Raw genomic sequence first — 140,954 nt, 5'->3', positions numbered from 1 at the left:
TGTCGCAACTTTGCCCCATCCCCTCCAACATTTATTATTTCTCTTTCCTGTCATATTGGATTGGCGACTCTGCTAGGTGTAAGGTGATATCTCAGAGATATTTTGATATGTATTTCTCTAATCAGGAAAGATTTAGAACATTTTATATGACTATTGATATTTATTGATGATTAATTAAAGATTATTAATGACTAATGATTTCATTCCTTCATCTGAAAACTACCTAATCATATTCCTTGCCCATTTGTCAACTGAGGAATTATTTTATTCTTTTAAATTTGACTTAGTTTTTTTGGATATTTGAGAAATTAATTTTTTTCAATTGTTTAGACCTAGTTTTATTTGTGTGGAAAGTTTTGTTTTGTTTTATAATTGTGTTCATATAACTCCTATCTTTGTCTTGGCAGATAAGATTTCCAAACAATAATAGCTCATGGGTAGGACAAGCTAATATCATAAAATGACAATCCTACCTACATTAGTTTACTTATTCAGTGTCATGCCTATCAAACTACTGAAAAATTATTTTATAAAATTAGAAAAAATAGTAACAAAATTCATCTGGAAGAACAAAAGATCAAGAATATCAAGGGAACTAATTTAAAAAAATGTAATGGATGTTGACTTGACAGTACCAGATCTTAAACTGTACTATGAAGCAGTGATCATCAAAACAATCTGGTTCTGACTAAGAAATAGAATGGTGGATCAATGGAATAAATTAGGAGTTTGATAAACCCAGAGATCCCAGATTTGGGGGTAAGAACTCACTATTTGACAAAAACTGCTGGGAAAATTTAAAAACAGTATGGCAAAATGTATGTTTAGATCAACATCTCACACTCTATACCAAGATAAGTTGAAAATGGATATATGATTTAAACATTAAGAATGATATTATAAGTAAATTAGGTGAACATAGAATAGTTTACCTGTCTATGGAGGAGGGAACACCAATATCTTCCACCCTTCACCAAGATAAAGTCAAAACAGGTATGTGATTTAGACATAATGGTGATATTATAAGCAGATTAGGGGAAAATAACATAGTTTCTCACATCTATGGAGAGGGAAAGAATTTATCAACAAAATTTCAAGATATTACAAAATTTTAAAAATGATTTAGACTGTATTAAATTTAAAAGATTTTGTATAAACAAAACTGATCTAACCAAGATTAGAAGAGAAACAACAAATGGGGAAATTTTTATAACAATTATCTCTGATAAAAGTCTCATTTGTCAAATACATAGAGAAATATCAGATTTATAAAATACAAGCAATTCCCAAATTGACAAATGGTCAAAGGATATGAATAAGCAATTTTCAGATGAAGAAATCAAAGGTATCAATAATCATAAAAATGTTATGAATCCCTCTTGATTAGAGAAATGAACATTCTAACAACTCTATGGTACCACTTCATACCTAGCAGATTGGCCAATATGACAGTAAAGGAAAGTGATAAATGTTGGAGAGGGTGTGGCAAAATTGGGACACAAATGAATTGCTGGTGGAGTTGTGAACTGATCCAAACTTTCTGGAGGGCAATCAGGAAATATACCTAAAAGGCTATAAAACAATGCATACCATTTGATCCAGTATAACCACTACTAAGTCTATAGTCAAAAGAGATAATAAGGGGTGAGGAGTGACCTACTTGTACAAAAATATGTATAGCTGATCTTTTTGTGGGGGTAAAGGATTGGAAATGGAAGATATGTCCATTAATTAGGGAATGGTTAAACAAATTGTGGTACATGATGTTGATCGAATACTATTATGCTATAAGAAATCATAAATAAGATGATTCAGAAAGAGCTAGAAAGACCTATGTGAATTGATGCAGAGTGAAATAAGTTGAACCAGACGAACAATGTACACAATTAACAGCAATATTGTGTAATTGTCAACTTATAGTTACTTTCATCAATTCAATTCAATGATTCAGGACATTTCTGAGGGACTTGTAACAAATAATGATTACCACCTCCAAAGAAAGAACTTTTGAAGTCAGGATGTAAATGAAAGCATTAGATTTTTCACTTGTTCATTTGAGTTTTTGGTTTCATATGATTATTTTCTTCCAAAGTGAACAATATGAAAATGAGTTTTATATGATAATATATGATTAGATGGGATTGCTTACCAGCTCTGGGAGAAGGAAAGAGAGGGAGGGAGAAAGACAATATGGATTAAATACCTTTGGAAAACTTCTGTGGAAATTTATTATTCAATGTAATTTGGTAAAAAAAAAAATATGATAAAAAGAAAAAAAAGAAAAAACAAAGCAAAACAAATTTCATTCATCTGAACATCATATCACCTGTAACAAGAAAATATATTAAGAGAGTAGGGGGTTTTGCCAGAATAGTGCTACTTTGTTCATTTCTCTAGTGGTTATTTTTATGCATTTCAAAATAATTAGTGAGAAAATAGAATAATAGATCTAGAGGTGGAAGAGATCTCAGAAGCCATCTGGTCTCACCTCCATTCCCTCTTACTTTACATATGAAGAAACTGAGGTCCAATGAAGTTAGATGATTTGTCCAAAGTCACATAGGTAATAAATATCACCAGTGATATTTGAGATATTTTAATACTATACTCAATTTTCTTTTTTAGTATATTAATAGATACAATAAACATGCAAATAGTATTTATTAAATATCTATGGCTCCTAGATCACAAGTTTGTGTTCAAAGGAGCATAAAGCATTTTAGGTAAAATATGGACATATACTCTTATATTCACAGTGTAGTAAAATGATGACACAAATTAAATTAATAATAATGCTATATAAGGTAATTAAAGACTTATGAAACAAATTGCTATCCAGGACCACTGGGGGAGGAGAGAGGGTTGCTATCTACTGGATATAACCCTGCCTTACTTGAATCCAATTCATATTCCTGTCAAGACATTATCTTGTGATATCATTAGTCTTCTTCAAAACAAGGATGAGCAACTGGATGGTTATGGGGAATCTCTTGGAGGAGATAGCATATGAGTTCAGTTTTAAAGGATAGTTAAGAATTTAACACCAAAAAAGAAAGAAAATTATAGATGTAGGAAATAAAAGCAATGTCAGGAGTGGGTCTATAATAACAAGAAGGATCACAATAACAACAGTTAGTGATCCAACTATTCTGGAGAACAATTTGAAATAATAGTGTAACTGCCTACAGCCACAAATTAATATCTTCATGGGTGGACACATGAGAAGGAAAGTTAGAAACAGAGGGAAAATGGGTGAAGGGGATATATATATATATATATATATAGAGAGAGAGAGAGAGAGAGAGAGAGAGAGAGAGAGAGAGAGAACAACAAAGGAGAGAAGACTCAGAGCAGAGTTCAACCAACATGGGCTCCAGTGTGTGTGCTCTTCTGATGGTGGAAAGGAGAGAGAGCTACACGTGTCCCCAATCTTTTATTGGAGAATCAAGGAATGGGGAATAGGAGGTATCTAATAAACATGTGACATGATATATGATTTAACATTGGCTCAATTGACAACCACAAGGTCAAAGAGGAGGAGATTAATCAAATGTGTGGCCTGGTAGGGAATCTGATCTGTCAAGGTAGGAGCTAAGACCCTGTGGCAGCTAATGCCCTACCCAGGAATTCTCCTAACCTTTGGACTGTAGGTTTGGAGAGTGGCCAAAATTAATAGAGTACCAATTAAATACAATGATCAAGAAATAATATGCCCATCAGTCTGGTACATGAGCACATAGATTGCAATATTAGTACATCAATAATACTTTCAAGATAAGAATATACTGGGGATACCACACTATAGCCAAAAGGCTATAAAATTGTATATATTCTTTGACCTAGCAATAGCACTGCTATCTCTGTATCCTAAAGAGATTTTAAAAAGGAAAAAGATGTATATGTACAAAAATAATTATAATAGCTCTTTTCATGGTGGCAAAGAATTGGAAAATTGAGGGAATGCTCTACTGAGGGTTGGTTGAACATCTTGTAGCATATGATCTTGGCAGAATACTATTGTGCTATTAGAAATGACACCTTATACAAACTGATATAAAGTGAAATGAGTAAAACCAGTACAATATTGTACATAGTAAGAGTAATATTATATGTTGATAAATTGTGAATAATTTAGCTATTCTCAGTAATACAATGATCTAAGACAGTTCTGAAGGACTCAATGAAAAATGCTATCCACCACCAGAGAAATAACCGATGCCATCTCACTGAATGTAGACCAAAACAGACTTTTAAAAACTTTCTTTTTCTTTTCTTTTTGGTTTATATTTTATTTCATAACATGAATAATGTGAAAATATGTTTTGCATAACTGTGTATGAATAACCCATATCAAATCACTTGCTTTTTCTAAGAGGGGGGATGTGAGGGAAGGAAATAATTTGACACTCAAATCAATGAACATTAAGATTTTTACATGCATTTGGAAACAACAATGTGGATCCGGCCTCATAAAACAAATTCTACTACATTCTTCTACTTAACTAGACTCTCTAACTACAGCTAGAAAACCCCTTTATTCCTTCTAATTCCCTATTCCACTCCCCAGAGAGGTTATTCTAAATATCCTCTTCTCAATATTTTTATCTACCACTCCTTCCCAACCATCAAAAGAACTTACCTGTAAAAATAACTCTTCCACCATCGATTTCTACTCCCTTTCTATACAACACAAAACCTACTGTCATCATCCTCCATTCTCTCCCACTTTAGTCTCTGATGAAAAGGAATCCTTTTTCATTGGTAAGTACTTCAGGTACATTTTATTATGCTATTCCTTTCTCCTACAGCAGATTTCCCCCAAGATTATCCCTTTCTCTCCTTATTTATTATTGGTTCCTTCCATATTGTTTTTAAACATGCCCCATCTTAAAAAAAAAGTGGGTAAAAAATTCCAAGATTTCACTGAGCCCTTTAAATTCTCCGCTTTTTCAGGCAAAGTCTTCAAGAAAAGCTACATATACCTAATGCTTCCAATTCCTTTTCTCCCATTCACATTTCAACCTTTTCCTGTACATTGAACTTATCACTCACCTGTAACTACTTGTTCTAAAGTTGCCAAAGATCTTGTTATTGCTGAATCTGGTGGTCCTTTCTAAGTTCTCATATTTCTCCTCTGATTTGCTGTATTTAATATGATTAATTGCTCCCTTTCACTTTTTTTTCCTCTCTTCTCTTCTTGGTTTCTAGGTTTCTGACAGTATTCTATCCTAGTTCTTCTATATGCCTGACCATCTTTTCTTTTTCTGTAGTTGGCTAATCATCCATACTATACCCAGTAATCATGCTTGTACCCCAAAGTTCTGTCCTAGCCCCTCTTATCTCCACTTATATCCTCTCCTCTTCTCTCAAAATAAAAGTAGAGGGACCATGTGGAGATTCCATTTCAAATGAAACATGGAAATGAGGGCAAAAGCAGATATGAAATAGAAATGATCATAGAGAAATAAGTCTGAAAAATGATGGATTAAATCTCAAGTACCATCATCTGTAAGGCCTGAGCAACCAAAGGACTCATCCCCTGAGGACATTGGATCCATGACCTAACCACAGCCAGGCTTTCCCAACTGTTCCGAAGAAGATAAACAGAAATAGATAACACGAGCCAACCCTTAACCACAAGGACCTAACCCTACCAGTACGATAAGATATCCTGTTATCCTGTTATTGCAACTCAAGATATCTTGTCATTCTGTTTTGCAATTCAAGATATTCTGTTATCCTATTTTGCAACTCAAACCTACCATATATAATCCTCCTCTCCCCTTTGTTCAGTGTTCCATCTGCCTTGGAGGCTGTGGGACCCAAGCTCAAGCTTGTAATACATCAGTACCTCTTGCTTTTATATTATCCGGTGTGCCTCCTAATTTGGGAAACCAGAACCGGGTCGAACATTTGGGGGCTTGTCTGGGATTTCCTGACTAGACTGCACATGGATAGAGGTACTGGTTCAGAGGGCAAAAGGGTCAGAGGATGTGTGGATGATGTGTGACTGTGACTGATGGGGAACTGATCACGGGATTAGGGCATATGACTAAGTGACCCAGCTAGTCCCACCGACTCCAGGGATTATATAAAGTGCCTATTGTTAAATCCAATCCCAATAAGTGATTTGGTTCTGCCTGCTTCTGAGTGTGGGCCAGCCTAATACGCATCTCTCAGACTTCCTGAGAAGCTGAGCCAGAACAGCTGGAAAGTGTTTGGTTATCAAAAAAAAAAAGCGAAAGTGAATTGACCCTTTCAATTGTCCAAGTGGAAGAGACTCACTTCAGGGTTTGGAGGCCCTTCGCCCAGAGTCCTAGGGACCTGGAACAGAGACTAGGTCTCTGAAGCAGAGGTTAGAGTCCTCTGAGGCCTTAGGGGCCTGGAAGGTAGCACTGGCAGACACACCAAGTGATTTCCAAGAGTGGAAATCAAGATATTCACTCTTTGGAAACTTAGGGGGAGGACTTATATTGTCCTCTGGAAATGTTATAGAGAATAGTTTTAGTGTCTTCATGTCATTACTGTCCAGTCCTGTTTGCATTGTTATTTGTGCTTTTGTCTTATAGTTGGTATTGTTATTTTTATTAGGGCCCCTGATTTCTTGGCCTTTTGGTTCAGAAAACATGGGGCAGACAGTCTACTCCATTGGCTCTTATTCCCTCCCACTTTCAAATTTTCAAGGCCTGTGCTCACAATCTCTCTTTGCAAGTCAAAAGAGGGAAGTTTCTGAACCTCTGTGACTCCAAGGGGCCCACCTTCAACCTCGGGTGGCCTAATGGCAGTACCCTCCACCAAGACATTAATTCCAAACTCTGGACCAAAATCCTTGGCCCTGGCCCAGAGGGCTATCCTGATCAAATCCCTTATATTCTTCCTTGGCAAGACCTAGTCTTGAACCCCCCTTTTTGGCTGTAGTCGTATGTTTTCCTAGAATAAGAGAAGCCTGACCAGGTCTTAGCTCTAAAAGATAAAATGGAGGGATAGGGGACGGGGAAACCCCAGGGTCCCTCAGCACCACCAGTACTGCCAAACTCTGATAGCATCCCTCCTGATTTGCCCGTACCACCACTCCCATATTCTCCCTTGTACCCTCCCTTAGACCCAGACAGGGGACAGGCAGAGGCAGTTGAAGCCACCCCACCACTGGCCCACCACACTCATGGTTGAGGCCGGATCCCCAAACCCAAACCCGAACCCCCATCATCCACCACGACCCTTCCTGTCCATGTTGTGGGCCCCCTTGTCCCTGGAGGACCACAAGTCCACCAATATTGGCCCTTCTCCTCCAGTGACCTCTATAATTGGAAGACCCAGAATCCTTCTTTCTCTGATCAACAACAGAAACTTATTGATCTCATAGAATCCATTCTTTTCTCCAATTGAACACTAATGCAAATACCAACAACATGGAAATGGGTTCAAACCAAGAACACAAGTGATACCCAGTGGAATCGTGCGCCGGCTATGGGAGAGATGGTGGGAAGGGGTTGGGGGGTTGGGGAAGAAAAGAAAATGATCTTTGTTTCCAATGAATAATGTTTGGAAATGACCAAATAAAATAATGTTTAAAGTGAAAAAAAAATCCATTCTTTTCACACACAATCTCACATGGTACAATTGCCAGCAGTTATTACAGTTTCTTTTTATGACTGAGGAGAGGGAGTGAATACTCCTGGGAGCCAGAAAACATGTCCCTGGAATGAATGGTTGCCCTACTGCCCAGCCCAATCTCGTAGAAGATGTTTTCCTGCTGTCACGTCCTTATTGGAACATTTACCAACCCAAAGGTAGGGAGCATCTCCGTGTCTATCGCCAGACTCTAATGACCAGTCACTGAGTTGCAGTCCTTAAGCCCAACAACTTGGCAAAAGTAAGTTTAGTCAGACAGGGACCTGATAAAAGCCCAGCAGCATTCCTAGAGTGCCTCCAAGAGGCTTTTCGTTTATACACCCCTATGGACACTCAGGCTGATACCAGTAAGGTGACTATGCTATTGGCATTCGTCAACCAGGCAGCCCCAGATATCAGGAAGAAGCTCCAAAAGGTGGATGACTTTGTCAACCAATCTAGTAGTGAACTTCTGAAAGTGGCCGAATGGGTATACAACACCCATGAGACCCCTGAAAAAAAAAGCTTAAAGGTTGAGTATGAAGGATCAGGAGAGATTTGACAGGTTGTGCCTTGAGGACTTCTATCAGGATAGAAAATGTCAGAGGGAGGTGGCTAGGATACTAGCTGCCAGCATTGTGTCCCCTCTAACCCCTGGACCCACTGTAAAGATAATTTTAGGGTTGTGACTTAAAATCTAAATTAATTAGTCTCCAGGGAAAAATCCCAAATAAAATACCCAAGTCAGTCTGGAAATTTATGGTAATTTTAATTAATATAGAGGGAAAGATTTTAAGGAGAAAGAGGGAAGAGGGTATAGGATTTCTCCTTCCTGGCTTGTGCCAGGGGGAGTTCAAGATCTCCACCACTAGGTCTCTGAAGGAGATTAGAGGCTTTTGAGAGGATAAAGTTTGGAAAGTAAAGGAGGAAAAACTCAGCCAGAAACTTACCACCAAACTGGACAATATCTGTAGCCATGCCAAGATGCTGAAAGGCCCAGCAAACTGCCACCAGCCACCTTTCTGCTGCCAAAGGTACCAGAGAGAGGAAGAGAAGTGAAATATATAGACCTTTCACTCTTGTGTCCCCTCCTCTAAATTTTCATGTCTACCAATCACATCAAAGGCTTTTCTCCAGGACTGCCCATTCTTTATTCCTCATCTTTTTTGATTAGATTATATCTTTTGAGTTACTTAACACTTTTTTGTTAAGTTCACCTTTGGTAGTTTCTTAAATTTTTTTTTTGTAATTAATTTACCCTTTATAGTTACTTAACACCTTTTTGTAGTAAGATCTAAAAATAGACTTAGCTTAAAGTTCTAGCTTCATTATAAAATAAGAACTAAGTACCTTCATTGTTCAATCAGAATATTACAATTTTATTTTCACTATAAAGCAAGATCTAAGTAGGGTGGAATAATTTAAGTTTCACACCACCCTGGGGAAAATCCCTCCTTTTGACAACAGAGGAGGAAGATGGCCAGCCGTTATGGATAGACAGGCCTCTACTCGGTGCTTATATTGCAAAAAAGAGGGTCATTGGAAGTGCAACTGCCTCTGTCTGCATCCCCCATGATGTTAGTTGGAGGATAGTGGCCGGCCCCCTAGGAACCATCCTGTAAAGACATTGTTAGTCACTGGTGATAGTGACTGATTGGGATGGGACTCATGCCCCCTCCCCGAGTCCTGGGTAATGGCAAAGATAGAGAGGAAATCCTTGAACTTTCTGGTGGACACGGGCACTGAATTTTCTGTTCTAAAATTGCCCGTGGGTAAGATATCCAAAAAGACAAGCTGGGTGCAAGGGGCAACAGGCACTTGCCAATATAACTGGACCACCACTTGGACAGTGAATTTGGGTACACATCAAGTCACAAACTCCTTCCTAGTTATCCCTGAGAGTCCAGCCCCACTTCTTGGCCAAGACCTACTTCATAAAGTAGGGGCCCACATTTACTTCCAGGACACAGAAATATGTGTCACGGACAAAGAAGCCCCCCCCCCATAGGTCCTTACACTGTCCCTTCAGGATAAATATTGCCTCCATATCCCTCTTATTCCTGCCTGTATACCAGACCATGTGCACCCCTGGATGCACAAGGTCCCTGGGGTCTGGGTTGAAACTGCAGGGGTAGGGTTAGCTGTCTGTCAACCCCCCATCATTGTAACCCTCAAGCCTAGCATCACCCCAGTTTGCATCAAGCAATGCCCAGTGTCTCTGGAGGCCTGAAGGGGCATAACTCCCCATATCGATAGACTAAAAACAGCTGGAATCTTAACCCCCTGTCACTCTCCATTGAATACCCCACTCTTGCCAGTCTGGAAACCTGGGGTTAAGGACTATAGGCCTGGCCAGGACTTAAGAAAGGTCAACATCTGTGTAGAGGATATACACCCCATAGTCTCCAACCCATATAGTCTCTTAAGGGCCTTAATACCTTACCTTGACTGGTATACTCCTCTGGACTTAAAAGATGCTTTCTTTACACTTCTGCTTGCACCACTTAGCCAGCCCCTATTTGCTTTTGAATGGTTTGATGAGGACACCTAGGCTACCAGTTATGTCATATGGACAAGATTACCACAAGGATTTAAGAACAGACCAACCATTTTCAGTGAAGCCCTGGCCAAAGATTTGAGAGATTTTCGGATCTACCACCCCCAAGTAATGCTTCTACAGTATGTGGATGACATCCTCCTTGCCACCTCGTCAGGAGCTGAGTGTGATTCAGCCACCCTATCTCTCTTGATCACCCTGAACCAATTTGGCTATAAGGTTAGTGGAAAGAGGATGTCTATTGCTCAGAGGGAGGTCACATACTTGGGATATAAACTCAAGGGAGGCCAACAGTGGCTCATCCAGGCTATGAAGGACACTATCCTCAATATCCCCCCACCCCAAAATCCCAGGCATGTCCGGGAATTTCTGGGGTTTGTAGGGTACTGCAGATTGTGGATCCCCCGGTTTGCAGAACCTGGCCCAACCTTTATATAAAGGGTTCCATGAATCTGCAAATTGGGAATGGAATCCTGAAATGAATTTTGCCTTTGAACTTCATCAAGCCATAATCACAGCACCTGCGTTTACCCTCCCTAACCCAGAAAAAAAACCTTTTCAATTATTCCTTTGCAGAAAAAGAGGGGATAGCAAAGGGGGTTTTGACACAGCATTTTGGGCCATGGGACCACCCAGTCACATATCTGTCAAAACGACTGGATCCTATTGCAGCAGGATGGCCCCCTTGCCTGCGGATCATTGCTGCTACAGCACTCCTCGTAAAAGCTGCAGATAAGCTTACTTATGTACCAGCTCTTGTTATCACCACATCACATGCTTTTGAGTGCATCCTCCTACAGTCACACAGTTTTTGGCTGTCTCACGCATGCCTGGCTCATTATCAGGCCCTGATTTTGAATGCATCCCGCATTTCATTCAAAGTCACCTCATCCCTTAACTCTGACACCCTGTTGCCCAAACCCTCCTCCGCTCCCTTGCATGACTGCCAAGAGATCCTCGCCGAGGCAACCACTGCCCGACCAGACCTTAAAGACACCCCACTGACCAACAACAACTATGGACTATTATGGTTCATGGATGGCAGCAGTTTTTTCAAAGGAGGCCACTGAAGCACAGGAGCAGCAGTTGTCAATGCCTCCAGATCCCTGGTCTGGGCTGCCTCACTCCCAGAAGGCCCATCAGCTCAGAAAGCCAAGCTGATTGCTCTGGTGGAAGCCTTGAGGAAGGATGAAGGTAAGCACCTAATGGTGTATACTGGCAGCTACTATGCCTTCACCACTCTGCATGTGCACATACTCATATACCGGGAACGCGGATATCTCACCTCAGATGGGTAGCTTATCAGTAACCTACCAGAAATACAGGAGATCCTATCAGTGGTATAGAAGCCTAAAACCATGGTGGTAATCCATACACCCAGCCACCAGAAGGGAGAATCCCTAGAAGCTCACAGAAATCAGGCTGTGGTCCAAACAGCTCGCAAAGCTGCAGTATCTGCATTTTCCTTAACCCTTCCAGCCATCATACCACCACCACCTGAAGGGGAACCTCAATATACCAAAGAAGATCGAGCCTGTGTTGAGAAGCACCAAGAACACCCTGATGGACCCTGGTATCAGGATCAGGAAGGGCACCTTCTACTGCCTCAAACCCTAGCCCAACTTCTTTCCACCCACCTACATCACCTATCCCATCTGGGAGAAAAGAAATTCGCCCATTTACTGGATAAAGGGAAGCTTCACTTAAAGGGCCATAGTAGTTTTCTTCAGCAATTAGAGGCCTCATGCCAAGCCTTCCAACTCATGAAAACTACTAAGCTGGGCAATCATCATGGACATAGGGTTAGGGTTCAGAAGCCATGTCAGAACTGGGAAGTCGACTTTACTGAAATCAATCCAGGTAAATTTGGCTTCAGGTACCTCCTCATCCTAGTAGATACCTTCTCAGCCTGGCCAGAAGCATTCCCCGCCAAATCTGAAACAGCTCTAGTAATAGCAAGAAACTCCTTGAGGAAATTATACCTAGGTTTGGATTCCCTGAGATGTTAGGATCTAACAATGGACCATCTTTTGTAAGCAAGGTGTCTTGAGGGGTTGCCACAGCTCTGGGGATCAATTGGAAGCTACCCTGTGAGTATAACCCCAAAAGTTCAGGCCAGGTAGAGAGGATGAATAGGACAATTAAGGATACCTCATCAAAATTGGTCCAAGAGACTGGCGTGGACTGGATGACCCTCCTTCCCTTGGCCTTGTTTTGTGCTCGGAATACCCCTGGCCCACATTCTCTTACCCCTTAAGAAATCCTTTAGGCTCCCTTCCTCCTATCCTCACTCCCATCCCCCGAACCATTGAGGGCACCAATACTCCATCTGAGTTAAGGCCCATGTTGTTGGGGTTAGCCAATGCCCAACAAGATATTTGGACTAGAGTTAAGGAGACCTTCCTACTGGAACCTCACCCTCTGCATGAATACAATCGGGGTATTGGATTTGGGTTATGAGACACCAGAAGGACTCCCTGCAGTTCCAATGGAAGGGCCCCCATATTGTTTTGTTCATTACCCCTTCTGCTCTTAAGGTCCACAGCATCAGACATTGGATCCACCACTCCCATGACCAAAAAGCAGAACCCTCCTGACCTGTATTCCCTGGATCAGTGGCAAGTCATGCATCATCGGACAAACCCTAGAAGCTTCGTTTGACCCGGCATCATTAACCCCCTTCTGTTCCTGCTCCCGCTCCTTCAGCTGATGATCTCAAGTAACTGCTATCAGCCACATGGCAGCTTCTTCTCTAACCCCCATCAACCCTGGCAATGGACACTTTCTCATTGGAAGGACTCTCATGTCCTGAGTACTAGCTTGCACCAGAGGGCCCACATTTAGCATATACATCTGTGACCTGTGATAGAGGCTAGCACTAGAGAAAAAGTGCCAGACTAAAGAATATGTGAAACTGATCACCTTGACAGGGAAGGGACCCCAGAAGTGTATTCCAGGGGAGAGAAGACTCTGGCTGGAAGAGCAGTGAGGCTCTTAGGAGAGGTGGATAAAGACTTTCTTCTGAAAGTTACCCTTCTCCCGCTGTTGACTGGAACCCCCCTCCCCCAATTGAAGGGACTTTGTGAAGAGAAATCTGAGCAGACTTTACATCAGCTCCTGTTGCACAGGGGTGAGTCAACCTGACTTTCTCTCAGGGGGCACAGGATGCCAAGGCTTGAGTTAGCCCCAAACTCAAGGAGGGAGGAATAGGGTTTAGATAGAGACAGGGACCCACTTTTCCCACATTCCTTTTCCCATTCTTCCCTGCATGTTATTCCTTTTGTATTATCTGATTGAGTTAACATTAAAAGTTATCTGTTCCCCAAGCTGAGTGTGAGTGAATGGATCAAGGGGAGACCTTTTGGTCTCAAGTAATGGAGGGGGGACAAGAGGGACAAGAGTGAATCGGGGAGAGCAGCTTTATCTAAGGAGGGAAGGCAGAAGGGGGAAAATCTTCATAACCCCTCTCCCCTCTCTGAGCCAAACCGGTACGTCTGATGTCTCCCCTGAACCCCACTTTGAGAAGGGGGTGCTCCTCTATTTCCTCCCTCTACATACCAAAAGTCCATACCTCCCTTTGGGCTACTCTTTTATCTTTTTTAAGACAGATGACACCCCAGATTTAAAAAAAAAAACATTTATTTAAAGGGAAAAAAAAGCTTTAGTGACTAACTCACCAACTGTCAACTATCAGCTGTGAAGTTGTTGTCAATTACAACTCCTGAGGCAAGAAGCCTTGGTCACTGACTTTGCCTAGCAGTTTCCATACAGGATCAAAAATGTCTTGATTCCTTGTGGGGGGGAGAACAAGTCAGTAACCAATTGTCACACTGGTCAGTTACAAAACAGAGGGAAAGAGTCTATTGTAAAAGGGAAGTTGTCACCTATAGAATCTAGGCATCTTGAATCCTATCTAGCTAGAAGCAAAGCTTGTGGGGACAACAACCATTTTCTAACTGTTAACTCCTGGCAGTTAGAGCATAGGCAATATCTAATGGGGAACATGTTACAACTAATAATTTGGTCTTCTGTGCTAGGAATAATTGCCATTTATTAGGGCTAGTGTATCATTTGGCAGAGATGATAGACAATGTTCTGGGGACATTAACCAATATGACTATGGGATGGACACAGTTGCCAATGAATTATCTAGATGTAAATGACAACTGGAAAATCATACTCCAAGTCTATGTTGTGTTCGTGGTAGTGACTAACATCTTAAAGAATATCAAATGGAGAGGCTGAGTCAAGATGGAGGCCTAGAAGCAGCAGAAGTTCAGACCTCTGAATACCCTTCCTTACTGATCACAAATTGAATGCTCCTAGGGGATTGAAAATCAAACCTAACAACAAGACAGAGCCAAAGAACCCTCCTGCAAGAATCAATTCAAAATGTAGCCCCCTCCCCAAAGCCAGAATATGAGAACACTCAAGTTTAAGGTGAAGGCAGAAAGAATATCCCAGGACCCCTCACCCCCACTAAGAGCTCTAAACCAACAGTGGCAGTGGGAACCTCTGGTGGGCAAAGGCACTAGTCTGGAGGGTGTACCTTGCTGGCAGGACTGTGCCAGGCTCAGAGCATCAAAAACAGGAGGCAGGGAAGGAGCAGAAGAGGGAGCATAGAGCTGGTAGCCTGGTCAGAGCTTCAGAAACCCTCCATATTGCTCCAGCCTTCCAGGAGATTTTGTCCTCAGAGCACATCTAGGCAACCCAGCTGAACTTAATCTCATCAAAAGTCTTCAGAGGTCAGGGAAGCCAAAGATCCAACACCCCTCACCCACAGACTGCTGGACTTCAATCCACTCAAAAGCCTCCAGAGGACAGGGAAGCTCAAACTCCAACACCCATCCACCACAAACTGCATGAAGAGATCTCCTGAAAGAGCTCCAAGAGGGGAGACTGACAGAAAGCCCCAAAACCAAAAAAATGAGAGAAGCAAGAGTACAGACAAATACGGGGAGCAAAGAAGGGGTAAATATGAGCAAACAAGAGAAAAAGAAGAAAGAAATTACATTCAGCAGCTTCATTACAGAAAACGAACAAAGAGAAAATGGAACAGAGGAGGAGGGATCACCAAACCATAAAGCAGAAATCCCAGAGAATTGGATACAGCTTTTAGAAGAACTCAAAATGCAATTCAAAACACAATTAAGAGAGGCTGAAGACAATTGGGAAAAGAACTTAAAAACTAAGATAAGTCATCTGGAAACAGAAAATAGTGTCTTGAAAGCCAAAATCAACCAACTTGAAAATGATGAAAGATGAGGCAAAGGAGAGGAGAGATGAGGTAAAGAGAATGAAAGATGACCTCCAAAGAAAATCAGACCAGAAGGAGAAGGATGACCAAAAAGCCAGGGATGAAATCTAGTCTTTAAGAACCAGAATACAACAACTAGAATTAAGTGAACTCAAAAGGCAGCAGGACACTATAAAACAAAACCAAAAGAAGGGAAAATTGAGGAAAATATAAAGCATCTCATTCACAAAACAGAGGATTTAGAAAATTGTTCCAGGAGAGACAATTTAAGAATCATTGGTCTACCAGAAGACCATGACAAAAAAAAAAGCTTGGACATAATACTACAGGAAATTATCCAAGAAAACTGCTCCTATATTCTAGAAGAAGAGGGAAAAGTGGAGATTGAAAGAATTCACAGGTCACCTCCTATACTTAATCCTCAACTGACAACACCCAGGAATGTTATAGCCAAATTCAAGAACTCTCAGCTCAAAGAAAAGAGATTACAAGCTGCCAAGAAGAAGTCATTCAGATATCATGGAACCATAGTGAGGATAATGCAGGATCTGGCTGCATCTACACTGAAGGACCAAAAGGCATGTAATATGATATTCTGGAAAGCAAGGGAACTAGGTCTACAACCAAGAATCAACTAGCCAGCAAAACTGACTATATTCTTACAGGGGAAAGTATGGTCATTCAACCAAAATAGAAGAATTCCAATAATTTGTAAAGACCACACCTGAACAGAAAATTTGATGCCCAAGCACAGAACAAAAGAGAATCATCTAAAGGTAATTTAAAAAGAGGGAAAAAAGAAAACCAAAACCAAAAAAACCTTCTTTCTTAAGAGACTCAATAAGTTAAAATGTTATGTATCCCTATATGAGGTCATTGGTAACTCTTAAAAAGTGTTATTATCACCTGGGCAGCTAGAAGAATTACACTTAGAGGGAACAGTGACAAACTTTATAGGATGAAATGACAAGACATAAATAGGTATATAGATATATGTATGCATAAATACATTTATATATACATATATATGTATATATATATATATATATATATATATATATATATATATACAACTAGAGCTAAATTTGTAGATAGTAAATATTACGTGCATTGAAATTGACCCAAAGAGGGAAGAACAATCCAATGCATTGGAGTAGAGAATAGATTTGCGCCCTATAAGGGAGTAGAAGGGTAACAAACTTACTGGTGGGAAGGGAAGCAGTACAAGGGAGGGAGAGGGTGGGGGGTAGTTTTAGAAAGACTATAAGGAAAATAAGGGGGGAATAAGAAGGGAGGGAGTAGAAAGGGAAGTAAAATAAGTGAGGGAACTAGGGGGATTGATTAAAAACAAACATTGGTGTAGAAGGAAATAGAGAAAGAAGAAAAGGCAGGATCAGGAGTAGAAATCAAAATGCTGGGAAATACACAGCTAGTAAGCAAAACTCTGAATGTGAATGGAATGAACTCACCCATAAAAAGCAAGTGAATAGCAGAGTAGATTATAATCCAAAACCCTACTACATGCTATCTACAAGAAACACACATGAGGAAGGTAGATGTGCATGGGGTGAAAGTAAGATGATGGAGCCAAATCTATTGGGCATCAACTGATAAAAAGAAGATAGGATTTGCAATCATGATATCTGACAGAGCCAAAGTAAAAATAAATCTAGTTTAAAAAGATAGGGAAGGTATTTATATCCTGATAAAAGGCAGTATCCACAATAAGGAAATATCAGGACTGTGAATTTGAGTAATTAGACCTTTGTCAGAGATTTTTGTTATGAAGATTGTTTCCCAGTTTGTTATTTCCCTTCTAAATTTGGTTACTCTGGTTTTGTTTCTACAATTTTTTTTTTAATTTGATGTAATCAAAATTATTGATTTTACATCTTGTGACTTTTTCAAAGTTTTGTTTGGTTTTAAAAACTTTCCTTTCCCAGAGATTTGACAGATATACTCTTCTATGTTCACATAATTTACTTATAGTTTCCCTTCTTTATGTTCAAGTCTTTTACCCATTCTGAGTGTATCTTGGTGTAGGGTGTGAGGTGTTGATCCAAACCTAATATCTCCCATACTGTCTTCCAGTTTTACTCATCTATTCCATTGATCCTTCTTTCTGTCTCTTAGCCAGTACCAAATTGTTTTGACAACCACTGCTTTATAGTATAGTTTGAGATCTGGGACTGCAAGTCCTCCTTCCTTTGCATTTTTTTCATGATTTCCCTGAATATCCTTTATCTTTTGTTCTTCCAAATGAACTTTATGGTTTTTTTTTTCTGATTCAAGTAAAAAAAGCTTTTGGTAGTTCAATGGTATGGCACTAAATAAGAAAATGAGTTTGGGTAGGATGGTCATTTTTATAATGTTAGCTCGTCCTAATCATGAGCAGTTAATGTTTTTCCAATTGTTTAGATCTAGTTTTAATTGTGTGGAAAGTGTTTTGTAGGTGTGTTCACATAATTCCTGTGTTTGTCTCGGCAGATAGATTCTTAAATATTTTATATTGTCTAGGGTGATTTTAAATGGAATTTCTCTTTCTAATTTTTGTTGCTGAGATGCTTTGGAGATATATAGAAAAGCTGATGACTTATGTGGGTTTATTTTGTATCCTGCAACTTTGCTAAAGTTGTTGATTATTTCAACTAGGTTTTAGTTGATTCTCTAGGATTCTTCAAGTAGACCATCATATCATCCACAAAGAGTGATAGCTTGGACTCTTCATTGCCAATTTTAATATCTTCAATTACTTTTTCTTCTCTAATTGCTACTGCTAGTGTTTCTAGTACAATGTTAAATAATAGTGGTGATAATGGGCATCCTTGTTTCACTCCTGATCTTAAATAAATAAATGCATCTAATTTATCCCCATTGCAGATGTTGTTGGCTGATGCTTTTAGATAGATACTGTTTATTATTTTTAGGAAAGGCCCTTCTATTCCTATACTTTCTAGTGTTTTCAACAGGAATGGGTGTTTTTTTGTACAATTGATTTAGCTCTTTTAAAATTTGAGTAATTAGTCCTTTGTCAGAGGTTTTTGTTATGAAGATTGTTTCCCAGTTTGTTATTTCTCTTCTAATTGTGGTAACATTGGTTTTATTTGTACAAAAACATTTTAATTTGATGTTGTCAAAATTACTTATTTTGCATTTTGTGACTCTTTCTAAGTCGTGCTTGGTTTTGAAATCTTTCCCTTCCCAAAGGTCTGATATGTACACTATTCTGTGTTCACATAATTTACTTATACTTTCTTTCTTTATGTTTAGGACATTCAATCATTCTGAGTTTATCTTGGTGTAGGGTGTGAGGTGTTGATCCAAGCCAGTCTGTCCCACACTGACTTCCATTTTTCCCAGCATTTTTTTATCAAATAGTGGACTTTTGTCCCCAAATCTGTGATCTTTGGGCTTATAATAGACTGTCTTGCTGAGGTCAGCTACCCCAAGTCTATTCCACTGATCCTCCTTTCTGTCTCTTAGGCAGTTCCAAACTGTTTTGATGACTATTGCTTTATAGCATAGCTTGATGTCTGGTACTGCAAGGCTACCTTCCTTCACATTTTTTTAATTATTTCCCTGGATATTGTGAGATTTAAAATGGTTGAGGTCTTAAACTGTAGTGATTAAAATAGTGGAAGATATAAATTGTGATAGATATAAGAGAGGGTGAGTAAATTTGACCGCAGAAAATATGTTTCACTACAGTGTCTTGGTTTTTAAATCAAATATAAGGTGGTTGCCAGGGAAATATTCCCAATTATTCAAATACCCAAGTCAACTGGGTTTTATAGAGATTTTTAATTAATAATATAATGAGGAATTAGAGAAAGAGAGAAAAAGTAGGAAAGGAATAATTATGAAGGGCCTCAAGCCAATATGGGCTAGACCTGAGTCTTAAGAGAGAAATCAATCAGTCAATCTTTTAACACTCACCACAAGGTCTGCCTAAATAAGGATTCTAGTGACATCAGGCCAGCTCCATCTCAGCTGACTTCACCAGAGAGCCTTCCAGAGACTGTTCCAAAAGGCCTCTCTCAAGAGATTCTTCCCAAGTGGTCCTCATCAGAGATCCTCCAAAAGGCTTTCTCCAAAAGGATATATCTCAAGAGATTCTGCTTTTTCTTATATAGGGGTTTTTCTCCCATGTCACCTCCCCTAAGTCCCTACATCTACCAATCACTGTAGATGCTTTCCGAAGGATTGCCCATCTGAATTCCTGCTAAGTCGACAAATCTCCTCAGTAAGTCTGAACCAGTGAAAACACAGCTAAGTCAACTAATCTCATTAAGACGGAACTTGCCCGACCCTTTTAGGTACCTAGCAACTCATTGTATCAATTCTAAAAACAGGCCTGGCTCAAAGACCTCCTTGCCCCACCATAAACATGGATTCAAGTACTTTCATTGTTTATCAAGGAGTTTTCTGCCCTATAGCATACTTAAGTACGGGTGGAATAGAGGTCCTCCCATTGCTGATCCTGGTGAGTTCTCACATCAAAATGGGGAATGTTTCTCAGTAGGGAATTTGAGGATTCCTCAATGTGGAGTAAAATTTTTTAACATTCACAAGACAGAGAGATTTCAAGATTTACAATATCCTTGATCTTTTGTTCTTCCAAATAAACTTTGTTATGTTTTTTTTCCTAATTCAGTAAAAATGTTTTTTGGTAGTTTGATGGGTATGGCACTAAATAAATTGATAATTTTGGGTAGGATGGTCATTTTTATTATGTTGGCTTGTCCTACCCATGAGCAATCAATGTTTTTCCAATTGCTCAGATCTAGTTTTAGTTGTGTGGAAAGTGTTTTGTAGTTGTGTTCATATAGTTCCTGTGTTTGTCTCAGCAGGTAGATTCCGAAGTATTTTATATTGTCTAGGGTGATTTTAAATGTAATTTCACTTTCTAATTCTTGCTGCTGAGATGTGTTTGAGATATAAAGAAATGTTGGTGACTTATGTGGGTTTATTTTGTATCCTACAACTTTGCTAAAGCTGTTGTTGATTTCAACTAGCTTTTTGGTTGATTCTCTAGGATTCTTTAAGTAGACCATCATATCATCCACAAAGAGTGAAAGCTTGGTCTTCTCACTGCCAATTTAAATACCTTCAATTTCTTTTTCTTCTCTAATTGCTACTGCTAGTGTTTTTAGTACAATGTTAAATAATAGAGGTGATAATGGGCATCCTTGTTTCACTCCTGATCTTATTGGGAATGCATCTAGTTTATCCCCATTGCAGATGATGTTTGCCGATGGTTTTAGATATATCCTGTTTTTTATTTTACAGAAAGACCTTTCTATTCCCATACTGTCTAGTGTTTTCAATAGAAATGAGTATTGTATTTTGTTAAAGGCTTTTTCTGTATCTATTGAGATAATCATGAGATTTTTGTTGGTTTGCTGGTTGACATGGTCAATTATATGGATGGTTTTCCTGATATTGAACCATCATTGCATTCCTGATATAAATCCCACCTGATCATAGTGAATAACCCTTGTTATGACTTGCTGGAGTCCTTTTGCTAGTATCCTATTTAAGATTTTTGCATCTATGCTCATTAAGGAGATTGGTCTGTAGTTTTCTTTCTCTGTTTTTGACCTGCATGAGTTTGGAATCTGTACCATATTTATGTCATAAATGGAATTTGGTAGAACTCCTTCTTTGATTATTCTGTCAAATAGTTTGTAGAGTATTGGGATTAGCTCTCCTTTGAATGTTTGATAGAATTCACTTATGAATCCATCAGGTCCTGGTGATTTTTCCTTAGGGAGTTCTTTGATGGCTTGTTCAATTACTTTTTCTGACATGGGATTATTTAAGAATTCCATTTCTTCTTCTGTTGATCTAGGAAATTTATATTTTTGTAAATATTCATCCATATCACCTAGATAGGTATATTTATTGCCATATAATTGGGCAAAATATTTTTAATGATTGCCTTAATTTCCTCTTCATTGGAGGTGAGGTCTCCCTTTTCATCTATGATACTGTTAATTTGGTTTTCATTTTTCCTTTTTTTATTAGATTGACCAGTACTTTGTGTATTTTGTTTGTTTTTTCAAAAATATCAGCTTCTAGTCTTATTTATTAGTTCAATATTTCTTTCACTTTCAATTTCATTAATTTCCCCCTTAATTTTTAGGATCTCTAATTTAGTTTTCTTCTGGGGATTTTAAATTGGTTTGCTTTCAAGTTTTTTGATTTGCATGTCTAACTCATTGACCTCTGCCCTCCCTAATTTGTTAATATATGAACTCAAGGATATACATTTTCCCCTGAGTACTGCTTTGGCTGCATCCCATAGATTTTGAAAGATGTCTCATCATTGTCATTTTCTTCAATGAAATTATTAATTGTTTTTATGATTTGTTCTCTAACTTCCTGATTTGGGGGAATCATATTATTTAATTTCCAATTAATTTTTGATTTGGCTCCTCATGTACCCTTACTGATCATTATTTTTATTCCTTTATGATATGAAAAGGTTTCATTTATTATTTCTGCTTTTCTGCATTTGTTTCCCATGTTTTTATGACATGGTCAGTCTTTCAGAGTGCACCATGGGCTGCTGAAATAAATATGTATTCCATTTTGTCCATATTTATTTTTCTCCATATATCTATTAACCCTAATTTTTCTAAGATTTCATTCACATCTTTTACCTCTTTTTTATTTATTTTTTTTTATTTGATTTACCTAAATTTGATAGTGGTAAGTTCAAGTTTCCCACTAGTATAGTTTTACTATCTATTTCCTCCTTCAATTTCATTAGTTTTTCCTTTAGAAATTTGGATGCTATACTGTTTGATGCATACATGTTGATTACTGATATTTCCTCATTTTGTATACTCCCTTTTATCAGGATGTATTTACTTTCCCTTTCCCTTTTAATCAGATCTATTTATACATTGACTTTGTCAGATATCATGATTGCAACTCCTGCCTTCTTTCTATCAGTTGAGGCCCAATAGGTTTTGCTACAACCTTTAATTCTAACCTTGTAAGTATCTACCCACCTCAGGTATTTTCTTGTAGACATATCTACCCACCTCAGGTATATTTCTTGTAGACAACATATGGTAGGATTTTGGATTCTAATCCACTCTCTTATTTTTTTTCATTTTATGGGTGAGTTCATCCCATTCACGTTCAAAGTTATGATTGTCACTTGGGTATTCCCTAGCATTTTGATATCCTCTCCTAGTTCTGTCCTTTCTTCTTTTGCTATATCCTTTTAAACCAGTGGTTTACTTTTAAATAATCCCACTAATCCACTCCCTTAATATGCTTCCTTTTCTAGCTCCTCCTTTTTTGTCCCCTTCTTTTTTTTTTAGTGTCTGTTAAGTTCCCTCTCACCACTCCTTCCCTACCTTTTTGTACTCCTTCTCCTCTACCCCCCCCCCTTAGTTGTTCTTTTTCACTTTCCCTGTAGGATAAGATAGAATTCAAGGTCCAAATGGATCTAGATGCCCTTCTCTCTCAAAATTTATTTCACTGAGTGTAAGGTTTAAGTATTATCTATTAGAACTCTCTTCTTCTCCTTCTTATAAGAGTATTCTTCTCCTCCCCTTCCCATGTGATAAAGATTATCCTATTTATATTATTTCTTCAAGTATCTCTTGGTGCCATCTTTGATTTCTCCCCTCCTTTTTCCCTTTTTACATATCATCTTATAGCCCTTAATGCCCAAATCTCTTCCTGTGAATGATTCTTCTAATTACTATATTAGCAAATATAATTTTTGAGTTACAAATACAATTTCCCCAATATATTAATATAAATAATTAATAATTTGATCTAATTGTAGCCCTTAAAGAAGAGAATTTGAATTAAAAAACCATTTTCCCCTTTCCCCTCTCTTTTTTATTTACCTCATCATATTTCTCTTGATTTTTATGTTTGGTTGTCAAATTTTCCACTTAGTTCTGATCTTTTCTTTGAAAATACTTGGAAATCTTCTATTTTGTTGAATGTCCATATTTTCCCCTGGAAGTATATAGTCAGTTTTGATGGATAGGTGATCCTTGGTTGAAGACCCAATTCTCTTGCCTTTCTGAATATCATGTTCCAGGTCTTGTGGCCTTTAGTGTGGAAGTTTCCAGGTCTTATGTGATCCTGATTGGTGCTCTTTGATATCTGAATTGTCTCTTTTTTTCTTCTTGTAGAATTTTCTCCTTAGCTTGAAAGCTCTGGAATTTGGCAATTGCATTCCTGGGAGTTGTCTTTTGAGAATTTACTGTAAAAGGTGTTCTATGAACTCTTTCAATGTCTATTTTCCCCCTTATTCAAGGGCATCAGGGCAGTTTTCTTGGATGATTTCCTATAGTATGATATCCAGATTTCTGTTTATTTCTGGCTTTTTGGGTAGACCAATGATTCTCAAATTGTCTCTCCTTGTTCTGTTTTCCTGATCTGTCATCTTCTCAGTGAGATATTTTATGTTTTCTTCTATTTTTCAGCCTTTTGACTTTGCTTTATTAATTCTTGCTGTTTTTGCAAGATCATTGTCTTCCAGTTGCCTAATTCTGGTCTTTAAAGACTGATTTTCCTTTTCAGTTTGGTCTATCCTGCATTTCCTGGCTTCCAGCTCTTCCTCCAATTGGGAATTCTTGTCCTTTAAACTGTTATTTTCTCTTTGAACTATTTCCCACTTTTCTTGCCAGAAGGCTTCCATCTTTTTGATAAGCTCCAATTTAAATTCTTCAAGTGATTGTGGACAATTTCCTTTTTTTGGAAGGTTTTGGGCTTATATGAGTTTCCTCCTCTATTTCCTCTGTAGCCTGTTTTTCCTCCTTAAAAATTTTCAAGAGTCAATCCCTTCTTCCTGTTTTTCTTGGAGGGAGTTTGTTGCTCCTGGCTACAATTTGCCATCACTGTGGGGTTTTTTCCTTCCCTTTTTAGTCAGAAATCTGAGGGAGATGGGCAGGCTCTTTGTGTTTGGAGTTAAGGAACAAGGATTTTGCCTGAGGCAAGCTATCAAATCTCTGCAGCTTCTGTTGTTTGCTGCCCTTCTCTGTGCTATTTTCCTACAAGCCGCCAGGGTCTGCACTCTTCATCCTGTTGGCGTTTCAGGTGTAGCTGCTCCCAAGGACCTAGAGGTGCCCCTTAATCACTCTAGCGGTGCCCCTCGCTCCTTCAATGATTCTGGGGTACACTGACTCTGACTCTGGCTCTGTAGGTGGGTTGGGGAAGGGTAAATCTGTTAGCTTTTTAATGAGAGCTTTTTCACCTCCTTATAGTGTGGAAATGCCCCAATCCCACATACCTTCAATGCTGTGCCCTACTGTAGAGTCTCTTCGTTCTTATGAATTTGGTGTTTTTGGTATTTTGAGGTAGTCTATATCAGTGGGTGCTGAGGAGAGGAAGAGTCTTGCATCTAGACTGCCACCATGTTTACCCAGAAGTCCCCTCTGGCAGCATTCTGAATTGTGGCCCTGATAGTCTTTGAGACCTCTGATATACATTATTTAGGATAACAGAAAGGAAGATCATTTTTGACCATGGTTTTCTGAGTCACTGATACTTCTTCCTACAGAGCTCTTTTCAAATGGTGGGTCATTTCCCAATCTGGAAAAACTAGAGAAATTTCTGAATTAATGTTTGGATAAAAATCATATTTAAGGTCCCTCCCTCAAAGTGGGTAATAGAATCCCTTCTAGAACAGATATTTGCTATAGGACAGGGAATAATTTCCTTTACCCAAGGAAATTGTTAAGACACAAAAGGCTCTTAAATGAATATTACTAAATGCAAACAATGTAAAAATGGTAAGCACATTACCACCACTAAAGGTAAAGGCATCTTTCATGTTCAATTAAGGCCTAAACTATCTGAGCAGTTCTCAAGGTCTTGATCTCCTGGACAGTCTGCTCATGGCTTATGCTTTCTTAGTTCTTTCAAATGAAACATTGTACTAGTAGTAAATACTTCTTTGAGAAATACTGCCCTTTTGGAAATCTTCTACTTCTAGGCAGATAGCATCTGATTCAAAAGCTCTTAACTTCTTAAAACCAAGGTTAGAACTGCCAGGGCTAGAACCATTCACTTCTAAGGATAGCAGACTAGTGGTTTATGTTGAGAGAAGAAAACAATACAGAAGGCAATCACCATGGAGTCAGGCTTTCTCAGGCAAACAGAGGTTCTTATTACTTGTAACTGCTATTGATGTGAAGTGAGGTTGGGAAAGAAGCAAGGAGGAAGGAGAGAAAAATTCTCTCTCCAATTCTTTCTGGAAATTCAAGAGAGAAAATACTAGAAGAATCTATAAAGAGAAATATGATTTATCATCAATTTGTTATGACTTTAATGTGATGCCAATCATTAGTGACTAATTCTGAGTTGTGGCATAATCTCAGCAAAGTATATTTCCTTCAGGATGGTACCAGAGCACAAGAGGGTGACTAAGCAAATATAGGGACTGAAGAAGTAAAGCAGCACCTCCAAAGAGAGTTTGGAATTCTCTCGGATTTTGAGAGGGTGGGTGGGATGGGTGAAAAGCCTTTGCAGGTGAATAATATATCTAGGCTAATTTTTAAATGAGTTTTTTCTCATCCATTCTGGTTGCCATAAACTGTAAAAATAAAAATTGTTGATAATTAAAATGTTATATTTTAGAAGATTTATTAAGGATTAGAAATCAAGGAATAAATGGGATACAAAATTAAGACCCCTTGCCCATGGCTAATTAACCATTTCAAAATCCCCACTCATTATTGCCATGTGGGACCCTCCACATCCCCACCAAATATCCCCTTTCTACAGGAAGTACATAAAGATAGGAATTCAGTGGGCTCCTGGGAAATGTAGTTCTTTTTTAGGGTAACAGATTTTCAATTATACATTCCTCCCAACCCCTGAGATTCTTGGAAGACTGGTCTCTCCAATGGTTCTTATAAACATAACCAACTTTTAAATTAAAATAATTTGTGGATAAGAGGATAAGAGAACAAAACTAATGATTGCTATGTGCATTGACAAAAAGCCAATTAAGGAGCATAATAGTATACATATAAAACAAATGCATTCAACCCCACACAGTTCAAATCACCATATCCCAAAGTTCACTCTGGATCTTCTGGTGCAGTGTGTGGTCTGTGGAGCCATCTTAATGGTGCCTTCTCCAAGCAGTTCACTTTCTGGATTCAGACAGCATGTTTCTTATCTGAAAATAACTCTCAAAAGAATTTAAACTTTGCATTTTAAAATAATAATACACACACCCCCAAAGAGAGTGTTAAAAAAACAAAGGGATCACTTAGGGATGCATGGCTGAGTTATGAGGTATATGAATCAGATGGCAAGATAAATAAAAAATGGAAAAAAATGCAAAGAGAAAAGTTCATCTCTAGATAAAATATAGACTATCAAAGTCTTTTGTGTAAAAATTCTAAGTAAAAAAAAAAGAAATTATAACAAGTCCTTGAATCAGTGCTCAATTAAAGTAATTTCTACCCCACAAGCCTGTTGGACAAAATGCAGTAATATTTAACTTGCCCATTTGCAACCATGACTACAGGAATTTGCCATACTAAAAGAGAGAAAAGGAACTAGATTATAGGAGCAAATGGGAGCCAGGATGGAGCCAGAATAATTGATGTTGTGTATTTTATATAGAGTGTGTGGTACAAGGAAGACCTGCATTTAACACATGTTAAACAGCTGCAACCTTAAGTCTCACAGATGATTAAGTCCTTGGGCTCTTTGAGCAGAATGTCATCAGTCTATGTAGGATTGGTTTGCGCTCTTTTACTTTGTGCTCTATTGGCACTATGCAAGTACCTTTGTGCTTCTTTGGCACTGTGTAATGGCTCTTTTTGTACTCCCTTCTCCTGGAATCAGAATCATTAAGCGAAGTCCCATAATTATTTATCAATAAATGGCAGATTTCCATAGCCTAAAGCTTTTGGGTATGTATTAATATTATAGAAAATATGTATATATATTAACTTATATTACTGCAAAATAAGAAAGGTTAAAGAAAAATCTCAATACTGGTGATATGTGCTTCAAATACAAAAATGAGAGAAAAAACTTAAAAAAGAAATAGTATAGTGCACATGCAAACAAAAACAATAATAAAAAAGTTTTTAAAATATATAGCTTACAATCATTGACACACTGTGTCAGCTAAGGAAAAGTAGAATAAAAAGGTTTCTCAGCCAAAAATGAGATCCATTTTCTTTTCAAAATTGGCCATGATCCACTAACAGTTTTTTATAAAGAACAGTGGTACAACAAGTAATGCACATCCAAAAAGTATCAAAATCTCCTCAAAATAGCCCATTTAATGACAATAGCAAACAAACCCACTATCATTAGCATTCACTTGAGTCTGCTGTGTGACATTTAAAACTAATGGGTACTTGTCACAAGTTTTTCAGGTATAGGAATGTTTCAACCTTGGCTGAGATATATTTAAATATCTATTACTGCCATCATTACAAAAATGTAGCAGAGGAGTCTAGAAAAAAGCAAACCTCTGTTCTGTTGATGTTGGGTCTAAAAATGTCCCCAAGAATCTAGATCATTCTGATGGAAGGCTATAGTAAGCTGAGGAGTTACAAATGAGAGATGTTCCCTCTTGAGAGCCATCCAGGGGTGCCATGCCCTGGGATCAACTTCCCAGCTCCTTTTGTATAAAACTATTATGTCCCATCCATTTACATTTTTACAAATGTGGGAGGTGGGGATTATAATTATACTTCACTTCAGCTACTAAAATGCACTCTTTACCTCTTGTTACAAATAACTCAGAAGCAGGCAAATTAATGAATAACAGTTGCTGAAAATATCTATAATTCATGTCTAAAGACCCCTTAAAATAAATTTGAGATATTTAGCTCATTAAATTTTCCAAAGTTTGTTATATAATTATAACCAATTTTGTTGAAGTCCATCTATCACCCATGTGACAATTTACATAACCAAGATGAAAGAAAAATCTGGGTTTTTTATGGGCTTTTACAATAATATTTGTTCAGTATAGTTACAGGGAAAAGGTAACAGAATATGACAGTAGTTGAAATATAGTGCATTAAACTGATTCAGGGTAACAGCATAGTATTGAATACATTAATGTATGAACTTAAAACCAACCAAATTAAATCATAAACAAAACAATCAGAAAAATACAATGAAATACAGCTACTTTTATAAAACATTGGAATCTGAAGGGGGTTAAAATTTCACCTCCAGACTCTTTAAAGTTCCTTTATCTGTTCAGATTCTGTTTGTCAGAAGTGTGAGATTTCCCATAGCAAGGGAGAATATGGGTTTGAGGAATCTCAAATTGGATGAATCTTAGAATCTGGGCAGGCCCAAATGGCAAAGGGTTCTAGGGAGATGAATTTCTCCCCCTGAATCTCAGGCAAGGTAAGTTAAAGGATTAGTGCACTCACGAAAGGTAGAAACTGTTTGAAATAGGCAAGGTCACTGCTCTTCCATAGAGTATGCCATGCTTATAATTTTTTTCCTCTTTGGAAGAATAACTTCCTTCTCCCCCCCCCAAGTTAAAATGATAGTTTCCCCAGCCATGAGGAAAGGGAGTTAATAGTCTAATCATTGGCTAAGGAAAATACACCATAATTTTTTATCAGTTGCAGCTTGGCTCCAGGTTTGAGATACAGCAGCAGCTACCAGTAGGAACAAAGTTGAGGCTGGGGTCAAATCCAGAGCAGAAGCAGGAGGAGGACTAGGAGCAAGAAGGATAGGCAGCAACAACCAAAGGCAGCAGTGAGGAATGAGGAACAAGAACATAGGCTAAAGCATATGGGCAAGAGTCCTCAAACTCAAAACTGCCAGGCCCATGTGGAGGGTGACCAGGCAAAAATAGGGACTGAAGAAGTAAGGCAGCAGCTCCAAAGAGATTTTGGAATTCTCTCAGAGTTTGCGAGGGTGGGTAGGATGGGCAAAAAGCCTTGGCAGGAGAAATGTGGCTTAAAAATGTATCTAGGCTATTTTTTTAATGAGTTTTTTCTCATCCCTTCTGGTTGCCATAAACTATAAAAATAAAAATTAATGTCAATAATAAAAATGCTATGTTTTAGGAGATTTATTAAGGATCATTAGAAATCAAGGAATAAAGAGGATACAAAATTAAGACCACTTGCCCATGGCTGATTAGCCATTTCAAAATCCCCACTCATCAATGCCATGCGGGACCCTCCACATCCCCACCCAATATCCCCTGTTTACAGGAAGTATGTAAGGACAGAAAGTCAGTGGGTACCCGGGAAATGTATTCTTTTTTAGGGTAACAGATTTTCAATTATATTCTTATTAGGAACATAATATTGTAGTAGACACATAAAAGTGAATATTTTAAATAATTATTTTCATACCAGTCAGAAAATTAAATGTTGAATTAATTATCTATAATACAGTTCACCTTTTCTTTTTATACAAAGTGTTTCAAGAGTCTTAGTGCACTAAGTTATTGGAGCTTAAAAGTATACTAAGAATCCTGGGAAACTACATATGCAAATTATAGAATGTTGAGATCTTATTACCCTCATAAAATTTTACAGACAGGTTTATTTGTTCTTTCCTCCCTCCCTCCCCTCCTTTCTTTTTTTTTTTCTACTAAAGATTTAATTATTATCCCAAATTAAAACCATTATAGTCTAAAACATTATCTCCATACCCTCAGAGGGCAAGTTCATGCACAATGAATAACAAAGAATGCCATATTAGAATCTATAAGATAAAACCCCTAAGAAGAACAAGCACTTACTTATTAATATTTTTGTAGGAACAAAACCATCTAATAAGTTTTTTCTGTATAATTTCACAAGTCAAGCAAATAAAATTTTGTGGCTAGTAGTACCAAAGATGTTGGACAACAGATCCAGAGATCATTCAAAGTAGTAAATACAATACTCAAAATGAACTTGAGTCTCACCTAGGAGTTTTTAAAGGGACACATATAATGTGTGACACATAGACTGAAAGGAATAAGTAAAGACTTCAAAAGCTGAGATACAGCAGTGGGAGATGAGTGTCCTTATGCCAACATAGAGGCAAAGGCTATCCACTGCACCACCTACTTTTCCTCAAAGAAGAAAACTGTCTAAAACTATCCAGCCTTTTGAATAGCAATAAAAGTTTGAAGAGAAGATCTGTTTTTCTCTCAACTTCTTCTTCCCATGCCTGTCAGATAAAATACATTGTAATGTATAATTTTTGCATAAAATAAAAAAAATCAAGGGTCAGCTGGAGATTAGCAAGTATTTAAAATAGGAGAGCAAAATTCTAAATATCAGGAATTTTCTTAATCTCAGACTCTGATTTGTTTTTTAATACAACAATAACTTTTTATATAAATTCTATAGAATACAGGAAAAGTTCTTAAGGAATTGAAGACTTTTTTGTAGTTTGTAGACCAAAAGAAAGTAATTTATTGAAACCACAACAATTAATTAAATCCCCAAAGAGAAATGGAAGAAAAAAGGAAATAAAAAGAAAGATGTATGACTTGACTACTTAAAATTATATCATTAAAAAAAAGAATCAGACATAACCCTATGCCTCTGGCTAGAATAAGAATTCTTAATCAAACAGGTGCTAGAAGTAATCAAAAATAAAAAATAGATAATTTTGAATATGGAAAAATTGAAAAAATTATTGCATGCAAAATTAATGAAATTATGAAAAGAATTTAACAAAATGGGAATAAATTTGTATCCAGCACCTCTGATTTAAAAGTATTTGACATATAAATGTATGGGAAACAATCAGATAAGATATAAACCATAGAAATCATAGGAATAAATGGAGCTTTCCCTAAAATGATAAGTAGCACCTCTCTAAAACCATCAGCAAGTATTATCTGTAATGGGGATAAGCTAGAAGCCTTCCCAACCATGAAATAAGGATGTATATTATCACCTCTATTATTCAATATTGTACTAGAAGCATTAGCTACAAAAATAAAACAATTAACCTTCCTATATGTTACCAACAAAGTCCAACAGGAAGCGATTGAAAGAGAAATTCCATTAAAAATACCTTCAGACAGTATAAAATACTACAGTCTAGCTGCCAAGAAAAACTCAGGATCTTTATGAACACAGTTACAAAACACTTCAAATTAAGACATATAAACAATTGGAGAAATATCAATTGCTCATGGATAAGTTACATCAATATAATAAAAATTAAATTTTTATCTAAATTAATTATCTATTAAGTTCCATGCCAATCAAATTACACAAATTATTTTATAGAGCCAGAAAAATAACAACATTCATCTAGAGGAGCAATAGATTAAGAATATTAAAGGTAATAAAGAAAAAAAATGTGAAAGAAGGTGACCTAGTAGTACCAGATTTTAAGCTGTATTATAAAGCAGTAATCATCAAAACAATCTGGAACTGAATATGAAATAGAATGATGGATTTATGGAATACATCAGGCACATGATACATAATAGTAAATGTTCATGGTATTCTAATATTTAGTAAACAAAAATATCCAAGATTTAGAATAAGAACTCATTACTTAACAGAAATTGATGGAAAAACTGGAAAAGAGTTTGACAGAAAAATAGACATAGATCAACATCTCATAGTATATACCCAAATAAGGTAAAAATGGATACAGGTTTTAGACATAAAGGATGGTATCATAAGCAAATTAAGGGGCAGGGGAAATGTTACCTATCAAATCTATGGATAAAGGTAGAATTTATGACTAAACAAGAGATAAAGGGCACAGTCTGTTTGATTGTGGATGATCAGTCCCATATGATCTTAGCAGATCTTACCAAAATTCAGGCACAAATAGTCCATTAAAAATTCTGGAATGCAGATGTCTCTAGATCTGTGAATCTCACATTTCCTTTGTACTATTATGATTCTGTTTCACTCACAGATTGCATGCCACGCCAGAATCTCCTAGGTTTCACAATCAATACGAAAGTTCTTCAAAGAGATCTTGAAAGTATATTTGGACCATTTCTTCTGACCTCCTATGAACTCTTTCCTTGAGGAAAAAAGTTTTATAAAACAGTTTTTAGGTAAGTGTGCCTTTGGCTTTCAGATTATGTGGCCAGTCCTTATGAGTTGAACTCTACAGTAGAGTTTTAATGCTTGGCAGTTCATCTTGAAAGAGGTCTCCAGTGTCTGGTACCTTATCCCACCAGAGGATCTTCGGAATCTTCCTAAGACAATTCAAATGGAAGTGGTTCCATTTTCTGTTGTGATTCTTGTAGACTGTCCAGGTTTCACAGGTATATGAAAAAGAAGTGAGACAGTGGCTCTGTTTAGTATGCAACCTAATACCTCTTCTTTCCCAAATTTTCTTTTGAAGTCTCCCAAATGCTGAGGTAGCATGCATCAATTTAATTATCTATGTGGACATCGCTAGAAAGTAGACTGCCAAGGTAAGTGGACTTATCCACAGCATTCAAAATTTCATTTATGACAACTAAACTTAATTCCAAAGAAGTGATATGAAACTGCTTCTCTACACTATTTTTCCTTATTTGCATAAATGGAGAACCAGAGTGTTTAGAATGCTACTTTTAATGTGAGGCATGGTAGATATGTTGGCTAGTTTGGGGTACCTGTTTGTTCTCTTTTTGATTCTTTATTATAAGATATTTCTTGGGTGGAGAGAGAAGGAAAAAAGAAGATATTATATCAACACAACATAAAAATATATCAGCAAAATAAAATTTAAAAACAGACAATAATGCCCACAACATAATTTCTGATATACAAAGTAAAAACTCAAAGTTTGAGAAAAATGACTTCCATAATTCTTTCCACTCTAATCAATTTTATCTTTGAAATCATTCTCTTTTTAAGCCTTTCACTTTTATTTCCACATCTACTACTCTGCTTTAGACCCTCTTTTTTATATCTACAACTAGTGTCTCTTAATATTCCTAAAATTCAGCTTTCATATTATTCTACTGCTAAGAATTATGAATGGATATCCATTGCCTTTAAGGAGTAATTTCTTTTCATTTTTTGGAAAATTTTATTTAGTAAGTTTAGAACATTATTCCTTGGTTACAAGGTTACAAGAATCATATTCTTTCCCTCTCTCCCCTCCCACCACCCCTTCCTGTAGCCAACATGCAATTCCACTGGGTTTTACATGTGTCTTGATTAGAACTTATTTCCATGTTGTTGATGTTTGCACTAGGATGATCATTTAGAGTGTACATCCCCAATATATGCCCCTCGACACATGTAATCAAGCAATTGTTTTTCTTCGGTGTTTCTACTCCCACAGTTTTTCCTCTAAATGTGGAAAGTGTTCTTTCTCGTAGATTCCTCTGAGTTGTTCAGGATCACTGCATTGCCACTAATGGAGAAGTCCATTACATTAGATTATACCACAGTGTGTCAGTCTCTGTGTATAATGTTCTCCTGGTTCTGCATCAATTCCTGAAGGTCATTCCAGTTACATGTGTTAATTTTATGGTTGGACTGAATATTTAATTGGCTGCCAGGGATTTAATTTCTAAATCCCAAAAATGAATTACTAAAGTCAAATGGAATGTATGGTAGTTTATTTTATAATACAGGGAAGATATTAAGGAAGAGATAAAAGGAGAGGGGGGGGAGCTCCGTCTTCCTCTGACCCAGGTAGAAATTTCTAAGACCCCAACCAGGGGAAAGGAGTCTCAAAATGATGGGCCTTTCCCAGAGGCTCATCCCTCCAGAAAGGGCAAGGAAGGAAGTCAGCCTTTACACTCACCCCAGTGACCATCTAAAAGAAAAAAAGTTTGAAGTCTCCCGCATGAGCTCCTCCAGGGCCAAGTTCCATGGCCAAGTGTTCCTCTTCACTCCAAAGTCTGAGTGTCTTTCTCCAAGGGTGTCTGTTTCCACTTTTAAAGACCTTTTTCTCTTGTGTCACTTCCCCTAAGTTTTATGTCTACCAATCCCAACCAACACTCCACCAGGACTGCCCACTATTTCACACGTGGGTCACAGACCTTCCACTCAATGCATGAAATTGGTGTTCACACTTTTTTGTGATAAAAATCCCAAATGAGTAGATCAACTCTAAGTACTGTGTTTACACTTTGGGGATTCAAATCTAAAAATAGACAGGGGATTACAATTCAATCTTTATAATCAAGGAAGAGCTAAGTACCTTCTTTGTTATAATCAGGGGAGAACCAAATCCAATCTTTACACATGGAATTCCTCCACTTTATTATTCCTTTTAGCACAATAGTATTCCATCACCAACATATACCACAATTTGTTCAGCCATTCCCCAATTGAAGGGCATCCCCTCATTTTCCAATTTTTTGCCACTACAAAGAGCAAAGCTATGGATATTCTTGTACAGGTTTTTTTTTACTTATTATCTCTTTGGGGTATAAACCCAGCAGTGCTATGATTGGATCAAAGGGCAGACAGTCTTTTAGTGCCCTTTGGACATAGTTCCAAATGGCCCTCCAGAATGGTTGGATCAATTCACAACTCCACCAGCAATGAATTAATGTCCCCACTTTGCCACATCCCCTTTAGCATTCATTACTTTCCTTTACTGTCATGTTAGCCAATCTGCTAGGTGTGAAGTGATACCTCAGAGTTGTTTTGATTTGCATCTCTCTGATTATAAAAGATTTAGGGCTTTTGCCTTCAACTGGCTCTTGGAGGAACTCTGGCCGAGTACTGCTTCTATTAGGACTACCACCTGGGTATATCTCCATGAATAACTTAAATGACCCTCCACATTGGAATATCCGGCCTAATTCAAGGGCAGAGGGTGGTGATGGAAGCAGATGGAATTATGCTCTTCTGGTTCCTATGCTGGGATTAGCTGCTTTTTATTGGATTTGGTCTAGAGAGTCTCAGAAAGAAATAGAAAAGGAAAGACAAGCATACTACCAGAAAACAGTTGCTTTCCAGCAGGATCTTGAAGCTAAATACCATGATATTATCTCAGAAAACCGTCATGCAGTGGCTCATTTGTCTTTGGAGCTTAAAAAGGAACATAATAGAACAACTAGCTATCGTGAAGCCCTCATTTCTCAGAGTCGAAAATTAGTAGAAGATAGGAAACTTCTGGAACAAGAACGGGCACAGGTAATGCAAGAAAGGCAGCAGCTACAACCCTTGAAAAGTGTATATCAATACTACTTAGACAAGGAAGAAAATTGGCATAAAAAGGCTACCCATTTGCTGAGAGAATTTGAAGAAGCACTTATAGGACGACAGAATATCTACTGTAGTCTGGTTCTTCCTCGAACCTGGTGCCTGGAAATCGAGAAAAGGTTGTTGGTTCAAGCATCCATCGATCCAATCCAGTTGCTTCTGACCTAGAGATGGTATCTGGTTTAACAGATATATTTAAGCATGACACATATTGTGGAGATATGTGGAATTCCAACAAATGCCAAAATGGAAGACTCATGTGGCTCTATCTCAAATACTGGGAATTAATTGTTGAATTGAAAAAGTTTCAGAAGGTGGAGAAATCCATATTAGAAAATTAAGAAAAGCATGGAAAATAAAAAAAATTCTTTTATTGACTATGAGTAGAATAATACAGACTGGCATTCTGGAGTTCTGGTTTTCCCAAAATCTTTTCTTTTTTTTTTACTTTAAGTAATTAGCTACTTGGATTAGAGATTCTTGGTAAGTAGAAATAGGTGATTGATTAGAAAGATGATTTTTGACAGAGCTGAGCTTTAATTCAGAAGAAAGAATCCTGAAGAGGATGATGGGAAAAGAAATTTCCCAGAGGCTCTTGGGAAGGACAGTTGGTTAATGGTTCACTTGAATTTTCCTTGTTGAGGAAAGGTGTCTAAGGAGCTGGCTCTAAGCGTTTGGGAAGAGATTAATGATATCTAGTTTGGAAAATCTCTAAAACTCCTGATCTAAACAGAAAAGTAGCTATGTAGTTCTCTGGAATTTCCACCAAGGGGCACCAAAGAGCAACTTGGAGGAAGACAGTCTTGTGTAATAGCTATCAGATAAAATCTTTGGCTGGAGGGAGAGCAGATTCTGGATTTCTAAATTATAATTAAGAAGATAATTAAATAGATTAGTTTAGTGAGATAGTTATTACATATTTTAGATAGATTAAGGAGTTCAGTATAGGCCTGGTTTCAGGCAGAAGACACTCCTTGCAGAGTTTTAATTGGGTTTTTTTTGGTTCAGTTAGAAATTTTAGATTAGGGAATATCTCCAGGAAATTTCTTCAACTACTGGTCCAACCAAATTCTCAACTTCCAAGTCCAGCCATACTCCAGCTGTCATCAACTGAATATCTTTAAACCTGATAACTATATTCCCCATAACAGGTGGTGAGCCAAAAGTACAAAAGAACCTAAAAATACAGACAAGAATTTAAAAAGACTCTACAGAGAGTTTTCCCCTCAGCTTTCACCACAAGGGGAACTGCAGAGCAATCTTTCTGCCATCAGACAAGAAGCTTGGTCAGTTAGACAAAGGGCCAGAATTTTAGGGACAGATTACAACTGAATATGTGGTTCAGCATCAGCAACATGAATATGAGGAATATAACCCAAAATTTTACCAGGAAGATACCAGGGTATGTAAAGGAAATTTACTGTGCCTTAGCCTACTAGGTATTTTACAATGGATCCCACTAGGTGGTTGTGGCATATTAGGAAGGTTTATGATTAGGATGTGTGTTTATTACATCCTAAATATAATTACAACACTAAAGACAAAACTACTAAGGGATAAAAAGGGGATATGAAAATAGATTACCTGGAAATTTGTAATGAGATATAGACAATACAGAAGGGCACTAAACTAGAACAGGAGACCATAGAATTAAATGATGATGTGGGAAGTTACTTTCCCTCATGCCAGGTTCCAGTACTCACCCAAGAAAATCAACTTATTAATGTCAAGCACCAGAAAAGGGTTTGCCCAAGCCGATATAGAAAGTTTTCGGAAGAATATCCCCTCATTTGAAGAGAAACCAGTAGCTGTGATTAAGAAATTTGAAAAGATCATCACACAAGTGTTCAGGCAGAATGGGAGATACTTCCCCAATAACATTAGGTATAACAGAAACAACTTCAGGGGAAACAGGCAATGTATACAATGGATTTAGATACAGTTCATACCAAGACAGATGGAATGCTTTTCCAAAAGCATTTAGCTATGACTACCAAGATATTACCAAGGAAATAACCAGGTTGAAGAAATGCAGACATTTCAAGAATGGGGCCTCTCCAAAGGGTTGTTGGTGGCAACACCCTAAAGCAAGATTCTCAAAGGGGTACACATGTAAGTCAGTTATGAAGGTTTTCTAGGGGAGGTAGAGCTGAAAATACTGGAAAAATGGTACAATAGAAAAAAGTGATGATTTAGGGAGTAAAGGACAGGAAGATAGAATATAGGTTTCCTGATCCTGAGGTTATGACTCCCATTATCCCAGTCCACTCACCACCTAGAAGCACTGAACCCTATGTTACCCTAAAAGTGGGAAAAGTGGGAAATAGTATGATTGACAGCCTCTAAATCTGTTTTAAAGAACTTACCTGATGCACAATGTGGTACTGTGGGATCAGTGAAAGTTAATAGGGATTTTAGGGACACCCCTCAAAGTGAAGAAGCTACCACCCAGGATGGTTTCCCTGGGCCTCTTGAGTGGAGCATTCATTTTTGTTAATGCCCAACTCCCCTGCAAATCTTAAAAAGATGGAAAATGGGAAAATTCATATTGACTATGAGTGGAGTAATTCCAGACTGTCGTTCTGGGGTCCTGGTTTTCCCCAAATCTTTTTTTTTCATTGCTGCTGTTACCATATATACTGCCATTAAAAAAGAATGTCCAGCTCTAGATTAGCTGGCATGCTTCAAAGGCTCTCAACTTTTTAAAATTGAATCAGTGTACCTTTCCCTACCCCAAGAGGTAGTCAACAGAGGTAACATCTTTATTGTACTTGGCTTGCTGTTAAAGATTCTCTGAAGCTTCTTCAAGGCAGTTGATATTTTAAATGACACAATTACTTTGTCCTACCACCAGATTAAGCTTTGGGAAAGAATTATAAATGGTTAGTGCAAAAGTGAAGTCTTGCCTTAGCTTTTACTATAAGTAACTAGTCTGTTTTTAGCATTCCCTTAAAAATTAGTTTCCCTTGAACCATAATCTCATATAGCGTATTTTTCCCTGAAAATGGAATTGAAAAATTGTCAGATTATGTACAGAATGGTACTGTGGTTGATAATGGAAAGTAGTGCTACTTGTCGTAATAACACAACTATATCGTGTTACTTGAACTCAGTGTTTCCTGTATCCAAATTTATGCACTATTAAATGAGATTTGGCTTGTTTGTATTATGCAGATTTTAGTTATGTCATTAATGATATGTTAACATGAATTAGTAGCATGAATGATCAAAAAGTAGTCTGTTAAGAATATTAAATATCCATAAATGTAGAGCACTTTACAATTTAAGAGGCATTCTTCTCATTTATGTGTAAAATCCCCACAATAACTCCATGAAGTCATTATTTTATATGTATATAAGGAAACAGATCCTGAAAGCCTGTTGAATTTCAGAGAATGGCTAGTAAATAGCAAACTAGAGACCTATTTAGAACTCTTTCACTCTAGCACATTTCCTATCCAATATGAAGCTTTATTTAAATTCATATTTAGGGTAACATTTCCCTGAAGAGCAAGAGGGCTATCAACAAAATGACTTGGTTTGACTTGATATTCTTTCTTGGTGGTTTTTTTTTCTTAAGCATCAAAATAAAATTGAACCATTATCAGTTTCTTCTGATAACATTAGTTCTAAGAAAGAGCACACATCAATGTGAGCACACGTGGAAAGAAATATCAATATGAAAATTTTGTACTATGCACATTTCTAGTATAGTATATAGAATGTTGGGTAACATCTAAGTCAGATTTGCTTTAGAAAATAATAGCTTTTCAAATCCCTTAGTGCTTTTTATTTCCCTGGGTGCTTATTATCTCACTTGTCTATGTTAGATCACTTTACTATTCTATATACTATCACTATACTATAAGGTCAAGTATGAGAATGCTATATCTTTATGGCTCAAGAAGTTTGACTTTCTTTGTTCCCTAAAATTTTGTATCATTCTCTAGTCAGTAGTTCTAATGATTGGCCATTTAGCCTTAAGCCAATTAGAATCCCAGAATCTTTGAGTTGGAAAATACCCTAGAATCTAGTTCATCTTACCAATTTGTTCTCATTCTTTGTCTCTTTAGTAAAAGAAACAGTCATATTTCAGTTTTTTACATCATTAAGATGATTCAGAGTGACTAATTTTTCACTATTTTCCTTCAATTACTCCCTTCTCAATCTAGCTGATGTATGTTCATGAAATATAAACTAATTTAGACATGATCTCACGTAAAAACAAATTAAGAAAAAGCTAATTAGGAATTAGTAAGATTGATTCTTCTACAAAAATACAGTACAGTAGTGTCTTCCAGAGTTGGGTAGAGGTAACTTGGATTTTCCTTGTTCCCACAACCCTCTATTAGCATGAATAATTGAGAATTGTCATTATTTTGCTGATCTTCCTCAAAAGAATTTCTATAATGAATGAAATATCTATAATAAAAGTGAAAAGTATAAGATATGAACACTCAGTGAAAACAAAAATAATGGTGGACCCAATACTACTCTTGCAGTCTGCAAAACAATGGCTATATAAAGGCTATACATTAAAATTTAGTGAATTTGATTCTGAGAGTTGTGATGATGATTAATGAAGTAGGGAGTCTCTCTTTAGCAACTCCAGGGGGGAAATTGGAGTCAGGAGGAGCTCAGGATTTTTGAGATGGAAGTACTGCTGCCATGTTATACATACACAGGGTGATAAGTTATCAAAGTGAACAGGGAAAATAACCTTTAATGGGGGTGGGAAAGAGGGAACTAGATATGGGTTAAATTATATACATACAGGGTGATGATTTATTTCTTTGTGGTTCAGACTTTTCTAACTTTCCTATTGTGACAATACCAATTTCAGAAGGTTTTTCTGATGTAAAATGGGTGAGTGCTTGTTATTTGGAAAAAAAAATAAAACTAATTGATAAATCTAGAAAAAAAAAGATTTAGGGCACTTTTTCATGTGCTTATTAATAGTTTTGATTTCTTTGGCTGAGAACTGCCTGTTCATGTCCCTTGCCCATTTATCAATTGGACAATGGCTTGATTTTTTATGCAACTGATTAGCTCTTTATAAATTTGAGTAATTAGAATTTGTCAGAGGTTTTTGCCATGAAGTTTTTTTCCCCAATTTGTTGCTTCTCTTCTAATTTTGGTTGCATTGGTTTTGTTTGTACAAAAACTTTTTAATTTGATGTAATCGAAATTATTTATTTTACATTTTGTGACTCTTTCTATGTCTTGCTTGGTATTTGTCTTTCCCTTCCCAAAGGTCTGACATGCATACTATTCTGTGTTCACCTAATGTGCTTCTTTAGTTTCCTTCTTTATATTCAAGTCATTCACCCATTCTGAGTTTATCTTGGTTTAGTTTGTGAGATGTTGATCCAAACCTAATCTCTCCCATACTGTCTTCCAATTTTCCTAGCAGTTTTTATCAAATAGTGAAATTTGGTCCCCAAAACTGCGATCTTTGGGCTTATCATAGTCTTGTTGAGGTAATTTACCCCAAGTCTATTCAACTGACCCTCCTTTCTGTCTCTTAGTCAGTACCATATTGTTTAGATGGGCACTGCTTTATAGTATAGTTTGAGATCTAGGACAGCAAGGCCACCTTCCTTCACATTTTTTTCCCATTATTTCCCTGGATATCCTTGATCTTTTGTTTTTCCAAATGAACTTTGTTATTTTTTTTTTTCTAATTCAGTAAATTAATTTGGGTAGGATTGTCATTTAATTTCTTAAAACTTAAGCACTCAGAACTCAATAATCTGGTTCACCATACCTACACAAATTTATTTCTACTATTTCCAAGTACATTTTCTTATTTTGTATTCCTGTTTTCCTCTTCTGCTCACCTACCTTTCTTCTTCTCCATTCTTTAAGACCTAGTTTATGACTTTCTTTTCCTACAATGCCTTCTCATGTTATTTTGGACCACTGTGATTTTTTCCTTATCTTGGGTCCTATAGAAGTTATTAACTATACTTGTCATTAAGGCATTCAAATATATACAGCATTTTTATCTTTTTATCTCATCAACTAGACTACAAGCACTCTGAGGTTTGTATTTTTGCCTTATGCCTATATTGTATCCCTTAAAGTACTTAAGCACAGTTCTCAAAATATGAGAGACATTAAATTATGCTGAGTCAAGTAATAGAACATTTCCATAATATAATAACAAAATTAAAAAGCTAAGGACAGAAACCTCAAGCTTAACTTGTCTAAGGAAGATTACCCTGGCAAGAACAAGGGATGTGAGATTGTGCCCAATTCTTCAAGGTTCTTCTATGAAGCAAAATTGTAAACACATTCATTAAAGTCTGTGTACTTATAATAAAATGACTACCAGGGAATGCCACCATGCAAGAATTCTCCTTCTTTACCAACTGTTACCACTAAAAATTTCTGTCTCTTTATTATAGAATCCAAAGCCACTTGAGATCCATGCCTATCCACTTGCTACCCTCTCTATGCATTCAAAAAACATTTTAAAGCACTTATACTGTGTAGGCTCTCTTCTAGGTGATGAGGGAGAGATAAAAAAGAGTTTGAATTTCCTTAACCTCATCTAGATAATGGAGAATATATTGAAAATGAGATGAGAGGTTGAAAAATGGGCTATCATTAATTTAGTCATTTCATTTCATCATTTATTAAATATGTATTACATGTCAGGCATTTTGTGTGTTGGAGATACAAAGACAAAAGTAAAATAGTTTCTGCCCTCAAGGAGTTTATATTCTAGGGGGAAGAAGAAAGATTTATAAATATGTACTTGATATGTGTGTGTATATATAAAGAGAAATACAAAATAATTTCAGGAGAAAAGGAAAAAATATTAAGAATCTGAGGATCAGGAAGGGTTTTCTGGGGGTAAGAGGGGAGATGCTTGAGCTGTATCAGGAAGGAAGCTAGGAATAACAAGAAGCATAAGAAGAGAAGGGAATGTGTTCTAGTGAGGTATGCCACCCTCTGGAAAGGCAAGGAGGCAGGAGATGAATACAGAAACAGAAAGTATGTAAAAATAGTCATAAAATAAGAAATATTGGGGATTCAGACCAGACAAGGCCTTTAATGGTAGTATTTTGTATCTTTTTTTAGAAGCAATAGGAAGACAATGAAGATATTTGAGTAGGTATGATATCAAGTCTGTATTTGAAATATTAATTTATCATATGAGTATGCAATGGATTGGTGAAGGGAGAGATGAGAGTGGAGAACCAATTGGGAAGCTGTATTAATAGTCCAGGTGAAAAATAATGAAGACTTAAAGACTAGGATAAATGTCATTTGAGTGGAAAAGGGGATGAATGTGAGAGAGGTTGTAGAGAGAGAAACAAAAACATTTGACAATAAATTGGATAAGAAAGAGAACTGAGTGATGGAAAAGATAGTGGTATCCTTGTCAAAAATAAGAAAATTTAGAAGAGGGACAACTTTGCTTTTTTGTGTGTGTGTGAGGGGGAGACTTTAATGAGTTCCATTTTAAACAATGAAGTTTCAGTAATACACTGAAATTGAAGTGACATTATAGGTATGCATGTAGACATCTAGATACAGGGGTATCATCTTGTAGATAGATAGCTAAATTCAGAACAATGGGCAAGATCATAATTCAGAGAAGAAAAAGCTGACCCCGGACAATATTAGAGAAAGTTCTTAATTAGTTTAATATTTACTGTATTTGCATATAAGGAACTTACAAATTTAATTTATTGTTTTGCTGATTGTCTAGATTTAAGCAAGCAAGGCAAAAATGTTAAAAATGAAGATTACAATGAAAATGTTAAAAATGAAGATGATATCTATGTTCTGCATTTTTTTCCTGGTTAGCCAGTTAACATTTACCATCATGCCACTGGAAGGATACAGAAATGGAACTCTGTAAATGCTCCCCCATCCACCCTAATTCAGTTTCACAGTTTTACTTTAGCTTGGTTGTGGGCTGGGGTATTAAAAAGAGAACAATATTAAAGTTAGGATACCCAGTTCAACTCTTAGCCTTAATATTTCCCTCTGGGGTTTGGGTAAATAAAAATCTCTCAATGCCAGACTTCATCTGTTGAATGAATTAGTAGGTGCATCCATCTCACAGCTGTGAGTGAAGTGGTTTGTAAATTTTAAAGTATCAGAGAAATGAGAATGATTATTTCTATTGTACTGTCATTGTTTCTTCTTCCTTTCTAAATGTGAATGTCTTCCCCTGGTTAAAATGAGGTCCCTTTGGTAAGGTCAAGCTTCCATGTACTGTGATTAGTTCTTATCTCCCCATACGATATTCAGGCTGTGTCAGAACTCAGTGTGCACTAATAAATCATGGAAATTCTTCCTCTAAAGAATTCAATCCTCTGTGAACCAGAGATCCATATCTTTTTTGTAATTATCAGAAAAACAACTTAGGAAGTTATTAGGAAGGAAATTTCTTCAGTCATTGAGTCAGGAACTATAGATGGAGTCAACTCTAAACTTTCTCAAGCCTCAATGTGCCCTACCCCAACCCCCATATCCCAATGGCTCTCCTCATGCCAAGCCTGGTGACTGACATTGTGAGCTCAAGAGATATGTAGAAAATTCAAACTGTTTTCAGGGTTATGGAGCGCCTTATGTAACCTTGTAATTGTTTACTGATGTGGGTTGAGATTGTAATCCGAGCATTTTGGGAATTGAGCCACAAAACAAGGGAGAGTTATTTGTGGGTGGAGTTTCAAGACGGCAATACTGCCTCTCACCAAGATCTCGGGAAAGTTTGTCCTTTGCTCCTTTGGGTTATACATCTGCAGGTCAGGCAGTCCAGCAAAAGAGCTCAGATACTTGTACGGAGCAGTTGGAAAGGCACTACTTCAGAAAAGATGTGGCTGCTTTCCCTGGTCCTCTGCTCCCTCACTGCTATCTCCATTCAGGGTAAGGGTTCCCCCCACCCCCTTTAACTTCAGAACAAGAACAACCATAAAAGTAAGAAAGCGAGTTGATTCGATCTTGATAGAAAACTGGGTGAAGACTGTTTTGTTTGTTTTCCGGATGCACTTGGAACTTGCCTTTGAATAACTTTCTATGGAAAGTGATATGTGGTTTTATTAAGGTAGCAGTAGTGCCAGAAAGCTGACACTGTGGGCTACGTCCTTCCAAACTAATTGCTGTCCTTTGGGAGGCTGGAGTACAGCTTCTGGATTGGGATTAGCTAGAATGAGTATCTGGGAGAAGGAGCTATTTAAAAAAAACAATCAGTTCCTACTTAAAATAAAGCCAGTGGGATCTCAACAACGGCAAAGCAGTGGGAAATGGGTAATATTAAAGGCAGAGAAAAGGGGAAAATGCTTTCTGAAACAGCTAAAAAATTCACACTCTAGTATTTAGTGCATTTGCCCAAATCATGTTGATAGTTCAAATCAGATTTTTATATTTACAAGGGCCATTAGTGTTCATCTAATTCAACCTTCTCATTCGACAAAGAAAATTGAGAACAAGAAAGGGGAAATAATATGTTCAAAATCGTATAGCTACTTTATGGCAGAATTAATAAAAAGACTTGAGTAAGTATTTACTCAATATACCTTTATATTGCCAATCTACAAATTTTTTTTTATTCTCCTTCTTTACATTTTGCCCTCTGAAGATGGAGTTTATTTTGCTTATAAATCATCTTTCCCTGAATCCTCCCTCTCTTCTTAAGTCCTTGTTGAATTTAGTGTATTTCTGTACCAAAGTCTTCCTCATTATGTGCAGATATTTAATTCTCCTTTGTAGAGTTCAAATAAAAGTAAACTTCATATATACTGCACTCTTCTTTTCCTCTATATTTTATCTCAAATTCACTTTTTATATATGAGATAATTACTTCTATGTACCCTTTCTTTTTTCTTTTCTAATATATTCCTTTTCTTTTTTTTTCTCTTAGGGTCATCAAAATTTAGTATAACGTCTCTCTGTCACTTTTTGACTCCCTGAAGACATTTAGGGTTCTGAAAGGACATTTGTTTGTTCTCCTCTCTCTGCGTTAGAAATTTTTTTTAAAAAAATTTATCATCACTGAGTCTCTCCAATTGCTCAAATGTATTTACTATTGTTTCTTTTGACTCATATTTCCATTTCAAAGTATCTTTTTCACTCTGGTATCTTCTTCAAGAATATTTAGAAGTCCTCTTTTTCATTAAAAATCTATTTTCCCATCTAAAATTATGTATGCTCAACTTTGCTGGGTGTAATTCTTAGTTATAATCTTACATATTTTGTCTTCCAGGTTTCCTTATTCCAAGTTTTCCTTTGTAATGGTAACTTCTAAGCCTGATCCTCACTCTGTGTTCTTGGTATTTCAGCTTTTTCATTCTTGTTGACTAGAATATTCTTTCCTTGACCATTAAGTTCTGGATTTTGCCCATGATGTTCCTGAGAGTTTTCATTTTTGAAGTTTCTTTCAAGAAGTAACTATGCATTTTTCTATGTTAACTATTTTTAAAATCCATACCCTTTGTCTTAGAATCAATACTTGTCCCAAGGCAGAAGAGTGGTAAGGGTTAGGCAATGGGGGTTAAGTTACTTGTCCAGTGTCACACAGCTGGGAAGTGTCTGAGGTCAAATTTGAACCCAAGACCTCCTGTCTCTAGGCCTGACTCAATTTACTGAACTACCTGGCTGACCCAATATGTAATCTTTGCTTTATCTTGTGTATCTTGTGCTGGATGGTCTCACCAGTTTTCATTTATGAAATCTTGAAATGTGACACTTTTGATAGTCTGGTTCTCATAGGCTTTTCAGATGGTCAACTGATTCATATATTATCTCTCTGACATTTATTCTTGATAGGCAATACTTTATAATTTATGGGAGGTGTTTTAACCTTTTTATTTTGTTTTGGTATATCTTATTGTCTCATGGAAATATTGTTCTCTGTTACAATCTAATTGTCAAGGAGTCTTCTACCCAAATAAAGTTTTATATCTCCTGTTTTAACATTTTTATTTCCTTTCTTATTATTTCCTTCAGAGTTTTCTTTTCTTTTTCCCATCCTTTCTTCTGGAGTTTTCACTGTATCATATTGTTAAGGGAGAATTTGATGTTATCTGGTGCAGAAGGGTCTCATTTAAAGAATTACCAGACTCCTAGAAATCTTTAAAAATAGAAGAATGTATTGAGTGAATGGCAGGGAGGTGGGTGCAGATAAAGTCTGCATCCACTGTGGAGAAGGGTTCCAGAATTTTTTTCCCATTTAAGGACAGAGACTTTGTGACCTGGAAAGGACCAAGATGGATTAGGTGACGTTCCTGTGTGAGGTGCCTTGGTGTTTGGGTACTGAGTATTGATTCTAGGTCAGAAGAGTAGTAAGAGCTAGGTTATTGGGGTTAAATGGCTTTTCCAGGGTCACATAGGTAGGAAATGTATCAGGCCAAGTTCTAACCCATGACTAAGGCTCAAGGCCTAACTTTCTATCCATTGAGTAACCTACCTGTCCCTTGGTTTCTTTTTTTAACTATTTTTCAAGTTTTACTTCCTGACCTGAAATTTTGAGCCAGGCTCACACTCTGCCTCCTCTCTCATTCTTGGATGGTCAGGCACTATTTGTTCTTGTCCTTTCTTGAATTCCTTTAGCTGGCTTCTACTTGTTTCTACACTTGAATTACTGGCAGGTTTCTCTGTTTATACTTAAGCAGAGTTCTGTGGTTGATTGTAGCTTGCCCAGTCAGTATGTTGGATAATATTCAATTTCTCCTAGAATTTTTTCAGTTGAAATATTATATCTTTTGTCTCCTCTGGAGATCTCATAGTCAGCTGATAGGTTCTACTTTAGAATTCCCTCTTAAGTTCTCCTTACTTAAGGAAAGTTTCACTTCTACTTACCTGTGATCTTGCTTATTTATTTGACAAGACTTTCCAATATCCATGCCTTCTAGTTTTAGGTGAGGTGGGGGGTAGGGACAAGGAACCAACTAAAGTTTCTCCATAAATTTTTTGGTTATTATTTAATCTGGGTCCTTTTAAACTTTTGGTAGAGTAAAAGCAAGAGAGTTGGGATTATGTGTGATGTAGTATTCAGCCATTTTAGCTGGGAGTCTTTGTAATTATCTCATACCTATAGTACTGGATTGAGTTTTGGGTAATGCAATTTAAGAACATTGATATGGTAGAAAGTATCCAGAGGAAAACAACTAGGATTCAGAGGATCTTGAGTTTATGTCATTGAAAAAATTCTTAATCTGAAAAATATTGAGAATGGGGGAGAAAAAATGACATGACAATTTTGTTCAAGTATATGAAGGGCTGTCAGGTAGTAAAGGCATCAGTCAATAGCAATGAGTAGGAACTCAATGTTCAGAAAAACAATTAGAACTCTCCATTAGTGGAATGTGTTTCCTTGAAGGTAGTGACTTCTACCCCATTGAAGATGTTCAAGCAGAGACTGGGTAAGTATTTCAGCTGTGTTACAGTGGATTACTCTTAAGCACTTAGCTTCTGGGATTCCTTTAAACTCTGAAATTCTGTGATTTTGTGACTTCCCTCTGTGGGATCAACAAAGGCCTTTTAATCCTACCTTAGAGACTCTATAATAATAATAGAGTTCAAAGATGACCTTGTGTTATTTTGGAATGAAGTTTCAAAGAAAGGAATAGCTGTAGGTGGAAAAATAGGTGTAAGTTGTAGGTAGGATAAATGCACATATTTAGGTGCTGGTTTATTTATCAGCCAGCTTTCCAACTTCTCTAACCATTAGAAGAACAGAGTTGCTTCCCTCCCATGGTCCCTGTAGTATAAACACATACAAGGAGTGCCTTTTGATTATATTTTATCTGAATATCATGAAGGTCATTTGACTTTATTAGGTTAAGCTTTTACATAATTCATTGATAGCTATGATAAGTAAAGCTACTTAAAGTAATTCTCATGGCCACTTATTATTGGCTCCTTTCATTAGTAGGATGGATGTTTCTTTTTTTTTTTTTCATTATGTTTATCCAGTGGTTCCCTTACAGGTAATGAGGGGATAGAATTTTGCAAAAGAGGGTTGGCAGTTACTGAGCATCTAAGCAGACAAGGGGTCAAGTTCATGGAAATCAATTGAGACAGAAAGGAGTAGGCAAGGATTCAACATTTTTAAAATTAGAAAGAGTCAGTGAGAGTGACTTGCACATGGAAAAATTCCAAATATGAACTCTAGTCCAGAACAAGAGCTAGTTTTTCTCTGCCATTTTCCTCATGATTCTTTTGGAGACACAGAAGATCTTGTAACCATGGATTTTACTCTTATGATGAGGAACTCATTACCTCTCTCAAGGTACCCAATTCCATATTTGGACAGCTTGGGTTGTTAGAAAATTCTAGTCTTGACTTGTACAAGTCTGGACTGTACTTTTTCTCTCTTTCAAATGTAAACAATATTATCTGGATAATTATTTCCTCATCTCCAAGTGTTATTTCTAGTCATTTGATTGGCAAGTAAGTGAAATATCACCTAAATGACCATAGCTAGCTGATCCCATACCATATTTTAATTTATTCATCCAGAAAATATGTGGGCATCTTCAAATACACTTTGCTACTGCTTCTGTCCCCTTATCTCTGCCCGACATACTTAGAAAAGAATCATTCAGATGAGACTTTTCTCCCTTCCTAGTTGACCCCAGACCATTCTTCATATTCATCCACCTAAATATCTTTCAATCTGTCCTGAGCCCTTAATCATATTCTCTTCACAATAGCCTTTCTTCTTATACTATCACCGACTTTGCTTTACACTTTTCCCTCCAGAACAAAAATAAAATCAATGTTAACATGATTTGTAGAAAACAGGTGACAGTGATTGCCCAAAGCTTCATCCCTGTGACTCCCCAGACCTAAATTTGAAACTTTAGTAACCATTCCCCTACATTTGCTATCTCTTTAAACTCCATGAATACATGGAACTTCCATGAAGCATAGCAAGATTTATATAAATTGATATGAGATATAGAAAATAATATTCATGTACCAACAGTGGCTATGAATTTCTCTGAGGAATGGGGTAGATGGCATGTGTGCAGGTGGATGACTAGAAATAATCATCACTGCTCTTTCTTCCTTTTCTTTTTCCTATCTCCCTTTATCTTTAGAGATCTAATCATCCATAAACAATTGCACAAGGGAAAGCTTAATGTCCCTTCATGTTTGTGTAGTTCTCTGCTGATTAAAGGGATTTATATTTTAAAAAAGAACAAACTATAAGTACAATGACAGTTGCTTAGACCTTGGTTTAGCTTAGGTTTGAGGTTTGATTATATTACTCTCTCTAATTCATATTCTCTTTATTATTAAGGCAAAATTCACATGGAACATTTGGATAAAGGGGTAAAATATATTTTATTGCCCATTATTAGATAGGCATCAAGTTGACAAATTGGAGACAAAGTCTATTTTTTCTTGGAATGTCTCCCAGTCCTTGAGGAAGTGGGTTCAATGGATTCCTTTATCATTAGTCTTCTCTGAAAAATGCCTGAAAAATGTCTTCTCTGAAAAATGAGGTTCAGTCTGACTATTTCTTTGTCTTTTTATTTGTTGTCCCTGTGATACTAATTATTTCTGGCTCATCTCTTGAAATCTCCATCTTTTATAATACAATGCTAGACCATGCAATTCTAGCTAGCTTAGTGATTTTATTTTATTTTTTCTCAATATTATATTTATCCCAATTATGTGTAAAAACAATCCTAAACATTTGTTTCCTAAAATGTTGGGTTCCTAATTCCCTCTCGCCTTCCCCCTCCCTCTTTTGGAGTTGTCTTAGATCACTGGATTGCTGAGAATAGCTAAGTCATTAACAGTTGATAATAATACAATATTGATGTCACTGTGCACAATGTTCTGGTTTTATTTGCTTCGTTTCCCATTGGTTCATGTTTTTCCAGGTTTTTCTGAAATCATCCTGCTCAACATTTCTTATAGTATAATAGCATTCCATTACAATTGCTTACCACACCTTATTGAGCCATTCCCCAATTGATGGACATCCCCTCAATTTCTAATTCTTTGCCACCAGAAAAGTCACTAAGTCATTTTATAATAAGTCCCACAGGGTGTGATATAGTCCTTCAGCCAACCAAAATAGTTTTGTGTGTGCGACATTGATCCAGCTTATTCAATGACTTTCAATGATATCTAAATTGATTAAATATATTTTTTGCACTTAATCAAAAACCGGTGATTAACTTACTGATTCAAAAGAGATGTCCAGACCTTGTTCACATCTAGTGATCACTCAGTACATTCTCCTATAGATAAGACATAAAGAGCAACTTGTCACCATTTTTTAAGACTGAGCCTCCCTAGCATGCCCAAGATACAAGTACAGTGACTATTTATGGGCTCAATACATAGAAATTTTGACCTGTTCTCTTTTATAACCTGATCTTGTTTGTTCATCCTTAAACAACAAGGTAGATTATTGCTTTTGGGGGCTTCCCATACTGGTACCAGGCTTAATATAGACATCCAATTAGTTTTAGTCCTGCTCTAGCTCAGAACTTTTCAAGAGTTCTAATGATTGATCAGCCTCAGCCTTTTCCAGTGGCAAGGATTATAGACATGTATCACAATGCCCAGCTAGCTATCTAGTCATTTCCTTTTAAGGGAAGTGGGGAAATTATCTAAGCTGAATCTACCCTTACATATCCAATAATTATAAAAAATGAATACGAAAATAACACAAATAAAACAAGTGGAACTTAATGTTATAAATTTTAATAAACCATTTTGGCCCAAAAAAATAGGTTTGAGAAGGAAGACTTATGAATTCTTTGCAGAGGTGAGATACTCAAGGTATGGATCACTGAATATGTTAGATTTTTTCTATGTGTTCTTTCCTTTTCTCTGAACTCATTCCTGTTTGTTCTTAAAGATCCAATACTAGAGGGATAAAGATTCCCCTTCTGAGAGGTGAGGGGATTGGGGGAAATATGTTATATAAAAGCAAAAAATGTCAATAAATTATATTAAAATACTGTGGATTATTTAGGATACTATCTCATTTTTATTCTATTTTAATCTGTAATGTCTTGCACACAGAAAATACTTGGTAGATGTACCTTCACAAAATAATTAATTCCCTAACTTCCTCAAAATTGATCTGTAACTCTTCCCAAACTGATAGGCCAGACCTACTCTAAAAGCAAGTCATATCCAGTTGGAATAGTGACTATAAATCTTATTCTTTTAGGAAAGGTAGTTGTCCTCAAATTTAGAGTTTTCATTCTTCTAGCATAGGGACATGGTCCTATCGTTCTTTTATTTCTGGTGTAGAAACTCAAGTAGAAATTCAAGATTCTGGTTTTCAGTCATTCCCCAATTGATGACATCTTCTCAATTTCCAGTTCTTTGTCACCACAAAGAGAACTGCTATAAATATTTTGGAATTTATGGGTTCTTCTACTTTCTCCCTGATCACCTTGGGAAACAGTGGTATTGATGGGTCTAAAAGTATATACAGTTTTATGAATCCATCACTGAAACATAGAGTATACTGTTCATTATATATACTGGTACAGAGGTGCCTTCATTTTATGTAGATATACTTTTTCTTTATGATATTTTAAAATTATATATAATATATATAATATAATATATATAATATAATATATATAATATAATATATATAAATAATATATAATGTATAAATATATATATATACATATGTATATATATACATGCCTCCATCCCCTTCACTTAACAACTGATTGCAGTTATTAGTCACAATTCCTTTCCCCAGTGTGAGTTTTAAAATATTGTAGCCTGGGAAATGAATCCCCCAGTGCCCCAGGGATCCCTCCCCCCTACTTCCTGGTGTGGGACCAATCCTGTGCTAGGGAGGGGCCACACTTCCCTACTTCTGGACACAGGATTGGTCTATATAAGGAAATCCCCACCTAGGAGGGAACTTTGAATCTGAGAAGATTCAGAGTAGGGGGTTGGGGAGGTTAATTAATGTCAGCTAGGGAATTCTGGTGAGTTTTTTCTTTTAATAAAGTTTTTAAAAGATCAAAGTCAGATAGTTTTCTTTCACCTCTTTCACCATTTTGGGCTTGATTATGGTTTGTCCAGTTTCCTCATCCTTGGAATGGCCAGAAGATTTTGATTATACATGCGGAGTTATCACCAAACCACTAGAACAAAACTTCTAAGTTCCAGAGAAGGGAAGGATGGCAACTGCTTTGTAGTTACCCACCCCTTTGACAATTTCTATAACATGGATTTCACATGAATTTACAAAGGTAGAGGGAGTTTCCTCTCTGCTCTCAAATGCAGATTCAATAAATGCAGGATATGGAAAATGCTTCTAAGGTTTTTAGGGATAAGTCCATCATGTGCTATCAGGCTAAAAGAACTTCAGATCTCCTAATAAGACCACAATACAACCCAATGAGCCTCTTCATTAATGGGTTCCTTGGTTAGATTTTTTGGCACTTCTATGTGATGCTACTGACTTTTTAAAAAATATATTTTTATAACACCCTTGCTACTATTTTCAATTTTTTTTGAAATTTTCAATACAAACACATCACAATGGTTTTTTTTTAATGTGACATATTCCACTTTATTTTTTTTTTTAAATATATTTTATTTGATCATTTCCAAGCATTATTCGTTAAAGACATAGATCATTTTCTTTTCCTCCCCCCACCCCCCATAGCCGACGCGTAAGTCCACTGGGCATTAGATGTTTTCTTGATTTGAACCCATTGCTTTGTTGCTAGTATTTGCATTAGAGTGTTCATTTAAAGTCTATCCTCTGTCATGTCCCCTCAACCTCTGTATTCAGGCAGTTGCTTTTTCTCAGTGTTTCCACTCCCATAGTTTATCCTTTGCTTATGAATGGTGTTTTTTTTTTCTCCTGGATCCCTGAAAGTTGTTCAGGGACATTACACCGCCCCTAATGGAGAAGTCCATTACGTTCGATTATACCACAGTGTATTAGTCTCTGTGTACAATGTTCTCCTGGTTCTGCTCCTCTCGCTCTGCATCACTTCCTGGAGGTTGTTCCAGTCTCCATGGAACTTCTCCACTTTATTATTCCTTTGAGCACAATAGTATTCCATCACCAACATATACCACAGTTTGTTCAGCCATTCCCCAATTGATGGGCATCCCCTCGTTTTCCAGTTTTGGGCCACCACAAAGAGCGCAGCTATGAATATTTTTGTACAAGTCTTTGTGTCCATTATCTCTTTGGGATACAGACCCAGCAGTGCTATGGCTGGGTCAAAGGGTAGATATTCTTTTGTCGCCCTTTGGGCATAGTTCCAAATTGCCCTCCAGAATGGTTGGATCAGTTCACAACTCCACCAGCAATGAATTAATGTCCCTACTTTGCCACATCCCCTCCAGCATTCATTACTTTCCTCTGCTGTTATGTTAGCCAATCTGCTAGGTGTGAGGTGATACCTCAGAGTTGTTTTGATTTGCATCTCTCTGATTATAAGAGATGTGGAACACTTCTTCATGTGCTTGTTAATAGTTTTGATTTCTTTATCTGAGAACTGCCTATCCATTTCCCTTGCCCATTTATCAATTGGAGAATGGCTTGATTTTTTGTACAATTGATTTAGCTCATTATAAATATGAGTAATTAAACCTTTGTCAGAGGTTTCTATGAAGATTTTTTCCCAATTTGTTGTTTCCCTTCTGATTTTAGTTATATTGGTTTTGTTTGTACAAAAGCTTTTTAGTTTGATGTAGTCAAAATTATTTATTTTACATTTTGTGATTCTTTCTATATCTTGCTTGGTTTTAAAGCCTTTCCCCTCCCAAAGGTCTGACATGTATACTATTCTGTGTTTACCCAATTTACTTATGGTTTCCTTCTTTATGTTTAAGTCACTCACCCATTTTGAATTTATCTTGGTGTAGGGTGTGAGGTGTTGATCTATTCCTAGTCTCTCCCACACTGTCTTCCAATTTTCCCAGCAGTTTTTATCGAATAGTGGATTTTTGTCCCAAAAGCTGGGATCTTTGGGTTTATCGTATACTGTCTTGCTGAGGTCGCTTTCCCCCAGTCTATTCCACTGATCTTCCTTTCTGTTTCTTAGCCAGTACCAAATTGTTTTGATGACTGCTGCTTTGTAATATAGTTTGAGGTCTGGGACTGCAAGGCCCCCATCATATGTGTTTTTTTTCATTATTTCCCTGGATATCCTTGATCTTTTGTTCTTCCAAATGAACTTTGTTATGGTTTTTTCTAAATCAGTGAAGAAGTATTTTGGTAGTTCAATGGGTATGGCACTAAATAGATAAATAAGTTTGGGTAGGATGGTCATTTTTATTATATTGGCTCGCCCTATCCATGAGCAGTTAATGTTTTTCCAATTGTTCAAGTCTAGTTTTAGTTGTGTGCCGAGTGTTTTGTAGTTGTGTTCATATAGTTCCTGTGTTTGTCTTGGGAGATAGATTCCTAGGTATTTTATTTTGTCTAAGGTGATTTTGAATGGGATTTCTCTTTCTAGTTCTTGCTGCTGAGCTGTGTTGGAGATATATAGAAAAGCTGATGATTTATGTGGGTTTATTTTGTATCCTGCAACTTTGCTAAAGTTGTTGATTATTTCAATTAGCTTTTTGGTTGAATCTCTAGGATTCTTTAAGTAGACCATCATGTCATCCGCAAAGAGTGATAACTTGGTCTCCTCCTTGCCTATTCTGATGCCTTCAATTTCTTTATCTTCTCTAATTGCTACTGCTAGTGTTTCTAGTACAATGTCAAATAGTAGAGGTGATAATGGGCATCCTTGTTTCACTCCTGATCTTATTGGGAATGCATCTAGTTTATCCCCATTGCAGATGATATTAGCTGTTGGTTTTAGATATATACTGTTTATTATTTTTAGGAATGACCCTTCTATTCCTATGCTTTCTAGTGTTTTTAATAGGAATGGGTGTTGTATTTTATCAAAGGCTTTTTCTGCATCTATTGAGATAATCATGTGGTTCTTGCTAGTTTGCTTGTTGATGTGGTCAATTATGTGGATGGTTTTCCTAATGTTGAACCAGCCCTGCATCCCTGGTATGAATCCTACTTGATCATGGTGAATGATCCTTCTGATCACTTGCTGGAGTCTTTTTGCTAGTATCCTATTTAAAATTTTTGCATCTATATTCATTAGGGAGATTGGTCTATAGTTTTCTTTCTCTGTTTTTGACCTGCCTGGTTTTGGAATCAGTACCATGTTTGTGTCGTAAAAGGAGTTTGGTAGAACTCCCTCTTTGCTTATTATGTCAAATAGTTTGTATAGTATTGGGGTTAATTGTTCTCTGAATGTTTGATAGAATTCACAGGTGAATCCATCAGGCCCTGGGGATTTTTTCTTAGGAAGTTCTTTGATGGCTTGATGGATTTCAATTTCTGATATGGGATTATTTAAGAATTCTATTTCCTCTTCTGTTAGTCTAGGCAGTTTGTATTTTTGTATATATTCATCCATTTCTCCTAAATTGGTGTATTTATTGCCATATAATTGGGCAAAGTAATTTCTAATGATTGCCTTAATTTCCTCCTCATTGGAGGTGCTGTCCCCCTTTTCATCTTTAATGCTGTGAATTTGCTTTTCTTCCTTCCTTTTTTTAATTAGATTGACCAGTACTTTGTCTATTTTGTTTGTTTTTTCAAAGTACCAGCTTCTTGTCTTATTTATTAAATCAATAGTTCTATCACTTTCGATTTTATTAATTTCTCCCTTAATTTTTAGGATTTCTAATTTGGTTTTCTGCTGGGGGTTTTTAATTTGATCGCTTTCGAGTTTTTTCAATTGCATTTCCAATTGATTGATCTCTGCTCTCCCTTGTTTGTTAATATGAGCTTTCAGGGATATGAATTTGCCTCTGATTACTGCTTTGGCTGCATCCCAAAAGGTTTGAAAGGATGTTTCGCCATTGTCATTTTCCTTGATGAAATTATTAATTGTTTCTATGATTTCTTCTTTAGCTAAACGGTTTTGGAGTATCATATTGTTTAATTTCCAATTGGTTTTAGATTTGGTTTTCCATGTACCATTACTAATCATTATTTTTATTGCCTTGTGATCTGAGAAGGCTGCATTCATTATTTCTGCTTTTTTGCATTTGTGTGCTATGTTTCTGTGACCTAATGTATGGTCAATTTTTGTGAATGTGCCATGTGGTGCTGAGAAGAAGGTGTATTCCTTTTTATCCCTATTTATTTTTCTCCATATGTCTATTAATTCTAATTTTTCTAAGATTTCATTCACTTCTTTTACCTCTTTCTTATTTATTTTTTGATTTGATTTATCTAAATTTGATAATGGTTGGTTTAAGTCTCCCACTAGTATGGTTTTATTGTCTATTTCTTCCTTCAATTCTCCTAGTTTCTCCATTAGAAATTTGGGTGCTATATTATTTGGTGCATACATGTTGATTAATGATATTTCCTCATTGTCTAGAGTCCCTTTTAACAAAATATAATTACCTTCCCTATCCCTTTTGATCAGGTCTATTTTTGCATTGGCTTTATCAGATATCATGATTACCACTCCTGCCTTCTTTCTATCAGTTGAGGCCCAGAAGGTCTTACTCCATCCTTTAATTCTGACCTTGTGGGTGTCAACCCGCCTCATGTGTGTTTCTTGAAGACAACATATGGTAGGGTTTTGGATTCTAATCCATTCAGCTATTCGTCTACGTTTTATGGGTGAGTTCATCCCATTCACGTTCAAAGTTATGATTGTCATTTGTGGACTCCCTGGCATTTTGATTGCCTTCCCTAATTCTAACCTTTTCTTCTTCGGCTCTACCTTTTAGTCCAGTGATTTACTTTGAATCAGTCCCCCTTGTCCCCTCCCTTGATGTTTCCCTTTTTAGTCCCTCCCTTTTTGTTCCCTCCCCCTCCCCCCTCTCTTTCCCTCCCTTTTTGTTCTCCCTCTCCCCCTCCCCCCCTTGGTTTTCCCTTCTCCTTACCCTTGTTGGGTAAGATAGAATTCAAGATCCCAATGGATCTGGATGTTTTTCCCTCTCAGAGTTGATTTCCCTGAGATTGAGGTTTAAGTAACCCCCCCCCCCTCTCTTCCTCTCCTTCTTATAGGAGTTTTCTTCCCCTCCCCTTCCCCTGTGAATCTTTGTGTGAGAACCATTATTCTATTTGGTCTTTCTTTACCCCCTATTTATACATTACATTTTCCCCACATATTAGTATACATAGGTTGATATAAATGTAGTCCTTATAGAAGAGAGTTTGAGTAAAAGAAGATAACATTTTTCCCCTTTCCTTAATATTTACCTTTTCAGGTATTCCTTGCTCTTTGATTTTCGGTATCAAACTTTCCACAGAGCTCTGGTCTTTTCTTTGCAAAAAGTTGGAAGTCTTCTATTTTGTTGAATGCCCATACTCTCCCTTGGAAGTATATAGTCAGTTTTGCTGGGTAGCTGATTCTTGGTTGGAGACCCAGCTCTCTTGCCTTTCTGAAGATCATGTTCCATGCCTTACGATCATTCAGCGTAGAACTTGCAAGGTCTTGTGTGATCCTGATTGGCATTCCTTTATATCTAAATTGTCTTTTTCTGGCTTCCTGTAGGATTTTTTCTTTTGTTTGATAGCTTTGGAATTTGGCAATTACATTCCTGGGAGTTGTCTTTTGGGGGTTTAGTGTAGAAGGTGTTCTGTGAGCTCTGTCAGTGGATGTATTGCCCCCTTGTTCTAGAATCTCTGGGCAATTTTCTTTGATTATATCTTGTATCACCATGTCCAGTTTGGTGTTTATTTCTGGCTTTTCTGGGAGTCCAATTATTCTTAAATTTTCTCTTCTCCCCCTGTTTTCCAGATCTATCACCTTGTCGGTGAGATATTTTATGTTCTCTTCTAATTTCTTGGTGTTTTGGCTTTGCTTTATTAGTTCTTGCTTTAAAGCCTGGTTTTCTTTTACAGTTTGGTCAAACTGGTTTTGTAGATGCGTGAATTTCTTTTGCATCATTTCCCACTTTTCCTCCCAGAGGGCTTCCATCTTTTTGGTCCTTTCTGATTCAAATTCTTCATGGGTTTGTGGAGAGTTTCTATTTCCTTTGGAAGATTTTGGAGAATTTTCTTGTATATCTTCTTCTATCTGCTCTGTATTTTGTATTTTGGCTCCATAGAATGTGTCCAGAGTCGCCCCTTTCTTCTTATTTTTCTTGGTATTTTGGGGCTTCTGTGCTTCTGTGGAATTTGTCATCTCTGAACGTGGAGGATTGGCTTTTCTTGTCTTTGTCTGGTGATCAGTGGCTTTAGTCCTGGGCAGATGTTGGTTCTATGAGCGTTCCCTGGGTTAAACTGAATATGCCTCACTGGAACTGGAATGGAAGGGTCGGACCACGAGGCCACACTCTCCCCCTGGCTCGATTTCCGGAAGTTGCCTTCAGAATCCCTGGCCGTGAGGCTGTTTCGTCGGCCTGCGGGGGGATGGGCTGCCGCTTCCCCAAGCTCCGAGAGCACAGACTTTCACTGAGACTTGGATAGCAGGATCCAGCCCGTGAGGCTGTCTTACCCGCCCTGAGGGTTGCTGTTGTTTTGACCAGCTCTCTGCAGCGGAGGCCCCAGGCAGTAACTTTCACCCGGACCGACCAGCTCTTTGCAGCGGAGGCCCCAGGCAGTAACTTTCACCCGGACCTACCGGCTCTCTGCAGCGGAAGCCCCAGGCAGTAACTTTCACCCGGACTGGGACTTGGGTAGAAGACCCTGAGGGTTGTTGTTCCTCAGACCCTGCTCTCTGAGCCCGGCGCGGCTGCCCCTTCCGGGAGCCTTGGACTCTGCGCTCCTACCCCTGAGGTCCGAGGGATCTCGGGTTCTGGCTTTTAAGGGGAGCCGTACCTTTTGAACCGGGTCCAGGTCCAGGAGGAGGGTTCCCAGGGTCTGTGCTGTTGATCGTTTTGAATTTCGGCGCCTTAGGAGCTTATAGTTTGAGATCGGTCGGGAAGGGTTTTCCGGAGATCTGAACTTCAGCTTTCTCTAAGCCGCCATCTTAACCGGAAGTCCTGACATATTCCACTTTAAAATAGTGATGATGACAAAGTTTTAACTAGTAAACTAATAATGTTCACCAACTATTCATCATATCTATATAGTATAGTATAGTAGTAGTCTCTCGGTAACCGAGGATGATTATTCTTTGTGCTTTTTCATCTATGATAGATGAGTGTGCACAAAGACACTTATATATAATATATATTAAATAATATATAAAACCAGTAAATCTAAATATTAACCTATGTAAAACTAATAAAATAGTAGGTATAGGCAATTATCAATTAAAAGTAAAACAAACAAATTAATATGATAATTAACTTATAGCATTGTCAGAAATTTTGCATTTATGATTCTATGAATGGTTTTCTTTGAGAAAGAAAGAAAAAAATGCAAATCTCAGACATAAGCCCTTGTACCTAGTATAGCAGAATTTGGGGGTGAAATTTTCCACATGCCATCTCCATGTAATAGTCAAATCTCAGCCTGGTACTTGCTTCCTTAAAAATGCATTCTTTTCCTCATGAGCTCTAAATTAATCCATGGGCATGTTTAAAGATTTCTTTGCTAATTACTAAAATTGAGATTTTCCATTAATTAATCAGTTTGCTTTAAACATTATCCCCATGTATTAAATATGTATTTAATAAGCTAAAGAGACTTATTTTTCCAGAAACATATATTCATCCATCTATCTATCTATCTATCTATCTATCTATCTATCTATCTATCTATCTATCTATCTATCTATCTATATTCATCAAAAGCTCTGACCTTTTAGGCTTAAATAAACATCAAAATTACTAGCTATATACATTTTCAACAATGTGACAAGAATTATACCAAACATATTTTTTGACAATGTTTTAGTTCTAAGCCTCTAACCATAATTACAATCACATGTCCAGAGGTGCTGCTCTGTGGGGCAATAGAAAAGCACTGAATTTAAAGTCAGAGAAACTGGGAGTCCTTACCATGCTACTTATTTGTATGAATTTGGGAATCACTTTGTTAATCAGCATGCACTTATTAGATACTCATTATGTTCTCTGGATGTTTGTTTTCCCATCTGTAAATGAAATGATTCAACTGGATGATCTTTAAGGACTCTTGAAGTTCTAGATCTGTGATCTTGACCATCTACTTGGACACTACCCAATCCTATTCACAGTCTCACCATTCCATTCCTTCAGGATACCATCCTTTCCATGAACTCCCTAAGACTATAAGTTACTGAGAAGTCAATCTGCATCTAGAAGTTCTTTCATCAATAAATTCTCAGGTCCATTCTACATCCTTGACCCCTTAAGAATTTTCTTCATATTCTTCCTAAGATCAGGATTAAAATAGCTATTTCAAAAAAATGCTCTTCATCTTCTTTCTGTGTTCTCATAGTTTCTCTCAAGCTATCACTCAATGGTTTCTCCAGAATACCAGTTAGTCAAATTCTTCAAGAATCCTATGATCTTAGCTATGTCACCTGACCTCTGTAGAACTCAAATAAAATTCTAGGATTTACCTAAATGAGTGGTGGAGGGTGGTTGTTCCCTAGCTGGAAAATCACACATCCTCAACGAATTAGTTTATGTATGTTTTTTTTCCCTTTATTTTATTTTTTCTGCTAGAATTTATGTTCACTGAGGAAAGGGACTGGGTCTTATCCATCTGTATAATCCTCAACTTCCACTGCACATAGTAGAACCTTGATAAATATTAACTGAATAAATTCAGAGATTTTCATGGAAGAAATTTAAAAAACCTCATACATTCCTAACAATGTTGGTAAAGGAAGCTATGGCACAATATAGAATGCACAGACCCTGGTTTTTAGAAGATATTTCCCTACTCTGAAACCATGGGCAAGTCACTTAACCTTTCTAAACCTCAGTTTATCCATATATAAAATAAAGATAATTATGCTACTCTACTTCCAGAGTTGTGAGGAAGATGCTTTATAAACTGTAAAGCACTGAAGAAGTGTGAATTAATTGAGATAGCATTATATTTATATCATGGGGTTTGAAACAGAGACTGAGAGATATTAGGCTACTTGCGAAAGATCATATAGCTTGTGAAGAATAAATTTGGAACTAGCCCTAAGGTCCCCTGAGTCCTAGTCCTGTGATTTTTTCACTCTATCAAATTACCTCCATAATCCCCACCCCTTCTTCTCTTATCCAGGGAAGCAGTCCTCAACACCTGTAGTGAACACTCAATATGGAAAAGTCCGAGGCAAATGTGAAAGTCTAAAAGAATTTGGCAAAACTGTCAACATTTTCCTGGGGGTCCCTTTTGCCAAAGCCCCTCTTGGACCCCTGAGATTTACCCCACCACAACCTGCAGAACCATGGGACTATGTGAAGAACACAACTACTTACCCACCCATGTAAGCCATCAGTCTTCAGCTTCTTCTGGGGAGGGTGGAGTTAAGGTGGAAGAGAACATGGACAACCATGCTCTTATCCTTTGAATGAATTTTATTTTGTTTAAGAAGGCTCTGCTTTATTCAGTGGGAAACCTTCCTGTTCCTTCGACCTGCCCACCCCATACCTTAAGCCCCCCCCACCCCCAGGGGCTGGAAGATTTCTCTTAGGAGAACCATCAGTTTATGCAACATGGGCTTCTCTAGAGCTGCCCCTTAGTATGCCAGCTAAGCTGACCAGATAATAAAATTCATACCAGATGGAGCTTGTATTCCTAAGAGTTATTTGGTGTGTTTCCTTCTGGAATTAGAAGGTGCTGCCCCTTGCCTCTTTTGCATTTGGACATTTTATCTACTGAAAGAGAATGCCGCCAAGCATCATGGCAAATGATCTTTGTCTCCATTCTTCCTTCATGCCAGGACTGTCCCACAATCATAAAATCTTTCCCATTGGTGAGCCCGTCCTTCCCCCAGCCTTTAAATCAGGTGAGGGGATGGGTATGACCTTTGATTTATGGCATCTAATGAACTTCTGGGAGAAGAACATCATCAGATCCCCAGGGAAGTTAGAGATGACTCAAATGGTATCAGGAAGACTCTTAAGTAGTAATGGTCTTAGATACTTACTAGCTGTGTGACCCTGGGCAAGTCATTTAACTGTTCAGTTTTCACATCTGTAAAATGAACTAGAGAAGAAAAAGGCAAATCAGTTTTGGATCTTTGTCAAGAAAGCCCTAAATGGGGTCACACAGAGTCAGATATGACTGAAATGACTGAACAATTATAAACTTAAAAAATAAAATTGTTCTAAACCAAATCATAGTTTCTCCTTTCACTTAAAAGACTAGGGGAAAGAATAGGGAGAGGAATAAGAGAATGTGGGTTAAAATTCTGACTGCTTCAATGTGTGTGACCTCAGGCTTAACCTCTCTGGGCTTCAGGTTCCTGAGTGATAAAATGAAGGGGTTGGACTAGATGCTCTCTGAAGTCTCTTCTAGCTCCAGAACTCATTATGATCCATAATCTTTGATTCTCTGGTTTCAAATAAAGTCATCTAGAGGTGCTGGTCTATGTGACAATAGAAAAGGGCATTGAATTTGGAATCAGAGAAACCAGGAGCCTCTACTATGTCATTTAATTGTATGAACTTAGGAATCAATCTCTTCATCAACAAGATGTCCATTATGTTCTCTGGACCGTAGTTTCCCCATCTATAAAATAAAGTGCTTGAACTGGATGAAAGGTAAGGTGTCTCATAAATCTAAATCTAAGATCCTGAAAAGAAGTTCTATTTTTGTCATGTTCCATCACACAGGTGTGCCCAGGACCCAGTGGCTGGACAATTACTCTCTGACCTTTTTACCAATCGGGATGAAAAAATTTCCTTGAAAATATCTGAAGACTGTTTATACCTAAACATTTATACCCCTGCTGACCTATCAAAGAAGACCAAGTTACCTGTAAGGAGGCTTTGGCTAGGGTTTACTAAGACTTTGGAGTTAGTGGTTTATCGTCCTTATGTGCACCATAAACCAGAGGAAAAAGAAAGAGTAGGGGGAAAGAGGACATGGGGTTGGGATTCTCACTTTCCCCTTGCTCCCCAGCAATCAGTCTGTGGGGTCTTCTAAAGACAATTAGCTTCTCTCTCTCACTTCAATTTTCTGGATATATAGAGTCTTTGATAGTGGTGGGAAACTCTCAGTGGTAAATAAGAATAAAATGTCCAAATATCTTACATTTGCAAAACTCATTTACATTATTTTGTTCAATCCTAGGGACAAATGTTATGTTCCCTATTTGACAGAGAAGGAAACAGACCCAGAGACTGACCAAAGGTCACACGGCTGGTTAGTAATGTCTCCAGCTACTTAGACAGCTTGAACTAGAGCAAATATTAATCAAACAGATTAAAGTTAAAAGTGTACCATGTTACTTTTTTGGAAAGGGGACCTTGGTGATTATGAAACATTTACCAGCATACTTTTGCTTCCCTTTATACAACAGAGGGCACTAAGAATCAAAATATCTGAGCTGAAAAGAAGCTTGGAGATTACCTAGTACAACATTCTTGTTTTCTATTTGGTATAAAACAAGGCTCAAAGAAACAATTTACTTCATATAATAAGTTGGTTGAAGCACTAGGATGAGAACCCAAGTCCTCTGTTCATTCTACTACACCATATCGACTGTAGAGATCACTGGAAAGGAAGTTGTTTGCTTTATTGGAAATAATCCCAGATTTGTAGGCAAAGGAACTAGATTAAAATCCAACCTCTGATACTGCTTTTGTGGCTTCAAGTAAATCATCTAACCTGTCAGGGCATCATTTATATTATCTCTAAAATGAGGAGTGAATCTATGAGAATACCATCTGGCCTGAGTGATTTAGATATTCATTCACATTCCTGAAAGTAGGGCTGAAATAAGTGACTTCTTGAGACCTTTCCCAACTCTGGGTTCCTATAACCAGTGATCTTTCTTTCTTTTCCAGGTGATGGTATGGATCCATGGAGGGGGTTTACTGGTGGGTGCTGCATCCACCTATGATGGGCTGGCCCTCTCAGCCCTTGAGAATGTGGTGGTAGTGGCAATTCAGTATCGCCTGGGAATCTTTGGATTCTATAGGTAAGATCTACCACCTAGGAACTCATCTGAAATATGCTGAGCAGTATGAAGCTGCCCTAGATACTATCCAAATCTGAAATTCTGGTGTTCTTTGGCAACTACTCTAAGTAGACCTTTGGAGCATGAATGTGGTGAATTCATAATGATAAAGACCATTTCTAGGTGTTCAGATGACTTATTAGAAGTTGGTCTACACATGATCCTGTTGGATTTTTTTCCTAAGATCTAGACTCTGAAGACACAGACTGTGGCATAGTGACTATCATAATATCAGCATCCAACAACTATCACCAAGGTTGCTGTTACCACATAAATGTAGTCAAGAAACAGCATTGACTATAGAGAGGAACTGAGTTCAAATCCTCTCTTGGTCATTTATTTCCTTGGAGAATCATTTAAGTTCTTCTAGCCTCATTGATCTCATATGTAAAATGAGGTGGTTGGATTAAAAGGCCTTGGAGGTCCTTAAAAACTCTGAATTTATAATCTTATTTTGTGATTAGTGAGTAGTTTGGAACTTCAGTTACTATCACTGAATTAAGAGTTATACATTAAGTACTTGTAATTCATTAAGCTGATCAGTTAATAAGTATTTATTAAGGCACTACTAGGCCCTGAAGAAACAAAGAAAAAGTGAAACAGCCACGGCCCTCAAGGAGTATACATCCTATTGGAGGAGAAAACATGTCTACTATATACAGAATTAATGCAAAATAAGCAGAAGGTACTTTTGGGAGGGTACAAAGTAGGTGGTTAATAAATGTTTATTGAACATCTGACATAGCACAGGGCTCTGCCTGAGGTTGTTGTTTAACAAGTGATTTTTCCCATTTTATTTGTTTTGTCTTTTTAATAGAATTAATCCCCAGGTTATATCAACTCTTTTCTCCCTTTTCTGAACCACAGAAGGCATTACCCAACAAAAAGATATGTATATATAGATTAGGTCTTCTGTGTTTCTTTTTATCAGTTCTTTCTCTGGAGGTGGACATTCACAAGTCATTTTTCAAATATTAATTCTGTGCTACAAACAATGTTTTCTTGGTTCTACTCATTTCACTCCCTTATTTTCTGTAAGTCTTCCCAAGTTTTATTTTATTTTATTTTCAATATTTTTCCACATTTACATGATTCATTTTTCTTTCCTTCCCCTCTTACTTCACCTCTCCCAGAGCCAAGAAGCAATTCCACTGGGTTGTACAAATGATGTCACTTGATACCTATTTCCATATTATTCATTTTTGCTATAGAGTGAATTTTTTAAGGCCTAAACCACAAATTACATATTCATATCTACATGTGATAAGTGATGTCATATGTTTTACTTTTGCATTTCTACTCCCATAGTTCTTTCTATCAAAGTGGATAGCATTCCTTTCCACATAAGTCCTTCAGAAGCTTTTTGACTTATTGCATTGCTACTAGTAGCTAAATCCATTACACTGGATTGTTCCACAGTGCTTTACTTTATGTGTACAGTGTTCTGGTTCTGCTCATTTCACTCTGCATCAGTTCATTGAGGTTCTCCCCATTCATATGGAAAGCTTTCAAATCATCAATACTTATAGCATAATAGTATTCCATCACCATCATATACCACAGTTTGTTCAGCCATTCCCCATTCGAGGGACACCCCCTCATTTTCCAATTTTTTGCCACCACAAAGAGCGCAGCTATGAATAATTTTGTACAAGTATTTTTCCTTATTATCCTGTTGGGGTACAAACCCAGCAGTGGTATGGCTGGATCAACGGGTATGCATTCTTTTAAAGACCTTTCTGCATGATTCTAAACTGTCTTTCAGAATGGCTAGATTAATTCACAACTCTACTAGCAACACATGAGTGTCCCTAATTTTGCCACATCCCTGCCAACATTTATTATTTTCCTTTACTGGCATATTGGCCAATATGCTAGATGTGAAGTGATATCTCAGCATTGTTTTAATTTGTATTTCTCTAAATATGAGATTTAGAACACTTTCATGTGCTTACTGATAGTTGGGGGTGCGGAGTTAACAGGAAATTAAGGACCTATTTCTTGATTTACACATAAGGAAGGAATATGAAGGGAAAGGAAGGAGAGAATAAGCATTTTTCAAGCACCTGTTAAGGGTCAGGCACTGATAAATGTTTAATACAAATATTAGATCATTTGATTTTTATAACCTTACCTGTAAGGTAAGTGCAATTATTTCCCCTATTTCACAATTGAGGAAACTGAGATAGAGGTTAAATAACTACTAAACAGTCTCATAGCTGGTAAGTATACAGGACCCACATATATGACATATATATATATATTTTTATATATATATAATTAGGTGAAAGACCCAAATTCACTGGAGATGGAGATTTCAGCATTACCCCTATTCCTGTTATCACAAATTCTTGTGCCTGAATGGTGATTAGCCCTGCTTTTAATTTGTGACTGTTTCCTTGACATTCTTTCTTTCTCTGTTCTTTCCATTCATTATACACCTCTTGTCTCCTTTCTCTTACAGCACTGGAGATGAACATGCCCGAGGAAACTGGGGTTATTTAGATCAAGTGGCTGCACTCCAGTGGGTTCAGGACAACATTGCCAATTTTGGAGGAGACCCAAGCTCAGTCACCATCTTTGGGGAGTCAGCAGGAGGTGTCAGTGTTTCAGCCTTGGTGAGTTTCCCAGGGTACCCTGCCTTGCGTAAAGGGGAAAAAGAGTTATTTTTTTGAACGGTTGGACTTGATTGTTTAAGAGTGTGGTCACCAGGAATTTAATTAATTCCAAAGAGATTTACTTACAATTGTAGAAAGAGTGAATTAAGAAATCAGAGAGAGGATAAGGTAAGATATATAGCCTAAACATTAAGTAATTTATCTCTGGCCCCCTGGCTCAACCCAGGAAAGGGAGTTTAGTCCTCAGCCAGATAGGCCTTGGTCCTTGTAGCCCAAGATCTGGGGAAGTCTCTTCAGAAAAATCTAGCAGTTAAGAGTCAGCTTTTCATTCACCACGTGTCAGTCTAAGACACAGGGTCTCAGGTACAGTCAGGAGATCCTTCTGCCCCTCATCACCAGCCTCAACTCAAAAGCATGAAGAATTGAATTTCTTCAGGAAGTTTTCCCACCCTTTTAAAGACAGTTTTCTCTTGCGTCATTTCCCTTGTCTTCCTCTAATTTTACATCTACCAATCACAGTTGACGCTCTGCTCTAGGACTGCCCAGAAGGCAGTCAGCAATTCTGATTTGTCATCCACTATCGTACACATATCTCAATAATTAAGTGGGATGTTTATACTTTTGGTGATTAGATCTAAAAATGGGCAGATGTTCCCACTCAACTTTAAGTAGGATGCTCTAAAAATAGGCAGGGATTACAATTTAAAACTTCACAATCAGGGGAGAGTTAATTATTTTCATTTTCACAATCAGGGGAGAATTAAATTTAAAAAAAATTTTTTTTAAACCCTTACTTTCTATCTTGGAGTCAATACTTTATATTGGCTCCAAGGCAGAAGAGTGGTAAGGGCTAGGCAATGGAGGTTAAGTGACTTGTCCAGGGTCACACAGCTGGGAAGTGTCTGAGGTCAGATTTGAACCTAGGACCTCCCATCTCTAGGCCTGACTCTCAATCCACTGAGCCACCCAGCTGCCCCCTAAGATTTAAACTTAATCTTCACACTTGGCTCAGGAAAATTCAGTTCAGGAGAGTAGATTCTTTCCCATTTCTATTCCTTCTCTCCTGTTTTCCTCTTAACAATCTAGTTTTCTCTTTTCTCATTTATTCAACAAACATTTATTAAGTCACTACTGTGTACACAGGTGTGTGTAAATGGGGAAAATGCAAATTGTTTTTAATTTATGGCCTCTATATTCATATAGACAGAAAAATCCAAACTCAGACAAATATACAATATTATATTTAAGTGCATTGAAAATGTGCTGAACAAAGAGTTCTGTGAGGTTCAGGCAGGGGGATGTTATTGAAAGATTTGGGAAATTAAAAAGACTTCATGATATTTGAAAAAAATTTGTGGGAGTATAAAAAGTTTTTTCTCCATTTTCTTTTTTTGTTGTTTCTTGATCTCTTGTTTCCTCTTTTCTCTTTTCTGCTTCATCCCTTTTTCTTTCTCCTGTCTCATCATTTTTCTCTCCTCTAAATAGAGACTGGCAATGAGAGTGGTAGAAATAGTGAGGACAGTTTCTGACTAAAGACAACCTTTCCAGTTCCTTTTCTCTGTCACACATTGTATGAGGGAAGCTATTTAGGTGCTATTTTACAGCAAAAGTGAGACTAATTCCCTTCATAAAGGAACTTCTGTCTCTATATCCAGAAAACATGATCTTAAGACTTCTATCTGGAGCTGAAGTAGGATGAATCAGCAAATTAGTCACACCTTTCTTTGCCTGCTTTAATTTAAGAGTCTTCTATAGCAGCATCTAAGTACAAATCAAGGCTATTCTTCTAGTTGTCATAATTTCAAAGCCTCCAAGAAATCTCCAGAGCCCTAAAAAGACCCCACCCATCTGATGTTATGTTTCACAACAGAGTTCCATTGTATTCAAGTTAAAATGCACATTCCCATTGATAGAAACAACTAGTAATTTGTTAACCTTAGACATCTCTGTGAATTGGTCATTCCAATTCTTTCCTGCAAACAAGTATTGATTAGGAAGGAGGGAAGAATCAGAGACCACATGGATTTTGGAAGATGGAGGAGGAGGAAGGACAATTTTGAGGAGCTGACTTCCGGTGTCAAAACAGCTAATCAATAAGAAGAGATGTGTAAAGGAGAGTTTGTACAGGCTAGGGGATGGGGGAGAGGGGTAATGGTAATGCCTTTCTTTCAGGCTCTCTTTGAGAAGTTAAATTTATAGATTACAGACAGTCAATCTTGACTATATCAAGATCAGGGTGGAAGCACCTAAATTAATTTATTCTACTTCAAGCCCATTGGACTATGCATCTTATGGCATTTTGTGATCTCTGGATCATCCAAACAGTTTTCTTGAATTGAGAAAGCCATTTTGGAACTCAGGGCAAGCTCAACAAAATGTACCTCAGACAAATAGCATGAAAACCCCCAAATCAGATTGTTATATATAACAGAAGTCAGTGATCTCTTTCCCAGAATTTAGGTTACAAAAATTGCATTGAGGAACTTTTCCTGAATAATTTTTAGAGTATGGTAGCGGTGTCTAAAGCATTATTAGCCTGCTCTAATCAGGTAGAAATTCTACCTACCATTCTGAAGATGATATGGCTTCTATAGCACTGAAGAGGAGAGCCCAAAAGATAGGAGGCAACAAAGTTCAACAGAAGCTGAATACCTAGAAGCTACTAGAGCAGCTATTAATTATCTGAGATTAAGAGACAATAGAGTTGTGTGTCCAAGATCTCATGAGACCAACAGAGCAACATCCCACTGCAAACCACAGCTATGTACATAATAGTTATGATGGGATTATCAGAGCTCTTTGCAGATGTTATCTCCGGCAGAAAGCTGGAGCAGTAGCCCAGAAAAGGAATGTAATGACATCAAAAGAAGACATTAATTATATAGCAACATTTGTAGGAGGGAGTTGCCTCACCATGTATATTTTCCAAGTATGTGCCCTTCTTGCATGATTTCTGTTGGTTTGTATATTTATACATTTATTGGGGGGGGATGTTCTATTGCAAATTTTCTCATTAATTCTTTCATTAAGTGAATTTTTCTTTGAACTTATTCTGTCCTCTGGCTAAAAAGGAAAAAAAAATAGAATGGTGAAGATTTATAAACTGTCATTTTAAATATATGTGGATCTTTGAAATACTTTAAACTTGAAGGAGCTATAATAGGGGGCCTAGAGGATATACCTCGGGGACTTGTTAGTATATCTTATTTAGATTAAATCTCAGGTATGTTATGTATTTTATAATCATTTTGAAAGGGATATAATATAATTCTTTCTTATTTTTTTGTGAATACTTTATAGATCTATTTATGATTGTTGTGGATTTATTTTAACTTTCAACTTGCTGAGATTATTGGTTGTTTTAATAAATCTCTTAGATGATTTTCTGAGAGTTGTTTTTTTTTTTAATGTCATCTACAAATAGGGATCTTGTCTTCTCTTTTTTGATGTTTATACCTCTAATAATCTTATCTTATCTTGCTAAAGTTAGCATTTCAAGCACTATGTCAAATAAAAATTAAAAAAAAATAGAGGCCTTCTTGCTTTATCACTGTCCTAGGGAAAAATACATTTTATTTTTTAAAACATTTCTTCACTGCAACCAATGCCAGTTCATGATATAAAATACATACACATATGTATGTGCTTTTGATAATGATAAAGAAGGACACTTTCTTACCCTTTTAATTTTTTGGCATAAATTTCTATAATTTTTCTATATTTAGTTAAATATTCCTATGACTTTTGTTATCTTTGTTGTTTATATGATTGATTATGCTAATAGTTTGCCTAACCATCCTTGCATCCCTACTTTGAATGAAGTTTCATTGGAAAATACATTTAATATTTTCTGGATACCTTCTGGTAATCTTCTTGTATTTTATTTTTAAATCTATCAATGTTAATTAATGAGGTTGGTATCTTTTCTCTTATCTTGGCATTCTCTGGTTCGGGATAAATCTTAATATTTATCTCCTGTAATAGAGAAGGTTTGTAGGTGGTAAAAGAAACAGGATCTAGGACAGAGCTGATGTTTAGGTTGGCTCAGAAAGAAAAGAAGGGGTTTGATTAGTTTCCCTCTTCAGCCTTACCTCCTCAGCTATGGCTACTCTCACAGATTGGTTCTTGTCCCTCTTGTCCTCCTCTACTACTAGAGCCAAAATATTTCCCCTCCCTCTTTAAACTGCCCCACTCACTCTTGATTCAGATTTGGGAAAGGATAACCACTTTAATGTAAATTAAATCAATTAGGGTAAAACAAAGGAATGGCCTTCAGGGAAAAGAATGAGAAAGGAAAATGGGGAAATAGGGAGTCTCTTTCTCTAACCCAGACTTTGGCAACCTGATCTCCCTGAGAGATAGGTTGACTGAGCCTGGGTTTGGTCCCTTGGCCACAGTTCAAACCCAGGACAAGAGGAGCTGAGATAAAATCTGACAGAGACTCAAAATGTCTTTTTTCAGGTTCCTCTTCAGTAGTCTTTTCAATTGGGGGGAAGGATTTCCAATCACTAGCAGGAAAAAGGTGGGTAACTCTCAGGAGAAATTCTTAACCAGTCCTTTCTCTTCAGCTTCTCAAAACTGAGAGATCAACTGCTCTTCAGAAGGAACCTTCTGGCTTCTCAAGATTCCAGGTTCCTGGGGCCCTCCCTCAATGAGGAGAAAGATTCAGCCTGGCAGTTTTTCTTATGTGAAAACCTTCTGTCACAAATTCTTCATTTCCTTTTGTCCACATGGTACCACCCTGGCCCACACCAGTTACTTACCTTCTATGTCTATTCTCATCTATGTTATTTATTGTTCACATCTAATCTATCCCCTGCCAAAATAATAAATCTCATCCTAATCTATCTATTTGCTATCCTAAATTCCTATTTTATGCTAAGACTGAGTTGTGGGGAGGAAAGTTAGGATTATGTGCCAACAAAATTTTTACAATACAGCAATTCTAAATACAAAGTAATTCCTATTGAAATCAATATAAACTTTTAACTCTTAAGTAAAATTGAACTATTCTATGTGTTATGTAATTCTAATTCCAATGTAACAATTCATAACAATTAGATATATGCATATGTACTAACTTGTATCTAATGATATCTGATTCATTCTGTCCCTATGTTACCTCTCTAGTTACAACATTTCCTTTTCCACCCTAAACTACTCTGTCCCTGTCTGTTAATGGTTAGTATGTTAACTCTTTCCTTTGTATCTATATTAGTCAATTAGATCATTAGTATGCTACATATGTACATGTCTGGGTTTTATACAAATTTTCATATGTTATATGTTACATATACATAAAATATATATATATATATATATCCTCTGGTGTGGAATCATCCAGACATAACGATCATTTTCGTCCCATCTGTATGAATCCTACTAGAGAATTATTTACAGATATACACAATTTATGGGCTGTCCTTATTTATGGTACAGCTCCTAATGTCAGTGTGAAATTTGTTTGTGTTCTGAATATGTTGCGGTGGATGCATACTTACTCCTCTTCAGGAAATCCACTTCTCATGCTGCCTGAAGATCTATCATTCATTCTTCCAGTGTTGATTCCAATGTGCATTTGGATGCAGTTCTCTAAATATGAAATTAATGTGATTGGCAAGTAATCTTACATGACCCGTTTTCCTGAAGTTCATTCCTCATAATGTCTTTGATCCAAAGTTCTTTCCATTTGTCAGTGTGTCTTCCATCCTTTGATGTTGCTTGAAGTTTGTCAAGTCCTAGGTACCTTCTCCTTTACAGGATCCATACTTGCCAGTCATCTCCCCTGGAAAGACGATCTCAGGTATCCAGAACTACAGGATCATGCATGTGTAAGATTAACATATGCATGTATTTAAGAGTGAATATGTTGATGCATGTAAGTGAAACTTTATACATGATTTTTGTGCCATCTTCATGTGTACAAGTGAGATTTTTTATGTAATGTATGTAGGTATCTTCCTTAATGTGTAATTATAAGGCAATTATTATATTCCTATGTGTTTGATTTTAGAAGTTAATGATATTTTAGTTTAAGCTTGACATGGAGAGTTGTATATATGTTTACTATCTGTGTTGGGCATTATTCTGTTTCAGTTTCACTGCCATTCGGGCTGAGTCTGATCAGTATCTCTCTTTCTTCCTGTGCAATTTTGTTGGATTCATGGGCTCTCTGTTTTTTTATCAAGGGCTGTTCTTGGGGTGTCTGTGTTTGCATGGATTCTTGGACTTCCATCAAGTTGTCTTCTGGTGTGTTATCATGGGCGTAATGAAGTTTAACGTGAGATGCATGGACTGATAGTTAACATCTCCATGGGATGCCCTCTCTCTCTTCCTTCCCCTGGAAAGATTTGTTTTTTTTTAGGTGGAGGATGAGGGATATTGGTACCCTGTTTCAGTTCCCTTCTATAATCTGTTTTAGTGCCTATGGTTTCAGACTCATGGTTCCATGCAATAGATTTAGTTTGGGTAACATGCTCCAATAGCATCTGTGATATTTCCCATCTTTATTTACTAGGGTCTGTGGACTTGACTCAGTTTTGCAGCCAAGGCTTGTCATTATGAGCTTAGGGGTTTTCCTGATTTTATTAAGATAACTTCATGGATTAAGTATAGGATCTTATGTTTAGTAGCCCTCTGGATTAATGTAAACTTCCTTTTTGTGTGGATTTCTGTGAAATTGGTACCAGGCACAATAGAAAGGGTCATCATTATGTACTGTCTCTTGGTTTATGAAAAGTTCTGGGTTAGAGAAAGGAAGGTCTGATAATAGCATTGCATTGTCTATATTTTCTTAAGTTTGTTCTTTGTCATCTTCTTGTAATGCAGTTTCATTTGCTCCTCTTTCATCATCACTTTCCTCATCCCCGTATTTTTCATAAAATTCTTCATAGCTACTGACTCCTAATGCATGCAACATTTCCTCCACTGATAAGAATTTTTTGTCTTTTTGTCTGTGTCTTCAGAAAAGTTTATTTGTTCTGAATTCATGGGTTCACTATGCCAATCTGTTTCCCACTCATCTGAATCTTTGTGTTCTTTTTCATAGGGTTTGATGTATTTGTAAGGTCCTAGGTCTTTCTCACTGTCTGTGTCAACTATTATTGTACCATTTAGTTCTGTATTATCAATGTCTAGTTCTGATTCTTGTTCAGTGATTTCTGTATTCCCCAGGTCTTTCATTAGCTCTTGTTCAGTGGTATGCTGGGACTCTGTCAGGTGTTGGTAAATCAGGTTCTGTGTCTTGGTCTGACCCTTGCTTGGTGATTTGTGCATTCCCCAATCCTTTTTCTAGCTCTTGCCCATTACTATGCTATAATTCTATGTATGTAGTGATAAATTTGATTCTTGTGGGTTTGCTGCTTCCTGAGGATTTGCTATCACATTACTGGAATGCACAGGTTCTTCAATATCTTTTGCATCAGGTTCTTGTCTATTTGCTCTCTCACTCCTTAAGAAAGTTCAGTAAAAAAAAGAAAAAGAAAAAGAAATAAAAGAGAAAAAGAAAAAAAGAAAGTTTAGTGTAGTGCTTCACTTCTGTTTTTGTAAACAGTTCTTCCAAAGTATTAATTGCTTTTAGAGTGCTTGATAGAATTCACTTTTAAGTCTATGGACATTTTGGATGCAGCCAATTTATAGATTGTTTCATTTCTTTTTCTGAGTTTATGATATTCATCAAATAGTAGCTTTTTTTTAAGCTTCCCATTTTGAGGAATTATTCTTGTTGTGTAAGTCCTGAACATAGTTGTTTTTATGCTGGTAAAAGAATGTTTGTGGGGGGCAGCTGGGTAGCTCAGTGGATTGAGAACCAGTCCTAGAGACAGGAGGTCCTAGGTTCAAATTTGGATTCAGCCACTTCCCAGCTGTGTGACCCTGGGCAAGTCACTTGACCCCCATTGCCTAGCCCTTACCACTCTTCTGCCTTGGAGCCAATACACAGTATTGACTCCAAGATGGAAGGTAAGGGTTTATTAAAAAAAAAAAGAATGTTTGTGCTGTTGGTGCTCTCTAAATTTCAGTGTCCAGGGGCAGAGCCATAGTTATTCCATTCTAGCTCTGGTTCTGTCTTTGAATCACAATTTTTTCCCTCTCTTTTTATCTCTCAGGTTTTATCTCCTTTGGCCAAGGACCTTTTTCATCGGGCTATTTCTCAGAGTGGAGTTGCCTTAACAGAGTGTCTGTACAATTCCAGCATCATGGCAGCAACTGAGGTTGTCTTTCTGTATTATATCTTATTCTAGCACTTTGCTCCATTCAGTCATAGGATTTAGACCTTTGAAATCAACTAACTCAAATCCTTCAGGTTATAGAAATATAATCTGAATTTGAGAGAACAAAAGCAACCTGATGAAGGTTGCAGGGCAAGCTGATAGACTCATCCAGCTCTCTAGTGAAGGGCTCCTGAACTTCTAGCATCATGCTCCTTCCTCTACACTGCTCTGTCACAGATCTAAGAATACATGAGTTTAGGCATTGCTCTCCTGTTTGGTCACTAGCATAAACTGCTCCATTGTATCTTGTTGCAGAAAATTACAACTTTTGCTGGGTGTAAAACAATCACTTCGGCCAGTATGGTTCATTGTATGAGGCAAAAGTCAGAGGAGCAACTCCTGGATGCAGGTCTGGAATTGGTAGGTGACCAATTCTCATCCATGACAATATCCATGATCCTTTCCAGTTCCCCGAGACAAAATCAATGTTCAGCTATGAAGGAGAAACTCTCATTTGTAGACTTAGAGATAGTTATGTTTTAAAAAGAAATATTTTCACAGAAGTCTCTCCAACTCACCTTTGCTTGATTCGATAGGCACCTAAATCATGATTAGAAAAATGATTTTCAGGGGGCAGCAGGGTGGTTCAATAGATTGAGAGCCAGGCCCAGAGATGGGAGGTCCTGGGTTCAAATGTGACCTCAAACATGTCCCAATTGTGTGACCCTGGGCAAGTCACTTACCCCCTTACCTAACTCTTACTACTCTTCTGTCTTAGAACCAATACACAGTATTCATTCTAAGATGGAAGGTAAGGGTTTAAAAAAGAAAAAAGAAAAATGATTTTCAGGTACTACTACCTGCTGGCCTGATGTCTACCCACATGAGGACCAAGGGGCAGACCAGAAGAGCTCTTGAACTCCTTGCCCATTCAAGAAAGTCAGATTATCAAATTTATATGAGATTCTGTCATTGGAGAGAAGACAAAGGAAGAGGTGTGTTGTAGCTCTGTTGCTCTGAGACCCTGAGTTCCTCACTGAATGACTTGCCATCACAAGGATTTCTTTGGCCTATTCAGTTAAGGTCATCGGACCCAGGTTTTATCCCATATCCATACATGCAGTGCAAAACCCACACACCAAACAGTTAAGCAAGACATTCCTGAAATAGAAGCCAAAACAGTTTTTAGGACCCAAAATATAATTTGATGAAATACTAAAACACTGCTTTGTGTCAGGGCTCAGTTGGTAGGGGGCTGGTGAGATCCCGGAGAAACTAAATTCTAGTGACAAAGAACAAGGTCCTAGCCAGATTTTCTTTGGTAATGAATGAATCTACCCCATCTATTTTGTGCAGCAGCAATGAAGAGGCTACTCCTGGATTAGCTCCTAGCCCATTGGCAATGTTTCCAACAAATGCGAATGTAACTTTGAATTATATAAATGAACAATGCATTCTTATTTCCCCAGTTTCTACCCTGGAGGGGTAGGAGATTAGGGCAGGGACAGGTTGTCTGCAGATTAGGCACTCATTGAAAAAAAAAATTAAAGGGACCTTTTATGCATAGGCCCATCTTGTCCTCCAGGGGCCTAGAATATGGGAATGGATAGGCAAGAGGGGGCTCCTCCTGAGTGTCAGATGGTGACTCCTACCTTTGTTCTAAGAGACCCTGCCATGATCTCAGTAATTCTCCTAGCCTGGGTTTTCTCCTGGTCTAAAAGGTAGGGATCTGAAACACTGTTCACCTCATTCCAGAGTAGGTGAGAGAGAAGGAACTTGATCTGCTTGTCAAGTAGCAAGATCAGCGCTTTTTATGAAGTTTTCTCACCTGCCCTTTTTTGTATGTCTTCACAGGGATTATTCGGGCTGGATTTCCTGGGTGACCCCTTGGAGGTAAAAAAGCTTCCTTGTTTTCTTAACTACAGGTTTTAAATCTTGGCTCCTTTAAGTGTTGGTTAAACAGAAAGGAGGAAGCCCAGTGTGAATAGAATCATTTCAGTTCCGTTCCTTCCAGAATAAGCCTCTCTCTCTCTCTCTCTCTCTCTCTCTCTCTCTCTCTCTCTCTCTCTCTCTCTCTCTCTCTCTCTCTCTCTCTCTCTCTCTCTCTCTCTCTCTCTCTCTCTCTCTCTCTCTCTCTCTCTCCCTCCCTCTCTTCCTCTTTAACCTTGCCTCCTCCCCAACACACAAACAACTAAACCCCTGCTAAAAATGCCCTTTCTTGAGGCTGTGGCTGGACTGATCAGTTTCAGAGTGGCCTCTAGGGAAACACTTGAGCTGGGTTCATGAATTCTTTCATTAGCTCTCAGACACAAGGCCAAAGCTTCAGACACTCAGCTCTCTGTTCATTAATCTCCCACCCAATTTGGGAAGTGAATGCTTGTGACTGTTACAAAACCACTTTGCTTTGGATTAATTATTAACTTCATGACTTTTAGCAAATGGCAAAACTATTTTCTGTGACTTTCTCTTTTGAGATTATAAATTCTTTTCTCAATTTACCAATTAATTTAATAAATACCAGTAAATTCTGTGCCTACCTAAGTCTGTGGAGTAGCTAGTATCCTACTAGGCACTTCACTGATCTTGCTTGTTCATCCTGAAGAGCTCCCTCTTCATTAACTGCACATTTTCATTGTTTGCCTTTAAAACTCAAGGGATATGTGTGTGTGTATATGCATGCATGTGTGTCTGCATTTTGGAATTTTTCACCCCCACCTGACTCCCAAAGCCTAGTGCCAGTCTTTTGGGCTTTAAGGCAATTGATACTTTCTGCCAACAGTCACTAAATTCCCAGCAACCTACCCCTTGGTTTTCAAAGGGCAGCCAAGGTGGGAAAATTTAAAGCAGTTGAAGAATAGAACAATGATGGTGAACCTTTTAGAGACCTTAGAGACCAAGTGCCCAAACTGCAACCCCCATGCTCCGTGTGAGCCCTTGGCCTTACCCCAGACTGGAGAGGGAGGAAGTGCACCCATTGGGCTGCTGGGCAGAGGTGCAGGTCATGTGAGAAATGTTCTCAGGTGCCCCTGGAGAGGGGGAAGGGAGAAGCACCCTCTGGCACTCTCTGGCATATCTTCCATAGATTTGCCAATGAGGTTATAGAGTGTATCACCCTTACATGGACATAGTGGAAAGTAAGATTCAGGTTTAAAATGTTTTAGTTCTAATAATTTTATTGGTTGTATAGTATTTATGAAGCTGTAGATAAATATTGTCTAAAATAAATTTATTTTACCAATTTATTGGCACAAAAGGTTATGGAATTACTAGAGAGAAAAATTACTAGTGAGAAAAAATTCTTTCCATGTTAATTTTATTTTGTGTACTGTATTTTATGGGTTATTTCATGACTTATTATGTTTGGAAAACTGCATTTAAAAAAAATTTTTTTAAAGCCTTACCAAGGCAGAAGAGTGGTAAGGCCTAGGCAATGGAGGTTAAGGGACTTGCCCCAGGTCAGACAGCTGGGAAGTGTCTGAGGCCAGATTTGGACCTAGGACCTTCAATTTCTAGGCTTGGCTCTCAATCCACTGAGCTACCCAGCTGCCCCCTGGAAAAGTGCATTTTTATCAGAATTAATGTTTTGTTATAAAATGTTGTATATAGAAAGTATATTTAGCAATCTCTAGTGAAAGATTACAGTTTTGAGTGGTTGTGGGTACCTCAACACCTATTTGCCATAGGTTCAATGTATCAGCATTCTAGTTTTCAACTTTTACAGCAAGGAATTTTGATGGCTGTGTTTGTGGCTCACAAGAGTTGAGGATTGACTGAATAATATTAATATGTGGACCTATCTATATATGTATTAATTACAATGTATACATATTATATATAATGCCTGATATTAACATTACCCATGGTCTATTGAGTTTCAATTTATTTTGTTAAATATTACCAAATTACATTTTAATCTGATTCAGTTCACTTTTATTTTTAAATTTTTACCCTGCAATTCCATGAAAGAGGCAGTGGGTATCTTATTGTCTTCATCTTAAAGTTAAAGAAATTCTGATAGGGCTTAAAGAGGGTAGATGAGTTGCCCAGAGTCACATAACTAGGATGTTTTAGAGATAGAATTTGAATACTGTTTGGCTGAAAATTCAGCGTTGTTTTCATATCCAAAGCAATGCTATATGAGTTTAGAAGGAGGTAAGATCTTTATAGACCTGTATAGTCAAGACAGACTTTCAAGAGGAAGGAAGAGCTTGACTTGGTGTTGGAAAATTGAAAAGACACATAGCTCTTACCTGAAAAGCACTAAGATGATTGATAGTCAATCTGTATAGCCAACCCAAACCTAAAGGATTTGATTTTATGCCCTAATCTTTCAAAACATTTCCCATGCAAATTAAAAAAAAAAAAACTCAGAGGAGCCACGATATATTTATCCAATTGGCAAAGGTGACCAAAAAAGAAAGAAAGAAAAAAAATGGCAGCACTGGAGGAACTGGAGGGAAGATAGGCACTCTAGACAACAATTGTTCAAATCATATTGGAATTCAATTTGTAACTATGCCCCCAAAGTTACTAGTGGTGCTTACTCTTTTTCTCATGTCTACTACTACTGCTAGCCCTGTACCCCCAAATAAATACCTTTTTAGGTCATGGTCCCGATACTCCCATGCTCACCTATTCTAACCTAGAGGTTCACTTCAACCTAGAGATTCACTCTACCTCTGGAATTCACACATTGGAAGTGCCCTTCACCAAATACCCACTTTCTCTGGTTGGCTCTTTCCTCACAAAATCTCCATTTAAAGGAAGAGACCAATCATGCCTTTATTCATCTCTAGGCTTTACTCATTCTCACAGACTTTCTCTACAATAACTCTGCTCTAGGACCTTTTATCTTTCCTCTCTTCTCTTCTGCCTCACTTTGTACTTGTTTACTTCTTCCATTAGAACAAAAGTTCCTTGAGAATATAGATTATCATTCTGTATATATATTTCAGAGGTTTTTTGTGTATTTTGTATTATATAGACATTGAATTTAATAATAGATGTCATACAATAAATTTCATATATTATATTTCACATATAATTTATAAAATATGTGTAGTTTGCATATTTCAGAGTTTACCCAAGTGGCTGGCACATAGTAAGTGCCTAATAAGTGCTTGTTGAAATGAAATGCTTTTGGAAAAGATAAAAAAAAGTGAAGAACAATCCATATATACAGGGATATGTATAACAATTTTTTTTGAAGAAGCAAAGAACTGGAAACTAAGGGAAGGTGTTCATCGACTAGGACAGTGATGGCAAACATTTTAAAGATGAAGTGCTGGGGGCAGGGCAGCTGAGTGGCTCAGTGGATTGAGAGTCAGGCCCAGAGACAGGAGGTCCTGGGTTCAAATCTGGCCTCAGACACTTCCTAGCTGTGTGATCCTGGGCAAGTCACTTAAACCCCATTGCCTAGACCTTACCACTCTTCTGCCTTAGAACCAATATACCATATTGATTCTAAGACAGAAGGTAAGGGTTTAAAAAAAATAAAGATGGAATGCTGGCCCCATCTTCACCCCACCCAATAGACCAAGTGCCCTGACTCTCCCTACCACCACAGAGTACACCCTGCCCCCATCCCTTACCCCACACAAGGAAGAGAGGAAGTTGTCCCATTGGGCTGCTGGACATAGGGGTGGGGAAAGTGAGGAATGTCCTCAGCTAGTGTAGAGAGGGTGCTCTGCTCTCCTCCAGCTCTGCCACCTGTGAGCCACTCACCTTACCCCCTGTGTGCTCCCATTGGCTGCTGGGCAGAGGGACAGATGTAAAAAAAGTTATCAGCAACAGTGGAGAGGGAGAAGGGAGTAGCTCCACCCAAGTCCCTCTGCCTTTCTAGTAACCAACTCTAGAGGTAGGGGGGTAGGAAGGGAAGGTGGCTGAGTGCCCACAGAGAGCACACTGCGTGCCATCTTTGGCATCCATGCCATAAGTTCACCATCACTGAAGAGTATGACTGAACAAATTATGGAATAGTGTTGCATAAGACACTACAAAAGGGTTAGTTTCAGAGAAGCTTGGGAAGACTTGTATAAACTGCTATAGATTGAAGTGAACCAAGCCAGGAGAACATGGTATATGTTAATAATGAAATAATTCTACCCTCCTCTTATCAGAGATGATAGAACCAGGATTCAGAATTAGGCATACATTTTTGCACATAGTAAATGTATAGATTTGTTTTGCTTGCCTGTTTATTTGTTTTAACTATTGTGCTTGCCCCCTTTTTATTTGGAAGTAATAAGGGGCATCAATAATAGTATTACCAAAAAAGACTAGAAAAGGGAGAGTCAAATGCACAGAGGACATTCAGAGAGGAAACAGACAAGCAGGATAGCTTCATAAATGACAAGTACACTTTTTTTAAAAGCAAATTGTAAAAGAAACTGTAATTTCACATATGATACTTTAAAAATTCTACTTTATATATAGAAATGCTCTTTGGGGGGCATTTGTTAAATTCAGAAAAAGAAAATACATTTTGACTTATTAACTCCGTTAAGTTAATCTTTTTTTCAAATGTTGTGAGCAATTGAGCTGAAACCAATTGTAATATAGTCAAAAGTAATTAGCTCATTGACGAGCTAATTATTTATGAGTCACAAACACAGCCATCAAAATTCCTTGGTTTTAGAGATCTGAAGGAAAACTTTACATCCTCTTCTTTGCTAATCTTATCCTTGGATAATGAGAACACAGCAGCCCAAGGATTATCATTTATAGCTATAATGAGTCATCTATTTTTATTCCTTTTTAGTATTATAAAGTTGATATGTTTTTATTCCCTTCTAGCATTATAAAAGATATATTACTAGTTGGGTTTTTCCCAATCTTTTCCAGAAAATTTCTTTCATACCTGGAGTCATTGATGGAGTATTTTTACCTAAAAGTCCTGAAGAGCTCCTGGCTGAAAAGAAGTTCAATCACGTTCCCTTTATCATAGGAATCAACAATCATGAATTTGCCTGGATTCTCCCAACTGTGAGAAGATTGTTGTTGGAAATTTTTTCTGGAATCTTACACTTCCCTTTTTAAAAAAAAATTATTATTATGTTTAGTATTACGGGATCAGGTTTCCTTGTAGTTAAACTAGGAAAACAGTCTATAGTTTAACATAGAGATAATCTGCTAATTCCAATCTATCCCCTTTCCCCCATCCCAGTACTAATTCTATGTAGCAATAAAATGGTTGCAGTGGCAAACCTGGATCACTCATAGAATAGAGTACTGAAAATGGAAGAGACTTTAGAGAGCATTAGTTCTCAGCAAAGAACATTAAAAGCAGTGAAGATGAGCTGGAACAAGTATGAACCATGCAGCACTAACTCTATGAGGCACTGCTAAAATGACTTGCAGATTCAATTTTCACTCTTACTTACCTTAATAAATCCTGATGATCAGGAAACTAAAAGCTTCATATAGTCTGATAATTTGGGCATCAGCGGGATCTCCATATTAATGTGTGCCTGTTATCTGGGTAGAAGTGGGGCATTTGTTAGCTTCATACTTTTAAAAGATGTTCTCCCAATGTCCACTTTAGATTCCTGGGGCATTTTATAGGCTAAGTAAATTCATTCATTAATTCAACTCAGAGAAAGGTAAAATGTTTTCCTTGTTTGTTTATTTCATAAAACCTGCTTTATTTCATTTCTTCACTCCTATTTTTATGTGAAATGATTGTTTTGTGCAGCTGATGGAGTTCCCTTTCTCAGATGGCCTACCAGACCAAGAAACAGCAAGAAACCTATTATGGAGCACCTACCCACTTGTTGTAAGATATGTAGAACTCTATAATTTCAGTGATGGGAGAGAACTTGGGCCTTGGAATGTCAAAGATAGAAAGGCTCATAGAATCTTAAAACATAGATTCTAACTATGCAAGGGGCAGAAGAAACCATAGAATACAATGTTTTTATTTTAAAGAAAGAGTGTTGGAGGCCCAGAGAAGGGGATTGATTTACATAAAGTTACATAGTTAATTTATGCCAGGGCTTAAATAAAGTCATCTGATTCCTAATCCAGTATATTTTCTAATGTACCTTGATGCATCCCGTCCTTCAGCAGAGACAAAACACTCAAAGGAGCAATATTTTATTTAGTATTTCTTTCCTTTGGTTAAGAACTAGAAACTTTAGCATGATTTTCCTCCTTGTAAAGCAAAGGTCATTAAAAGTTTGCATGGAAAGAATCCTTCTGTATTCCTTCTCTCCCTTTAGAGTGGAAGTACTCTAATTCTTCTCTCAAGAAGTCTCATAATACATTGTTCATGTCTCATATACTTGTCATTTAACATGTTTGACTGTAATCTCTTTTAGGACAGGAATCCTTTTTAATTCAGCTCTATATCCTCCAACATACATAAACAAAGGCATCTATCATATAAGTGTTTCATATTATAGTTGTCCCCCTAAAATTGACAAATGGTTCTACAAAAACATATTAGTTGAAACAGTACTTTATAGAGAATTTAGTCCAATGGCTATATTATAAATGGGCATTGGCTAAATGATATTATAGTAAGGTAACATAACTTTATAGTACAGGTTGTTTATGATATAATGCTGTTGTGAAAAGATATTAGTTGGTACAATCTTATGTAAGCATATCAGTAAATGAATGAAGAGTCAATCATTTTTTTTCTTTTTCTTCTTTTTTTTTTATTCCAGCAAATCCCCAAAGACCGTATTCCTATTATAATTAAGGAATATCTTGGAATGATAATAGATCCTATCAAAATGCAAGACCAATTTGTGAACTTGATGGGAGACTTGATATTTGGAATTCCATCCGTGAGGTTGGCTAGATTTCACAAAGGTAAGTTCAGGAGTAATAGTCAGTGGTGATACAGTCGACCTTATCCTTCCCAACAATTAGACAAAGTTGAATACTCAGTATTGTAGCTACTTAGGCCAAACCCTAACCAGAGGCAAAATAAGAAGAGACTGCCTTTTTAGTAAAAAACACATTGGCCCTAATACACTGATAGTGGAACTGTGAACTTATAGAATCACTCTGGAGAATAACATAAAACCTCACCCAAAGAGCCACAAAACTATGTATGTCCTATATATATATATACATATATATATCACTATTGAGTCTATATCCCAAAGAGGTCAGAGATAAGGGGAAAACACCTACTTACACAACAACATTTTTAGCAGCTCTTTTCGTAGTGGCAAGTAATTGGAAACTGAGAGAATGTTCATCAATTGAGGAATAACTGAATAAGCTGTGATATATGGTTATAATGGAACACTATTGCATGATAAGAAATGATGAAGCGAATGATCTCAGAAAAACCTGGAAAAATTTATATGAATTGATGCAAAGTGAAATGTACAGAACAGGAGAACATTATATACAATAACAGAAAGTGTATAATGATCAACTGTGAACAACTAAATTACCATCAGAAAAAGAAAGTTCCAAATTAACCCCAAAGTATTCATGATAAAAAAAAAGCTCTCCATAGCCAAAGAAGGGATTGTTGGAATCTAATTGTAGATCAAAACATGGCATCTTTCACTTTATTTCCTTCATAAATTTTTTTTGTATTGTGATATATATCTTCTGTCATGGCATAGGAAATGTGGAAATAATGGCATAATCTGTATCAGTGACAGTGAACCTTTTAGAAATGGAGTACCATGACCCTCCCCAACCCCACCTTCTAGACCAGTGATGGAGAATCTTTTAGAGCCAGAGTGTTGGACCCTGCCCCACCATCAAGTGCTGGTAGTGCCCTGCCCCCTCCTTATACCATACAGGGGATGAGAAAGCATTCCCATTGGGCTGCTAGGCAGAGAGGTGGGTGAAGTGAGGAATGTTTTTTGCCAGTGTAGAGAGGGGGAGGGAGTAGCCTGAGAACTCCAGTACCCTTCAGCTCTGCCACCTGTGAGCTGTCCATCTGGTAACCCCACCCCACAAAGAGTACCCTGTGTGTTCCCATTGGGCTGCTGTGCAGGGCGGGGTGTATGATATAAAAAAATTTTGTCAGGTATAGTGGAGAGGGGGAGGGGAACAGCTCTTCCTGAGTCTCTCTGCCTTTCTAGTAATGAAGTGGGGGGGGGGGGACATGTTGGGTGGCTAACTGCCCACAGAGAGCTCTTTGCATACCATCTTTGGCACTGTGCCATAGGTTCACCATCGCTGACCTATATCAGTCTCTTTATCACTTTAGGGAGGGAAGTTAGAGAGAGAGAATCTGAATCACAAAATGTCAGAAAACAGTTGTCAAAAATTGTTTTTACATTTGAAAAAATAATTTAAGTTAAAATAATAATATGGTCAAGTTCAAGAAGCTATTCCTGGGATACTTTTGGAAATTCCTTTAATGAACTTATGCAGTATTAAATGAGTAGAACCAGGAGAATCATTTAAATAATATATCAACATTGCAACCACAAATAACTTTAAAAGTCTTAAGGACATTGAACAATTTATTGACCAACTTTCACTCCAGAGGACAGTGATACCCACCTCATTACAAAGTAGTGATGAATTCAGGATGAGGAATAAGACATACATTTTTTGGCTATGGCCAATATGGATATTTGTACTATGTGTATTTGTTACAGGGTTTTGGTTTCTTTTTTCTTTGTATAATAGAAAGTATGTGATTGGAAGAAAAGATAGAATTTTGTTCACAGAAACAAATAAAATTAAGTGTATAGCTAAAAAAATATATTGGGACTTCTGGAGGGATAGACAGGATGACAGAACAGAGACTCACTCAACTAAACTCCCAATATTTACATCCAAACAACTTTAAAATAACACCTCAAATTCTGGAGTGGGAGAGGCAAAAAACAAACAAAAGAAAAAAAAATCTCTTAACGAGACATTCTTCTGGCCCAAGAAAACATAAGCAATTGGAGAGAAAGAGAGATCTGTGATTTAGGGGAGGAAGCTGGTCTAGAGTCCACATGTATGAAACATCAGTGCTGGGACTAGATGGTAAAGAAAGAAGCAACAGCAATTTTAGGAAAATCCAAGCCAGAGAAGGTGAGGAGAACAGGCAATTGGTCAGAAAGAGATTAGAGGATAACTCAGTGCTAACACTGGATTTAGGGTCACACTTCAGCAATTTCATTTCATTATCTTATATCCATTTCAGGACCACAGTTCAAGAACAGAGAGGAGCACTTTCAGACAATAGGGAGTAGGAGTCCTGAGAGGCAAGTGTTTGCAAATTCCATATACCCATTTCTGGGTCACATTTCAAGGGGAAAAAAGACCATTTTTGGTCAAGAGAGAGTGGAAGCCCTGAGGGGCAGAATCACTTTTGTTCCCAATGGATTAGAGACCATTTCTGGGTAAGGAACAGTATGCAGACCAAGAGAGAAGTGGCCACATCTCTCTCTTGATCACACCACCTTAGAAGCACTGACAGCTTCCTAACCCTCAGAATTAACTTTGAAAACAACAGTGCAAAAAAGCTTAAGCTTTAAACAGAGTCCCAACTTCTGCCACCCACAGTCCCTCCTAGAAGCAATTAACATAAAGTTCCAAATCAAGATATAATGTGAAAAATGAGGAAATAACCACAAAAAACTAGACCATAAAACTACTATGATGACAATGACAGCACATATGTGACCAAGATATGAATTCAGAAGACCCTGAAGTCAAAACAATTACAATAAAGCCTCAAGGGGGGGGGGGGGACTGGACAAAAGTTGAACAAGAATTCCTAGAACAAAAAAAATTCAAAATTAAATAAGGGTGGTAGAGGTAAAAATGGGCATCTAAGTGGTAAAGTGGTTTGAACACAGGGCTTGGAATCAGGAAAACCCATCTTTACAAGTTCAAATCAGGCCTCAGCATTTACTAAATGTGTAATTCTGGACAAATCACTTAACCCTGTTTGCCTTAGATCCTCATCTATTAAATGAGTTAAGAGAAGGAAATAGCAAATCAATCTAGTATCTTTGCCAAGAAAACTCCAAGGGGTCATAAAGAGTCAGATACACCTACAAAAATGACTGAACAACAACAAAAAAGAGCATACATTTGGAGGGAGAGGGTCTCATTTTGAATCCTGACTCTGTAGACAATGAAATCACCTTAGTATTAATATGTATATATGTATATATATATATATATATACATATATACTAAAAAGTGTAACAGACAAATTCTACATGGAAAAACTAAATGCTGTACCAGAGGAAATAGAAAGTAAAACTATATTAGTGGAGGGACTTTGAATTTCTCCATACAAAGCTAAGAATGACAAATAAATTTTACATTTCATGAAGGAATAAGGAAGCACAGATTAAAAATTAATTGGAAATGAAATAATCTAATGTTAGAGAATGAATGAGTCAAAGAAAAAATACAAGAAAAAATAAATAAGTTTATTAAAGAGAATGACAATAGCCCCTTGCAGAGAGCTGCAAGGAGGCTGAGCCTAGCTGTGCTGCCTCCCGTGGCCGCCCCTCAGCCATGGGGCTGAGTCGTGGTCCCACAGCGGGTCGTAGGATGGCATTGAAGCGGATCCAGAAGGAATTAACTGACTTGCAGAGGGACCCTCCCACCCAGTGCTCAGCAGGACCTGTGGGTGATGATTTATTCCACTGGCAGGCCACCATCATGGGCCCGAACAATAGCCCTTACCAAGGTGGTGTTTTCTTCCTGACTATTCACTTCCCTACAGATTACCCTTTCAAACCGCCAAAGGTTGCTTTTACAACTAAAATTTATCATCAAACATCAACAGCAATGGCAGTATCTGTCTTGACATCCTGAGATCTCAGTGGTCTCCAGCATTGACAGTATCAAAAGTTCTGTTATCCATCGGTTCCCTGCTCTGTGACCCGAACCCTGATGACCCTCTGGTTCCTGAGATAGCCCACACCTACAAAGCTGACCGAGACAAGTACAACAGGTTGGCCAGAGAATGGACCCAGAAATATGCCATGTAAATGCCATGAAGATCCGACTCGCATTTACAAGTTAAGAAGTGAACCTCTCAGATCAGTCTCTTAGCTAAAACTCTGGGTTGTCCACTGTTTACTTGATGTCATGAGCCATTCACAAGGAATCTTCTACTCTGTGAACAGACTTTGGTTTTCCTCTCCCTTCTGTCTCAACGTGGTGGTACAACCTGCAGCCATTTGGCTTCTGACAACTTCATGCCTTTGATGCCAAAATCAGTAGCCACTTTCATTTGCTGATTTTTAACCTGGTTCAAACTGGAAACCACCTTCCACTCAGACTCCCTCAATCTTCTCTTGGAATAGCAGAAATGCACACATTCCTTCCTTCAGTCTTTCCTCAGAGTGGCATATGCTGTGCCCTTCAGGCTGCACAACAGGAGCTGAGTGGCTTCCTGATGAACTGTCCTAATAGAACCAAGTACTAGTTTGATGTGCCCAAGAGAGCCAGGCAAGATTTCCCCTAGTTTTCAGTTTGCTGAAGAACTCTATCCAAAGAGGAATTCTGACCCCCAGAGACATTGCATGGAATTGGGAACAGTTTTGCAGTGAAATGAATTAGCAGCTGGATTTCCCACTGCCTCCAAGTAAAGGGAGGAGATTGGGATTGGCCAGTCTTCCCACACAGTAGTAATCAGTCTCCCTTTTTTAAAACTGAGAAGTGAGCAGGAGATCCAAAGCAGCTGTTGATACTGGCTAAGCACTTCATCTCCTCTCTCACTAATAGAATTACTACTCCTTGTAGTTTCACAAGGAAAAAAAAAATCATGAGATTTGGAAAGATTTAGGATTGTGTCATTTTAAGGTCATGGAAAAGGCTGAGGCCCTGCAAAAAAAGAGAGAGAGAGAGAGAGAAAATGTCAGAGGACAGAGAGTGTTTCAGTTGTCAGATAAAAAAAGTAAAAAGTCTGGCACTTTGGGAGAGAGACTTCTTTTGTAAATAAACCTGTAAGTTTCCCTTTGAAATAATTTTTGAATTACTCAAAGGGGTAGCTTCACTTTTATACTCATTTCTGTTTTCATTCAGAAGACAAGGTTTGGAAACTGTCTAGGTCCTTTAGAAATCTCAGCAGGAATGGTTCATTGGGCATTTGGGCCCAACTAGCTTTCAGGTTTAAACATTTTTATTAGAGTTGGGATAAATGAAGAAGTACAGTATTGGTTGCCTTTATAGAGATTTGTGACTATTCTAGCAAGAAAATAAGTAGAATGGGGATTTTTTTTTTTAATCTTAGCTAAACCTTCTCAAAGAGAAACAATATGTATTATTTCAAAACTAAAGATAATGATTTATTTGTCCCTCTTCTCTCCTGGTTCTCAGAGTTGCTTTGCACTCCTTGGGTTACTCCACAATAAAATAATAATATTTGGGGGTGTACATGGGAGCTGAGTGACAGTGTAACTATGCAACTAGCAAATGATCCAATCAGGCAATTGCAGATTTAAAGAGAAGATAAAGGAAATGGATTTGTTAATCCCTGAACCTAACAGCAGCTAATGGCTTTTCTGAGAATTGGCATAGCCATAGCCCAGAGACTCAGAAGTGGCAGTTAAAATTTTGCCAAAAGATTTCACAGAGGAAGCTGCTGAAGATAAACTCCTTGTAGAAGGAAGAGCAGCTGGGATGGGCTCCTTCTGCTGCTTCTTTGTTTGGACAAGCCCCTGACCTAGTGTTCTCCTCCTATTGCCATCAATTGGCATTTTCTTGTCTTAGATTTTCCATGCCCCTGGATTCTTTGCTATTTGCCAGAAATCACTCCTTTTCAGTCTTTTTTTAAACTAACCAATAAATGAAAACTTTTAAACATAAAAAAAGAGAATGACAATAATGAAACAACATTCTAAAAAATTTTAGATGCAAACCAAGCAGTACTTAGGGAAACATTTATATCTCTAAATGTATATCAATAAAAGAGAGAAATGCAACTTGAAAAAATCTAGAAGCACAAATTTAAAATCCCTAATTGAATACAAAAATTGAAATTCTGCAAGTCAAAGAAGTTAAAAAATTTAAAATAAAAATGCAACTAATAAATAAAAATGGGAGTTGGTTTCATGAGGAAAAACTGATCCCATAAGCCATTGGATAATTTGATTTAAAAAAAAAGAAAAAAAATCAATTTGCTAGCATGGAAAATGAAAAGAGTAAATATATTACAAATGAAGGCTGGGTGGAGTCAAGATGGCGGACTAGAAGGAGCAGAAGTTAAGACCTCTGGATACCCTTCCTTACTGATCACAAACTGAATGCTCCAAGGGAAATGAAAATCAAACCTAAGAACAAGACAGAGCCAAGGAACCTCCTGCTGGACTCAATTCAAAAGGTATGTCCACCTCCCCCCCCCCCAAAAAAAAAGCTGGAATCCGAGAACACTCAGGTTTAAGGGGAAGGCAGAAGGAAGATCCCAAGACCCCACCCCCACCCAGAGCACTGAGCCCCCAGCTCTAGGTGATATGGATGAATACTTAAAAAATATAAATTGCCTAGACTAACAGAGGAAGAAATAAATTACCTAAGCAACCCCATGTCAGAAAAAGAAATTGAACAAGCCATCAAAGAACTTCCTAAGAAAAAAATCCCAGGTCCAGATGGATTCACAAATGAATTCTTATCAAACATTCAAAGAACAACTAATCACAATATTATATAAACTATTTGACAGAATAAGCAAAGAAGGAATTCTACCAAATTCATTTTATGACACAAACATGATACTGATCCCAAAGCCAGGCAAGTCAAAAACAGAGAAAGAAAACTGTAGACTAATCTCCTTAATGAATATAGATGCAAAAATCTTAAATAGGATACTAGCAAAAAGACTCCAGCAAGTCATCACAAGGGTTATTCACTATAATCAAAAAGGAGTCATACCAGGAATGCAAGGATGGTTCAATATTAGGAAAACCATCCACATAATTGACCATATTAACAAGCAAACCAACAAAAATCACGTGATTACCTCAATAGATGCAGAAAGAGCCTTTGATAAAATACAACACCCATTCCTATTGAAAATACTAGAAAGTATAGAAATAGAAGGACCTTTCTTAAAAATAATAAACAGTATATATCTAAAACCATCAGCAAACATCATCTGCAATGGGGATAAATTAGAAACTTTCCCAATAAGATCAGGAGTGAAACAAGGAGGAGCATTATCACCTCTATTATTTGACCTTGTACTAGAAACACTAGCAGTAGCAATTAGAGAAGAAAAAGAAATTGAAGGTATTAAAATTGGCAATGAGGAGATCAAGCTATCACTCTTTGTGGATGATATGATTGTTTACTTAAATAATCCTAGAGAATCAACCAAAAAGCTAGTCAAAACAGAGTGAGAGGAGCAGAACCAGGAAAATACTGTACACAGAGACTGATACACTGTGGTACAATTACAATTGATTGTAATGGACTTCTCCATTAGTGGCAAAGCAATGACCCTCAATAACTTGGAGGAACCTATGAGGAAAACCACTATCCACATCCAGAGGAAACACAGTGGTAGTAAAAACACTGAAGAAGAACAATTGCTTGAATACATGGGTAGAAGGGATATGGTTGGGGATGTAGACTCTAAATGAACATCCCAGTGTAAACAACAACATGGATATAAGTTCTGATCAAGGACACAAGTAATACCCAATGAAATTGTGGTTGGTTGCAGGAAGGTTGCGGGAAGAGTGGGTGGAGGGGAGGGAAGGAAAAAATGTGATTATTGTAACCAAGGAATAATATTCTAAATTGACTAAATAAATTAATTCAAATGCAAAAAAATCAACATTAAGGCCAAAAAAAACAAAAACAAAAACAAATGAAGATGAAATTACAGTAGTTATTAGCAGTTATTTACCCAATAAAATGCCTGTAAAACTGACAATCTAAATCAAATGGAAGAATATTTACAATAATATAAACTGTCCAGATTAACAGAAGAGGAAATAAAATGCTTTTATCCTGGGGAAGAGAAGGTTCAGGAGAGAAATTATATCTGTCCTCAATTAATTAAAGGGTTATCTTGTGGAAGAAAGATTAGTTTATGCTGTTTATCTACAAAGACTAGGATGATAGTGAAGGATTGGCTATAAAAAGGCAAAGTTAGGTTTAATCAAAAGAAAAACTACTTTCCAATAAGTTACATAAAGGTGGAATTAATAGGCTGCTATTAAAAGTCATGTGTTCCCTCTCTCTACAAGTCTTTAAGCAGATGATGATTGATTACTTATTGGTTAGGTTGCTGTGAGATTTTTTTTTCAGGTATTGGGCTGGGTTAGATTGCTTCTGAAGTCCTCTTCAGCTGTGAAATTCTGTGAATCTTTAACTTATCTTGGGATAGAATAATGTTACCTCATACCTGGAATAAGAAATGGCATATCTTCTGACCATCTTATTGGAAAGACTGAACTAGATGATCATTTAAGGTCCTAGACAACTCTAAAATACTATGATTAGGGATGCAGTTTTCTTAGTGAATTACCATTGAATATCATTTTCAAAATAAAAAGAATCATATGCCTATCAGAGGCTGCCAATACTCTGCCTATCTATCAGCTTCTCTGGATCTTCTATGTACCCAGAATCTAGGGTCTCCTATTAAATAAACTAACAAGAATCTGAAACAAAATTATTTTGGCTTTCCAAAGAGGGACCTAGGGTCCCTTTTAAGTAAGTACATCCTGGGTAGGAAATGTCATATGCTTAAATTTTCCATTTTTCCTTCTTTCAGCATCAGGTGCACCCACGTACATGTATGAATTTCAACATAGGCCAAGCTTCTCAGATAACTTGAAACCAGAAAAAGTGATGGCAGACCATGGGGATGAAATTTTCTCTGTCTTTGGGGCTCCATTTTTGAAAGGTGACAGATTTCCATTTGCTATAAAAATCTTATCAAAGCATCAAATACTGGCTATGTGAAAATGTCAATTAACTTTAATATTTACTTAACCCTTTTAATTTGTCAATTGTCTCACTTGATGCTCTTACAATCTCCTATGAAGCAAGAAATCAAATCAAATCAATAAGCATTAATTAAGTACTTACTACTTACCAGGGACAAGGTTACAAAAAAAAGTAAACAACAGCAGTGTTCTATAAACAACTAAACTAAATATATATATATATATATATAAATATATATACATATATATGTATATGCATATATATACATAGAGAGATGTGTATAGATATATACACATATATGTATACACATATGTATGCAAGATTACAAACATAGATTTCTATATCAATATTGATTATTATATTATTATATTATTATAATTACACAGGGTAAGTTAGAGATAATCACAAAAGCAAGGAACTAAAATTAAAGAGGACCAGGAAAGGCTTCTTTCAAATCATTCAATTTTAGCTAAGACTTGAAGTGAAGCCAGGAACAAAATTCCAATTGTGAATGACAATCAAACTGTATCATTGAGAGATGGAAATTGCTGTGCAAGGAACAGCAAAGAGGCCATTGTCACTGTATCACAGAGTAAATGGGATGGAGGTGGTAGAAATTAAGTTGTAAAGGAGATTGGAAAGGTAGGAGTGGCATAGGTTATGAAGGTCTTTGAATGCCAAATAGAAGTTGTATATTTGCTCTTGGAGGAGATAGGAAGGTACTAGAGTTTAATGGAATGGTTATTAGCCATTCCTTACAAATGAGGAAATAAGTCCAGAGAGAAGTGCATTCCCTCAATTTAGTAGCAGAACTAGAACTAGAATAAAGGTTTTTTGGCTCAACCCCAGGCTCATTTTACCACTCAAGCTATCCCACTGAACAAGAGTTTCTTCTTGGCACAAGTTACTAATGACATTTAGAGAAGTACCAGAATAAGTGAGATGACAGTCTCTCTATAGTGCTCCTTGTTCTGATTGTATCTTGCATATTGTGCTCAGGTTCTGGTACCACATTTTGGAAAAACATTGACAAGCTAGAGAACATCCAGGGAAAATTAACCAGGAAAATGAGGGGCCTTTAGACCTTCTCATATAAGAAATGGTTGAAGGAAATAAGCAGAATATTTAACCTGAAGAGGAGAAGACTTTAGGGACCTTGACAGTTTTTTTTTCAATTATTCAAAGAGAGATTAGCTTTGTTCTGCTTGGGTCAGCATAGGTGCAGTGCATGGAAGTTATAGAAAAATGCTTTTAGGCTTGATGTTAGAAAGATGTCCAAATGATTAGAAATGCCCCAACATGTCCTTGATCAGTTTCTAATCACCAGAGCAAAGGCTGGATGGTAGAAATGTTATAGTGGAGATTCCTGTTCAGGATGGGTTGGACTGTGTATTCTTCACCTGAAGCCCATAATATTTGAATTCTGATTCTGAGAACATTGCCAGAGAAAGAATATCATGAACAATCAGTTAATCAACAAGCATTTATTAAGTGCCTAATACATTCCATTGATGGATCCTTATTAGGTATTACTTGATGATTTCTGACAATAATCTCTAGAGAAAAGAAAGGTAAAGTCCAAGTAGGATTAGCAGATAATGGAAATGAAACAGAGAGGCTCTATATTAGAGCATCACCTGACGGATACACACCAAGGTATATATAATATTTAAAGTACAAAGGTCATATGAGAGCTCACAAATTGGAATGGGGGTAAAAGGATTATGAGATGGGTACTATTTACATACCTTGCAATTTTATTCCTAAAAATATTCTAGTCACATCCTAATGTCTTCAATCCTCATTTTCAGAAGATTCTCCAGGAAAAGAGAAGAAACTTAGCAGGACAGTGATGAAATACTGGGCCAACTTTGCTCGGAATGGGTAAGATTGGTAACACAGGGGATTTTTCTTCAGCATATTTAATAGATATATTCCCCTCCCTTTTTAAAAATACCTCCAATGATTTAATGATTATTTTTATTTTTAAAATAATAATTATTTTTCCAGAAATCCTAATGGGGAAGGACTGCCAAAATGGCCTCCTTATAATCAGAATGAAGACTACCTCCAAATTAATATCACCCTCCAAGTAGGCAAAAGGCTGAAGGAGAAAGAAGTGAAATTTTGGACTGAGGTCATGTCAAAGAAGCCAGATGAGATGAAGAGAGAACACATTGAGCTTTAATCTGGTGTGGTTTGCCATCAGATAGTAATGCACCCTCAACAGACCCAGATAGCAAGAGTTTTTGCCTTTCCTTGGTTTGAATGTCTGGGCCTTGGTGGTCAGAAAGCTTTTAAACACAAACGTAGAGTGGGGGGGGGGGAATGGAATCAGCAGAACATCAGCTTGATGAAGGGAGGGGGACATAACTTAAGCACTGGAGACCACAGAGAGTCTAAGATTACTTTTTTCCTCTCAGTGCTCTGATGAACCAGCTTTTAGTTGGTGAAGCTAACTTTCATTTATACTAAATAAAATCCACTTTATTTAGAATTCTTGTTACTTGTGTCAGTGTTTTGGTCTTGGTTTTGATATGAATAAGTCCTCCCCTGAAATAAGACTATTATCCTTCATTCCCAAGTTCTATTCATGGACTTATATTAGATATTTGGTGTCACAATGTAATATATAGATTTAGACTTTCAGATATAGATGAATCAAATAATTAATAATTTAAAGACATTTATTAGGTGCTTACTATAAGCCAAGCACTCGAAATACAAATACAAATGTAAAGTCATGTCTGATAACAAATAAGAACACATCATAGCCACAGTCCCTGCCCTGAAGGAGTTTGCATGTTAATATAAGGAGACCACAAATAAAGGGTAATAGTGGTCAGAAATGTTTTTTTTTGGGGGGGGGGTTGATTTAGTAAGTAAGAAGAGTGGTGAAGTAGAGGAACAGAGTGACATCCTTTCCAAAAGCAATAGTGATATTGATTCAATTATGGTTACAGAATTGGGCAGGGTAAGGGGACACATTGTGGAAGCAATAGCAAGGCATCTGTTGAGCAGATGGCTAGAGGATAAAACAAAACATGGTTAAAGTTTGCCTGATATAGTGGACCTATAAGGTATTCACCAATCAGAACAGGAGATCTGGAAATGAGAGGGTTAAATCCTTCTGAGTATGATGTCTGGGTTGGTTGGCATTTGCATGTCTGGGTTACTTTATTGTTCAGTGTAAATAGGCTTAGTTATGGGAATATTCCTGCTCACAATCTAGTTCAACTGATTTAGAGATTGCACAGAACTTCTTACATTCTCCTTCCCTATGATGGCCAAAGGCATCATCCTATGCAGGCCTTCACTATACCAACCCTATCCTTTGCCAAAAAACTCCATTCCCACAGACCATAGCTCAGGAGCAAGATTCCATACCAAACATGTGCATTAACCCTTAAGGTCATTATGGTACATTTTATGATCAACCGTCTTCATTTTGATTCCAATTTATTTTGCAGGAGTAGCAATATTTGTTTATTGTTTTTATTTTTCCTTCTTTCTCTTCCTATCTCCAGAATAGACAGTCCTATTTTTAAGATAGCAAATAATCATTAACATGATGACAATCTCTCCACAAAGTAGGGGTTCAAAAGGAAATGGAAGAACAGTTAATGTCACTTGTTCTCAAAACTAAGTGTGTTTCAGATCTGAGCCAATTCTTATCCAGGGCTACCTTCATCATCCAAGCTTGGCTTAACCTAGTAGTAAAATAAAATAGTAAAAATTCTTTTACTATCAAACAATTTCCTTATATTCTTATTTTTTTATATTCTTTATTCTTATATACATAATATAATCCTTATATTCATTATTATTTATATTTAAGTAAGTTATAATTTATGTATAATCTCAATGGCATAAGGTTTCACTATAACCCATTCTCTGCAGATATATTTTGGTAAGCCAACTAGGTATATAATCCCTATCCTGTGTCCCCCTTGCTTTTTATTTAATCTTTCTATCAGCTAAAAATGCAATAATCTTTCAAAGTATATTCTTTAAAATACGATCCATTAGCTCATTTTGCCCAGATGGATTTTGGGTGGTAGGCTACATAAAGCTACTCATTGATTTTCAGCATTAACAAGAATTCTGTCACTTTTTTGGTGGAAGCTAGACCTTGGTTCAATCCAATGATAAGGGATACTTCCCACCAATGGAAACAATTCTTCATTTCTCAAGAAACAATAACTACATCATACTCCTTTCTTGATATTGGATCTACTAGGTACATAGTGGTATCACCATCTCTAAGAAGAGTATTTACTATTGTATGCAAGGAAGTCAGCCAGTGTACAAGACACTTGAGACTATTTCCAAATCTTTGCTCTTGCATATCCAAGGATTCAACTGTAAAGATTAAAATTTAGGGAAACTGAAGGCAGGGAGAAATTAGTTTCTCTCTGCAAGGAGTATTATATTTTTAGAGGTTTATTAAAGGTTAAGGATTAAAGAAAATACCGAATAAGAAAACACGTGTCAGCCTAGACAACCTCACCTACATTATGAAAAGAGCCGAGTCTGCTTGCAAGCAGAAACAGGAAAGAAAGAAAGCCCACCTACAGCGAAGACCTTTTAAATCATAATTTGCTCTCAGCCCAGGTGAGAATTCAATGAGATTACAAAGCATTCTAGGGAAGTGGATCAAGGACTTCTGGGGATTGAAGTCCTGAATTCAAGTCTCCATTTTTTAAATTTCACCATGTGATCATTTTTGGAAAAAATTAATTTTTTCCCCAAAAGGATCATGAAAACATAATCAACTTAAAGATTACAATAATGTGAGGATAAGAGGGAAAAAAGGAACAAAACCAATAATTGCTGGGCGCATTGACAAAAAGACAGTTAGGGGGCAGTCCCTTTTGGCATGAAAGTATACATACAAATAAATGTTTAATCAACCACACCCAAAGTTCATTCTTGTGCAGCTTGTGGTCTGGAGCCTTCTTCATGGTGTCTTCTCCAACAGTTCAGTTTCTGGATTCAGGGAAGTAGCATCATTCTTTACCTAAAATTCTTCAAAAAGGAATTTAAACTCTGTAATTTCAATAATAATATTTTTTACATTTCCCCATGTTGTGGGTGATTGAAAAATACAGGATCACTTAGGGATGCATGGCTGAGATATGAGGTATATGAACCAATTGGTAAGAGAAATTTAAAAGACATCGGAAAAATCCAAATAAAAAAGAAAAATTTCTGGATGAAAATATAGACTATCAAAGTCTTATGTGTAAAAATTCCAAGTAAAAAGAAAAATAAATCTATAACAGGTCCTTGAATCAGGGCCCAATTAAAATGATCCAAGCAATGATGCATTTACCCAATCAGTAGCCAGGACTACAGAAAGGTACCACACTATGAAAGACAGAAAATGGACCAGATTATATGAGCCAAGCTTTTGGAGATACTTGTCTGTGAGTATTTTCAGAGTGTGGACACAAGGAAAGCCTATGTCATAACAAAATATTAAACACAGTAACCTCGAGTTTTCACACTAGGTTCAAGACTTTTGTATTGGCCTAGAAGTGCATCAATCCATCCTGGATTGGCTTTTCTTTGGCTCTGTGCAATGGCTCTTGTGTGTATATCTTGTCCTGGAATCAGACAGAATCATTAAGCAAAGTCCCATAATTTTTTTTAAATAATTAGTGGCATCATTTTTATAGTCTCTAGCTTTTTGGGTATGCATTGACAAATGTATTTTAAATTTGTAGTACTGAAAAAATCAAAAAGTTAAAGAAAATCTTAATGCTGGTGACATGTGCTTCAAATATAAAAAAGGAGAGAAAAAATTAAAAAAACTGAAATAGTATATTGCACATGCAAGAAAAATATAATAATAAAAATCTTTTAAAAATTCAAAAATATAGCTTATAATCATTGATACTCTCTGTCAGCTAAGGAAATAAAGATTACAAAGCTTTCTCACCAAAAATGAGATCCATTTCCTCTTCATATCTGGCCATGATCCACTGTAAGCACAAGCAAATAAATTTTAAGGTAACATTTTATATTGTTAAAGAATAGTAGTACAAATATGTAGATATCAATATCCCCAAAATTCTCAATAGCCCAATTAATTACAATAGCAAACAAACACACTATCACATTTCACATGAGTTGCTGTATGACATTTTAAAAAGCCTATGAATTAATGGATATTTGTCACAATTTTTACAAATGTAGCAATCTTTCAACCTTGGTGATAAACATATTTTTAAACAAAGTAAAACTCATTTTGGGTTTAGAACATAATCAAGAAATATCATTCTGGTGCAAGTAAAGTAATGAGGTGAAGAGTATAAATGAGAGGTACTCTTTTTTTGGAGGCTTTTTAGGGGTACAAATGCCCTGAGATTAACTGCCCCAACTTCCATTCACATATTTAGAAATGCAGGAAGGTTGGGGTTATAAAATGTATTTCACTTCAGCTATGGGCCTTACCTCATGGTAGGGGCAGGCAAAAATGACCAGAAATTCTTTTTTAAAATTCCAAAAATCATATTTAAAAAACTCTTAAAATCAGTTGAGATATTTATCACATTAAATTTTCCAAAGGTTGTTATAGCAATTGTAACCAGTTCTGATGAAGTCCATCTATCCTCTATGTGACTGTTTTCAAAGGCAAAAATAGAAAGGCTGTTTTCATATATGGGCTTAGTTACAATGATCTCAATATGGTTATAGGGAAAAGCAACAGAATTTTAAAACTCAGTACATTAAATGAACAGTATAAGAGAATAATATTGAATCCAGTAATATATGAACTTAAAATCACAAAGTTATATCTTAAACAAAACAATCAGGAAAATGCAATAGAAATATGGAGATTTTTATAAACCATTGGAGTCTGAAATGCCTTAAAATATATAACCTCCAGTCTCTTTGGGGTTTTTGTTTGTTTGTTTGTTTTTTGTTTTTAATTATCCATTTAGATGCCTATTGTCTGAAGGCAGATTGATAAGGAGTAAGCAATGAGGTCCAAGCGATCTGCTCAGGGCCACATGGCCATAAAGTGTCTCAGGCCAGATTTCAACCAGAGACCTCCCATCTCTGGGCCTGGCTCTCAGTACACTGAGAGCCCAAGCCCCTCCCCAAAGTTAGCTAAAAGGTTGTACAGAACTGAATATCCTCCTTGACACGCAGGTGAAGTCAATAAAAGGATCAATGCAATTAAAAGATATTCTTGTAAAATAGACATGCTTTTAAGTTCCTGCTTGAAAAAACCTTTCTTCTTTCCCTCTTGTCTCTCCCTCTCCTATGCTCCAATCCTCCCACGTGGAGCCCAATTCACCCATGTGGAGCCAATACCCTCATTTGTTACCAGCTGGTAGAAATGAGTCCTAAGTGATGAGTGATCTGCTCCAAGGCTAGTTTGTTGGGCAGGCAGGTCACCAGGTGATTGCAATCTAGGTTGAATCCAGTGGGCCAGGTGAGCGAGAGAACACCTGGGTGGGCAGGGCCGGGACAGGAACGCAGAGAAGAAGCAGGGCCGGGAGCCAGAGCGGGCAGCTTGGGTGGGCAGGTGAGCTGCAATTGGGTCAAACAGCAAACCAGTCTGGAGAGGATGGCTGCAGGCAGGCAGAGAGAAGTGGCTGAACCAGTGGGAAGGAAGGGCTCAAGAAGTCTGAAGAGGATGGCTGCTGGCAGGAGCTGATCAAGATGGTTTTCTAAAAAAGCATCTTGGAGAAATGTGGCTTAAAAATTTTTTCTAGGCAGTAGCTATTAAAGGCTGAACTAAAAATCAGTAAAGAAAAGAATCAGAAGATCAAGATATTTCATTTTCCTGAAGTGGTCTCCAAACTGTAAAGATTAAAATTTAGGGAAACTGAAGGCAGGTAGAAATTAGTTTCTCTCTGCAAGGAGTATTATATTTTTAGAGGTTTATTAAAGGTTAAGGATTAAAGAAAATACCGAATAAGAAAACACGTGTCTAGGCCTCTGGCCTAGACAACCGCACCTACATTATGAAAAGAGCCGATCTGCTTGCAAGCAGAAACAGGAAAGAAAAGAGAGCCCACCTATGGCGAAGACCTTTTAAATCATAATTTGCTCTCGGCCCAGGTGAGAATTCAGTGAGATTACAAAGCATTCTGGGGAAGTGGATCAAGGACTTCTTGGGATTGAAGTCCTGGATTCAAGTCTCCATCTTTTACTTTTCACTGTGATCATTTTTGGAAAAAATTAATTTTTCCCCCAAAAGGATCATGAAAACAGAATCAACTTAAAGATTACAATAATGTGAATAAGAGAAAAAAAAAGAACAAAACCAATAATTGCTGGACGCATTGATAAAAAGCCAGTTGGGGGCAGTCCCTTTTGGCATGAAAGTATACATACAAATAAATGTTCAATCAACCACACCCAAAGTTCATTCTTGTGCAGCTTGTGGTCTGGAGGCTTCTTCATGGTGTCTTCTCCAACAGTTCAGTTTCTGGATTCAGGGAAGTAGCATCTTTCTTTACCTAAAATTCTTCTAAAAAGGAATTTAAACTTTGTAATTTAAATAATAATATTTTTTACACAAAGAAATTTGAGGATTTTGAGACCATTTCTGGTATATCCTTAAAAGCAGACAGTCAACATTCTGAGAGTCTAACCAGCTGAGCCATTAAGCAATTATGTCAAACAGTTCTACCCAGAATGATCACCCATTGAAGATGAATATAATTACCTAAGAGATAGTTCACCCTCATTTGGTATGCATAGATGCTGTGTGACCTAGTTAAAAATCAGTCAGTTCTTTTTCTCTCAGTAAGAGGCAGAGTTCTTTCCAGTGTCAATTCACTTGGCAATAAACTAGTCTTTAACTTTTCCCTAGACTATATGAATTATCTTCTCCAATCCCTTTTGTAGGTATTTGGGGAAATCAAGATCAAATATTTACATATATTATAAAAATCCTTTCACACTAGCTTAAGTTGATCATATCTAACAATTTTTAGTGTATGATGCTCTCCTCATTGAAGTGTTTCTCTAGTCTTCAAAATGTTGTGTTGGGACTAGGGTTCAAATTAGCCTGTCAAACTCTCTACTTTACACTTTAAAAGAGAGCATTCAGAAGCCTGATCCCATATTAAATGTCTTGATGGTTTCCACCACCTGTCCATGGATGGCCCAATAAAACATTTTTAGGGACTATCAGTAGGCTATTCCCCAAACTAATTCTTAGATTCAAAAGGAAGATGCTCCAGAGGTTTTCTAAATTATTCCCTCAAGTTTCATAGGAAAAAATGCCAAATGACATGAATAAATTATTACATAATTGATTATTTCTTTCTTTTTATCAATATCAACAATTGTGTATAGTTGTAGCATGCTATTTACCCATTGGTAATTTTAAATTTTGAGAGAGGGGTAAATTTAAAGTGTTTTATTGATACTCAATTTACATGACAATTTCATTTTCTTAGAGAATTTATAAAAATTAACATTTGTTCTGAATTTGTACATTAACTTAGTTTCATCATTTCCTGAGGTATATTATAAGGAAACTATCTATGATATAAGAAGTATCACAAAGTGGTTAATTTGTTATTTATCCTTCTTGTGACCACAGTAAATATCACTCACCATTGCTGTTCTTCTGTGAAAACCCTGTTTCCTCCTCAATAATATAGTCTATTTCTCCCTGTTACTTTCTCTTGTTTTCTTAGTCCTTTGCCTCAATACTTCCCTGTTGGTTAAATGAATTTCTATACTCAACTGTTTGTGTGTATGTTTGTGTGTATGTTTTTGAACCAGTTCAAATGAGAGTGAAATTTAAGCACTGCTCACTCCTCTCTCTTTTCCACCTCCATTTTAAAAGCTCTTCTTTACATGCCTCTTTTAAATGAGATAATTTTCTCTACTTTTCCTCTCACACTGCCTTATCTCTCTCACTTTTCCATTGGGGGGGTTAATTCCAACACAATTGATTTACATTTATGCCTTCTGTCTTTATAGACCACCTCTAACTGCCCCAATAATGGTAATGTTCTTAGGATTTACATGTATCATCTTCCCATACAATAATTTAATCTTATTAAGTCTTTTATGATTTTTCTTTCATGTTTACCTCTTTATTTTTTCTTGAGAGTGGTGTTTGAATGTCAAACTTTATATTCAGTTCTGGTACTTTCATTAGGGATTCTTAAAAGTCTTCTTTTTCACTAAATATTAATTTCTTCTCTACAGGAATATATTCAGTACTGCTGGCTAGGTTATTCTTGTTTGTAATCCTATATCCTTTGACTTCTACAATATTATATTCTAAGCCATTCACTTCTTTAATATGGTAACTGCTAAATTGTGGGTCTGCAGTTACATTGTATTTGAGTTATTTATTTCTATACACTTTCAGTGTTTTCTCCTTGATGAGGGAGCTCTAGAATATAGCTTTAATATTTCTGAGAGTTTTCCATTTGGGATCATTTTGAGGAGGTGATCAGTGAATTCTTTTGATTTCTACTTTATGACTGATTCTATGATATTTGAAAAATTGACCTTTAAAATTTCTTAGAATATGATATCCAGGTTATTTTTTTTCATTCTGGGTCTCAGGTCATCTGTTAATTCTTAAATTATTTCTTCTTTATCTATTTTCCAGGTCTATTATTTTATCGATGAAATATTTCAATTTTCTTCTGTGTTTTAATTGTTTGACTTTATTGAGGTCTTCTGGAATTATTAGCTTCCATTTGACTAATTATAATTTTAAGAAATTATTTTCTTCAGTGAGTTTTTAAAACCAAGCTTTTAATTTTATTCAAAATTCTTTCATTTATCTCATTTTCCCCAGTTTTGCTTCTACTACTCATTTATTTTTTTAAAAATCATGTCTTGAGTTTTAAAATCTATATTTAATTTTTTTTTATAAATGATACAGGGCTTATTTCCAATGTGCATTTTACTTTGAGACTTTACTTTTAGAATTTTCCAAGTGTTTGTCTTAGTTTGTATCTTGAGCTTTCCAGTCACCATAGAAGATTTTATGGTCTGGTTATTTTTTGTTGTTGTTTACTAATTTTTCTGGGCTATTTCTTGACTTTGGAATTCATGGTAGAATTTAAATCTGCTCACCTCTGAGTGGGAGGGTGGGGTAACTTGAACTTCTGTAGTTAGATCCACGGACACTTTTTTCAGTGTTTCTAAGCTGATGTGATTGAGAAGAGTTCTTGTCAGTGTTCTCTTGCAATGCGCTCTTGTTCTTGCCCAAGTAGAACATCTGTTCCTCTGGAACATAGTATAGACCATAAATATTCCTCTCTACCCTAAACCAGCAACTCAGTACTGGGTAATGGGCAAAGGACCTGCAAAATGTAGCCCCATCCTCCACTCAGTGCTAGCACTGGATTCTTATCTAATATATTTCTGACCAAGTACTTAGTCCCCTTACTGCCATTAGTGTTACCCTTGCTGGGGCTGCCAGAAGTGCTACTTCAGCCTTCATGTCTCATAGCAAATAGTTCTTCCTCTCTCATCCAGTCCCCACCCAATTACTAAAGTAAGACCTCTCTTTTGTTCCTCTTATGCTGTCTTGGGCAGGATAAATGAGCTATCATTTGTTTGTTGTTGTTCTGCTCAATATTTTATCATATTTGAGGTATTTTTATATGTTCCTTAGAATCTTGGGTTGGGAGAGGTCAGCAGAAATTATTAATTCCTTCCATCATCTTGGCTCTGATCTTCTAGTTCACAGTTTCAGCATCAGATTGTGTCACATTCCTTTCCAGGTTTCAGATATTTGAGATAAGAGGTTTTTTGTACTTTTTGTACTACACCAGAAATTTCTGTACTTTTTGATTATACCATAAACTTCTTCAAACTTTTTTGTTTACGGCATCATATATTTGAAAAGCTGGTTTTTAGGGATTGCTGTGATAAAAGGCAAATACATATAAAATAAATGTGGTACAGGATCAGAGTGAACAGATTCCAAATTAATTTCCAATCAGATTCCAAAGTTTGAGAAATTATACAGTAACAAAGAGGTGCCTCTTGGTAAATAATTGTGGTTGTTTAAAAATGAAGTAAAATATTATTTTTCTTTCAACTTATGTGTATTTTTATATGGATATTAAATTGTTTGGTACAGCGAATAGAGCAAAGAACAGTGATTTCAGTTCTAGATTCAGACACTTATATTTGACAAGTCATTTAACCTCTGTATTTTTCTTATTTCCCCCTTTTGTAAAGTGAAGGTGACAACAGTATCTATCTCCTAGGAATGATATAAGAATAAAATTAGATAATATTTATAAATGTGTTCTGCAAACCTTTAAGCTCCTAATACATAGAAATACTCAGTATTTCTTTTATTCTAGGGGCTCTGAAAAAATTACTGAAATACTCAGGTGTCATGAACATGGAAAGTCTAGGAACCTCTGTCTTAGTGTATTGAGTTCCAGAAGTTTATTCTCCACTTATGAAGTAGGGTGTAAGGAAAAGTCCACTGGGTATGGAAATAGAAAACTTGAATTTGAATTACAGTTCTGCCATTTATTAGTTGTGTGAACTCAGGAAAGTCACTCAAGATATCTAGGTCTCAGTTTTCTTATCTATACAATAAGGTTGATCTATAAATTCTATGGACTATCCACTTCAATGGTGGGGCGGCTTTTTAGAGTATTTCATGGTCTATTGGGCAAAGCTATATCTCTTTCTCTCTCTACTCCTCATGATTTTGTAGCAGTCAGTTATTAACTCATTTGACAATGGAGACGCTGAAGCTTTATACTCTCTTCTACAAAGATTTCTATACATTGAAGATGTCACTATGAACCTATTTATTGTTCCATAATCTTTGAGAGGATGCAGCAGGATGCTAGGAGGAGTATGAAGAGATGGAGTAGGAGAAAGAAGAGGGAAAAGTCACTATATTTTAAGGGAAAAGGACTCTTAGAATGGAATTCTTTTTTAAATTATCAAAAATTATTTTAGTGAAGCAGAAAAAATAATAATAAAACTCTGAAAACAAAAAAATATCAATAATAATAATAATAATAATAATAATGATAAAGGAATTAATGAAAAATGTAAAAGACTGTATTCTGGCAGCACCAGATTTCAAACTTGTTCTATAAAGCAATAATGATCAAAGCTTTCTGGCTGAGAAATAGAAAAGTAGATCAAGGAAACAGAAAAGAAATACAATCAAACAGTTGTAAAAGATTATAGCACTGGTGTGTTTGACAAAAGTAAAAATCTAAGCTTACACTATTTGAAAAAATATATTTGCTATTCATTCTTAAATATCTCTCCCTTTCTTAAGTAAAATTATATAATTATTCACTATAGTTCAGTCCTCTAAATGTCTTATTGTCTACTGGCCAAAATATTTTTAAAATATTTTTAATTGATTAATTTAGAGTATTTTTCCAGGATTACAAAAATCATGTTCTTTTCTACCCCTTCCCTTAACCCCCTCCCATAGCCGACACACAATTCCACTGGGTTTTACGTGTGTCATTGGTCAAATTATTTTTCCAAATATTTATATTTGTACTATGTTGACCATTTAGAGTCTATATCCCCAATAATACCCCCATTGACCCATGTGATCAAGCAGTTGTTTTTCTTTTGTTTTTCTACTCCCACAGATCTTCCTCTGAATGTGGATAATGTTCTTTCTCATAAGTCCTTCAGAATTGTCCTGGATCATGCATTGTTACTCGTAGAAAAGTCCATTACATTTGATTATACCACAGTGTATCAGTCTCTGTGTACAATGTTCTACTGGTTCTGCTCTTTTCACTCTGCATCAATTCCTGGAGCTCATTCCAGTTTACATGGAATTCCTCCAGTTCATTGTTTCTTTGAGCACAATAGTATTTCATCACTAACAGATACAGAACACTTTTTCCTGTGTTTATTGATAGTTTTGATTTCTTTTTTTCTTTTTTTTAAATAATATTTTATTTGATCATCTCCAAGCATTATTCATTAAAGACAAAGATCATTTTCTTTATTTCCCCCCCACCCCCCATAGCCGACGTGTGATTCCACTGGGTGTCACATGTGTTCTTGATTTAAACCCATTTCGATGTTGTCAATATTTGCATTAGAGTTTCATTTAGAGTCTCTCCTCTGTCATGTCCCCTCAACCACTGTAGTCAGGCAGTTGCTTTTCCTCAGTGATTCGACTCCCATAGTTTATCCTTTGATTATGCATAGTGTTTTTTCTCCAAGATTCCTGCAGATTGATCAGGGACATTACACCACCACCAATGGAGAAGTCCATTACCTTCAATTATACCACAGTGTATTAGTCTCTGTGTACAATGTTCTCCTGGTTCTGCTCCTCTCGCTCTGCATCACTTCCTGGAGGTTGTTCCAGTCTCCATGGAATTCCTCCACTTTATTATTCCCTTTAGCACAATAGTATTCCATCACCAACATATACCACAATTTGCTCAGCCATTCCCCAATTGATGGACATCCCCTCACTTTCCAGTTTTTGGCCACCACAAAGAGCGCAGCTATGAATATTTTTGGACAAGTCTTTTTGTCCATTGTCTCTTTGGGGTACAGACCCAGTAGTGCTATGGCTGGATCAAAGGGCAGACATTCCTTTGTCACCCTTTGGGCATAGTTCCAAATTGCGCTCCAGAATGGTTGGATCAATTCACAACCCCACCAGCAATGAATTAATGTCCCTACTTTTCCACATCCCCTCCAGCATTCATTACTTTCCTTTGCTATCATGCTAGCCAGTCTGCTTGGTGTGAGGTGATACCTCAGAGTTGTTTTGATTTGCATCTCTCTGATTATAAGAGATTTAGAACACTTCTTCATGTGCTTATTAATAGTTTTGATTTCTTTATCTGAGAACTGCCTATCCATGTCCCTTGCCCATTTATCAATTGGAGAATGGCTTGATTTTTTGTAGAACTGATTTAGCTCTTTATAAATATGAGTAATTAAACCTTTGTCAGAGGTTTCTATGAAGATTTTTTCCCAATTTGTTGTTTCCCTTCTGATTTTAGTTACATTGATTTTGCTTGTACAAAAGCTTTTTAATTTGATATAGTCAAAATTATTTATTTTACATTTTGTGATTTTTTCTGTCTTGTTTGGTTTTAAAGCCTTTCCCCTCCCAAAGGTCTGATATGTATACTATTCTGTGTTTACCCAATTTACTTATGGTTTCCTTCTTTATGTTTAAGTCATTCATCCATTTTGAATTTATCTTGGTGTAGGGTGTCAGGTGTTGATCTATTCCTAATCTCTCCCATACTGTCTTCCAATTTTCCCAGAAGTTTTTATCAAATAGTGGATTTTTGTCCCAAAAGCTGGGATCTTTGGGTTTATCATATACTGTCTTGCTGAGGGCGCTTTTCCCCAGTCTATTCCACTGAACTTCCTTTCTGTTTCTTAACCAGTAACAAATTGTTTTGATGACTGCTGCTTTGTAATATAGTTTGAGATCTGGGACTGCAAGGCCCCCATCATATGTGGTTTTTTTTTTCATTATTTCCCTGAATATCCTTGATCTTCTGTTCTTCCAAATGAACTTTGTTATGGTTTTTTCTAAATCAGTGAAGAAGTATTTTGGTAGTTCAATGGGTATGGCACTAAATAGATAAATAAGTTTGGGTAGGATGGTAATTTTTGTTATATTGGCTCGTCCTACCCATGAGCAGTTAATGTTTTTCCAATTGCTCAAGTCTAGTTTTAGTTGTGTGGAGAGTGTTTTGTAGTTGTGTTCATATAGTTCCTGTGTTTGTCTCCGGAGATAGATTCCTAGGTATTTTATTTTGTCTAAGTGATTTTGAATGGGATTTCTCTTTCTAGTTTTTGCTGCTGAGCTGTGTTGGAGATATATAGAAAAGCTGATGACTTATGTGGGTTTATTTTCTATCCTGCAACTTTGCTAAGTTGTTGATTATTTCAATTAGCTTTTGGTTGAATCTCTAGGATTCTTTAAGTAGACCATCACATCATCTGAAAAGAGTGATAACTTGGTCTCCTCCTTGCCTATTTTGATGCCTTCAATTTCTTTTTCTTCTCTAATTGCTACTGCTAGTGTTTCTAGTACAATGTCAAATAGTAGAGGTGATAATGGGCATCCTTGTTTCACTCCTGATCTTATTGGGAATGCATCTAGTTTATCCTCATTGCAGATGATATTAGCTGATGGTTTTAGATATATACTGTTTATTACTTTTAGGAACGACCCTTCTATTCCTATGCTTTCTAGTGTTTTTAATAGGAATGGGTGTTGTATTTTATCAAAGGCTTTTTCTGCGTCTATTGAGATAATCATGTGATTCTTGTTGGTTTGTTTGTTGATGTGGTCAATTATGTGGATGGTTTTCCTAATATTGAACCAGCCCTGCATTCCTGGTATAAATCCTACTTGATCATGGATGACCCTTCTGATCACTTGCTGGAGTCTTTTTGCTAGTATCCTATTTAAGATTTTTGCATCTATATTCATTAGGGAGATTGGTCTATAGTTTTCTGCCTGGTTTTGGAATCAGTACCATGTTTGTGTCATAAAAGGAGTTTGGTAGAACTCCCTCTTTGCTTATTATGTCAAATAGTTTGTATAGTATTGGGATTAACTGCTGTCTGAATGTTTGATAGAATTCACTGGTGAATCCATCAGGCCCTGGGGATTTTTTCTTAGGAACTTCTTTGATGGCTTGTTGGATTTCATTTTCTGATATGGGATTATTTGAGAATTCTATTTCCTCTTCTGTTAGTCTAGGCAGTTTGTATTTTTGTATATATTCATCCATATCACCTAAATTGGTGTATTTATTGCCATATAATTGGGCAAAGTAATTCCTAATGATTGCTTTAATTTCCTCTTCATTGGAGGTGCTGTCCCCCTTTTCATCTTTGATGCTGTTAATTTGCTTTTCTTCCTTCCTTTCTTTAATTAGGTTGACCAGTACTTTGTCTATTTTGTTTGTTTTTTCAAAGTACCAGCTTCTTGTCTTATTTATTAAATCAATAGTTCTATCACTTTCAATTTTATTAATTTCTCCCTTAATTTTTAGGATTTCTAGTTTGGTTTTCTGCTGGGGTTTTTTAATTTGATCGCTTTCGAGTTTTTTTATTTGCATTTCCAATTGATTGATCTCTGCTCTCCCTAGTTTGTTGATATATGCACTCAGGGATTTGAATTTACCTCTGATTACTGCTTTGGCTGCATCCCAAAAGGTTTGAAAGGATGTCTCACCATTGTCATTTTCCTCGATAAAATTATTAATTGTTTCTATGATTTCTTCTCTAACTAAACAATTTTGGAGTATCATATTGTTTAATTTCCAATTAGTTTTTGATTTGGTTTTCCATGCACCTTTACTGATCATTATTTTTATTGCCTTGTGATCTGAGAAGGCTGCATTCATTATTTCTGCTTTTCTGCATTTGTGTGCTATGTTTCTGTGACCTAATGTATGGTCAATTTTTGTGAATGTGCCATGTGGTGCTGAGAAGAAGGTGTATTCCTTTTTATCCCTATTTATTTTTTTTCCATATGTCTATTAATTCTAATTTTTCTAAGATTTCATTCACTTCTTTCACCTCTTTCTTATTTATTTTTTGGTTTGATTTATCTAAATTTGATAATGGTTGGTTTAAGTCTCCCACTAATATGGTTTTACTGTCTATTTCTTCCTTCAATTCTCCTAGTTTCTCCATTAGAAATTTGGGTGCTATATTATTTGGTGCATACATGTTGATTAGTGATATTTCCTCATTGTCTATACTCCCTTTTAACAGAATATATTTACCTTCCCTATCCCTTTTGATCAGGTCTATTTTTACTTTGGCTTTATCAGATATCATGATTACCACTCCTGCCTTCTTTCTTGTCAGTTGAGGCATTGAGGCCCATAAGGTCTTACTCCATCCTTTAATTCTGACCTCGTGGGTGTCAACCCACCTCATGTGTGTTTCTTGAAGACAACATATGGTAGGGTTTTTGATTCTAATCCATTCTGCTATTCGTCTACGTTTTATGGGTAAGTTCATCCCATTCACTTTCAATTTTATGACTGTCATTTGTGGACTCCCTGGCATTTTGATAACCTTCCCTAATTCTAACCTTTTTTCCTTTGGCTCTACCTTTTAGTCCAGTGATTTACTTTGAATCAGTCCCACTTGTCCCGTCCCTTGATGTTTCCCTTTTTAGTCCCTCCCTTTTTGTTCCCTCTCCCTCCCCTCTCTCTTTCCCTCCCTTTTTGTTTTCCCTCTCCCCCTCTCCCCTTGGTTTTCCCTTCTCCCTACCCTTGTTGGGTAAGATAGACTTCAAGATCCCAATGGATCTGGATGTTTTTCCCTCTCAGGGTTGATTTCCCTGAGAGTAAGGTTTAAGTAAAAACTCTCTTCCTCTCCTGCTTATAGGAGTTTTCTTCCCCTCCCCTTCCCATGTGAATCTTTGTGTGAGAATGATTATTCTATTTGGTCTTTCTTTTCCCCCTATTTACACATTACATTTTCCCCACCTGTTAGATTACATAGATTGATATAAATGTAGTCATTATAGAAGAGAGTTTGAGTAAAAGAAGAAGGTAACATTTTTCTCCTTTTCCCTTTCCTTCATATTTACCTTTTCAGGTATTCCATGCTCTTTGATTTTCGGTATCAAACTTTCCACAGACCTCTGGTCTTTTCATTGCAAAAAGTTGGAAATCTTCTATTTTGTTGAATGCCCATACTTTCCCTTGGAAGTATATAGTCAGTTTTGCTGGATAGCTGAATCCTGGTTGAAGACCCAGCTCTCTTGCCTTTCTGAAGATCATGTTTCATGCCTTATGATCATTCAGAGTGGAACTTGCAAGGTCTTGTGTGACCCTGATTGGCATTCCTTTATATCTAAATTGTCTTTTTCTGGCTTCCTGTAGGATTTTTTCTTTTGCTTGAGAGTTTTGGAATTTGGCAATTACATTCCTGGGAGTTGTCTTTTGGGGGTTTAGTGTAGAGGGTGTTCTGTGAGCTCTGTCAGTGGCTGTATTGCCCCCTTGTTCTAGAATCTCTGGGCAATTTTTTTTGATTATTTCTTGTATTACGATGTCGAGTTTGCTGTTTATTTCTGGCTTTTCTGGAAGTCCAATTATTCTTAAATTATCTCTTCTCCCTCTATTTTCCAAATCTGTCACTTTGTCAGTGAGATATTTTATGTTCTCTTCTAATTTATTTGTCTTTTGGCTTTGCTTTATTAGTTCTTGTTTTAAAGCCTGGTTTTCTTTTACAGTTTGGTCAAACTGGTTTTGTAGATGCGTGAATTTCTTTTGCATTTTTTCCCACTTTTCCTCCCAGAAGGCTTCCATCTTTTTGATCATTTCAGATTCAAATTCTTCATGGGTTTGTGGAGAGTTTCCATTTCCTTTGGAAGGTTTTGGGGCATTTGCTTGTGTTTCCTCTTCTATCTCCTCTGTGTTTTGTATTTTTGCTCCATAAAATGTGTCCAAAGTCACCCCCTTCTTGTTATATTTTGAATTTTGGTACTTTTGTGCTTCTGTGGAGTTTGCCATCTCTGTCTGAGTGGGGGGGATTAACTTTTCTTATCTCTGTCTGAGGTTCAGAGGTTTTAGCCCTAGGCAGATTGTCTGTTCTATGCAGTTGTTGTTCTGTCTTCCCGGTAAGCCAGGAGTTGCTGGTGTGATCCTCTTACTGCCCTCCTCTCCTCGGCACTCTCCTGATGCTTCTCCGTTGCCTTACTTCCACGCTCTAAGCCTAGCTTGGCCCTTGTTCCTGTGCCTTAGCTGGCCAGCGCCTGCACTCTGTGGGGGGAGTGGCCGCAGCTTCCTGGAGCTCCAAGGGCTCCTAATGAGATTAGCTTTCCCTGGGTTGAATTTAGTATGCCTTGAGGCAAGGAGGGAGTTTTTTCGTGAGACTCCAATGGAAGGATCCAGCCAGGGGGTTACAAGCTCCCCCCTCTCTCTCTGTTTCCCTGCTGTCTGGGTGCCCCCTCGACTGGGTCAGGTTGTTTTCAGGAAGTGGCCTTCAGAATAGCCGGCTCCCGAGGACCTTTTGCCAGTCTTGAGGGTTGCTCTTGTTTCAGAAGTCCCTGCTCTCTGAGGGGGAGGGGCCTCGGCTTCCCTGGGCTCAGGGCAAGGACTCTTGATAAGAAGATTAGCTTTCCCTGGGTTGAACTGAGATTCAGATGGAAGGTTCCAGCCAGGGGGTTACGAGCTCCCCCGTCTCTCTGTTTCCCTGCTGTCTGGGTTCCCCCTCGACTGGGTCAGGTTGTTTTCCGGGTGCGGCCTTCAGAAGAGCCGGCCCTGGGGTCCTTTTGTCAGCCCTGAGTGTTACTGTTGTTTCCGAAGACCCTGCTCTCTGAGAGGGAGGGGCCTCGGCTTCCTGGAGCTCTGGGCGAGGGCTCCTGATAAGAAGATTAGCTTTCCCTGGATTGAATTGAGTGTGCCCTGAGGCAGGGACTTGAGACTTGGATGGAGGGATCCAGCCAGGGGGTTACAATATCCCCCCGTTTCTCTGTTTCCCTGCTGTCTGGGTGCCCCCTCAACTGGGTCAGGTTGTTTTCAGGATGTGGCCTTCAGAATAGCCAACTCCTGAGGCCCTTTTGCCAGTCCTGAGGGTTGCTGTTGTTTCAGAAGACCCTGCTCTCTGAGGGGGAGGGGCCGCGGCTTCCCGGAGCTCTGAGGGCTCCTCCCAGGGGGTTACGAGCTCCCCTGTCCCTCTCTGTTTCCCTGCTGTCTGGGTCCCCCTTCCACTGGGTTAGGTTGTTTTCAGGAAGCGGCCTTCAGCATAGCAGGCCGTGGGGCTCTGAGGTTGCCTCTGCTGATTTGGACTCGGACTCAGTGCCCTGGGTTTGGGGGGGAATGGTCCTAGGACCTTCCTTCTGCCTACCCCTTAGGTCCAAGTGGTCTCCGGTTCTGGCTTTTGGGGGGGGGGCATACCTTTTGATCTAGGTCCAGGTCCAGGAGGAGGACTCCCGGAGTCTATGCTGTTGATCGTTTTGAATTTCGGTGTCCTAGGAGCATTCGGTTTGAGATCAGTAAGGAAGGGTTTCAGGAGATCTGAACTTTAGCTTTCTCTAAGCCGCCATCTTGACCGGAAGTCGTCCAGTTTTGATTTCTTTATCTAAAAATTGCCCATTCATGTCACTTGCTCATTTATCAATTGGGGAATGGCTTGATATTTTGTACAATTGATTTAGCTCTTGGTAAATTTGAGGAATTAGACCTTTGTCAGAGTTTTTTGTTATGAAGATTTCCCCCAATTTGTTGCTTCCCTTATAATTTTTATTGCATTAGTTTTGTACGTCCAAAAAAACTTTTTAATTTCATGTAATCAAAATTATTTATTTTACATTTTGTTTGGAATTCTTGGAATAGAGCATTGCCATGGAGATTTGGAAGAGGGGGGAAATGTGCAACCCAACAAAACAATCACAACATTTTGAAAATAATAGTCCAGGAAGATTATTCAGAGACACAAAGCAATGAGAAAGAATGTAAAGCAAATTCTCCCTTCTCATCTCAGCCCTCGGATAGACATATCTGTAGGAAAGAGAGGACAGAGATATCCTTCCCTGGACATGGCAGAGATCAGAATTTTTATTCACTAAGAAAAACAATTTATTCTGAAATTTGCATCTAGGCAGAGAAAAACAAATTGTTTTCACTAAAATTTATAAGATAGGGTTAGATTGGGGGCTGGACAGCAGAGAAGCAACTTTTCCTAATATTCTCTGGGGTAACTTATGTTTCTCTACACTTCATCTTGTTAAGAAAACTAAGAAGAGGGTAAACTGAAACATAGATTTTGCTCAAAGCTGAAGTAGACATTTGTTCTAAAATAGAATTAATTACTCATGCCAAGAATGGGAAAATAAAGGGCTCCTCTTTCTTTACTTCCAGGACCACAATGAAAATGTTCTTGATTAGAGTCCTCCAACTGAAGAGACTTTAGATGTCGCTAGAATGTCACTGAGGGTGGGGAACACAGTTAAGCATTCCAAAACCTTGAGTGTGTTTGGCAAGCAAATAAGGTATTTTTTTTTTTGTTATTACAATTAACACAAGTCTGGCTTCTGTTAAAAAAGAATATGGAAATGCATTCCTTATCATTAGCACAGACATTGTGGAGTCATTAGAAAAGTCAACTCAGAATAAGAAACCCTGGACTGGAATCCTAGTTCTTCTATTTACTAACTCTGACCATGAACAAAGGCCATAACCTAAGCATAGGTGTAGGGAAGGAAGCAATTATTTCCATTTTGTACACAGTGAATGTCAGATGCTTATGGGATATCCAGTTGTAAATGTTCAATATATAGGATAAGCTCCAAATATATGAATCATTTAAATATATAAAGCAGCCTCAAATAAACAGCTCAACACAGTAGACAGAGTGCCAACCTCAAACCAGGAAGATGTTTTCTGGGGTGCTCTTGATTAAGGTCGGTCTTTTGGTAGCTTATATTCAATATGGGAACAAAATGATACAGTCACACATCATTCAGCAGAGAACAAAAAGAGACTGACTCCTTCCTCAGCAGGAGAGGATATTAAAAGTAATAGGCATGAAGAATGCCTTGAATGAAGCTGAACAAAACTCCCATTTGGATTCATCATCTAAGTATTTGAGATGCCTCTAGCAATCCATGTCTGCTTTTAGGGGCTAAGAAATTGATATCAATAATCTTAATTAACCAAATCTCAAAGAATGTCTCAGTATCTTTTATGAAAAAAAGTTAACAGATCCTAAATGGTAGAGGGTTGCAGAAGGAAATTAGGAATGGAATCAGTAAGCTACAATGAAAGGGCCATATCTAGTTGTCACAGACTACAGAAAAATAGATTTGTTCCCTTGGCTGTAGTTTGCCAACTCGCAAGCAAACATCAAAATGAAAATTCTAGAAATCAAAGGAGAGATAAGTAAAATTGGAAAAAAAAAGTATTGAACTAATAAGTAAAACCAGAAGTTAGTTTTATGATAAAACAATAAAACTGATAAATAATCGGTTCATTTCATTAAAAAAGAAAGAACAAAACATTTACTAGTATCAAAAATGAAAAGGGCAGAATATAGCACTAATAAAAAAGAAATTAAGACAATTATTAGAAGTTATTTGCCCAATTATATGTCTGTAAAATTGACAATTAAAGTGAAATGAATATTTATAAAAATATAAACTACCCATAACAGAAATAGAAATAGAATACTTAAATATTCCTACCTTAGAAAAAGAAATTGAATAAGTTATTATTGCTCTCCATAAGAAAAAATTCCCAGGCCCAGATAGATTCACAAGTGAATTCTACCAAACATTTAAGGAACAATTAATTTCAATACTATATAACTATCCCCCCAAAAATAAAGAAAGGGCTCTCCATACCAAATTCTTTTTATGACACAATTATGGTTTAAATATCTAAACAAGGAAAAGCAAAAATGGAGAAAGGGAATATCAATATATGTTTTAAATGAAATACTAGCAAGGAGATTACAGAAATATATTACAAACATAATTAAGAATGAACAGATAAAATTTATACCAGGGATTCAGGTCAGGATCAATATTAGGAAAACTCTCAGCATAATTTACCATATCAGTAACACAAAAAGTCATATGATTACATGTAGATCATATAACTAGATGCAGAAAAAGTCTTGATAAAATATAATGACCATTTCTCCTTAAAACATTGTAAAGCATAGGAATAAATGGATCCTTTCTTAAAATAATAAGCATCATCTATCTAAAACCAAGAGAAAATATTATTTGTAGAGGGGATACATAGGACTAGATCAACATCTCACACTGTATCCCAAGATAACATCAAAATAGGTAAATAATTTTGACATAAAAGATGATTAGCATAAGCAAGTTAGGGGAGCAGGGAAATTTTTATTTGTCAGCTCTACAGATAAGAAAAAAAATTATGAGTAAACAAGAGAATCACAAAAAGTAATGTGGATGATTTTTAATATATGAAACTAAAAAGGCTTTATACAAACAATACCGAGGCATCCAAGATTAGAAGAAAGATAAGAAGACAAATCCAGAAAATCTAAAAAACAGTGTACCACAAATTTCATGCTATGGTTCTTAAAGACTCAGAGTAGAATTACATTGTCCTCATATTGCTGAATAGTTATAGAGAATTTACTCTTTTTATTCCCCTAGGAGTAGAAGAGATGGTAGGTGGAGTACCTCATAGTAAGCAATCACCATTTCTAGAGGCAATACAAAAATAGATAGCCTTAATAGTGGAGGACTGGTATTGATATTATTGGGAATGACAGGGGAGTATTAAATATATATATGTATATGTCTCTAGAATTATAAGTGGATGTCATTTATATTTTCAAAGCATTGTATTACCAAAACACATCATATAATAAAATAAAATATTGAAAAAGAATTACATAAATACCTAAAAGAAAGGAAGCATGAGATTAAAAAAAAATAAAATCTCTAGAAGAATTGAAAGCATATTAAGTAGTTCAGAAAGTGTTAAAGCTTGTGAATTTTAAAACTATTCCACCCTAATCAGACCATTCTTTAGAAGATCTGATTTAGCTATTTCTTGATCAATAACAATGGAGATACTTGGAATAACAGAATCAGGTCTTGGAAACCCACATTCTCCACCCTACTCAGTTTAACAAGATTTTGAAAGATCTGCATCAAACTCAAGATTTAATTATCTGAGAAGATGGCCTTCAACAGACATGTGCAAAAAAAGGACAGACCTCTGGGCTGTCCTAAGTCAAGCTAAGTCTTCATTGGTACAGATGAGACACAGAAAAGTGATGTAAAAACGTCCATATAAGGCACATCACGGGCTGCCTCTCTCTTTTTCCCTGGAGAGACTACTCTGGATGGCAGCGTGCTAAGCATTCCCATATCTTGGAGTGTTGAGTGGTGAGTTTTGCCCTGGCGCTGATTTCAGGTTCAGACATCTTAGCTGAGCCCCTTTGGAGGTCAAGCTGATCCCTTCCTCCTTCATACTCCAAAACCCTTACTCCCTTATCGCCTGATCTCCCTATCTAATACTAATCAGGCAGGGGAGAGGGAGAGAAAATACCTACTTCTTCTCCTTCCTTCTTAATCTTCTCCACTATCAATTAAAATCACCATAAAATTTGGCAGCTGACTTGGGTCTTTTATTATTTGGGATTTTCCCTTGGCGACTACTTAAGTTTAGATTTGATCAATCTCAAACATAATTTTACCCTTAACAAGCTTACCCAATTAATAGAGTTTCTGAAAAATAGAATAGACCAAACAGAAATCAACATCTCTAGGACAAAATAAGAAATATTAGAACAAAATAAAAAATAGAAGAAAATTTAAGATATACTCAATGCAGTTGACTTCAAAAATAGACATACTAATTTACTATTGATCAAACTATGAACTGGACTAGTTATTCTAGAAAATATTTTGGAATTATGTCCAGAAATTTATACCACTGTACATACCTTTTCTCCCAACATTATCATAATTAGGCCTATATCCCATAGAAATTCAAGAAGGAAGAAATAGACCAATAAGTGCAAAAATATTTACTGCAGTCCTTTTTGTCATAGGGAAGACTTAGAAATTAAAGAGGCATCCATAAATTGGGATAATGGCTGAACAAAGTATGGTATAGATATATAATGGAATTTATTTTACTATAAGACATGATGGAAAGGATGATTTCTATAAACTGATTTAAAGTAAAATGAGGAGGCAGAGTCAAGATGATGGCTTAGAAACAGCAGAATCCAAATCCTCTGTGACTTTCCTTCCACACCAAAAGCAAAACTAAGCACTTCAAAAAAGACAGAAAGTCAAACTTAACAATAAGACAGAGTCATAGGTCTATCCTACTCAACTCAAGCTGAAAGGTACACAGATAAAGTTGAATTCTTGGGTATAAGGGAAAGATCGAACACCTCTCCCACAGCCTACCGCACTGAAACAAGTAGGATAAAGTATCTTGGTACCACCATGAGAATCTCAGGGCTCTGGCAAGGGTCACTAGTAGGGAGGTGGCTTCCAGAGAGGTACAGAGGAGAGGACCTCTGATGACTACCTTCAGTGTCCACACCTTCACCTTTAGCCTTTTCAAGCAACTGGGAAAGATTTGGCCTCAGGGCACATTAAAACAACAGGTCAGCTCAATCTGCCTAAATTCAGTTTACCAGCAGAGTAGAGAAGAAGTCCCTTCATGGCAGAAAAGCTCAAACTCATAGATCCAGCAAACAAACAGTGGAGCAATAATACAGTCCATAAGGAAGAGAAAGAAGAAGAAAAAATGAGTAAACAATAGAAGAAGAAGAAAAAAGAAATTACATTTGATAGCTTCTATTCAGGTAATGAACAGAGAACAAATGGAAGGGAAGAGGAAAAAGGAATAGCAACCAAAAGATCAGAAACTCCAGTAAATTGGATTCACACTCTGGAAGAGCTAAAAAAAATTCAAAAAACAAATAAGAGGAACAGAAGTATGGAGTCAGAGCAATGGCAGAGACACACCCCAAAACTGTACAGGACCTGACCACTGTGGTTCAAACACTTCTCCAGAAGATGCAGGACAAATTTCGGGCCATGTCAGACTAGATAAATGGCTGAATTGATGATATGGGCAGTCACATTAATTATTTGGAGAAAAACATTGCTGACCTTATGATCCAACCTGGGGTGGAAGAAATAGAAACCATACCAACTACACGTAATAGTTAAGGTTTTGTTAATCATTTAGAGTGAACTCGTGAAAATGTTTTTTCACAAGTCAAGACGTGCAGGGACAGATTTTCTCAACTAACTACTGTGGGCAACATTTTTTTTATTATAAGGCTTGTATTCCTAGATTATACAATTTAGTTAGGTTTCAAGGTGATTTATTTCTTGATTTTTTGTATGTGGTAGGTTCAACTATATGACATAAATATGTAAATGTTAGTAAGCTGAAATTCTGACTACTCTTGGCTAAAATTTTCAAAAATTTTGGTGCATTTTATATCAAGTCATTTGTCATTCCTTTTGTAGTCATTTCAGTTTAATAACAAATTGGTACAAGTTTTTTAAAAGAAATACATTAATTTTTTCAATAGTTATCAGATCCTCTTTGTGAACTGAAGTACTAGAGTCAACAGTTCATAATTCTTAGCACAAAATTACTGTTGTACTATGTGGAAAGGAAATAAGACTGTAGCATCCCAAGCATATTCACATCTATGAAATATAAATGACTGTATGGTTACCGTGTCTCCAAGCATAAGGTTATACCAATGAGGCTTGTGAACGTAACCTTGAACTGGCCATGAGGCCCTTGGCTAAGACAAACTCATTAGCATGCTCGGACTCAATTCCCCAGGAAAGCTCGGTTTGCAATCTGCACGCCCAAAGGTGTTCCCTCTACCTTGCCACCCAATCTTAATTGTCTATACTTTGTGATGTGGTTACTACGTCCTTGGGAGTACCGCCCAAGCAGGACAGGATTAAATTCAGAGGCAATCCCATGAACTTCCTCTTGGCTCTTGGCCTTTCTCCCCTTCCATGGAGCTCCACTGGGCTCCTCAATGACTATCTCTCTCCTCTTGATCTTCTCCTTCCCCGAGGCTGTAACCATCTCGGCCTGCATTCCCTATCTTAATCTCCTCCTCCACCTCGTGTTCCTTTGTACTCATACTCTCCTATCAAGGGAGTATCATAGGGACTGCCTGCCCTATTCAAACACTGACTTGTCCGTGTCTTTCATTTCCACCCTGGTTCTCGGTTCCTACCTCTCCTCGGGTCCCATAACAAAGGTGAGCCCCTTCCCTTGTGAGACCCTGCTGGTCAGGGAAGTCCATTAAGGAAACCCCACAGACTGACAGTTTGTGGGGGCAGGGGTCAACTGGGAGTGGCAGTTGGGTCTTGTGACTAGCACTTCTTTGGGGGGGGGGGGGCCTTGCTTCCGGGTGTTGGAGGAGAGAGGAGTGTGGTCAGCCCAGTCTGGAGTGGCATGCTCTTCTTGGTTTAGCCGGAAGACACAGGCCTCTGAAGGTCAGATTTGTTCTTGTTTGCTTTCTGTGTACTGCTAAGATTCTGAATTAGAACAATGAGAGTAGACAGGAGTGGGACAAACTCTCCATCAGCCTCTAGGGCCTGGCCCTATACTCTGAAGCTAAGGAAAAACTCCAATTCCAACTGGATTATTAAACTTTATATTATTTGAATTTGCAGTCAGATAAGTGGACTATCTTTTCTGGTCATAGAGGGAGCTGAACTTCAGTTTCAGTCATTCAAAGACAAACGGTCCTTATTAGACCCCTGCGGCTTCCTCTCAGCAGGGGCATCTCCCTCCCCTGCTTCACCAAACAGTGTTCCCTCTCTCCCCTTAATTCCCCCTTACCCCTATACAAACCTCCCATTATTCCCCATCTATCCCCATTTTTCCCAATCCTATTTCTTTTCCCAATAAATATTATAACTAATAACAAATAAATGGTATGTTGACCATATTTTTAAAGCAGACCAAAAAATTGAGCATTTTGTATTTATGTCATTGCTATGTTTCCAAAATTGAGAACTATACCTAAAAATCTACTGTAAAAAGCCCCATAAAGGAAATGAAATTGAATGATTGTAACTACTGCCACTTTTTGATACACCAGAGGATTTGGAGAGTGACAATAATATCTCAGTTACTCTCAAATAACAAGGACAGAAAATAATAGATTCATTGCATTCACTGATTGGAATTTCATGTGGTGTAATACTTCAGTCTTTAGTTATATCAAAAATGCTTACTGTAAGAACATGAGGGAGTTTTAAAACCCACTAGGTAGTTACTTGTGCTACTGACTGTAAAAAGCATTTGTCAATTAGAACAAAAAGCAAGTGGACATTGTGAATCCTTGCATATTGACTGATAAATGCCCTTATTGTAAGCTTTGTAATAGATGATATTTGGAGGGCATATTTGATGGATACTAGATAACTAATAGATCAGGTAGTTATCTTGCTTTGCCTACCCTCATCTCTTTTATACTTCCTTTCCTCCCTCTTCCAATTTCCCTTCCTACCCTCTTCTTCCCTTCAGTTTCCCCTTCCCCCTTCTTCTTCAGCCTCCTTCTAAGTCACTCTGGGTGAGCTACGATATTTCAGAGGAAATACTCTTTTCTGTTCTTTATCTCAAATAAGGGTGTATTGGGGGAAACAGGAAAGATGGAGGATGAAGGTAAGAGGAGTAGGATTTCCCTATTATCTACAGTGAGCATTAGGTTAGAGGATATTTAGAAAAATGGCAATTCAGTCACTACCCTGAAACAGAGCTAATCAGAGAGAGAGATATGGACTATTGTCCTTCTTCTGCCTTCAAATCAGTCAGACCACCTCCAACTTGATTATCCCAAGTGCCAGAGATAAACTCAGCTTCTTCTTCAGGGTCACCACCATCAGTCAAAGCCCTCAAAACAGTCACCATTGGCTTAGCTCCAAACTGCTTTTCCTAGGAACAATCCAAAAGGAATTTTCCTTTGATTGAGAGCTAATCAAGCTCCAGATTCTTGTCTTGCTGCATGCCTTTTAATTTCTCTCCTCCACAGCTTGGATTTTTTTAAAGAAAAATTGTGCTTTATTGTTTACCTTTTTTCTTAACTAAATGCTTTCAGAATAACACTTTTATAGTAGATTATAGGTGGAATGAAAATTACCAAACATTTTCATCATTACATCCCTTTCTTTTTATCAAGGGGTGAGGGACAGAGATGGACACCCAGATGATTGACTCATCAAATTCCTCTTGAGTTAAAAAAGCAAAACAAAAACAAAGCCAAGATAAGCTGAAGGATGATCTAGAAGTAGAGGGAGCCATTTTTTCTGGAAATGAAGTTTTAAGTGAATATTTTGTGATTGTAGGAGAAATTTTCTGTACCACCAGATAGTTGATTGTATTGTTTCATATATGTACATGTGGAATAAACCTATGAAATAATTTTAAAAAACAAATAAGAGAAGTTCAAGAAAACTGGGAAAAGAATTTAAAAGCAAAATAGATCATGAACAAAAATAAGAAAATAGTGTACTAAAAGCCAGAATTGACAAGCTCAAAAACAAAGCAAAGAAACTGAAAGATAAAAACAATAACATAGAAAGAAAAAATAGATCAAAAGGAAAAGGAGGATCAAAAAGTTAGGGATGAAATTCAGTCTTTAAAAATTAGAATTAAACAATTAGAATCAAATTAGTCTACAAGGCAGCAAGAATCTATAAAACAAAATCAAAAGAATGAAAAAATTGAACACCTTATTGATAAAACAACTGACCTAGAAAATAGATCCAGGAGAGACAATTTAAAAATTCTTGGACTACTTGAAAATCATGACCAAAGAATTAGGCTGGACATCATTATATGGGAAATTATCCAAGAACAATGTATTGATATACTTTTTGTTTTAGTCTTTAAAAAAATTATTTAATGAGACCTCTGGGTAAACATGGCTGCAATTTAGACGCAAATCACTTCTCTCCCCTGGCACTGAATGAAAAGACTACCTCAAAAGAGCATAAAAATCATCCTTGGAAGAATGGAGGGACTCTCTAGTATGCTACAGCAATGAAGGTATATGGGGTTTGAACATTTCCACACAATAATAAGGAGGAAAAGCTTGCACAAAAACGTCAACTGAGCTGCCCTCCCCCACCTCCCCCACAGAACCAGAGTAGGAGCCAGCGCACTCACTGAAGACAAGTGAGTGAGGAGAGACTCTGTCTGGGGGGGTCACACCAGTGTCCTTGGGATCTAAGGAGGCCTTCCAGGGAACTACCCCTCAGGGCAGTTTCACTGGAGAACACTGTGCACTGGAGAACACACAGACTGCAGGGGCCTTGCACAGTGTGAACACTGTGGAGACCCTAGAAACTGTAGAAACTGCATGAGGCCAAAGCTCCACTCCTCGCTGTAGTGAGGGGGGGGGAGCATGCCAGGGTCCTTGAAAACTGACATAGGCTACCAGGGAACTACCCCTCAGAGAGGTATTACAGGAGACTCCTGAGCACAGGAGAGAAGAGACCACAGAGCACAGGGGCCGGCCAGCTCACTAACAAACTGCAGAGTGGGGGAAGAACCAGGCTGAGGCAAAAAACATCACCACTTAAATCCACAGGAAACCCGCCCAAAACAACCAGACCTCTGACCAAAAAGGAAAGGGAAAACCACCAAAGGGATGGCTAATAGTGTCCAAGATCAACCCTCCAAGAATAAAGGGAAAAAAGTGACTATTGAAAACTTTTACAGAAGGAAAACCCAGGCTACAGATGAAAAAGAGGATGAAATTCAATAAAATCAAAACATGCCCCCAAAACTGGAAATTATCCACAAACTCTGGAAGAACTCAAAATGGAGCTTATCCAAAAGATGGTAACCTTCTGGCAATAAAAATGGGGAAAAATTCAGAAAGAGGTCAACAGCCTGACAGACAAGAACTCAAAATTGCAGAGAGAGCCTGAAGCCCCAAACAGAAGGGCAGACCAAACCAAAAAGCAAAATCAGTCCTTAAAGATCAGAATTAAGCAACTGGAAGACAATAATCTTGCAAATCAGCAAGAATTAATAAAGCAAAGTCAAAAAATTAATGAATTAGAAGAAAACATAAAATATCTCACTGACAAGGTTATGGACCAGGAAAACAGAGGAAAGAAAGACAACTTGAGAATCATTGGTCTACCTGAAAAACCAGAGATAAACAAAAATCTCGATGCCATACTACAAGAAATCATCAAAAAAAATTGCCCTGATGTCCTCAAGCAAGGGGGCAAAATAGAAATAGAAAGGGTTCATAGAACACTATACTAAATTCCCAAAAGACAACCCCCAGGAATGTAATTGCCAAATTCAAGAGTTTCCAAGCTAAGGAGAAAATCTTATGAGAAACTAAGAAGAGAAACTTTAGATACAGAGGATCCCCCATAAGGATCACACAAGACCTAGCAGCAAACACGCTAAGAGACCACAAAACCTAGAACATGATATTCAGAAAGACAAGAGAACTGGGTCTTCAACCAAGAAACAGCTACCCATCTAAACTGACTATATATGTCCAGGGGAAAGTATGGGCATTGAACAAAATAGAAGATTTCCAAGTATTTGCAAAGAAAAGACCAGAACTCAGTGGAAAGTTTGACATACAAACTCAAAGAGCAAGAGAAACATGAAAAGGTAAATATGAAAGAAAGGGATAAGGACAAAAATATTTTTTTCTTTTATTCAAACTCTTCTATAAGTGCTACAATTAGATCAAATTATAAATATATTAATATATGGGGGAAATGTTATCTGTAACTCTCAAAAATTGTATGCATTAATACAGTAATCAGAAGAATCACTCATAGAGAAAGATCGGGGCATTAACATGATTTGGAGGGAAAAAAAAGCAAAAAGAAAGAAAAAGGGAGGGGGAATAAATGATGGTACTAAGATATACTTGAAGAAATAGAAATAACTTAAATAGAATAATCTTTGTCACACAAAGATACACATGGGAAGGGGGGGGGGAATTCTCTTATAAGAAGGAGAGGAAAAGAGTGCTAATTGTTATTACTTAAACCTTACTCTCAGTGAAATCAACTCTGAGAGGGAAGAACATCAAGACCATTGGGATCGTGAATTCTATCTTACCCAACAGGGTAAGGGAGAAGGGAAAACTAAGGGGGGTTGGAGGGGAGGGAGGAGAAAAAGGGAGGGAAGGAGAGGGGGGATGGGAAGGGAACTAAAAGGGAGGGGCCAGAAAGAGAAGCATAACAAAGGAGGAAACTAGAGGGACTGATTTAAAGTAAACCACTGATTTAAAAGGTGATAGCAAAAGAAGAAAGGTCAGAATTAGGGGAGGATATCAAAATGCTGGGGAATTCACAAATGACAATCATAACATTGAACATGAATGGGATGAACTCACCCATAAAATGAAAACAAATAAGACAGTGGATTAGAATCTGAAATCCTACCATATTTTGTCTACAAGAAACACACCTGAGGTGGGTAGATACTTCCAAGGTTAGAATTAAAGGTTGGAGTAAGACCTATTGGGCCTCAACTGACAGAAAGAAGGCAGAAGTAGCAATCATGATATCTGACAAAGCCAAAGCAAAAATAGGCCGAATTACAATGGATAGGGAAGGTAAATACATCCTTATAAAAGGGAGTATAGACAATGAGGAAATATCATTAACCGAAATGTATGCACCAAATGGTTTAGCACCCAAATTTCTAATGTAGAAACTAGGACAATTGAAGGAGGAAATAGATAACAAAACTATACTAGTGGGAGATCTGAACCAACCACAATCAAATTTAGATAAATCAAATTTTAAAAAAGGAGGTAAAAGAGGTGAATGAAATCCTAGAAATTAATAATTTATAGTAAATTTTTTAAAAAATAATTTATAGTAATTTAGAATTAATAGATATATGGAGAAAAAAAGGGACAAAAAGGAATGTATCTTCTTTTCAGCAGCCCATGGCACATTCACAAAGATTGACCATACACGAGGTCATAAAATCATGGCATACAAATGCAGAAAAGCAGAAATAATTAATTCAAACTTTTCAGATTATGAGGCAATAAAAAATAATGATCAGTAAGGGTACATGGAGAGCAAAATCAAAAATCAATTGGAAATTAAATAATATGATGCTCCAAAATCAGTTACTTAGAGAACAAATCATAGAAACAATTAATAATTTCATTGAAGAAAATGACAACTGTGAGACATCCTTTCCAACCTTATGGGATTCACCCAAAGTAGTATTCAGAGGAAAATTCATATCCTTGAGTGCATCTATTAACAAATTAGGGAGGGCAGAGATCAAAGAATTGGATGTGCAAATCAAAAAACTTGAAAGCGGACAAATTAAAACCCCAGAAGAAAATCAAATCAGAAATCCTAAAAATTAAGGGAGACATTAATAAAATCAACAGTGATAGAACTATTGAACTAATAAGACAAGAATCTGGTACTTTGAAAAAGCAAACAAAATAAACAAAGTACTGGTCAATCTAATTTCAAAAAGTAGGGAAGAAAAGCAAATTAACAGTATCATAGATGAAAAGAGGGACATCACCTCCAATGAAGAGGAAATTAAGGCAATCATTAAAAACTTCTTTGCCCAATTATATGGCAATAAATATGCCAATCTAGGCAATATGGACAAATATTTACAAAAATACAAATTACCTAGACTAACAGAAGAAGAAATAGAATTCTTAAACAATCCCATATCAGAAAAAGAAATCCAACAGGCCATCAAAGAACTGTCTAAGAAAAAATCCCCAGGGCCTGACAGATTCACCAGTGAATTCTATCAAACATTCAAAGAACAGCTAATCCCAATACTATACAAACTATTTGACATAATAAGAAAAGAGGGAATTCTACCAAATTCCTTTTATGACACAAATATGGTACTGATTCCAAAGCCAGGCAGGTCAAAAATGGAGAAAGAAAACTATAGACCAATCTCCCTAATGAACATAGATGCAAAAATCTTAAACAGGATACTAGCAAAAAGACTTCAGCAAGTGATCAGTAGGATCATTCACTATGATCAAGTAGGATTTATACCAGGGATGCAGGGCTGGTTCAATATTAGGAAAACCATCCACATAATTGACCATATCAACAAGTAAAGCAACAAAAATCACATGATTATTTCAATAGACACAGAAAAAGCCATTGATAAAATACAACACTCATTCCTATTAAAAACACTAGAAAGTATAGGAATAAAAGGGTCTAAGAAACAGTATATATCTAAAACCATCAGCTAACATCATCTGCAATGGGGATAAACTAGATGCATTCCCAATAAGATCAGGAGTGAAACAAGGATGCCCATTATCACCTCTATTGTTTAACATTGTACTAGAAACACTAGCAGTAGCAATTAGAGAAGAAAAAGAAATTGAAGGCATTAAAATAAGCAATGAGGAGACCAAGTTATCACTCTTTGTGGATGATATGATGGTCTACTTAAAGGATCCTAGAGAATTAACCAAAAAGCTAGTCAAAATAATCAACAACTTTAGTAAAGTTGCAGGATACAAAATAAACCCACATAAGTCATCAGCATTTCTATATATTTCCAACACAGCTCAGCAGAAAGAATTAGAAAGAGAAATCCCATTCAAAATCACCTTAGACAAAATAAAACACTAAGGAATCTATCTCCTTAGACAAACACAGAAACTATATGAACAGAACTATAAAACACTCTCCACACAACTAAAACTAGACTTGAGCAATTGGAAAAACATTAACTGCTCATGGGTAGGATGAGTCAATATAATAAAAATGACCATCCTACCCAGACTTATCTATCTATTTAGTGTTATACCCATTGAACTTCCAAAAAAATTTTTTTTACTGAATTAGAAAAAAACATAACAAAGTTCATTTGGAAGAACAAAGGATCAAGGATATCCAGGGAAATAATAAAAAAAATACAAAGGAAGGTGGCTTTGCAGTCCCAGATCTCAAAATCTATTATAAAGCAGTGGTCATCAAAATAATTTGGTACTGGCTAAGAGACAGAAAGGAGTATCAGTGGAATAGACTTGGGGTAAGTGACCTCAGCTAAACAGTCCATGAGAAACCCAAAGATCCCAGCTTTTGGCACTGTGAATCTTAAAATTTCTCAGACTTGTGAATGTAAAAAATTCTCAGACTCTACTTTAGAACATTTGATTAAGACCATTCCCCATTTTAAAACAATGAAGGGACTTTGGTCAGGAATGTGAGAACTTTACATTACTCCACCCATACTTAAGCATACTTTAGGGGAAGATAAAGTTGTAAACTCCTTACTGAACAATGAAAAAGTACTTAACTCATACTTATAGTGAGACAAAAACCCTTAAGCTAAGTCTATTTTTATATTTAATACAAAAAGGTGCTAAGTACCTATAAGAGGTCAAATTAATCACTAAAAGGTCAGGCAACTTGAAAACTTGCAAGGGACATGCTTAACAAAAGAGATGTGAAGTTTTAGTCTACCCAGAGAAGTTGAGAACTAAAGAAGGTGTGAATTAAGAATGGTCACTCCTGTGAAAACATCTACTGTGATTGGTAGATGTGAAAACTTAGGGGAGGTAACTTAGGAGAAAATTCTCTTTAAAAGGAGGCCAGAAGGCCTCTGAAGGGTGGAGCTTCCTGAGCTAAACTGAAGGCTCTCTTTGAACACTGGAATTTTGCATGGAAGGATCTTGTGGTGAGTGATTAAAGACTGATTGGTCTCTCTTAAGGCTTAAAGCCTAGGCTGGCCTAGGCTTTTTCCTACTATTCCCTATTACTCTGTTTTTCTCCCTTTCCTTAATTCCTTTATTTGTATTAATTAAAATCTCCATAAAACCCAGCTAACTTGGGTATATTTAATATTTAGGAATTTTCCCATGGTGACCACTTTATTTTTTAATATAAAATCAAAACACTAAAATTTATCTTTGCCAGTGTGTCCAAAACCTTACAGTTTGGCCATTTACATATTTTCGTGGTCACCTTTTAAGCCAACCACTCTTTTATTTGTAACATGACAAAAATCCACTATTTGACAAAAACTGCTGGGAAAACTGGAAGACAGAGTGGGAGAGATTAGGTTTGGATCAACTCCTCACACCCAAACCAAGATAAATTCAGTATGGGTGAATGACTTGAACATAAAGAAGGAAACTATAAGTAAACTAGGTGAACACAGAATAGTATACATGTCAGACCTGTAGGAAGGGAAAGACTTTAAAACCAAGCAAGACATAGGAAGAGTCACAAAATATAAAATAAACAATTTTGATTATATCAAATTAAAAAGGTTTTGTACAACAAAACCAATGTAACCAAAATTAGAAGGGAAGCAACAAATTAGGAAACAATATTCAAAACAAAAACCTCTGACAAAAGTCTAATTACTCAAATTTATAAAGAGCTAAATCAATTGTACAAAAAAAATCAAACTATTCTTCAAATGATAAATGGGCAAGGGACATGAATAGGCAATGTTCAGTTAAAGAAATAAAAATTATTAATATGCACATGAAAAAAGTGCTCTGAATCTCTTATAATCAGAGAGATGCAAATCAAAACAACTCTGAGGTATATCACCTCACACCTAGCAGATTGGCTAACCTGACAGCAAAGGAAAGTAATGAATATTGGAGGGGATGTGGCAAAGTTGGGACATTAATTCATTGCTGGTGGAGTTGTGAATTGATCCAACCATTCTAGAGGACAATTTGGAACTATGCCCAAAGGGTGATAAAAGACTGTCTGCCCTTTGATCCAGTCATTGCACTGCTGGGTTTGTACCCCAAAGAGATAATAAGGAAAAAGACATGTACAATAATATGCATAGCTGCGCTCATTGTGGTGGCAAAAAATTGGAAAATGAGGGGATGCCCTTCAATTGGGGAATGGCTGAACAAATTGTGGTACATGTTGGTGATGGAATGCTATTGTCCTAAAAGGAATAATAAAGTGAAGGAATTCCATGGAGACTGGAACAACCTCCAGGAAGTGATGCAGAGTGAAAGGAGCAGAGCCAGGAGAACATTGTACACAAAGACTGATACACTGTGGTACAATCGAACGTAATGGACTTCTCCATTAGTGGTAATGCAATGTCCCTGAACAATCCACTGGGATCAAGGAGAATATAAAAACACTACCCTCAAGCAGGGAACAAACAGGGGGAGTAAAAACACTGAGGAAAGGCAACAGCTTGACTACAGGGGTGGAGGGGATATGATTGAGGAGAGACTCTAAATGAACACTTTAGTGAAAATATCAACAACCAACATGGAAAAGAGTTTGGACGGAGGACACATGTGATACCCAGAGGAATCATGCATCACCATTCAGAAGGGTGGTGGGAGGGGGGAGGGAGAAAAAGAAAATGACCTTTTTTTCTAATAAATAGTTTGAAAATGACCAAATAAAAATGTTTTTAAAAAATTATTTAATGAAATAATTTAGAATATGTTTCCATGGTTACATGATTCATGTTCTTTCTCTCCCCTCCTTTCACCCCTCTCCCATAGCCAACACATAATTCCACTGGGTTTTACATTTGTAACATCAAGATCTATTTTCAAATTATTAATATTTGCATTAGGGTGATCATTTAGACTTTACATCCTCGATCATATCCCCACCAACCCATGTGATCAAGCAGTTGTTTTTCTTCTGTGTTTCCACTCCCACAGTTCTTCCTCTGGATGTGGGTAGCATTCTTTCTCATAAGTCCCTCAGAATTGTCCTGGATCATTGCATTGCTGCTAGTAGAGAGGTCCATTACATTTGATTGTACCACAGTGTGTCAGTCTCTGTGTATAATGTTCTCCTGGTTTTGCTTCTTCCACTCTGCATCAACTCCTGAAGGTTGTTCCAGTTCACAATAGTATTCGATCAACAATATACACCACAATTTATTCAGCCATTGCCCCATTCAAAGGACAGTCCCTTCATTTTCTATTTTTTTGTCACCAAAAAGAGTACAGCTATAAATATTTTTTTACAAGTCTTTTTCCTTATAATCTTTTTGGGGTATCAATGCAGCAGAGGTATGGTTGGATCAAAGTGCAGACTGTCTTTAAAATTCCTTTGGGCATAGTTTCAAATTGCCCTCCAGAATGGTTGGATCAATTCATAATTCTACCAGCAATGCATTAATATTCCAATTTTGCCACATCCCTTCCAACATTAATTACTTTCCTTTGCTGTCATGTTAGCCAATATGCTTGGTATTAAGTGGTATGTCAGAGTTGTTTTGATTTGTATTTCTCTGATTCCAAGAGATCTAGAACACTTTTTCATGTGCTTATTAATAGTTTTGATTTCTTTATCTGACAATTGCCTATTCATATCCCTTGCCCTTTTTTTTTTAATATTATTTTATTTGGTTGTTTTCATACATTATTCACTGGAAACAAAGATCGTTTTCTTTTCCGCCCCTCCCCTTCCCCCCCCCCCCCCCCCGCCTTTCCCTCTCCCATAGCCGACGCATGATTCCACTGGTTATCACATGTGTTCTTGACTCGAACCCATTTCCCTGTTGTTGGAGTTTGCATTATAGTGTTCATTTAGAGTCTCTCCTCAGTCTTATCTCCTCCAACCCTGTAGTCAAGCAGTTGCTTTTCAGCGGTGTTTTTACTCCCACAGTTTATCCTCTGCTTGTGGGTAGTATTTTTTTTTAGATCCCTGCAGATTGTTCAGGGTAATTGCATTGATACTAATGGAGAAGTCCATCACCTTCGATTGTACCACAATGTATCAGTCTCTGTGTATAATGTTTTCCTGGTTCTTTTTTTTTTGTTTTTTTTTTTTGTTTTTTTCTTTCTTTCTTTTTTTTTTTAATATATTTTATTTGATCATTTCCAAGCATTATTCGTTAAAGACATAGATAATTTTCTTTTCCTCCCCCCCCCACCCCCCATAGCCAACGCGTAAGTCCACTGGGCATTAGATGTTTTCTTGATTTGAACCCATTGCTTTGTTGATAGTATTTGCATTAGAGTGTTCATTTAGAGTCCATCCTCTGTCATGTCCCCTCAACCTCTGTATTCAGGCAGTTGCTTTTTCTCAGCGTTTCCACTCCCATAGTTTATCCTTTCCTTATGAATGGTGTTTTTTTCTCCTGGATCCCTGCAAGTTGTTCAGGGACATTACACCGCCACTAATGGAGAAGTCCATTACGTTCGATTATACCACAGTGTATTAGTCTCTGTGTACAATGTTCTCCTGGTTCTGCTCCTCTCGCTCTGCATCACTTCCTGGAGGTTGTTCCAGTCTCCATGGAACTTCTCCACTTTATTATTCCTTTTAGCACAATAGTATTCCATCACCAACATATACCACAATTTGTTCAGCCATTCCCCAATTGAAGGGCATCCCCTCATTTTCCAATTTTTGGCCACCACAAAGAGCGCAGCTATGAATATTTTTGTACAAGTCTTTTTGTCCATTATCTCTTTGGGGTACAAGCCCAGCAGTGCTATGGCTGGATCAAAGGGCAGACAGTCTTTTATCGCCCTTTGGACATAGTTCCAAATTGCCCTCCAGAATGGTTGGATCAATTCACAACTCCACCAGCAATGAATTAATGTCCCCACTTTGCCACATCCCCTCCAGCATTCATTACTTTCCTTTTCTGTCATGTTAGCCAATCTGCTAGGTGTGAGATGATACCTCAGAGTTGTTTTGATTTGCATCTCTCTGATTATAAGAGATGTAGAGCACTTTTTCATGTGCTTATTAATAGTTTTGATTTCTTTGGCTGAGAATTGCCTGTTCATGTCCCTTGCCCATTTGTCAATTGGAGAATGGCTTGATTTTTTGTACAATTGATTTAGTTCTTTATAAATTTGAGTAATTAAACCTTTGTCAGAGGTTTTTATGAAGATTGTTTCCCAATTTGTTGCTACCCTTCTGATTTTGGTTACATTGGTTTTGTTTGTACAAAAACTTTTTAATTTGATGTAATCCAGATTATTTATTTTGCATTTTGTAACTCTTTCTAATTCTTGCTTGGTTTTGAAGTATTTCCCTTCCCAAAGGTCTGACATGTATACTATTCTGTGTTCGCCTAATTTTCTTATAGTTTCCTTCTTTATGTTCAAGTCATTCATCCATTTTGAATTTATCTTGGTGTAGGGTGTGAGGTGTTGATCTAAGCCTAATCTTTCCCACACTGTCCTCCAATTTTCCCAGCAGTTTTTATGAAATAGTGGATTTTTGTCCCAAAAGCTGGGATCTTTGGGTTTGTCATATACTGTCTTGCTGAGGTTGCTTGCCCCCAGTCTATTCCACTGATCCTCCTTTCTGTTTCTTAGCCAGTACCAAATTGTTTTGATGACCGCTGCTTTGTAATATAGTCTGAGACCTTGCCCTTTTATCAATTGGGGAATGGCCTGCTTTTTTTGTACAATTGATTTAATTCCTTAAAATTTTGCATAATTAGAAGATAGTGAGAGGTTTTTGTTATAAAGATTTTTTCTCAATTTGTTGCTTCCCTTATAATTTTGATTGCCTTGGTTTTGTTTGTATGAAATCTTTTTATTTTAATGAAATCAAATTTATTTATTTTACATTTTATAATATTTTCTAACTCTTCCTTGGTCTTAAAAGCTTTCCTTTCCCCAAAGATCTGACAGATAAACTATTCTATGTTCACCTAATTTACTTATAATTTCTTTCTTTATATTAAAGTTATTCACCCATTCTGAATATATCTTGGTGTATGGTATGATATGTTTATGTAAACCTAATCTCTCCCTTACTGTTTTCCAATTTTCCTAGCAGTTTTTTGTCAAATATTGGATTTTTGTCCCCAAAACTGGGCTCTTTGGGTTTATCATACACTGTCTTGCTGAGGTCATTAATGCAAGTCCATTCCACAGATCCTCCCTTCTGTGTCTTAGCCAACACCATATTGTTTTGATGACCACTGCTTTATAGTACAGTTTAAGATCTGGTACTTCTAGGCCCCCCTCCTTCACATGTTTTTTTTTTTCATTATTTCCCTTAATATTCTTGATCTTTTGTTCTTCCAAATGAACTTTGTTATAATTTTTTTTATAATTCAGTAAAAAAAAATGTGTCCTGGTAGTTTGATAGCTATGGCACTAAATAAATAAATTAGTTTGGGTGGGATTGTCATTTTTATTATGTTAGCTCTTCCTACCCATGAGCAATTAATATTTTTTCCAATTGTTTAGATCTAGTTTTAATTGTGTGAAAAATGTTTTGTAGTTGTGTTCACATAGTTCCTGTGTTTGTCTTTGCAGATAGATTCCTATGTATTTTATATTGTCTAGGGTGATTGTAAATAGAATTTCTCTTTCTACCTCTTGCTGCTGGCATGTGTTGGAAATATATAGAAATGCTGATGATTTATATGGGTTTATTTTGTATACTGCAACTTTGCTGAAGTTGTTGATTATTTCCACTAGTTTTTAATTTGGTTTTCTGGGATTCTTTAAGTAGACCATCATATCATCTGCAAAGAGTGATAGCTTGCTCTCCTTATTGTCTATTTTCATATGTTCAACTTCTTTTTCTTCTCCAATTGCTATTGCTAGTGTTTCTAATACAATGTTATAATAAATGTGATAATGGGCATCCTTGTTTCATTCCTGATCTTATTTGGAATGCTTCTTATTTATCCCCATTGCAGATGAAGCTTGCTGATAGTTTTAAATATGTACTATTTAATATTTTTTGGAAAGGCCCTTCTATTCCTATACTTTCTAGTGTTTTCAATAGGAATGAGTGTTGTATTTTGTCAAAGGCTTTTTCTGAATCTACTGAGCTAATCATGTAATTTTTGTTGGTTTGTTTGTTGATATGGTCAATTATGTGGATGGTTTTCCTAATATTGAACAATCCGTGCATTCTTGATATAAGTACCATCTGATCATAGTGAATAACCCTAGTGACCACTTGCTGGAGTCTTATTGCTAGTATTCTATTTAAGAGTTTTGCATTTATGTTCACTAAGGAGATTGGTCTGTAGTTTTCTTTTTCTGTTTTTGGTCTGCCTGGCTTTGGAATCAGTACCATACTTGTGTTATAAAAGGAATTTGGCAAAACTCCTTCTTTGCTTATGTCAAATATTAAAATTCTCTGACAAATTTTTAATTTCCCAAATATCTAAGAACTAGGTCAAATTTACCAAAAAAATCAAGTCATTCCCCAATTAACATGTGGCCAAGGGATATGAATATTCAATTTTCAGATAAAGAAATCAAAGTTATCAATAATCACATAAAAAGTGTCATAAGTCTCGTATAATTGGAGAAATGCAAATCAAAACAACTATGAGGTACTACCTCACACCTAGCAGATTGGCCAATATGACAACAAAGGAAAATAATAAATGTTGTAGGGGATATGGTAAAATTGGGGCACTAATGCCTTGCTGGTGGAGTTGTGAATTGATCCAACCATTCTGGAAGGTAATTTGGAACTATACCCAAAGGGCTAGAAAAGATTGACTGCTCATTGATCCAGCAATACCACTGCTGGGTTTGTACCCTAAAGAGATAATAAGAGAAAATACTTGTACAAAAATAGTTATAGTTGTACTCTTTATGATTGCAAAAACTGGAAAATGAGGGGGTGTCCCTCGAATGGGGAATGTGGTATCTAATGGTAATGGAATACTATTGTGCCCTAAGGAATAATGAACTGGAGGAAATCCATGTGAACTGGAAAGACCTCCAAGAAGTGATGTAGAGTGAAATGAGTTGGGCCAGGAAAGCATTATATACAGAAACTGAAATATCATGGCACAATCAAATGTAAATAGACTTTTCAACTACTAGCAATACAATAAACCAGGACAATACTAAAGGACAAATGAGAAAGAATTTTATCCTCATCTAGAGAAAGAACTGTGGGAGGAAAAATGCAGAAGAAAAACATGTGATTGATCACATGGTTCGATAGATATATGATTGGGGGTTTTGGTTTTAAAAGGTCACTCTATTGAAATATAAATAGTATGTAAATAGGTTTTGAACAATGATGTATAAATATAACCCAGTGGAATTGCTCAACAGCTCCTGGAGAGGGGAGGGAAGAGGAGAGGGATAGAACATGAATCATGTAATCATGGAAAAATATTCCAAATACATTAATTAATTTAATTTTATAAAATAAAGTAAAATAAGCAGAATCAAGAAAATAACTTATAGAATAACAGCTGCATTATTAAGAAAAGTCCTGAAAGATTTGTCTGGCCAATGCAATGCAACCTTATATCTAGTTATCTATGATGAAGCATGAAGCTTTCTAACAGGGAAGCAGTGGACTCAAGGAGTACAAACAGACATTTATTTTTGGATATGGCCACTGAGAGGATATGTTTTGGTCAATTTAGCTTATAAATTACAAGATTTTTTCCCCATTTTTTAAATATGGGTAAAATTTTTTTGTGGAGTGTGGCTAGCAATTCTAAACACAGAAGAGAAGACAGATACCAAAACACTTTTTTTTTTTGCACAGAAAATAACAAAAGGAAATCTAGAAAGAAACACAAATATAGACACAGGACAACATGAAAGTAATATGTAGTATTTTTCATATACATAAAAAGCCAACCTGTATCAAATGGAGATTTACAGTTTAGTAGATGATCTAATATTTATATTCTACTTCATATAGGGAAATATACATTGTGGGAGTTTAATTTGTTAAGTTTCAGAAAGAAACCAAAAATTTTGAAGGTGGCATAAAGGTAAAGTTAAATGGCTAGCCTAAGAATGACTGAATAGGAAGAGATGATTTCTTCTAAGCACAGAACACTACTCATTTGTAAGAAACCTAGCATTTCAATTCAGATCTTTTGACTGAAAACCCAATGTTTATTCTACTACATCATGAGATACTCTATTTTTTCAGGTTTGAATCTTATGATGTTCTAATTAAAGATTCACTTTGAAATTTAGACACGTGTGGGTGTGTGAGTATGTATGAGAGAGAGGGAAGTAGGGGTGGGGTGTGACAGTTTAATGGCTTCACAAATCCAAATGCATTAGTGCACAATGAGGAAGGAATTCCTGCCATCTGGTGTTCATAGAAGATATTACAGCATATAGAAAGAAAATCAGCAGTCCTCTTAAGACACAAAGCCTAGTAGCAATATATGAGGATTTTCTACTATCCAATTTTGGTTTCTTTCCAGTTCACAAGCATACCTGACTACATGCACTTAATTTTCAATATTAAAGTAATATAATCAGCATCAACACCCACTACTTGAATGTTCTGCTGGTTGAGAAAGAACTGATATTATGAGAGGAAACAGCTAAGTTTGAAATCAGTGAAACTGGGTTTTCCAATTTTTCATGAGTCAGTTGAAGCAATTGTACTAGATGTCCCCAATGTTCAGCAATGTGCTGGGGAAATGTTTAACAATCAGTTTTTACATACAGGTGTAACTCTTTAGGTTTAACCTATATTATTAGTATTTTCTCTGTCACTTTAAATCTAAAAAGTCAAGAAAACAATTAATCAAACTCTGATTTGTAGCATTTGCAGATTTCTGAAATATAAATGCTCAAAACAACAATTTAGCGCAGTTAGTTCTCAGCTGATCTGAGTTGGCTCCAACATACTCTAATTTCCTATGTACCTCTAAATCTATAATCTTCTAATAATGCAAACTCTAAGCCCAAAATATTAGTACTTCATTTTTCTTCTTTAAGAGATAATCCAGAGAATAAGAGGAATCTGAAACCAATAATTTTGAGAATAAAAGTTGTGGGTAGAACAAACCATTAGAGACAGGGTGATGGAACCTAGTTTTAGATGGTGCTAAATTGAAAATCCTGCTGAAAATGGAGAGATTTAGAAGCCAAGGTCACAGAAAGGTGAAATTCATGCACTGGGCCAGGGACAAGAAATTGGTTCTATCACTTATTAGCTATATGGTTTTCAGCTGGGCCTTTTCTTTTCTTTGAGTCTATGGCCTTCCAGTTCTGGCATTTCAGAATTCATTGAATCTGATTAAATGACTTCTAATCCTGAAAGTCTACATGTTTGTGTGCAAATTAACCCTACTTACTAGAATATGAGATATGCTTTCATGATAGTTCACATTTATTTAATTTATACTTTCCTCATAACAATCCTGAGAAGGAAACAGTGTATATAGGTTTATCTCCATTTCAAAGATGAGGAAATTAAGAGTCAAAAAATTAAATGATTTGCTTTGGGTAATGGTAGTAAAGATCATATGCATGCCTTGAGCTTGAGGTTTTGTTTTGTTTTTTTTTTTACTTCAAAATCTGTGATCTTTCCATTTCAATAATGTTACTCTTACTAAAATAATGGAAGCTAAAGTAGCACTGAGAAGTCATTCTGTCTATTCCTCTCATTTTACTGATAAAGAATCTGAGTCCTAGAAAGAGAAAAGAAGTTGCTCAAGTTTATACAGAGAGTAAGTAGCATGGCAGCAACTACATTCCAGGTTCTCTTACTATAACCAAGAGATCTTCATTTAGAGATTAATTCACAAGATCCTGTGATTCACATAGATCAATAGTTCTCCATGAGCTATCCTCTCAGTTGGTCTTGTTAGTCAGAATCCATGAAGTAGAATTTTCTTCTGCCTTTCTAACTTCAGTCTCCAAATAGCTACAACCAATAGATAATGTAAATTTTGTAGCCAATTATACAAGTGTACCATCCCCTTCCCATCACCCCTGCATCCTTTGTGGATGAAATGTTGAGCAAATTCATGTGCTACTTTCTCAATGTTCTCAGGTCCAAGAAGAAAAAATGACAGAATTAGAGTTATTCCTGGTTTGCAAATCTAGCTTATGGACTCTTTCCACTCCTGGGCTATAATTGATTATTTTGAACTTACAAGTAAAACTTTACATTTTTCTATTAACCTCTTCTCTTCTCTTCTCTTCTCTTCTCTTCTCTTCTCTTCTCTTCTCTTCTCTTCTCTTCTCTTCTCTTCTCTTCTCTTCTCTTCTCTTCTCTTCTCTTCTCTTCTCTTCTCTTCTCCTCTCCCATTTTCTATTTTCCTCCTATCTCCTTTCCTCTCTTACCTTCTTTTCCATAAGCTGACTATTAAAATACCTCCTGGCTTTGTGTCATCTACACATTGTGATAGAAATACCATTTACATATTTTTAAATTATTGGAAAAGATATCTGATAGCCCCTTTCAGGCCTCAGAGAACCCCCTTAAACATATATATGTATGTATATATATATATATATATATATATATATATATATATATATATAAAACTCTCCATTAATAAAAAATTTTCAGGCTATAGTTGCTGAGCTAAGAACATGTAGTATTCTATCCCACCTCCTGATTGATAATTTCCTCCAAAAGCTACCTCAGGTTCTAGCTCTTTGTAGATCTGTTTATTTTCAAAAGCATCATTCATGAGACTCCCCTGATATTTTTATTTTTATTAGATCAATTGGAATACAAAATTAAAAACAAAAGTATTAAAACCAAAAGATATCTAACAAAAGAGTATGGCATTGAAAATTAAGTAACAAGAAAGCTTTTTTCCATGCACATTAGAGATATAATGCCCACAGTGGGATGAGGGACAGGTGTGGAATGGGTACTATGTAATTAGAATTTTGTAACCCTGGACTTCATTTCCCAGAATCCTACTTTACTTCTCATGTTGTGCCCTTACATTTTGTAGATAAAAGTTTCTGTAACTCTACAGACTCTCTCTTCTCCCACTTTTGCTGTCTGGGAAATTGCTCTTTAATAGGGTTCTTTACTTTTCATCTATTTCAAGTGATTATTAATAAATCTTATATAATATAATCCTTGGAGTTATTGTATATTAATTTAATCTTACATTTAAACTATAGAATACATATGAGAAAATAAAAATATAAAGAAATATGTGGACAAGTGTAATATTTATTGGGAAAGGAAATGGGATTTGGAAAAACCAAGATAAATGGGAGGTGTGTATGAGGTATGGAGGAGTTAAGGGGAGAGAGGGTATATTGCTTGGTGAGGCAAGGGAGGGAGATGCCCCCTGCTGAGAGGAAGCAGCAGGGGTCCAATAAGGACTTTTTGTCCTGGAATGACTGAACTAAAGTTCAGCTCCCTCTATGACCAGAAAAGATAGTCCACTTATCTGACTGCGAATTCAAATAATATGAAGTTTAATAACCAGTTGGGATTGGAGTTCTTCCCTCAGCTTCAGAGTTGAGGCCAGGCCAGAGGCTGGCGGAGGGTTCTTCCACTCCCTTCTACTCTATATCA

General features: G+C 36.9%; 1 protein-coding gene and 2 pseudogenes across 4 annotated transcripts; all 3 read left to right on the top strand.

Moving 5' to 3' along the window:
- The first annotated feature begins 35,054 nt into the window (after nt 1–35,054).
- LOC100020730 (coiled-coil domain-containing protein 127-like) lies at nt 35,055–35,904 on the top strand (annotated as a pseudogene).
- Nucleotides 35,905–44,268: 8,364 nt separating this feature from the next.
- Nucleotides 44,269–115,567, top strand: CES1 (liver carboxylesterase 1). 4 transcript variants are annotated; one of them, XM_056812331.1, is made up of 14 exons: nt 44,269–44,437; nt 61,671–61,875; nt 63,227–63,371; nt 64,403–64,536; nt 67,040–67,193; nt 75,299–75,403; nt 75,719–75,823; nt 77,258–77,296; nt 82,247–82,387; nt 83,097–83,177; nt 84,073–84,220; nt 93,072–93,203; nt 95,062–95,131; nt 115,081–115,567. In XM_056812331.1, the coding sequence occupies exons 1-14, from the start codon at nt 44,386–44,388 to the stop codon at nt 115,130–115,132; spliced, it is 1,563 nt and encodes a 520-aa protein (XP_056668309.1). In that variant the 5' UTR covers nt 44,269–44,385; the 3' UTR covers nt 115,133–115,567. The 4 variants fall into 4 exon arrangements, with proteins under 4 accessions (XP_056668309.1, XP_007474941.2, XP_007474940.2 ...); XM_007474879.3 differs by having other exon boundaries at nt 44,270–44,437; nt 95,059–95,131; XM_007474878.3 differs by lacking the exon at nt 115,081–115,567 and adding an exon at nt 95,258–95,744 and having other exon boundaries at nt 44,271–44,437.
- Nucleotides 84,227–93,064, top strand: LOC130456447 (ubiquitin-conjugating enzyme E2 D4-like; annotated as a pseudogene).
- Nucleotides 115,568–140,954: the final 25,387 nt, after the last annotated feature.

Source organism: Monodelphis domestica, chromosome 1, assembly GCF_027887165.1.
Source record: "Monodelphis domestica isolate mMonDom1 chromosome 1, mMonDom1.pri, whole genome shotgun sequence".
NCBI lineage: Eukaryota > Metazoa > Chordata > Mammalia > Didelphimorphia > Didelphidae > Monodelphis > Monodelphis domestica.
This window is presented reverse-complemented; position numbering and strand designations above follow the sequence as displayed.

Coding starts and splice junctions, on each gene's coding strand:
- CES1 (XM_003339616.4), top strand. CDS start 44,386: ATGTGGCTGCTTTCCCTGGTCCTCTGCTCCCTCACTGCTATCTCCATT. Junction 61,876..63,226: donor ACAACTACTTACCCACCCAT/GTAAGCCATCAG, acceptor TCCATCACACAG/GTGTGCCCAGGACCCAGTGG. Junction 67,194..75,298: donor GTGTCAGTGTTTCAGCCTTG/GTGAGTTTCCCA, acceptor TTTATCTCTCAG/GTTTTATCTCCTTTGGCCAA.